Genomic DNA, 144,179 nt, shown 5'->3' on the forward strand with positions numbered 1-144,179 from the left:
ACATACTGGTTGAGGTTGGAAGGGACCACTGGAGGTCATCTAGTCCTACTCCCTTGCTCAAGCAGGGCCGCCTGGAACCAGCTGCCCAAGACCATGTTCAGGCAGCATTTGAATGGATTCAGATTCCACAACCTCCCTAGGCAACCTGTGCCAGTGCTCAGTCACCCCAGAATCATAGAGTCATAGAATAGTTAGGGTTGGAAGGGACCTTAAGATCAAATAGATTCAACCCCCCTGCCACGGACAGGAATGCCTCACACTAGACCACGTTGCCCAAGGCTCTGTCCAGCCTGGCCTTGAACACTGCCAGGAATGGAGCATTCACAACTTCCTTGGGCAACCTGTTCCAGTGCCTCACCACCCTTACAGTAACGAACTTCTTCCTTGTATCCAATCTAAACTTCCCCTGTTTCAGTTTGAACTTGCCCCTTGTTCTATCACTACAGTCCCTGATGAAGAGTCCCTATTGCTTCTGGTCCTGTATCTTGAGTATAGCTGCAACAGTTATTTTTCTCCTTCCTAGTAGCTGGTGCAGTGCTGTGTTTCAGCTTTAGTCTGAGAACAATGCTGATAACACACTGATGTTTCAGTTGTTGCTAAGTAGCACTTACCATGGTCAAGGACTTTTCAGTCTCATGCTCTGCCAGTGAGGAGGGGCACAAGAAGCCAGGAGGGAACAGAGAAAAGACACCTCACCCAAACTAGGCAAAGGGGTATTCCATACCAAGCATGTCACTCCCTGAAGGCCCAGATCACTGGTCTGGTTGGGCTGAGTATTGATCAGCAGGAGACGAGCAATTGTATTGTGTATCACTTGTGTTTGCTGAGGGAGTTTTTGTTTGTTTGTTTATTTTACCTGTTTAGTTTTATATTCTCTCCCCTTGTTATTTCCTGCATCATTATTATTAGTAGTAGTAGTAATTTTATATTGTACTGGCAACATCCATCTTGCCATTTTATTCCAGAAACCTGAATCTCCTGTGCAAGTCCCTTGACCTTACTCCATTTTATGGCAAAACCGGCTTTCAGCAAGGTTTGGATTATTTTCCTCCCTTTCTCAAAGACTTCTGCTGTATTGCCCCACACAATAATGTCATCAATGTGTTGCAGGTGTTCTGGAGCTTGCCCCTGTTCCAGTGCAGTCTGGATCAGTCCGTGGCAGATGGTGGGGCTGTGTTTCCACCCCTGGGGCAGTCAGTTCCAAGTGAACTGGACACCCCTCCAAGTAAAAGCAAACTGTGGCCTGCACTCTGCTGACAAACGAATTGAGAAAAATGTGTTGGCAATATCAGTCATGGCATACCACTTGGCTGCCTTTGACTCCAGTTCAAAGAGGAGTTCCAGCATGTCCGGTATGGCAGCACTCAAAGGTGGTGTGACTTCATTCAGACCACGATAGTCTACTGTTAGTCTCCAGTCTCCGTTAAACTTTTGTACTGGCCATATGGGGCTGTTAAAGGGTGAGCGGGTCCTGCTGACAACTCCTTGGCTCTCCAGTCTACAGATCAGCTTATGGATGGGAATCAGGGAGTCTCGGCTGGTGTGATATTGCCACCGGTGCACTGTTGTGATTGGTGATTGGCACTTGTTATTCTTTGACCTTCAGCAACCCCACAACAGAAGGATCCTCTGAGAGACCAGGCAGGGTGGACAGCTGATCAATTTCCTCTCCCTCCAAGGCAGCAATACCAAAAGCCCATCAGTACCTTTTGGGTCTTTGAAGTACCCTCTCCTGAGGTAGCCTCTGCAGAGGATGCATGGAGCCTCTGGACCAGTCACAATGGGGTGCTTTTGCCAAGAAAGAGAGAAGTGAGTGAGCGGCTGTATGGTTCTGAGTTACCAGCTGGGCTTAAACCATAACATCCTGGGCACCACTGGAAAGAGCCTGGCTCCATCCTCTTGGTACCATCAGGTATTTGTACCTCTCGGTGTACCGTTCAGGTATTTGTACTGGTGAATCATACCCCCTCCAGTCTGAGCAGTCCCAGCTCTTTCAGCCTTTCATGACAGGAGAGGTGCCCTGTCTCTTCCTCATCTCTGTGGCCCTTCCCTAAGCTCTCTCCAGTGTGTCCGTGTTTCTCTTGTGCTGGGGAGCACAGCGTTGGTCCCAGCACTCCTGGTGTGGCCTCACCAATGCTGGGGGCAGGGGAAGGATCTCAGCCTGCTGGCCACACTCCTCCTCATGCAGCCCGGGATGCCATTTGCCTTTGTTGCTGTATTGGCACATTGCTGGTTGTGTTCAGCTTGGTGTCCACCAGGACCCCCAGCCAGCCTTTTACTGCAAAGCTGCTTTACAGATACTTATTTTGTCTGGAAATATTTCCTACTGACAAAGAGTTAAACTGCCTAAGAAAACTCTCACAACTGAACTGTGTAATGCCAATAGCAGCAGCAATAACAACATTATTGTAAATTTATTTGCCAGTACTCTTACAGTTGCAACATCCAGCATGGCTGCTCAGCTTTATATCTGAGACAGCTCCAAAGCCAGTTTATGCAAACGCTTCAGGACTCCCACTGCTGGAGGATTTGCAGCAGTAGCAATGCAATGGTGGGAGATGGCAAAAAGATCCTCACTTCCCAGGGAGAATTGTCCAGGGAGAAAAATACAGATGTCTTCGATTTCAGCTCAAATGCCAGGAAAGTCTAATGTAGAGTCAGGCAACACCCACCCACCTCACCCACTCATACCTCTTTTGTTTCTGATGAAACACAGCAGTACAGAGGAGGGAAATGAGATAGTTTTCTGCACAAAATTGGAAAACAAATGCTGCATTGAAAAAATTTAAAAAACAACTTTGATTTTCACAAGCATTCACCAGGTTGTTTCTCTGCCTCTCGCCCTCCCTAAAACCTCCTTGTCAGGAGCTGTTGTCATGCAGAAAATCTTGAACGGTGAAGCAGAAGGAGAATAACCTGCTATATTAGCTGTGCAGGAAATTAACACTTTCTGGAACTGTGTGTATGCTGAGGCCAGGAGCCAGGGTGAAAATGAGAGGGGTCTTGGCACTGTGGGAAGACCACTGTTGTATTCTGGAGCAACGCTCACGTATTGGTATCATCTCTGTTTGGGGATGGATTGATGGGGTACGGTCTCAGTTTTGGTGAGGGGTTAACATGGCATAGTCGCAGTTTTGGTGATAGGCTGATGTGACCCGGCCTTAGTTCTGCTGATTGGTTGAGGTGACATCATCTTAGTCCTTCACCACTGGGTTAACACAGCTCGAGCAAATTAAACCCACAAACCCATTCAGGTGCCTCTACAGAGAAATACTGCCTTTTCCCAAAATAAATCCATAGCACGCAGCAAAGGAAACCACCAGCCCGGGGTGGGGGGATGGAGCTTTCCAGGGTGTAGGGAGCAGGGAAAAGGGGGATCCTGAGAGCTGAGGGGGCAGTGGGTGGGCAGGGGGAGACAGGGCAGCGCTGACCCTCGCCTGCCCGCCCCGGGAATGCTCGGCTCCCCAAGGGGAAGGCTTCTGCTGGTTTCCCTCTTGCGTAGCCGAGCATCCCAGGGGCCGTCAGGTGGGCATGAGCGAGGGGCGGCGGACATGTTAGCGGAGGCGCACGCCCCGGCTGCGCCACCGGGGGAGCGGGCGGGCGGTAAGATGGAGGCGGCGGAGGGCGTCTGAGGTGAAGCGAGGCGGAGCCAGGGCCGGGGACGGCCGTCCCTCTTCGCGGGGAGGAGAAGGAGGAGGATGGGCTCTGGGTGGAGGATTGGGGGGAGACGGGGGTGGAGGTGGGGGGGATGCTGGGACTGGGGCATCTCCGTCGTACATGCACAGGTGCGGCCGCGGAGCTATTAATAACCTGGAGCGGTGGTTGTAACACTCAACAACCCCCCCCGAAATTAGATTGACACCCCCACCCCCCCCAAATAATAGTTGTGGAGCTGTGGGGCCGCCGGCTCCCCGACTGCCCGGTTACGGTCTGATGCTACGCTCTGCCACCATCTCCATAAGAGCAAACAAACAAACCAAAAAACCATAAAAAAGAAATTAAACATGTATTTTATATATTTATGATTAAAATATTTAAATATTTTATCTATGATGTAGGAATATATAATATACATGCGTGTTTATATATATTATATAATACGCATGTACAATGTGTATGTATTATACATAATATATAAAAATATAGAAAGATAAGTGTCTACATTTCTATATTTAAATGTAATATAATATAAAATACAATTTTAATATATAAATTACTTTTTTTTCTTTTATACATACATTATGTATGAAGTAACATCACTTGTATATATGTAAGTGTATATATTGTAGGGTGGCAGTGGTGGCGGTGAGGGCTGAGAAGGATGACGCCGTGGGCTTGCAGGGGCCTCCCGCGGTGGAAAAAACAAAACGATAATTAAATCAGGAGAAGAAAGCCACTATGAAATAAACCCCTCTCTGCGCTACATCGCGGGTAGGAAGGAAAAAAGCCGCAAAGCCCGGGGCGCGGTGTCACCGCGGCAGCGGGTGCGGGGGCCCGGTGGGGGGGCGGGGGCTGTTTCCATGCGGCTCACGTGTGCCGGTCGCGGGCGGGGGGGGCGGTCCCGGCACCCCCGATCTAGGGCAGTTTGTTCAACTGCGGTAACGGGAGCTCGATGTTCCCGCAGCGCGGGGATTTCTGAGAACTGGGGCTGTGTCCTCAGATGAACCCGGCTGCTTGCTTCCCCCTGCCTGCTCCAGTCACTTAAAGCGGCGATGCCAGAAAGGAGGTGGGACCGACTCCCACAAAAGCCGCACGTACGCCTGCAGCCCGCAGTGCGGAGCGGGGCTGCGGGCAGCTCGGGAAGAGTGGGCAGCGCTGTCCGGCGGACCCTCCGCACGGAGGTGGCTCCTCTGCGAGGTCCAGGGCCTCTGTCTCCAAGACACCCCCTGCCTGCATGGAGATCCACCTCCACCACCCTCCAGGACCTCATGCTTCCCTGGAAGCTCGTTGTGTTTCCATCCCTATCCTTATTTTTCTTTTTCTGTAATAAAACATAACAATGCTTTGTCCAGGGAGTGAGTTGCCTCACAGTGATTACTTATCACCTGTATTATGGCACCCCTTCTCCGTGACAGCTTTCAGGTGTAAGGGCAGAGCTGCCATGAACTCTTGCTGTCCCAGCAGTGTTAACTAGGAAGTGTCAAAGGCCTTGTATACAAAGCTACTCAACAGACTTACCTGATGAGCTTTGACCTACTGTTCCTTGACATAAATGACAGAAAGCTATTTTCACGCGGTATGGTGGTCCAAATCTCGAGAAAGCAGGGGCTGGCATGATGTGTTTGAAAGAGTTTATGAACAGTGTGAACCACGAAATCAACCACTAAACATTGAATTACATCCTTCAAACCTAGCTGTAAACTGAGGCTGATCCCCACCCAGTCCACCCTCCTCCCCATGTAAGCTATGTGCCTGCTGCCACCAGTTGATTTTCCACTTGGTGTCTTTACTGCAGTTGAAGGTAGATGTCCCCAAATTAACTTTAGTTTGGCTTTCCACTTTTGAACTTGAGACACACACACCCATGCTCATGCTGAAGGATGGTGTCTGATGCAGGCTGTAAAATCCATCTGGGATCTTGGGTGCGTGCTCAAGCAGCTAGCCCACGCTGAGCTCAATGCTGCCATGGCTACACCGCTGCAAGCACCCAAAGCGGGTTTACACCCAGATCTCTGGTGCCCCCATGGGCTGTAATTTCACTGAGGCACAGACATCCCTTGGGTACCCACCACCTGCAGAGGTAAGGCCCAGGAGGAAGGAGCCATCCTTCATTCTGAGGCTCAGGATCAGCAGGGTTGGTCACAGGACATTAAGGACACTGGCTGCAATTCAGGAGATACTACAAAGCACTCCTGACCAAGACTTACCATCAGTACCAGCGTGCAGAGAAATAGGGCAGAAGGAGTTATAGGTAAGAACAGAGATACACTAATTCTGAGTAGTAAAGAGGAAACTAACATGTTCTCCATATCCACAATGCTTGTTTTTAAAGAAAGTCGAGTTTGAGACCGCTAATCCTCATACCCTTGGATTTTACGGCTGGAGCCATTTGTCTGTGGCCTTCTATTGTGTAGCTGCTCTTAAAATGGAAGGCCAGTTTGCTAGTGTCAACACTAGTTTCAGCATACTCACTGTGTCTTGCAAGCCTTTATAAAGTAATTATCTGTGCTGACTCTTGTTTTTCTTCTCTGATCTACAAATGTCGAATTTGAAGGCTTCTGTTACTTCAGATGGCTTATAAAGCAACTTTTTGTCCACTCTGTGTGTTCAGAGACCAAGATGCATTTCTTCAAGAGGTTAAAACACTTCCTTCCTACCACATTAAGCTTTGCAATGTCTGATGGAAGAGGCTGCCGTACTGCCCTCATAATATATGCAGACAATCTGGGCAACACATTGGTATGAACGATACCATAGACGTGTAAAATACTTTACAGTGTGTTCATGTTTATATGACCACTGAATTACCATTCTGTAATGCTGCCAGAATATGAGTCGCTTAACAAATGTTCAGCACAGTCACAGGCTTTGAGAATGCAGGCCAGCAAATAGGCCATTCATCTCAGTATAATTTCAGCCATTTCTAACCATCCATCAGAACTCAGCACCTTGTCAAATCATACGAAGCTTACACCATGTAGATTCTAGGGCCCTGGTGAATGGAAAAAGTCAAAGCAGAAACTTAAGTATAAAATTCCATTGGCATCACTTTGTGTCATTTAAACCTAATTAGCTCGGAGTCTTGGAGCTTCTACATCAAAATGGAAGGCATTTCTTTTTCTTTAATAGGCAATGTATCCTTGAAAGCACACTAGAAGTATTTTAACTAGATGCCAAGAGTTAGCTTAAAACAAAACAACCTAGCAAACAAAAACAGTTTGGCATTTTGTCTGTTGGTTATTAACACTTCTCTCTCTGAACTGTAGAAGTTAACATAAGAGGTATGTAACTGAGGATTTGTTAACGTGACTGATGGCTCAGACTCAGTTTAGGTGAGTCATCTCTTGGGAAGTGACTCTTGTGTCACTGAAAGGTGGACGACAACATCTCTTAGTGGGAACTTTTGGATTATGTCACCCATAGAAGTTCTAAAAGTGCTGTGAAAGAAAGCTGGTAGATAAGCAATTCCAACCTACACCCTGGATATCCAGAGTAATGAACGTGGGGGGCAGCTTTCTGTGAAAAAGCTTGTTGCCCCTCTAAAGGAAAGAGAAGGTTGTAGTCACCGGTACTAAACACAGAAGGACTTATGTACCAACAGTGGTAGCTGTAGAGGAACAACAGCCAGCTGTTTCTCCTTCCCATTAGAACCAGAGATCATGGACTCTGCCTGGCACCTTGTAAGCACTAGAGGCCAACCCATGCAGGGTAAGTCACAGGAAAATTGCTCCAAGAATGGGATAAAAGTGACCTCATCCCTTGATGACTGCCCTGCTACATAAATTGCTCTATTCATGTTTTCTATTTGATCTTCATCACTCTACAGATCATCCAGATACAGGGGTAGCCACTAGTTCTTTCATTTTGTTTGTGGTTTGGTTTTTTTCCCCAGCAATGATAGCAACGCGATTTCAGCCTTATGCCAATTATCCACAACAAAGGATTATTATTATTGCCTGAGGTAGCACCTAAGAGCTTTAGTGTGCTGGCGTACAAAATGGCTGACATCTACTCGTTTTTATTTCCTGCAGGAAGGGAGTAACGCTGCCTCATTTTTGCAGCTGCTTCCTCATTATTTCCATACTCAGTTAATGACATTAATAGCAATCCACTGAGCGCTATGCCCTCTTCGCCTCTGCTTCTGCGAGGAGGGTTGGGCTGCAGCTGATGACAGTGGGGCTCAGTTTGGGACCCTGGGCTGCTGTGGCCCGGTGTCGTCGGGCCGCAGCGTGCAGCAGAAGGGTAGAACTCCTCGGTCCGGCAGCTGTACAGCGCCGGCAGAGGTACCCCGGCTTTACCCCGGCCGACGGGGCGCAGTGGCCTATGTGCAGCATCTCGGAGGCAGGGTCGTTCCCCGCCACGCTCGCTCCTGACAGACCGCGCAGGTGGACACGATTCACACGGGCTGCTGCTGGCTCCGGGATGATGCCGGACACGTCTCTCCACGGTTTTAAGCAGCGCTCTCCCAAGGTGGCGTTTGTCCGCTGTCGCGCCCCGAGCCTTGCGCTCCGGCGGGAACGGGACAGGCTGCTGGGTAGGAACGGCAAGTGCTCCGCGACCACTGGAGCTGATGCCGGGCGGGAGCCGCCCTTCCGCAGCCGTGTTTGCTCTGGCACGGCCGCTCTGCCGGGCCCTGGGACTTCTCTCCCTGGTGAGTGTTCCGGGGTAAGCTCGGAACGGGAGACGTGCGTGCCCCGCCATCAGCAGCGGCACCCCGGGGAGCTCTCTCCATCCCGCCGCTGCATCTAAGGGAACCGCGTCTCGCGGGTGAGCTTGTGACATGCATAACGGCATCGCCCCGGGATCTGGCTCCCAGCACAGCCCCGGGAGGCCCCGCCGCTTGGCCGGGACGAGAGCTGGGTCCCGCGGGGCGCGGCGCCGGTTCTACTCCGAACCTTGGTTACCGCATCTCTGCTCGGAGGGGCCTTGCCCGGGCCGGGTGGGCGGGGTCGGGCGGTGCGCGGGCGCCCGCCGGGTTTACAAGTGCTGCGTACTGCTCGGAACGTGGTGCTGATTGGCCCGGGCCTCTCCAGTGACATCAGCCGGCTCACTTCCCATTGGCGGGCCCGTTGCTGGGACCGTAGGGCTTCCAGGGAGACACTTAACCCGCTCGGCGCCGGGTGGCCTTGCTGCCCCGGGCTGCATCCCGTAACCCCCCGCGCGGACCGCTGCCGGGCGCGGTCGCCGGCTCGGCTGGGCAGTGGCCTTGGCCGGCGGGAGGGTGGGAGCCGCGGTGCTTTCGTCCTTCTGCTTCCCACCGCTGCCCGGCTGAGCCGCGACGTGGCCCTTTTAAGCGGGCGCGCCTGGGCGCCCAGAGTAGCACGCGGCCTGAGGAGGGAGCGCAATGATTGGTGGGGCTGTCGCCCGGCGGACACACCCCTTGCTAGAAAAGGGGCGCTGCGAGTGGCGGGGGGAGAAGGTAAACAGAGCCGGCCGGCCCTGCCCGCTGACCAATCGGGGGGGCGGGACGGCACGGGGCGGGAGGGGGCTCCCAACCTGACGTGATGGGACTCGGCGCGGCCGTCCCCGAGCAGGAGCGCGCGGGGCGCGGGGCGGGCGGCGGCGCGGTGGGCGTTCTTCTCTACCCCGGCCGCCGCGCCGGACCCGGGCCGGCCGCTCCTGCCTGCCGGCTGCTCGCCGTTCCCGGGGCTTGGCTCTGAGACCCCTGCCTGCCTCCCCGCTATTTATCACCCCCGTTCTCCCTTCCGCTGCAAAGACCTCGCGCCGCAGGCGAATCATGGCTGGCGCTGCCGGCCCGACGGGCGCGCACTGAGGAGAGCCCGAAGCTACACCCCCCCCATACAAACACACACACCCCCACCCCGGTCGTCGGGGCGCGGTCGCACCATGTCGGCCGTAGCCTACGTGGACTTCGTGGCGGCGCAGTGCTTGGTCTCTATCTCTAACCGCTCGGCCGTGCCCGAGGCAGCGCGGCTGAAGGTGCCGGGCGAGGGGGAGGCGGCCCGGGAGCTGCGCGACCCCCGCGACGCCTGGAAGGACTATTGCGCCCTCCTGGCCATCGCCAAGAGCCTGCTGGAACTGAACAAGTACCGGCCGCTGCCCGCCCCCTCCGTCTGCAGCGACAGCGTGGAGAGCCCCGACGAGGACGCGGGCTCCGACAGCGACGCGGCCACAGAGCCGGGCTCCAGCCCTCCCCGCAGCCCGCCGCCGGGGCCGTCCCCCCGCCTGCGCGCCGCCGGGGCCGCCCCCAAGGGGAAGCTGGCGGCCGAGAAGCGACACAAGTGCCCCTACAGTGGCTGCGGCAAGGTCTACGGCAAGTCCTCCCATCTCAAGGCGCACTACCGCGTGCACACAGGTCAGCGGCGGCGGCAACGGGAGGGAGAGAGGGAGCGGGCGAGGGGAGGGGGAGCGAGCAGAGAACGAGCGCTTGTCCTCACGTGAACCCTGCCGGCGGCGCGCTAGGCACCCCCGCGCTCTGCCCCCGCTTTCGGCCGCGGTTTTTTGCCTTTTTGTCTCCTTTTATCTTTCTTCCTTTTCACCCCCGGCCCCGTTCTTCCCCTCTTCTCCCTTCCTGTCTTCTTCCCTGCCGCGGGGCCGGAGCGGCTCTCCTGGGAGCGGGCGGCCACCCCGGGTGGGGCTGCGGCAGCGCCTCCCACTGCTCCCCGCCTGCCGGCCCCTGCTCGGAGCCCGTACGTGTCCCCCGGGCAGCGCGGGGCGGGTGGCAGCCGCCGGAGTGAACCCCCAGGCTGTTCGGGGGGCGGCGGTGGGGGACGTCTCTTGAGCGGCGGGAACAGGCAGAACCTGGCCCAAAGGCGTTCCTTAAAGCCGCCGCGGGCTGGGCGGCCTGCCCCATCTGCTGCCCGCGCCGTCGGGAGCCGCCTTCGCAGAGCGGGCTGCCGAGCAGCGGCTCCAGCGGCCGCGGGCACGCCCCCTCCAGAGGGCCGAGGGCACTCGAACCGCGCACCGCCCCAGACCGGAGCTGACAACCGCCGGGAGCCGCCCCAGTGTTTGGGCCCCCTGAGGGGACCGGCCGCTGCTCCGCCCGGCGCCTCGTCGCGGTGCCGGTTATCGCGATCCGGCCATGGCGTGTCCCGTCCCGTGGGGGCTTCATTGCCTGGGCAGAGGGGCGAGAGGGTGTGGCGGTGTGGGAACCTGCCGGTAAAACACCTCTGTCGCCACAGTACCCTGTGCCCTGGCTCTGCCAGCGCCGAGGGGACAGCGGCAGACGGTTCCTCCGTTTGTTGTGCGGTTTTTGCGTCGGGGGGGTTTGTGTTTGTTCTGGTTTGTTGAGGATTTTTTAATCCTTTTAGTGGGAGCGGCTGAATAAACCCCGTTACATGTCCGAATTGCAAAGGGGGAGGGGCGCGGACACACTGGTGCACGAAGCTGCTTAAAAATTGCACTAAAGTAGAGGATTGTGTGTGAGTATGGAAAGGAGTGGATCAAAAAAGACAAATGCTGCCGGCGCTTATTTCATGTGCCTCACATCTGTCCTGTAGTCGCAGGTTCTTCTCTGTATTTTGTCTATTGGCCGTAATGGTAAATGGTGAAGTACAAAACAAGTTTATCACCTGAGGAACCTGCTGCGATTCACTGCTGTAGTATTTCACGCAGCCTGGATAGAGCACGGGAGCATCTGAACTCCAGCTATGCTTCCGTTGCTCTGCCTTGCTTGTGTGCCCAGGTGTATGTGCGCTGCAGTGGAGACACGGTGTTGGTTGCCTACCTATGCCCTGCTGGCAGATCTGCCGATGCTTAGCTCCGGAGATCAGGGGGCGAAGGAACAAGATTACTGGATGTGGCTCAGCAGTGAGCTCTGCGGTGTTCAGGCTGTCTCTGTGAGCCGGGAAAGAGGATGGTGAGTGGTGACCGTGTACTGACCTCAGGATCTGTGCCAAGGATTGTGTGTTACTGGCTCAGAGACCACGCTTCTGATGCTCATTTGGAGGCTGAATGTAACTGATGCCCAGCAAAATATTGGCTCATAAGTGACAAAGAAAATTCATTAGCTTCACTTTCACTTACTACCCCATGTTCAGATATCCACCCCAACATGGGGACCAAAATAGACATTGACTGGGTTAGCATTCTGGGTGATGACATGTAAATTAATGTACTGTACAACCCACACTGCTTACTGTAAGTAGTAGCGTCATAATAAGTATCTCCTGAAGTAGTGTGAGGTATAGTGTGTGCTGCCTTAGCTCCAAGTATTAGATACTTGATTCACACACACCGGTATACCACCACAGTAGTTCTGTGTGACTCAAATTGCTACAGATACCAGCAGTAATGAACCTTCAGAGCTTCCTAATGTGAGTAGTTAATTGTAGCTAACTGAAATGCTAAATGATACTGCTAATTATTTTTATAGATGGCAGAACAATTCCTTAGCAACGGTGAGATTCAATGGGACCTCTGGAGTTATTCATAACTATGCACTGCAGAGCATTAATGCTTCCTCCTTTCTTTCCTTTATTTCCTTTTTTTTTTCCCCAACAATTTCTCTTTTGTATATCTGAGCCGCTTGAATTGAATTCACCTACCTGCTATTTTTCATCAAGCCACTAAGCAAGTTTTTTGCTGCTGTGCAGTCTTTAATGGAAATAGGTATGCACCCACCAGTACAGTCTTCCTGGTCTTAAATTTTTAATATTTAGTTCCAGTCTCCCTATCTTGGAAAATGGCTCTAGGATTTGCTTTCACACCTGTGAGCTTACTTATAGCCACAGCTCTCTGTACTGAAGGATACTAAGTGAGCAGGTTGGAAAGCTTTGGATACTGTCCTGTGCTGTGTTAGAATCTAAAAACTCAGCAGACGAATATCTTTGGTAAGCTAAGGCGAAGGCAAGAAATGAAATACCAAATAAAGGTAGAAGAGCAGAAGACCAAAGACTTGGTGCTCAGAGGTTAGAGGTCTTTGTCTTATCATGATTCTATAAACTTGTTGGTTCAAAGGTATTCCTTCTTTCAGAGACTAAACATGTCTGTGTAAATGCTTGCCTGAAGTTTGGGCCTTTGATGATGATTCTAGTTCAGTTTCCACAAGACTCAGATTAGCCATCCATCAGAAATCGTCTCTGCATTAATCTTAACAGAACAAGGTCAGCGGGTGGCACTGTGCATCCCACTTGATGGCACAAGCAAGGGGACTGTTTGCACAATCCCACTGAATTCAGCCTTAGTAGAGCAGGATTTGTAGGGGGAAGCCAAGAAGTCTGAACTCTCCCCCTTCCTGGGGGAATACTCCATTCCTTACCAGGCACCTGATGTTTCTGCAATATGATCAGACACTTCTTCATTCTGTCATGTGTGTGTACTTACATTCAAAATACATTAACTTGCAAAGGCCTGAGTATACAAGGACAAGTGTATCCCTGAAACTGAGCTATTGCCTCCCCTGTCCCTTCAGTACCATCCAAAAGTGAGATGGGATTTATTATTTAAGTTCTGGTGTCTTGAGCAGGAAGAGCATTACAGGTAAGGTTGTTCTGTGTAAGCTAGTAGCATCTCTGAGACACACGGCACTTGGTGTAGGAGAGAAAGGGTGGCTTGCAAGCCAAAAACTCTTTGTCAGGAAGGCAGGTAGAGGGATAGCTGTGCAATGTGACCATGCCTTAGGTTTCTTGGTCCCTTATGGCATAGTGTTGTGGGATATAGGACACGTGAACTCTGCTGAAGTTTGGTGGTGGCAGAAGGGATTGTGAGTGGTTTGCCTGCTTGGAAGTCTTCAGCACTGAGGTGATGTGACCAAGTCTTGCAGGCTTTCCCTTCAGAGCATAGAAAATGGCCCGGACATGTTGGCAAGACCTTCACAAAACCCAAGCCCTGGAAGCTGTGCAGATGTCAGGAGGAAGCGAGGGACTCAGCTGACCAAGAAAACTAAAAGCGGCAGCAGATCTGCAGACAGTTACCTTGGAGATACACAGACTTTTCTAAATAGGTAGTTTTAGAGGTTTCATTATGGCCAGTAATGTGTAGGGTTACTATTAGCCTCACAGATGGGGAGGGAGGAGAGCTTAACAGGGAAGGATGGGCAGGCCAGAGGGTTTCCAGGGAAAATAAAGGCATATGAGAGTAAACAAGCATCTCAGTTGGAAGGCCTTGGACAAGGAGTGTGGAGCAAAGGGCAAGAGAGAGAGAGAAACTGGCAAGAGAAGCGAACTTTAAGGAATGTAAGGTTGCTATAATAGTGTGAATACAAGCCAGTTAAAGGGCACATAGCTCCTGAGAGCAGATCCTGCTCTCTGGTCAAGAAAGAGGGACAGAGAAGGTGCCATAAAGCTAGTTTATGAGATGCCTCCTCATACAGGATCTGTAGGAGTCCCCTTTGCTGGGGAGACAGGTCCCAGATGCTTCTCAGTATGTGGTGCAGCAGATTGATGGGAAGTTCACATCTGCATCAGATACCCTTAAGTAACAGGTTAGGCACAGAAAAACAAAATATGTGAAAAGTTTGCACTCTTCAGCCAACTGCATCATCATGTAGATCAGGGACAAACAATACCAAGAGGTTTGTTTCATTGGGCAGCTGATGCGCCCTTGAGCGCTCCTGGCATCTGGTTCTCAGTGATGTTTGGTAGCAGGGCTGTAGCCAGAGGTGAAATTCAACAAGGGCACGTGTAGAGTCTTGCATTTGGGGAAGAACAACCCCATGTACCAGTACAGGTTGGGGGTTGACCTGCTGGAAAGGAGTGAAGGGGAAAAGGACCTGGGGGTCCTGGTGGACAGGAGGATGACCATGAGCCAGCAATGTGCCCTTGTGGCCAAGAAGGCAAATGGCATCCTAGGATGCATTAGAAAAGGTGTGGTTAGTAGGGCAAGAGAGGTTCTCCTCCCCCTTTACTCTGCCTTGGTGAGGCTGCCTCTGGAATATTGTGTCCAGTTCTGGGCCCCTCAGTTCAAGAAGGACGGGGAATTGCTTGAAAGAGTCCAGCGCAGAGCCACAAAGATGATTAAGGGAGTGGAGCATCTCCCTTATGAGGAGAGGCTGAGGGAGCTGGGTCTCTTTAGCTTGGAGGAGACTGAGGGGTGACCTCATCAGTGTTTACAAATATGTCAAGGGTGGGTGTCAGGATGATGGAGCTAGGTTTTTTTTCAGTGATATCCAGTGGTAGGACAAGGGGCAATGGGTCTAAACTGGAGCATAGGAGGTTCCACATTGACATCAGGAAGAACTTCTTTACTGTAAGAGTGACAGAGCACTGGAACAGGTTGCCCAGGGGGTTGTGGAGTCTCCTGTGTTGGAGATATTCAAGGCCCGCCTGGACAAGTTCCTGTGTGATGTACTCTAGGTTACCCTGCTCTGGCAGGGGGGTTGGACTAGATGATCTTTTGAGGTCCCTTCCAACCCTTGGGATTCTGTGATTCTGTGTGGACCCAAAGGTCAGCAGTCTGCACAGTGAAGATGAGGAGCATTTCTGGTACAAAGGAAAAATTAACACTGCAGTCTAGATTCCATGGCTTCAATTCAGCCCCTGTATCACTTTGGTTTTCACTGTACTCCTTTGTTATTTTTGTTCTGGACTATCACTAACTGGGCAGACAGTACAGATGCTACTATGTTGACAATCATCTGCTTGCTGGGAGCTTTTTTGAGTGTTTTGTGGGAGCGTAATCTGAAATTCAGTATTTAAGCCCCTCTTATCCATCTTAAGCAATGTCACTTTGCCAGATCCTTTAGAGTAAGACTGAAGAGTAGAAAGTGGAGTCAGCAGGACATTTTTTGCTCAGTTCAGACCTCCATCTGAAATGCCCGTTCTTGAGGGTTAATGCAAATGTGCAGATTGATGGGAGTTCTAATTGGCATGTTTCCAGGTCTCGGAGAAACACAATCACACTGACTGGAAGCCTTGCCAGCTGAGTAAGGTAGGCAAAAATCCTCATGATTAAGTTTGGTGTTGCCTGACTCCCACATGGCTTTTGTTTGGTTTGGGAGATGGGGGAGGGTGGAGACCTGGATTTTTATTTTTCTTTTTTTTGTGTGTGTGTGTTTTGGGGTTTTTTTTCCTGCTAAAAAATAAAAGCTTTAAGCAGGTGTATGTCACAGTGGGAAAGCACTCCAGAAAGGTTTGTATATTAATTGAGTCAATGTAAAGAAGTGCCTGTGTAGAATGGAAGCAGTGAGCAGGCATCACTTATAAGAGTGTGACTCCAGTTTCTAGATGGATGTCTTGAAAACACAGCTTTACTGAGTTCCTGCATACCGTTGTGCTGTGATACTGAAGACTTTGTGGGTATCATCCACTCTTGTTAGTGTGTGTATCTTGTAAACCAGCTGTTAGGATCCTTACAGGAACAGTCATTGCCCTTCCCTGGCTGTTGTGCACCAGGCTGCTCATAGCCTCACACAGCTCCCAGACCTGCAGTGGAAGAGCAAAGAAGGGCTAAGTGAAGATTAAATGGCCCATCTTAGGTAGTTATGTTAAGGCACACTTCAGATACTGTTTTGTGGTAGCATAATTCATTGTCTGTATTTAGGTCATAATGACTGTGAATATCCTGAGAGCACTCTACAAATACCTTGAACTTGAGGTAAGAGTCTGTTGAAACACTAGCTAACAAACTCATAGTGAAATAACAAAAATTATATGTTCCTTGTGAGTACATCTAAAATTGCATTCCTCCTTCCCCTGTCAAAGCTGTTTCCAGTTAGCAAGCATTTAAGCATTCAGACAGAGCAGGACCTGAAAGCCAGTGCTCTTCAATCCCAGGTGAGTGCCCTCAGCACAAGGCTAGGAGTTGGTCTTCATTCTTCGGTTAATATTAACTACTGCTGCAAAACATAGGAAGTTTAAAAGGAGGTAAGATCGGAAAGAAGAGGTAAGAACTTGTCCCACATACCAAGAGGGCACTCCTCAGCTATGAAAATGTAGAGGTGACTCTCCAGTGAGGTTTGGAGAGGTCTCTCCCATGTAGCTTCCCTAACTGAGATCTGTCTATACACTTACCCTCAGCAAGTTTGCCGATGACACCAAGCTGCATGGTTCACTTGATACACTGGTGGGAAGGAATCCTTGACACACTCGTGAGGCAGGCAGATGCCAACCTTATGAAGTTTAACCATGCCAAGTGCAAGGTCCTACACCTGGGTCGGAGCAATCCCAGGCACAGCTACAGGTTGGGCGGAGAAGAGATTCAGAGCAGCCCTGTGGAGAAGGACTTGGGGGTGTTGGTTAATGAGAAAATGAACATGAGCCATCAGTGTGCACTCACAGCCCAGAAAGCCAACCGTATTCTGGGCTGCATCAAAAGGAGCGTGACCAGCAGGTCGAAGGAGGTGATCCTGCCCTTCTACTCTGCTCTCCTGAGACCTCATTTGGATTACTGTGTGCAGTTCTGGTGTCCTCAACATAAAAAGGACATGGAACCGTTGGAACAAATCCAGAGGAGGGCCACGAGGATGATCAGGGGACTGGAGCACCTCCCATATGAATACAGGCTGAGAAAGTTGGGGCTGTTCAGCCTGGAGAAGAGAAGGCTGCATGGAGACCTCATAGCAGCCTTCCAGTATCTGAAGGGGGCCTACAGGGATGCTGGGGAGGGAGTATTCATTAGGGACTGTAGTGACAGGACAAGGGTTAACGGGTTCAAATTTAAACAGGAGAAGTTTAGATTGGGCATAAGGAGGAAGTTCTTTACTGTAAAGATGGTGAGGCACTGGAATGGGTTGCCTAGGGAAGAACTGCTCCATCCCTGGTGGTGTTCAAGGACAGGTTGGACAGAGCCTTGGGTGACATGGTTTAGTGTGAGGTGTCCCTGCCTATGGCAGGGGGGTTGGAACTAGATGATTTTAAGGTCTTTCCAACCCTAACTATTCTATGATTCTATATATAAGTGTAAATATATCTATATACATATATATGAAGAGGCACAGTCCCTCAAGAAAGGCTTTTGTAAGCCACAGAGGGCTGTTATCTGGCAGAAAAGCTGTAAGGATATCCCTTACTGTGTCACATGGGGATAACAGCAAGATTGTGTCTCAGTGGGATTTGGGCTTCCAGCAGCTTAGCAGTGGTGGCTTCTAGCAGGTGGATTTGCATCTGGTCTTTTGAAAGAGACTCGAAACACCTGCATGTGCAAGCAGCTGTTGAGTTGTGGTTTTGAGGATGTTAGGGCAGTCTAAATACTTGCTGGAAGGAGAGTTGTATAAAATATATAAAAAATATGAAAGTACTCAGTTTTAACACCTGAATAGTCTTGTGTTGTTTAGTCCTGACTGCTGGCAAAATAAACCACTTGCTGCAACCCAGCCATGCGTTGACTATCTTGAAGGCAGTGACTGATGTATTGCCAGACTGACTGGCTGCAGTTTAGATGTTACAGATACCCTTGTTTTAGGCACACAGTATCTCATCCTCACCGCTGATCTGGCTTTGTGCTGTTTCGCACCAGTGAATCGTGTGCCTGCCACACGTTTTAGTGACCTGATTTTGGAATATCTCAGAATAAAAAGAAAAAGGCTGTTCAAAAGGCCTACGCTCTGAAATGGATGCATGGATGCCCAAGATCCATCTTCACCAAAATATCACTCACTCATAATCCAGTGTCCCACAGGAAATTGTTCATTCAGGGTGTGTGGGCCAAGCAGCACACTGATGGAGAAAAAAAGGAGAGACCTGAGACAGTAGCTGTTCTGCAGCAGAGAAGATAGCCTGAGTGTTTGGTTTTGTTTTTTTTTTATCTCTTGCAATAAGCTGGACTGTGTTCTTGACATTCACCTGCAGAATGTATTTTGGGAGACACTGTGACACACAGGAGCGGTGGCTTAGTGGGATCACAGGGTGGGGGGAAGAAAAATAAATAGGAATATGCAAAGGGTACCAGGATTCCTTTGGAAATTTTGAGCTCCAGCAGCCACAGAGATACAGGAGGATCTTGGAAGATGATGGCGAGGATCAGCAGCCTGGTGGATAGTAGGAACTATGCATCCCAAACACTGCATCCCAAATGCTCTGAACCCTTCTTCAGTTCTGATACTTGAAAGAGTTGCTGCTATGAATACATGGCAACATGGCCCTATCATGTACCTACCATCATCCCATCTCTAGTAACCTAAGTCAGTCAAGGTGTCTTGTTAGGTATCCATTCATGCAGCTGTAGCTACACTCCATCTGGCTTTCTTGTTAATGTGTGAAGCAGTGTCATTAGCATTATTTGACAGCTATTCTGTGCTAGCTAGTACTGATGCCAGGCTTTAGACTCATGGTTGTGTTTACTGCTGTCACTGAGGAAGACAGTGTGAGCACAGCAAACAATTCATCTTCACCAGACTTCAGTCCGCACCAGCAGCATGGTGTGGGCAGAATGTCTTCTGTAAAGCCAGTGCTCAAGCAGTTTCAGTAACTCAAAATCAGTGCTTTGTTCCATCACAGAGGCTCAGTGTGCTCAGTCCTAGTGCATGTGCTACATATACTAAGAAAATTGACGAAGCGTCTGGTCAGCAACTTTGTATTCAGCTTTCTCAAACACACCCTCCCCCTTCCCAGAAAAACCAGTCACTCAGAACTTCTCTACCCCTTGTTTGTCCAAGTTAATTCATCTTTGTTAAAGCCACCATGAACTGCAGCTCCTGACCTCAGTCATTCACACCTAAAGCAGCATATTGTCATGAGAAGGCGGATGATTACTCAGGATACCAGTACTACCTGTGCTGTCAATGAGTCAGTTAATGCCCATTTCGTGTTCTTTTTCAGAAACCTTTCCTGTACAAGACTATGATGTGGGAAAATCTGTAATGTCCCAGGATAGGTCTAAAACCCCTAAATAATTTATCATCTATACAGAATAAAAAGAAATAAAATACAGTGGACCTGCTTCAGGTCATACACTATAACTTTGATACAGAGTTTGAACTCACAGAGAAAGAAGAAACTGACCAGTAGTAGCACCCAGTGGAGGGTGGGTAAAAGGAACAGGGAGAAAAGTTCAGGTGAAGCAAGAAAACAAAGATTGAAAGGCTCTGCAGTAGCCTTTATATCCATATGGCATTTAAAGCAAGCCAAGGCTGCAGAGAGTAGTTCCTTGGACTCCAGAGAAGACTTGTGAAGAGCCACCACCAGCTTGTGCTGAGCATGAACTCTGTCTGCCACTACATTCCTGGGACACACAGGACAAAGAATGGAAGTTATGCAGATGTACCTATTCCTAGAACCTGTGAATTCATTTCTGTTTCACTTGTTATTTCTGTAAGCTGCCCTGGATATATGTAGGGGGTTTTTATGTTGTTGTTTTTTTTTTTTAATAAAATAATTTACATCTTGTATCTCTTGTGTTAATATTCTGTTACAAATAGTTCTAAAGTATGGTGATAGCACCATTGGCCATTCCTTCATCTCTTGATGGGAATCCCATCTAAGGCATATCTTAAAATATAAGTAGCATACTGCTACCAGGATATAATAGCACTCTGTTTTGATGGTTCATTCTGCTTTTTTCAAGCTCAAGCATTACTGCTCCCAAAACTAAGGGGATAAAAAACATACGGAACAGGTATTTCTTGTCTGAGACAAGACATAGAAATCCGTGTTATCTCCAGATGGAGGCAGCATTGCATCACAGCTTTGCATTGTAGCTCTGCAGGCCATTGTCTGCCCTGCTGCATATGAGTTGCAAGATGTTTTTCCTCACTGGACTTCTCCTCGAACATCTCTGCTGCTTAAAAATATGTGCCAGATGCAGCGATGAGCTTTGCTGAGTGGACAGTCATCACCTGTTATCAGGCACCTTTACCTTGCCTTAAAAGCCTCCTGGATACATGATCCACTCGTGCTCTGCACCTATGAAGTCCATCACTGACGCACCAGCCCTCCAGCCTGATGTCACAGCTTTCTGATCCAGGGGAGCAGCAGATCTTGAGGCTCAGAGACAACCCCTGCGGGTCTGGAAAAGCCTCCCTCCCCTTTGTGTCTCTGCTCTAAGTCTGGAGTTTAATGCTTCCTGGTGCTGGGGATTATGCCTGGCCTACTTTTGTACATGCGCTTCCAAAGTGCCTGTGACAGCCATCCTGGGCTCCTGTAGCTGAGGTGGTGAAGCTGTTCACCACCACCCTACCTGGGGGGCTCGGTGTGGGTCCCGGTGGCAGCTCTTGTGTGTGAGGGAGAACAGCCGCTCACCTGGGCAGGTATCTGCTGTTTGCTGCTCTCCCACCTCACCAGAGCCTGTCCTCACGGTGCAGAGCACATCATGGCCTCCTCAAGCCCCCCCTGCCAAGCTCAGGCTGGTTCTCTGGGGAAGGGGGTGTACACGGGGGATCCCGAGTGAGCCCTGTCTCTGTGTTGACTCTGCATAACCTGAAAGTGCTTCTCTCTGGAACATGAAATGGGTGTGCAGGGTTATGGTGGCGGAGGTCATGCTTCACATTTCAGAGGGAATTCTAGTAACCAGCCCCCGTTTTGTCTTTCCACCTGCAGCTCCAGGAGCAGGGCTGGGAAGCTCAGTTTCGTAAGGGCTGTATGGGGCGAGTGTTGAAACACTGTTTTTAGGCATCAGGTTAGTTACTGCCATACCTAAAATGTAGATGCTGCACCCCCAAGACTATGATCCTTGCTATCTAGCCTAAGCACCAGGTCTCCCTGTAGCAGTTAGGCATTTCCACTGGCTGAAGAGCTGTCCTGAGGTAGATGGTTGGAAATATGGCTTCTAGGGATGGTGCAGGATGCCTGCTCTGCTCCCCACTGCTCTGGGGTGTGCTTGCCTGACACAGAGCTGTACTAGATGGCTCCACACATGCAAGATGTATAGCACTTCTCCCATGTTCCTGGGGGGAGCTGGAAAGCTGTTCCACGCCTCCCACTGCTGTCTGCTTCCAGGAGCTGTGACAGAAACCGTGAGATAGATAGCAAAAGAGCAGCACAAGTGAAACACTCGCCTTGGATCCTGGGCAGGGCTGGGAAAGCCAGGGAAGGATGGTGATGGAAGTGCTCTGGGCAGCTCCCACTGCTGCTGCTGGGCTGCCTGGCCACAGTTGTGGCTTTCAGGCACATGTGAGCCTACGTGCTGCTTTAATTAATTCCTTTCATCAGGCGGCGGGTGTCCGGAAAGGCTTGCAGCCATGTCAGCAGCATACAGCAGGGAGCCAAGAAACCTGTTCATACAAAACATAGCCCCAGGTCAGGACAGCTGGCAGCTGTGCCTCCTTCGGGCTTGGGTACCAGACTGGCTTGGCTCCCTGTGCTCCCTCTGCACCCTTCTCTCCCGACCAGGGACCAGCAACGCTGCCAAGTGAGGGAAGGAGGTTCAGGGAGGCAGTGTGACAGGCTGCCGAGCGAGCGGCGGCCGTAAGGTATGTGATTCTCCTTGCCCAGCTGCACCCTGGTCGGTCTGGGATGGGGCAGCTGCCTGTCAGGGGGCACTGTACACTGGGATCCTGAACCGTGAACATGTCTGCATCACTGTGTAAACCCCTGGTGTAGCTACACCTCAGTTTACTTTGTCTGTTCTTATCCTCCTCGCTGGATGTTGTCAGTCATCCTCCCAAAGGCTGTCAGTCACTTTCCCCACTCCCCTTCCTTCTCCCTGCAGCTCTGCAGTACTTTCTACTGCTGATTGTCCTGGCACTCGGGCTGTTCATTCAGGCCTTTAGCCTTTTGTGGCTGCTATTGTGTCTGGGGAGGACTACAAGGCATGCTTTCTTGTAAATTACTCTCTTTATTGTGATCTGTAAATGTAAAGTGAGCTTGCCTGTTGTGCCAAACTTCAGAGTACCAAGAATTATTGGAGTCCCTGTGTTTCTTTCTAACTCTTCCAAGCTAAAAAACTCCTGGGATAGTTTTTATGTTTCATGGTTGGCTAAAAATAGCTGTCACTAGCTGTCATTTATATTCCCTTCAGGAGACTCTTAAGAAAGGGAATTAAGTCATCAAACTGCAGTGGTGCATGATGTCTGTGACTGAAAGCTTTTGTGTGAACTTAAAACATCTTTGATTTCCATCTATGCCATGGACTAAGGTCAGCCTTGCTGGTTGGGAGGCAATGGGTCTGTGCAGTAGACAAAGGCTGTGCAACCCGCAGAAGTGAACTGCAAGAATGTGGGGTGCCAGGAAGATTGCAGTGAGTGCTGCTCAATACTTAGACCCTTGTTTTTGAAAGCAGAGGTGTGGTGTGGTTAGGCATTCGGCTTGGTTCTTTTCACCATTGTAGCAAACATTTATGCTGATAGAGCTGTGAAAGATGAAGTAGTTTTCCTGTCCTCAAATCAGCCATCTAAGAGACTGATACCCTGTGGAGCAGCTTGGGTTTCTGGGAGAAGGGAGTATAGGGGACACAGCAATTCTCTCTGCAGCTACAGCAGCTCTGCTATATGTGTTTGCAGCCCCAAGGCTGCACTGCTCTCCCCAGTTCCTCCCCACTCAGTTCTCCCAGTACTGGAATGGCTTGTCCCAGGTGAGAGATTTTTTTTGGCTTCCTTTCTAACTGTACAAATTATTCAGCAGAATGGGAGTGTTAGAGGGAGCCTGACATGAAAAACGCACAGACTCAGGCAGAGCTCATCTGTTGTTTTGACAGTCTTCAGGGTCACGTAAGGTTCTGCACCAGAAAGTGAGTTCCATGCTGTTAGAGGGGTTTTTGGCTTCTGATGGAAGTGAGACTGAAACCTGATGAAGCAAGTCATCAGCAACTCTACAGACCCTGGCACGGTGACAAGAAACAAGTGTTGTTTTCCCCTCCTCAGCGTGTTCCCTGGCTCCTCGGTGAAGCTGGTATGTGCTGGCCTGCATTACCGCTGTCCCCTAAATCTTGTCATGCTTTCCTCCCTGCAGGCGAGCGACCGTTCCCCTGCACGTGGCCTGACTGCCTTAAGAAGTTCTCTCGCTCGGACGAGCTCACCCGGCACTACCGAACCCACACCGGCGAGAAGCAGTTTCGATGCCCCCTCTGCGAGAAGCGGTTCATGCGGAGCGACCACCTGACAAAGCACGCCCGCCGCCACACCGAGTTCCACCCCAGCATGATCAAGCGATCCAAAAAGTCCAGCTCCAGTAGCTCCTTGTGAAGGCAGGGCCAGCCCAGGGATGGGAGCAGAGGGGAGGACGCAGGCAGTGGCATCAGAGCATGAGCATCCACTGCGGCGCCGGTCGCCCTTGCCATCTGAAAGCATATGTTGCTGACATTCAAAAAGTACTCCGTGCCCCTCACCCCATCCTCCACCTCCCCACCCTGCGCTGCGAACAGCAGTGCAGAGCAAGTGGACTGTGGGGTGAGAGGAGGAAAGAGATGGCCAGCAGAGGAGGTGATGACCTCCTCAATGAACGTTGATGCTGGTGTATATACGTGTGACTGGATGGTCTGGCCTGTGCCCCTGCAGTAGCGTGACCCCAAAGTCTTTGTGATTGCTGTGTCATGAACATGTTTTGTTGAACAGTGTAATGCTGCTTGTATTTAGAGTTTGTTGAGTAAAAACACTTTCCGAGTCACGTAAATAACTCAGATAAAAGCTCCATAGCACATTGTAGAAGTGGGTTTACCTCTGTCTCAGAATGATCCTGCATTTTAAGAGACTGTTAAAAAAAACATTACATATGTTACTAAAAGCGTCTGAGATGATAAGATGAATTTATACTCAAGAAGGCCCATTAAAGTAAATGGGTCTTTTAAATTTTTCTTTGTATTAACTATACTTTTGAATATAAGCTGCACTTTTCCAGTAAAGACATGTATAATTCAAGAAGATACTTAAAGCAGAACCCTCCCCCCCCCAACAGTTCAGTCATTTTCTGACCATGTGTGTATTTAGTTCTGCTATTCATTTATCTGGAAGAAGACAAGTCAGCCTAGATATGTGGCAGGGGTATGGGAGCAGAAGCACATGTCTCTCCTTTGATCCTATACTTTTAATTTGTCAATAAATACAGTACTGTACTATAGATATGCCACTAACAGTGCTTTATTCTGCTGTGTTTTGTTTGAATGGATGTACGACAGCAGTTACCATCTTTATAAACTGCTGCGCTTATTTTGAAGGCTTTTTCTCTTCCTACGCTTGCCTTAAAGATTTACTCTCTTCATACCCTTGCCTAGCTCCCATGTAGTCCTATGGGAGTTGTGTGTGTTTTATGGAGAGAATAGACCTTTCCCTAAAAGCACTCTGCTAATGGAAACTCCTGGAATTGTTGTAAGGAGCACTTCTGGACGGCTCCTGTATATCTTGATAGCTGTTTCTATAGAGTGTGGGTGAAAACCATTAGCTGACTGGAAATACAGCAAGCAAGGTGTGTCGTTACACTCCTTATGGTGTAAGCTTCTCTTGGTACCCGTGTCATGCATGGCACGTCAGACACTGATAACAGCAATTACTTTTATTTTAAAGCTATCTTTTCCTCTTTAAGGGGAGCAGAAAGATCACTGAAGGAGAATTTTCAGCTGTGGTCATTTAGCTGATTATTGCATTATTTTTTTTTATGTTGAAAGCATAAACTGTAAGAGGTTATGAGTGGTTTTCTCTTTTTCCCTCCCCAGCTGCATAAAAGAGGGGGGAGACTTCTGTTTACACATTTTTTCCAGAAACCTTTTCCTGTTACCCCTTCCTCCCAAAGAGGAAGGGGAGGTGCAGACCTGCTATAGAGACTTGGGGCCAAATTCATCTTGTGAGTAATCACGTTTCCACTGCAGATGAATTTAGGTCATCTTGTAAAATTCTGTACATAAACAATCTTGCTAGTACACATGCAACTACAGCATCTTACCGTTTTACCTGATGAAAAGCTTGCTTCCTAGAAACAAACAAAAAAAATAACTCGGAGAATAGAGTGTTTTCTTCTACTGTTGTATAAGGCTTTCAGCATTAGAAATCAGTTTGCATATAGTGTTTTTAATCTGTGTAGTTCATGATAAATTCCGTCTATGTGAAGAGAACTGCTTTTAAGGCATTGGGGATATTGAACAGTGTGTGGAGTAAAAAGGGATGTGTTTTCTTCAGTGAAAACTTCAGGAAACCAAGCACACTTTCTACCTCCGTTTCAGCTTTTTGAAACATTTATTTTAGAAACCAAACTTTAATTTCTGGTGTCCAAATCGAGTCAGAAGGACATCCATTCTTCCTGATAAAAACAGGTAGCCTTTGTATTTCTGCTGATTGAGAAATACAGAAAGTGTTTTGCTTACCAGCACTGCTAATGCTGCCTTGTTGAGTGGGGTCAGAGCCACTTGCAGCCCAGTGAGATTCATTCTGAATCCATCCTGCAGTCTGGATTGCTGCCATTCTGTGGGATGGATGCAGAACTTGGAAAATTTCAGGCCTGACCCTGTGAAATACAAGACACCCTCACATCTTACCACCCACGACGGGAAGCCACAGCTGATAAGCAGCTCCTAAATCAGTGCATACATGTGTTGGTCACTTAGCTACCAGGATTTACGGATACATAGAAGTAATTGGCCAGATCTATGGTTTCCACCTTGTGTATTTGGGGTAGAATGCACATATAAAGAAACGTAGTTGTTCCTACAAAGTCTGAAGGACTGAACAGGCAGGGGGGAGAAGGGGGGGTCATAGTGTGTGACAAGAACCTGTTTCTGAAAAAAGCCTTGCTAAACGGTAACCCATTTGCTGTAACGTTGTAATGTTTGCTGTATTTCAGCGTTGGACAGACGGGATTAATGCAATTCATCAACCACTAACAGAATACATGGGGATAATCAGGTTTGGAGATTTCGTTTTATTGTTGTCTTCATTTGGGGGCTCTGGGTTTTTTCTTTTAGTAAAAGCAGACAATGGTTCTAACACATGAAACAAACTGTGGGCTAGTTCTTTGCATCCTGAAGATGAAGATTTGAAGAGCATTGCAAGTGTCAGAAAAGAAAAGGAAAATGAGGTTCTCTAACACTGTCTGTGCTTGTACTACTTTGGAATCACTTGATAGTGCTGAAGTTAGAACAGCTTCTCTCTTTGGTTAAGAAAGCCCATCACTGTAGAGAGATCATGTCTTTAAAGGTACAACTATACCACATAACTTCTTTCTTCAACAGTTTTTCATGACCTGTATTACAGGTCTGTTTCCAGCTTGCAGAGGGACTTAGCCCAGCATACACCAGACTGAACACACAACTTCAAAATGCTGTTTTACAGACTGGCAATCTGTAACACTGTAAAATACCAACTTCCAACAGTTTAATCAGTTTTATTTTTGTACAGTATTCGTATCCTTTATAAGTTATTTTGCTGTCCTGTTTTGTAAATCACATGAAATTGTAAAAAAAAAAAAAAAAGAAAAGAAAAAAAAAGTAGACATAGATGTTTTTGTACATATGTGTATATATATTGTCCAAATAAAGAAAAAGGAATAAAAAAAACAAGCATGTTTTGCATGATTGGAGTCAGGCAGTGGTCATGGTGTGCCTAGTCACTGTTTAGCTTGTTTTGCTGCTCTTCCCAGGTGTTCTCACAGGTATTGCTTCTCTGCTACTGCAGGGAGGCACAGACACAACTTGCACTGGGGGAAAGCGTCCCCTCACGAGCATACTCCAGGAAGTCCCTGTCCCATTGCTCAGTGGCTTTTGAGCTCAGACAGGTGCTGTCCCTTACACTACACATCTGTTCCATGAGATGATGCTTCAGCCTGTGCAGCCACGCTGCTGCCTTGAGATTGCCATGGTTTGGAGGGGATTCTGGTGTGAGGAATAACAAACCACGTGCTCAGCCACTGAAGGAGGGGAAGACAAGAAACCCTGTGCCAAAAAGCTCGCTGACATTTGTGGTCACTGACATTATGGTTGCTAAAAACAACTATGCATACAACCTAACTGAACCTGGTTATGTGGGAACTGTGCTAGGGTGTGACTGCAAGGTGGGACCCTGGGCCCTGGGAGCATGTAGTCCTCCAGCAACATAGGCAGAGACAGAGGGTGGAAGCATGCCACCTGCATCTGGAACAAAACTGGTAGGCAGCCTCCAGGTTTGACTGGATGCTGAGGAGGAGTTTTCTGTCTTCAGGCTGGGTGGCCAAAAGGCAGATAAATATATTCATCAGAGGGTTTTCCGGTTTTTAGCTTGTCATGGATTTTAGGAATGAGGCATGCAGGGCTGTGGCATTGGCCTTATTCTCCTGCCATCCCATACTAAAGGACTTGCCATAAAGTTATTATTCTTCACCTTAAACCCTTTAATATTTGTCTTTAATGATGTAATTGAAACAGCTACCAAAACCTTCCTAGTGGAGAGAACACCTGAGCCTTAGGAGATGTTTCAAGCTCTAATACACTGCAGAAAAGTCTTGCCAGGAGTGATGTAACTTTTGTCTGGAATATGTGTGACATTGCAAAGACTTGGTGCACCCCTGTGGATGCTGTCAGACTTGAGCAATAGCATGGGAAGGCATGGCCCTGAACACAGACCAACTGCTGCAGAAAGCAAAGGTGAATTTTCATTTCTCCTCTCTGCTAAGGATGGAAGAAAGGAAATGTGCCATATAATGCCATAAAAGTCCAGTTATATGCCTTCAGAGTGGTGTCTGCTTCATGAGCATACTGATTTCTGTGCTTGAACTGCATACACACTGGAGGCTGTGCCACTTTAATTATATTGGCATCAAACCAGTACATTTTATTCAGCAAAGTGTAATTTAAATACTACAAAAGTCTGATAAAAAAAAGTCTTTTATGAACAGCACAGTTGGATTCAGAAGCAGACACAAAGAGAATCCAGATTCCTCAGCCACAAATAAAACTGTAACATCTGTGGCTTTTCACCTGAACAGACCTTTAAGCATCACTGCAGCAGCAGCACAGTGTGAGGCTGATACTGCTGGTGGTGTCTGAGAGCAAGTCCATTTGCACTCCTTGTGCTGGTCATCTGATTTGGATTTACTCTGCATTTGTAATTCTTCAGGAAAAATAACAACAAAACCAAACCAATAACCCCCAACCAAACCAACCAACCAAAACCCCCTTTGTTGTCAATGAAAAGCCTACTACATGATCCAAACAGAGGAGAATCATTGTTAGTGGACTGCAGTCAAGATCGAGCAGCATAATGTTCATGGTCTACATTTTTTGGTTAGAAACTAGGGAGGGGGGAATCTGAGCCTTTTCTCCTTTAAATTAGGTGATCCCAATTACCTTAAAGTATATATTTACTTTAAACCACCTGCATGTTATCTGTGCCACCTTCTGCTCTCTGTTCTTTCAGGTTCCTTGTTATCCTCTATCACCATCCTCTCAGTTACCATCTACTCACCCCTTCTTGCTTCTAGCAAAACCAGCTTTGTCCACTGCTATGCATGGTTCCTTATCACCAACAAAGTGAATTTTGTCATTCCTTTGCAGCTTACTTACCATGTTCTTATCTCCAAGCTTCGCAAAGAGGTTGTTGGTCTGCAAGCATATGCTTTGCTCTTCTACAAATGCACGCTTCATACATTTGCCAAGATTCCATGTAGCCCAGGTGCATAATTGATATAAATCATTTGCAGTACTAAGCTCCAGCTAACAACATGCACAATATCATGTTTTGAGAGCAACATAAATTGTAGTTGTGGGTTAATGCCGGTCAGCAACTCAGCCCTAGGCAGCCACTTGCTCACTCCCCTGCAGTGGAGTGGGTCAGAGAATAAGTGAGGACACTCCTGGGTTGAGTTGAAGGCTATATGGAAAGCAGAAGTCATGTGCACAAGCAAGGTGAAATAAGCAATTCATTCACTGCTTCCCATGGGCAGGCAGGCCTTCAGGCATTTCTCCAGAAAAGCAGGATTCCACCACACAGACTGGCTACCTGGGAAGACTTAACTACAAATGTCCTCCCTTCCTTCTTCTTTCCCCAGCTTTTACTGCTGAGCACAACGTCATGTGCTATGGGATATCACTTTGGTTGCTTGGAGTCACTGTGCCCCCTCTGAGTTTCTCGTAAACTTCTTATGCAGGTGAGACAGCATGAGAAACCGTAAAGGCCTTGGTGGTATGCAAGCCCTGCTCACCAATGGCTAAACATCCCTAGTTTAAGAACAGTGTTCCAGTCACAAACCTAAATACACAGCCCCAGAGAATCTGTTGTGAAGAAAATTAACTCTATCCCAGCAAAAACTACAACTATCAATGAACACTGGTTTAGGGGAGTATTAGATCAACAGGAGGAAGATTGAATAATTGGAGTTTTACTTAGAGAGCAGCCAGGGGCCAGAAGAGTAGTGGAGAAAAGATGGTGGGATGTGGTGGAAAGCCCAGAGAAGAGGATTGTGCCATTGCAAAAGAGCTGAGCCACAGGAGGGGAGGCTGCAATAGTGTAGGTTATCACCTCTAGCACCTTCTGCCTTGGCTGTTGATACCGGTCTTTATTTTTTCATGTTTTCCCTGCTGGCTTTCAGTGCTGTCACAGCGATGCCTGAAAAGCTTTTGATGGCTAAACACATCTGGCCCTGCACTCATCTCCCTGCTCCCTGTTTAACGTTCAGACTTGTCAATGGCTAAAGTTAGCACTGAAGTAAAATGTAGTAACTACTACATCCACATACAAACACTGCCCTTCATCCAGGCTGTTGTAATATTCAAAAGGCAGCTGGATCAATGAGCCCCACAGCAGTAGCATGGCTCTTGGCAAGCCTAGACTGCAAGAGCAACTGCAGAGAAACATTCCTGCAATTTTCATCCCTGGGACAGGGGAACATTTTTCTTGGAGCAGAGGTGGATTTAAATCCCTTACCCATCTCCTTCCTCTCCAAATTATGATGTAGTAAAACCTGGGTTTAGTCTTAATTATCAAGGTACTGGGGGGAAAAAAATGCTTGTGTAACAAAAATTTCTAGGAAAATTTGCTTTGGACGTTGCACTTCAGTGAGTCAGAACTAAAGAGAGTAATTCTGGCACAGAGCTATTTACAGTGAAGCTACAGTGCCAAGGTTTCCTCCGCTTCCCATTATGTAGCTTTCCTGTCAGACACCTCCCATGAGACACTGTGCAGATCAAATCTGAAGAAACTACAGTGCACCTTTCAATAAGCAGCCAAATAAAGACAGGAGAGAGGAAAGAAAACAATCACCAAAACAATGTCCATAAGATTACAGTTTATCTGTAGTTACTAGGTATTGCTGAACCAGTGCAGCTGCTCACATTGGTGTGGTGCTTCTTGCTCAGCACCGGTGGTGTTGAAGGCTGTGCAGTGCAGGGACAAGAGAAAGAATTATGCACTGTGTGTGACCACTCCTCAGGCAACGCCTGAGGACAGCCACAGGACCCCTGCTCAGCTCAGCAGACACCAAGCATCTTGAATTACAGAACTCCTCACATTTCCTTCCCTCCCCCAGGTAAACCCTGCTATCCAAAGCCTAAGCGCAGACAGCGCAGACACCTTAAATTTTACACACGTATTTGTAAAACAGAATGAAAAACTCCACATCTTACTAATCTGTTTCCTCTAACACTTACTCTCAAGAAGACATTAAGGAATGGCATGGGAATTGCAAAAGGAAGGCGAAAATTATGACCTCTTAGTAAGTGATACTCAGAAAACTAAGAGGCCTTCAAAGGGAACAAGCAGGTAACTGTGGGCTCACAGAAGAAACCCAAGTCAGTTTCCACTATCCATAGCATAGTGGTTGAAGATGGTTCAGAAGCTTCTAGAAAGGAAGAATGAGCCAGAGAGTTTAGTAATAAAACAGAGGGCAACCTGGCACAAACCATACAGAAAAGCTTCCAGTAGTGTTAACTCTAAGTGAAATTTGCTGTCAGGCCTGAAGCAGGTACGTGTCCTGGCCCCTAAAGAGCACTTATCATGCTTTTCAGGTAAGCATCCTATAATCCAGACCAGCTCCATGTGTCTCATCATCTCTCACTAACTCCAAACCCTGCAGAACAGATGTTCCCAGCCAGCAACAGCTTTGACAGGCCTCATCAATTTTTTTTCCCCAATAAATGCCTAAGCTTCACATAAGCATGTTAAAAGAACTGCAGTTGTGCAAGGGTCCCTCTTCCTTCTGGTCTGCCATTTCATCCAACTAAAAACCTGACTAACAATAACACACATGCATTACTGCCATTTATAATCACAAAACAGTAAAAGGTGAATTGTAACTGCTTTCCAGTATTTGGCTTCTCAAGACCTTTATATTTCTCACAGTAAGTCACAATTTCCATGCTGCTTCTGTCTCAATACATGAGCAGACACAGATGTTTGTCAGAACTGCAGATGGTGATGGAAAAGGATCTTTGCCAGTCTTTAGTTGGTCTACAACAGGGAAAAGTACCTATTTTTGGAGAAAGCTCAATTTATGCTTCAGCTGTCAGGACTATTTGAGGTCTTTCCACTTCTGCATTTTTGAGAGGTCCTGTCTAGTCAGCAGGAAAAACTGGATCCTACATGTATATTTAACCTAAGCTCTCACTCATCCCTGCTCCTCAAAGTTATACTGAAATTAACTCCACAGGTTTTATAGTAAGAGTCCCCGAGGAGCTGAATAGCAGTAGCAAAGCAGGAGGAACAGCAAGAAAGCTGGCAGCTTGGAAGGGCCCTATATGCAGGTAAGGAGTGAAAAGTAATGCTGTAACTACACTAAATGACTCTGTGGATTTTCATGGCTGAATATACTATCCAGTTAGAGACTTCCTCTGAAGCCAGGTCTGCATGTGCACAGGATGCACCTGTCACATGAACTAGCAGGTTACTAACATGATATGGGCAGCTACAGACATGTTGTATAGCCTACATGTAAATAGCAAGGGCTGCTTTCATACAAAGTTGGTTTCACAGTTCTTTAAGGGCTTTAGCTAGCAGAGCTGCTGGACAGTGAAGCTCTGTTGGTCACTAGCATGACAGTGGCACAGTTCTGCAGCTGACAACATTTTCTGGGGTAAGTTAATATGAATGGTAGTATCATACTAAGATTGTGGCCAGATACATCAAAATCAGGACCTCTGGTCAATAGCTGACGTACCTCTAAGGAAAAAGCGAACACCCACAAGCCCATCATCCTCTTCACTTGTGCAGTATGGCAGGCATGTATCCAGAAGACAATTTCTATGACAGGATCTGAAGTGCCATCCTCTTGAAATAAGTAAGACTTACATGTCATACCTCAGTCTGAAATATGAGAATGGAACTGAACTCTGAGGAAATCACAGGAAGTTCTAAGATGACAGCATTAAGAATAGTGCTGTCTAGCCACAGAAAAAGTGAGTTCTAACAATCAGGTAAGTAGTTTCAGTTATTTAGACACTGAAAACAAATTACACTTTTCATACAGTGATCCTCAGAGACCAAACAGAATGCATGTATTTTCATTCAATTAAAAAACAAACAAACAAACAAACAAACCCAAAACAATCCAAAACCAAAATCACCTTAGAAGTTAGGAGAAGCCAAGTATTCTGAAGATGAAAGAACACATTTAAAATCCTAATCTTGCAATACAGTTCATAGATAGGCATGTAGCCTAAATTAACTTGAGGATACTCTGCTGGCCCACTCAACCCCTGGACTACAGCAAAAGTTTCCACACTCTTAATTCTTCTGTCAAATATTTGTGTACGGACACTAACCCTTATGGAACTTGCTGCAGGAACTCATTTCACAGACAAGAGCTCAATTGTTCAACAGTGGTCTGCGACAGAAGAACGTGTAGCTCTCTATTTCCTTAACACACATCTATTCAGCCCAAAAATTGCAGTACTTAAAAGCTGTTATCACAGAATCACAGAATCCCAAGGGTTGGAAGGGACCTCAAAAGATCATCTAGTCCAACCCCCCTGCAAGAGCAGGGTAACCTAGAGTACATCACACAGGAACTTGTCCAGGCGGGCCTTGAATATGTCCAACGCAGGAGACTCCACAACCTCCCTGGGCAACCTGTTCCAGTGCTCTGGTCACTCTCACAGTAAAGAAGTTCTTCCTGATGTTAACGTGGAGCCTCCTATGCTCCAGTTTACATCCATTGTCCCTTGTCCTACCACTGGATATCACTGAAAAAAGCCTAGTTCCATCATCCTGACACCCATCCTTTACATATTTATAACACCCCATCAGTGTTTATATCCAAAACCTTCTAAATCCTAGCTTATGTTTTGGAGAGAGGCTATTTTGTTTCTCTCATTCTAATGTTCTAATGTATGATTTCCACTGGCAAATTTCATTCACAGGATGCTGTTACGAAAAGTCCTACTCAAAATGAGCTGGACACCAGATTTTGCATAAAGTTCTACTGAAGGCTACTTCCCCTGTGGAAACAAGGATGTTGCATATTTTCAGATGGTGTCCTGGGACTCAATAATTTTCTTCATACATTTTACATATCAATTGTAGTTTTCATTTCTTTAAAAATCATACCCTTCACAATTTAGTATAAAGCGTTGTGGGGTTTTTTTGTATTCAACATTCTTCTGACAATATCTACTTTCAAATGCTTATAAGTAGCCAGAACTCCACCCATGAATTTTACGGCTATCTGTTGAAAAGCCATTGCATACACAACCACTTCAATACAGCTGAACCTTTGTAAAAAACCTCATGGTTTTAACTTACAAATGAAATCAGCAGGACTATTTTTGCCATCTATTATCAAAAACATATCAAGTTTTACTTTATAAAAGCAATAAAAAAGTTACATATTGCTTAGTTTTACTTTTGCAAGTTAACCAGCTTATTGCTAAAAAAACACCTGTCTCTTTGTCAATCTTCTTGTTGAGAGACACGGTAGAAAAATAAAGACCATATCTTTCCAGGAATACAAAAGAGAATATTAGTGCAAAAATAATAAATAACAATAATATAGTAGATTACTATAGAAATAATACATTCTTTATACTAATTTCAGGTGTTTTCACAAAACAAAAATTAATACACATCTACTTACAAACTATTATCTTCCTACAAATGTTCTTCATTTAAAGTTTTTATTTCAATAGGAAAATTTCAGAGAATATACTTTACTTAGTGTTAAGGAAACACTATTATCAAAAGCAATTTTTTTTCTAAATTCCAAAACAAAAAATGAAAAACCCAGGCACAAAACTAATCCAGTGTAATCTATAAAATTAACTGTACTTCTGATGGTACACTACTGATAAAAGAGCAAAATACATGAAACTTCCTTTTTATTTAAACCTATTATTAAGAAAAAGTAGGTTCTTTGGAAAAAGAGGCCACTACGAAAGATTTTTGGGAAAAAATTATGTACTTCAAATCAGTTACACAAGTTTTAAGAATCAGAGTTCTTAATCAGCTCATTGCAGTTCTCGTCTTTCTCAATATCTGAAGTCTTGAAAGCCAGATGTTCCAAACAGTTCTACAAAACCAGAATACATTTATATATATCTCTATATATATGTATCTCTGTATCACTGTTGAGCTATCTTTCCAAGTCGCCGCCGGCGCCTAGAGAAAGCCTTGAAGTTCCATTTGATTGACTCCAACATAAAAGGTCCATTGTAGACAAACAACACCGTCATCTTGTCATTGTAAGTAAGATTCTGCAGGAGCTGGTGAAAAACACAAAAGCCAAAGTCAAAATAACTGATGTCAGAATGTTCCATGTTACTTACAAAAGGTGAAGGAGGTCTACATAAAGCCTTAGAGCTCACAGGATCAATACAGCAGGATTATAGCTTTTCTGACAGATGACACACATTTGTTCCTAGAAATGCCCCAAATGACTCCACTCATTTTTCATGCCATTTCAATACTTCACTGTTCTTACTACAGAAAAATCTTGGTATTTAAAAACCTTTGTACCTGTACCTTCATGTGCAAATGAGATCATTACTTTTTTGCTGTATCCACAATAGGCAGAGAAAACTGACTGTTTTTTTCCAGGACAGGGCAGGGCAGGATGTAGAGTTACTTGGGCACAATTCTCTCTTGTGCTCCTCTAAACCAAGCAATTTCCACTAGTGGAAAATCAAAACTTTCAAAACTTCGTAAAGTTGCACTGTTGGCTTCTGGAGTAACTCCAAGCACTGCACGTCTTCTCTGAAGTATAACAGCCAAAACTCAACACTTATAGTCTAGATCTCCTCAGGCACAAGCCCAACAGACTTTTCAGGCAAGGTGTGGGGTTATCTGCAGTGCTCTGGAGAAGACTTTCAGCAATCGCCTTGTAACTGATACTCAGCTTGTTATCCACAGTAACTTCTCTCATGTCATTTAGGCATGCCTGCCTTAGAACTGATGCTGTTGTTAATTTTTTCCACTCAAATGCCCTATTATTTGCTTGTCCACTCTAAAATGCATTCCATTTTCAAAATAAGTTACCTCACCTTTAGATTGTTTTGAATTCTCTGTTTGCTCTACTGCAAACAAGCATTCATGATTATTTGCATGTCTAACATGTAATCTGCTTCAGCATAGATTGATATTAAAATACTGATTTTAATATTGATTAAAAATACTGATTTTCAAACCCATCACTCACTCCTAAAGAACACAATTAGTTCATCTACTCATTCTGACAGTAAATCATGATTCAGAATGCAATTTTCTTAATCACTTCTACTGCATATTAAATCTATACCTCTTCCACTCTGTAGCTTGCTGAAAAATATAGTTGGGGTGTCGACATACTGAACAAAACCGTAACATTTTTCCCTGTATCCACTGGATACATACACAGAATTTAGCTTAGCATGACAATTTGTCATGCTTTCTAGTATGTGATGACATATAGCATAGCCTCAGGAACTGCAGGTAAGCCACTCGAAGAGCAGAGTCTGACTTTCTCCTTGGCCAGCTCTGTACAGCCTTGTAATTATCCTCTGATGCAGCCCACTCAAACCATCTCATCAGCTAAAACCTTTACATGAAATGCTGTCTCAGTAATGTTCTTTGTGGTAGGCCATTGCAACTTCACCATATTAACTGTGGTGACCGCTGACTTGCAGAAGAGAGAGGGAGAGAGAGGAAAGAAGAAATACAAATACCTTTGGCCACCTTTATAAATGCATCTCTTGCTGCTGGATAGTAGGGCAGCACATTCCTTGATCTTCCTCTTACTATATGTTTAAATGGATTTTTTTTTAGCCTCTGAATTTTTTTTACTTCTGCTTTCTCAGTTTTACTCTGATCTTTCTGGTTAGCTCTTCACACTCAGCTTTCTCCCTTCTCTACTCATAGTAATTTGACAATGAGCACAACTTTTAAAACAGACTCTGAACCTCAGTCAGTCATGTTGTACAGGTGCTTATATGGGGGAAGCATTACAGTTAGTAGAGCTATTCCTATCCTATTAATATCCAAACCGCTCTCTAATTCCTCAAAGTAGAAGAGAGCACAGAAAAACAAATCCAATAATGACAGAAACAGATGACAAAAGAGGATAGATAGCACCCAAAACAAGAAAGAAGTAATATGGATAGGAAATGACCAAACTGTGCGGAGGTAAGTACACTCCAAGATCAAAAGGAACAAAAAGCATCACCTTCCTTCTACTTTCAGTCTAGCACATGCTGTAGGAGGCTTTTCTCAGGCCCTTCAACTGCTGTTTACAGGTAAGAGTAGCATGTACTAGCCAGATTTTCTAATACACAGTGAAGTACAGGATGCAGGAGAATTGGTATCTTAAAAAAAAGCATACAGCCCATTACTGAACGCTATCTCCGTGGTGTACAAGTAACCTTTACTAGTTCAATCTGGTTTGGGTCAAGTTGCACATAACCTTAGCTTCTGTTGACTCTTCAGGTGAACAGCTACCCTACTTATTAGTCTTTTTAAGTCACAGCATCTATCACTGCATCATATAGTAAGCCAATTATATATATTTATTTTAGCAGAAGAGCACAGTTAAGCACTGGTCACTCTTGATTATAAAGTCGTCTTTGAGCCACTCTCCATAGAGCATAGCACTGATCATATCTGAGCTTGTAAATTTCAGATTATTGCTTGAATATTTTTCATCTATTACTGTGGGACTTCCCTAGTTCTTTCAATGTCAGCAGCACCAACCTGTTCCAATATCATTATTTGAATTGTTTGGAAGCTGGTCTCTGATACAATCCCAATTCTGTGTGAGCTAGAGGCATTCCATTTGACAGCCTTGTAACACGGTACCCTGTCCACTGATGGTTAACTTACTTCCACAGAGGCCACAATTCCATAATGTGTTTATGATCAGGTGAGCTTTGGTGTAAGTTGTCTGAATTCTTGCCAGGACTGTCCTTAAAATGGACAAATTCCCTTACAGTTAACTTTTAATATGAAGTTCTTCAGTAAAACAGAGGTAAGTTTTGCATTGTTTATAGGGATGATATAACACAAAACTCAATTCTTCTACATATTAAACTTTCGTTTTCTGCCACGCACCTTTGGTGTAATAAAGAAGTACTGAGACGTGCTTTCTTTACAAGCAGTGTTCACAACCATTTCAAAAACTCTTCTCTCATTTATTGGATCCATTCCCTAAAAAGAAGGAAAAAAAAAAAAAGTCTGCTCTCTCCACTATGTTATAAGCATCTGTACAGTAAGAGGTAGATACCTCAACTATTGATCCTCACCTGATTTATTTCATCTACAACCCTGAAAGGACATCTGTTGAGTTCCTGTAGAGCCATCAGGTACAAAATAGTGGAAACACTTTTCTCACCTCCACTCTGATGATACGGAGTCAGCTCATGAAGTTCACTGCTACTGTGGAATTTGACTCTGATGCGAACCCCATACTTGTCATACTCCTCCTATAAAAACCAACACCCATTAAACTCAGTTTCTTGTACTACAGCTTATTTGATAATAGCATGCAAACTAAAGGAAATTTATGTTCAACTTGGTATCAATATATTAATTCTATTTAATATATTTTTCTTAACTCTTGATCTGTTCTTCTTAGAGAATTTTCAACACTACTCTCTCCCTGTGATAGTGATTTGTTAACTTCTAATTCTTCATAAGGAAGACTCAGTATCAAGAACAGCAACAAGAAGAAAAATTCTTGGCTAGAAAAAGGACAAACCATACGCCTGTAAATTCACTGGAAAAAATGCATTAGGGTACATGATCCTATCAACTTGAACAGTGGGGTTATGGGGGTCATGGTCTGTGTGTGTGTTAAAATCCCATCTGAACCTGTTAAAAGCACAAGCAGTCTAATTAAATCCTTCACTTTTCCTCCACTAGTTGATTGAGATACAAAGCCCATACAAAATCCACCATGACAGCAATTTCACTTTCATGCTCAGTCAGAAAAATTACACGTGGATTCTGACCCCAGCCTTTTCTTTTTAACAGAAAACAGGCACTTATCAGCAGTCTAAGTCAATGATGCATAAGTATGGGGATAACCCATGTGGTTCAAAAGACAACTCAAGCAAGGAAATACATTCATAATTAGAGGAAGAAATCTTCCAAGTACTTATTGGTATTTCTGAAGTTCAGGTAAACCCAGTGCAGGAATGAGAATGCAATCCCCCGGGCTGAAAACCCATACTGACTGCTTACCATTTAGTCTACATAAGATGCAATCTCTATATGCATCTAATCGAGTTAATAAGACCTACAGGAAAAATTCAAAAGTTTCAGAAATATGAGTTCCAAGAGGACTGTGTATATTCACTGTGGAAGCCTATATCCTGCACTTGAAGGTAACTAACTCATGTTCTTTTCGTAACAATTCTGATGTCTAGAGTACAAGAAAGGAGCGGAAGTGATTCCTGATTGTTACTCTTGGAATACTAAACTCAGAAAGGACGGTCCTGACAAAGAAACCCTGAGACCTCCAGCCCACAGAAGCTGGCACATTCCAGTTTGATTCAAATTGCCACATACCACAGTCATCAACAGGCAAATGAACCTGAGTGACCTGGCAGAGCTGAGTCATTTTAGGGCTGGGTTTTATGATGAACAGGTCTAAAATGGTCTTCTACTTACCACGAAGTAAGTAAGTCATACCTTACAAGATTTAAAATTCCCTTAAGGAGCTTCAAGTCTGTAGGAATAATTTTCAGCTTGATACCTTCAGGTCTTGCTTTGGGATGAGTAATGTACATACTAGATACTACTCAACATTGGAGAGGACCTATTAAATCCTCTCAGATGAGCTCATCTGCTAAATCAGAAAAATCAAGCCATCTTTTGGTGTTTTACTACACCTGCAGGCAGACAAACATCCTCAGGACTGGAAAACGTAAGGTCTGATACTGGCATTTACTTTCATGTACTACAAACCTCTGGTGTTCCTGGTGTACCAGTGTTACAGAAACCAGGAACTGTGAATCTTTGAGGGACATCACACAACAACCTCATGCATGGAGAAATAAAATACAGGACCCAAGACTTCTATAGGCCCACTGGACTTTCAGCTGCACTGGCACTATTTGAAACTAGGCTTGGAGAAGCGTACAAGGTACAGGCTGGCAAAACCTCCAGTAAAGAAGATACACCCTCCAGCACAGCTGCAATAGCATCAGAAAGCAAGGCCTTTCTTGTCAGACTACTGGGAGTGCCAGTTCATGTAACTGACAGATATTCCAGGAGCTGACAAGAATAACATTCAAAACTCCCTGTGGGGAACTGAGGAAGGTGATGGTTATTACTCTGAATTACTCTGAATAGCACTACCAAGTGCTATCAGGAAAGTCAAAACATTCACTAAGGTTTCTGCTATGAAGTCAAGGAAGAATCTAGCGAAGTGCTATCCCCAAGGACATCATCAGATCACAAGGTTCCTGCAGAAGAGGCTAACAGAGGTTTGAACTTCAGTGTCACAAGAATATTTCTAATAAAGATGCTTCAAGCATCTCTCTCTTGATATTGACGGATCAGGGCAAAAGAGCTATATGCAAAGAAGGAGGTGATCCTGCCCCTCTACTCTGCTCCTGTGAGACCTCACCTGGAGTATTGTGTTCAGTTCTGGTGTCCTCAACATAAAAAGGACATGGTGCTGTTAGAACAAGTCCAGAGGAGGGACACGAGGATGATGAGGCGACTGGAGCACCTCCTGTATGAAGAAAGGCTGAGAAAGTTGGGGCTGTTCATCCTGGAGAACAGAAGGCTGCATGGAGACCTCATAGCAGCCTTCCAGTATCTGAAGGGGGCCTACAGGGATGCTGGGTAGGGACTATTCATTAGGGACTGTAGTGACAGGACAAGGGGTAATGGGTTAAAACTTAAACAGCAGAGGTTTAGACTGGATGTTAGGGTGGTGAGGTACTAGAATGGGTTGCCCAGGGAGGTTGTGAATGCTCCATCCCTGGCAGTGTTCAAGACCAGGTTGGATGAAGCCTTGGGTGGCATGGTTTAGTGTGAGGTGTCCCTGCCCATGGCAGGGGGGTTGGAACTAGATGATCTTGAGGTCCTTTCCAACCCTAACTATTCTATGATTCTATGATTCTATAAAGAAGGAATCCAGGCTCTAGAACAGATTATTCACCCCTCTGTATGAGAGGCAATGATCCCTTGAGGAAAATTTTAGTCATTGGCACAGTAACACTAATTAACCTCTTAAAATATTTGTGATACCTTTGCAAGAGAAAAGCAAAAATTTTCAAAGATATTCAGAATGACAGTCCAGAGGACTCCCTTTGCTTTCAAACTCCTTTACTATTTTTCTGTTTACCCTCTCCCAGCTTACTTTTACATAGAAGATGATATTGGTGTGATATGGATCTGACTCTCTAGCTAACTATCAAAAGAACTGAAAAGTCCATGTTTTAATGTCTTACTGTTTCATTATATTAGTTTCTATGTAAACATTTTTATGCAGTTCATGTAAAGAGCCCTGTCAGTCACTCGCTGTTCTGCCTCCAATAATAACTACCACTTAAAAAAATTAAGAAAAGCTGCTCAAGTAATTTACAACAGCAAAAAAATGTCTAAGTGTCAACTTTCACCATTCTGGAGTCTATGCACTGCATATACAAGTCTTAAAATCATCATTACAGAGACCAATTTAAAACAAAATACCCAATTTCTCTTCAGCCCACTGCTCTGAACATTTCTCCCAAAGGTACTGCAGATGCTTTAAACTCCTCATCAGAGGTAAACCATGCCTGTAAATGCTACTGAGGGCACAAGAGGCTATTCTGCTCTGCTGAGACCCCACCTGGAGTACTGTGTCCAGCTCTGGAGCCCTCAGTACAGGAAAGATATGGACCTGTTTTGGAAAGTGTCCAGAGGAATGCACAAAAAATGATCAGAAGGGTGAAGCACCTCTCCTTTAAGGAACGCTGACAGAGCTGGGGTTTTTCAGCCTGGGGAAGATTGTAGCATTTCAGTTCTTAAAAGGGGCATATAAGAAAGATGGGGAGGAACTTTTGCAGCAGAGCCTGCTGCAATAGGACAAGGGTTGATAGTTTTAAAATAAAAGATGTGAGATTCAGGCTGGATGTGAGGAGAAAATTCTTTGCAGTGAGGGTAGTAAAGTGGAACAGGTTGCCCTGAGAGGTGGTGGATTCCCCATCCCTGGAGACATTCAAGGCACAAAAATAGAACATTATTCTTCCATATGAAAAATATATCATACCTCATTTTCCACATGAAGATCAACTTCACCAACACATTGCATAGCACTAAAGAAGTTACTGAACTTCACATTAATCTGCTCAATAAGCTTTTTCAGAGGATTTAGCCACCTTTCTTTGACCTAGAAGCACACATATCCACGTAAACCAATTTTTAATAACTGAATTTTCATTTAGAGATAGCATTTAAATACATTAAAAATATAATCCTAATTACAGAAGCTAACATCTCAAAACTACTTGGAACGTTACCCTTTATTTCTGTACATACGTTCTATTCAAACAGACATACTGACACGTAAGTGATAATTTCAGCCATTACCTGTGAAATGTTTTGCCCATAGTTATCCAATTCTTTTTTCTTTTCCTCTAGATACACTGTCAGCTGCTCTATTTCTTGTGTCTGCTTAACATATTCTTCAACAACCTGCCAAAATAAAAAACCCCAAGCAGTCAACAAAATGTTTGCCACTTCTAACCTTGACTATAAAAATATCACACTATAGTGATTCAATTCAGCACCATTACAGATTATTGCACTGCACACTGAACAAGATGCATTTCTAGCTTTAAAGCAAAGAAATTGTAAAGCATTGCTTCTTTCAGGTTACTGCAACTTTTTTTCTTAAAAGGCACAGAACACACTGTTCTTTTGGAAGAATCTACTTAAAATTCTAATAGATGCAGAATCTGGCATTTACAGCACATTGTTCCTGCTGTCTAGCTTATTATACCAAGAGATCTAACACAAGAGTGGGAAGCAAGTACAATATGGGTGGAGGGGGAGGAAGGGAGAACACGGAGAAAGCAGTGAACATACTGAAGCATTCAGGCCTGTGAAACAGGAGGCCCTAGTTTTCTCTTCGTTCAGAAAAGCATCAATTTCCTCCAATGTGGACGGAAGCGCCTGAAAAGCCTACAAGAGAGAGGATGTATGTGTTACACAGCAATGCTAATGAAGAATTCAATTTTGTTAAAAAGAAATTGAATAAGCCATAAAATATTCTATTAGTTTTAATTAGGATGTCACATATTCAAAATTTAACATAGCAAGATTCCCCCACAGACTGTTCTGGACAGAGAAAGAAGGCTTGAAGTGCTACTATGTAACAGATATACAATTAATTACTCCTTAGTTGCCCATCCTGTGCAGGTACAGATGCTCACAGATTTGGTATAAGCCAGTGGCTATGCTAGTTAAGCCATACAAATACTTCTAGGGGCTGGGAAGACCTTCAGGTCTTCAGGTGGGCCCAGGCTTCAGTTCTTTTTTATTGCTCTGTTAGTGCAAGAAGATAGAAAAATATGGCCTCTAATTATTTGTGTGAACACAAGACTACAAATTTTAACTGAAATTTTAGATCAAATTTTCTCTCCCCTGTGCATAGAACAAAGTGATAGTCAGAAGATATCCCTAGATATCTATTTAAAGCACTATTTAAAGGTGCTTTAAAAGGTTAAGCGACAATACATGAAGCAAAACTAACAGAAGTAGTCATGATCCTTTACTGGTAGCCTTCTAATATAGACACAATATTCTTGGCTGGAAAAGTCAGACTGGTGTACAACATCCAAAATCTAAGAGGTATGCAGAGATCTTGTTTTGTACATACAGTTTGAAATTCTTTTGGAAGATGTTCATCCAGACCCAGTCTGCAGACCTGCTGAGCTTTTTTCAGCAATTCCTTGCAGTTCTCTACAAGAACTCGCTTCCTATCATCCAGTTCACGAAATCGTTGCTGTCAGAAAAGATATTGAAGATATAAAAACACATTTTTATACTTTATTATAAATTTCTAGAGGTGACACTAGCACACTGATAACAAACATCTAAATCAAAGAACACAGGTGAAATCAGACTGCTTAAAGACAGAAAATCTTTGTTTCAACACACAGAACTCATTCTGCCTCTCTGCTTGAAGTCAACAGATGCCAAGGTAGACTGATCAAAAGCATTCTTGTAATACAGCCAAGTTTATTTTCCCTTGATTAGACAACTGCTCATGTAGATCCAATATATGTTTCAAAATAGACTATTTTAAAGGAAATTCCCTATACACCAAAACACAACTACTGTGAGCCTTATTTTTTTATTAGCTCACATTAAACTGTTTTTATCTGCTTGGGAAAACACAATGGATATGATGTACACTGAATGACGTATTTTAGCTGAAATTTTACAGAGTAAACACCATAACTACACAATCAGAAGTACTTCCTTTGCTGTTTCATATTCCACCTCTGTAATACAGCCAGCAAAATACAAAATAAAAACACATGTAGTTTCCAAACTAGTGCTGAAACGTAAACAGAACACAGGTAGTTTCCGGTTCTCAACAGCAGTCTCAAGGCTACACTGTTTGGAACTTTCTACAGTAAGTGGCCAGCCCTGCTCAATGACTTTAATAATACAGTGTTATCACAGCAGTAGTTAAAATACAAAATACAATACCTTCATGAAACACCAAGCTAAAGGTTATCTCAAGCAGTATTCAAGCAAAAACCCTGGACGGAAGTATCTCTTCCCCTCTGCCCCAGAAATCTCAACCACTTATCCTTATACACATCACCCCTACTGTGGATCTGCTGCTTCTCAATGCCAAGCTGACAGTGCTTGGGAGCAACGGCTTGCTGCTTTCTCCCAGCTCAGGTGAGCATCTTACTGCAGACAGCTGGGAGCTCCAGCCACTTAGGAAGTAAAAAGGTATATATACCATACATACTAAGATAAAAGAACTTTTAATGCAAGTTATTTTACTACATGTTTACTCAGTGATTACACATGCAATTCGTCCTTGAAATAGTTACACCACAGAAATACAGAGTTTTCAGAGGTACAAAATTCTAACTTATAATCCATATACACAATACTTTGCTTCAGAACTTTCTCTGGACAGTTTGGAAAGTTATGTTTCTACACTTGGGAGAGCTTTATCTTCCCTTTTTCTTTGTTGTGAACTTCAGTTAAATATGGGAGCCCCCCAGTGGCAAGAAAACCCCAACAAACCTGAAGCGTTCATTTGGAGAGCATATTAGCTAAAGGCTTATTCCACATTTTTAAAATACAGGACACAGACATCGATAGTAAATCATATTTCTTTCTGACAATTTAATCTTTATTTACTAAATGCAACAAATGCAGTAGTAAGATACTATCACGAGTAGTCATCCATAAAGTTCTTTCATTCACTCAAAAATAAGGGCTGGTGATCTCTGCAGCATGTATGAACTCAAAAACCCTGTTTTTCCTTTCCTCCACCAAACACTAGGAAACAGATTTTGCATTAGAGGTAAGCATTTCACAATCTTCACAAACTACAACACTAGGATGGTATTTTTCTACACTGTGGTGATATTTTCAGAAGTGAAAAAAAAAAAGAATTAAAACCTTTTTTTCAGATTTTATACCTCCTCCCTAGGTCTACAGTAGAGAAGGAGGTAAATGTCACAAGGCAGGGTCAAAAAGGACTGGCATTAGATTTATACACCTAAAAGAGCAGGAAGTGGAAGATGCCCCTCCTTTTGGTTATGGGCAAGATCTCACATCATTCTGAATTAACACAAATAAAACTGTACAACACAACACTTATGTTCCATTACATATGCCTTATAATGCATTCAGTAACATCTTTAGGGAAATTTTAGAAAGTTCTAAAATTAAAACTGAACTGTATTTTGGATCCTAGAAATTTAAAAACCAACTGGCTTCATCTAAAATGTGTTTGACCTCATGGTAACAAAAGCAAAGGATCCAGTGAAACACATCACACCCATACATTCTTCATACAAGAAACATCAATTTATTCTTATGTGTTTGACCACTCTAGAGCCAAAGGCAACTTTGAATCATCTGAAGTGGGGAATCTCAGCTCACAATTGTACATATAGCTCCCAAGTGAAACCCTGCAAAGCTGCAGGGAACAAGATTTTGAGTTTCTCTCTAAACACTGAAAAGCTGACATAGATTCAACATTGAATATGCCTGACAAAGCCTACGGCAAGAAAATTCTTCAAGATGTAAAAAGGAAAATGTGTGGGGAGAGAAAAACCTCAGCATTCAACAGAAGACTGGGAAGCAATAGATACTTGATGTCGTTATGAAGAAAGAACTAGAATAAATACACTGAAAGTTCAACAAGGTAAGTCTCAATTGTCATTCTGCTTTGCCAGCTGATTGTCATGGCCACACACTAAATAAAACATAGATAAATATAAATATATAAAAATACACAAGTTTTGATTTTTTCTCCCTCCTACATATTAAAAAAGCATAGCAATGTTAAAGTTTCTGTTGATTTCCTTACAGTGACTCAACAGAACAATCTAGTTAAAAAAAAAAATAACTCTAAATAGAACAAGTTATCATTCTGAACAGAGATCCTACATGAAAAATCACAGTCTAGACAGAGCTTTACATTTGTTTCAACCAATGCCATAAGAACACCAACACCACCACTTTGGAAAGCGCTGCATCTAGGTACTTCAGGAAAGCTCTGTACTAGAGTGGGGCTGTGATTACAGCTTCCTGAAACACACCTACTGAACAGCAGAAACCAGTTATACTCTACACAAGAGCAACTGCTATTCTGTTGTGCTTACCAATACCACAACCAGTTTTGTGCAAAATTTGGTGGTTAAAGAAAACAGTTACCAGTAGCCAATGTTTTCTCATGAATTTGTGTTTAAACACATGCCTGGTGACAGCATTTAATTATCTGAAGTTCAGAAATTTATCCATGCAAAAACAGAATCTGCATTTTCTTTAAACTTGGCTTAAGGAGCAAATGCTGCAATATACATACTGAATATTAATGCCAATTTTTAAAATTATTATCAAATGAACCTGAAAATTAACAAGCTATCAAAGCAAGACAATTAGCAAGACTCTTTCAAATAACCATCATAAACATGTAAGCAAACTGTGCCAATTATCTAATGAGCAGATGGGGCTAACAATCCTCCCTAATATTCAGTATGGGTCACAAACACAGATTTGCTTCTTAGGCTCACTAAATAAATTAAAAACAAGGAGCTGTTAAACTAACACCAAGGTTCCCACTTGAACTGCAATGATATAATACAAACCCCAGAAATCTGTTGCTGCTAACTTGACTTGTTCAAAACCATGTACTATTTTAGCCTTAACATAAATGGTTAAACCCCCCCCATAAAGCAACAAACATGATGCTCTCTTCACAGTATCCCAGTGCCAACACCTCACAAAAGGAACATATGCGATGTCTTAGATGTACCAAGTGGGGTTTGTGTTTGCCTCAAATCTTAATCAGTATTTACTCAAGTACTATAAAGACTCAAGACTGCTTGGTAGAGGAAGACCATGAATGAGTGCTAAGTATTAACAAGGCTTCATAGCTTCTTTGGCCAATACCCACCACCCAAATTTTCAATGAAGGCATCATGACCAGCATATGACCTACAAAAATCTCTGATGATTAAATACAGAATTAATGGTCCCATAACTGTAACGTCTAGGTCCCAATTTACTTCACTATGCAGCTTTTGTAAAACATGCTCATTTCTGTATGGTTTCCTCTTTTTGCACGTTTATTTTATAAAACCTTGTAGCAGCTGTTTTCAAGACTTCCTTGAGGTGCGGCAAAGGCATCCTCACAGCAGCTTTCTACTGCTGTAGGAAAAAAAACAACAGCCAAAGCCACTTAGAAGTTGGAGAGAAGGCCCAATTTACACACACAATTTCAATAACAATGAATTTGAGATGAAGCTTAGAAATACTGAGTTTTCCCCATCAAAGTGCATCTCCTAAGGCAGAAAATAAGAAATAAACCACAGAGTGTACAACATACATAATTCACAGGACAATACAGGAAAGAGAAATTCCAAAAACAAAAAAAAGGGGCCAAAGACTTAATTCAAAGACTCAAAATGCAGTATATGGAGAAGCGTGGCTTCGGACTTCCATGCAAGTGAAAACTTAAGCAGCTGAATACTCAGATAAGGAAAAAACTTACTATCCTGTACTTTGAGACTTTTCCTCCAGCAGACTGAAAGATTGTACTGTTACACAAATACAAAAATTGACCTCTGTGCACCAATCCAGGAGATACCACAACATCCTATGCTCTTCAAAAACAGCATGTCTGTGGAACTGATTTCTCACACTTGTCTTTTTCCTTGAACACAACATAGCTTCCTAATACGATCAATACAATGACCATTTATTCTCCTGTCTTTCCCTCCAAAGAAGGCATTTAATTACAGTATGATAAAATGAGCTATGAAAGAAAGGTAAAACACATCTGCCTTACTCTGAGATGGTACTTTCTGTCTCATCTTGAGCTTGCGACTCCTGTGTGTATTGGGGTTACTTGCCTATGACAAACTTGGAAGAAAAATAATACTTCCAAATGACAGCTAGTGTTTTTACGCACACCATGCATTATAATAAAAAAATCCAGGACATGATGACTTTCAGAATATTTTCACAGAAGCTTAGTGGGCTTAGTTGAGGAAGACAAAGCTCCTATTCAGTTTGAAATGAAGAGGCTGAAGTCAAACTACAGAAATCAAGGCTAAATATTTAGCAGTATTAACACAGACACAGAAGCATCCTTTTTTATACAAGGGCTTCCACAGAAGATGCTTTCATAGTAGATATCCCAGTATTCATAGAAATAGTTACCTCTGCGGCTTTTAGCTGTCCACTTGCTGTTTTATACTCTGTTTCTAGTCTGATCTTCTCAGCAGCCACTGCAGTGCTCTGAAGAATCAGATCTGCCTTGAGGATGTTCAGTGATACACAGTTCTACACAGGAAAACAGTAAATGTATCTTTTTTTTTTTCCACAAAAGACTCAAAACTGATACAATTACTATCAAGCTTTAGAACCGATTAATTTTTCAGTCATACTATACAATCTCATATACTGTTCAGTGTTTCACCAAATTCAATGAAAGAGGAAGGTGCCCTACTGGAGACACAAGCTCTTCAAGATGTATAGTCTCCCCAGCTACTTTTAATCTGTAAGCATTTAAATCCCACTTGCAACCAAACCATTTTACATCAAAAAGGCACATTCACTTTCCTTATGCCAGATACATATGAAATGCAAGAAAAGACAAAGCCATCTCAATTCTTTCTCAGAGACAGAAAAAACAGGTGGATTATGGTGGTCTTTGTAAGTCACACACACAGAAATGGAAAAAGGTCAAAAAATAAACACATAAGACATGTCTCTCTCACTGGCGAGAACTGACAGTGACTCTAGCGTCTTTCATCTTAACTGAACAGACAACAGAAGGATCCTCTAGTTTGGAAGTTTATTGACAGATTTTAGGGATCCCCAGAACCTGGTCTAACACCTTCAACATTGAATGGTTGCTTCTTTTAATGAGTCAGCCTCAGGAATTAGCAACATATTCTTGATTGTGTGAAGGGCAGCTTTAAACCTCAAATTATGGGGCACTGAGAACACCAGTTTATAATATGCCAATTATAAAAAAACACAAACAAACAAATGCAACCCCCACCCTCCCAAAATAAAATCTTCTCTCTTAACAAAAAGGAGAAGAAGGTTCCAACTGTTGGTCTGTTCCAAACACAAGGGACCTGGAGGATAAAGTTTTCAGTGTTAGCTCCTGACCACAATAGTGAGCCAAGGTCTGAGATCTTTACTATTTATCTGTTTCAAATAATTGTAAGGGAAGTAAACTAAGTCATGACAAAATGAGATGAAAAATTGAAAAAGCTTATTTAAATACAACAACACAAATAGAACAACATACAAATGCAGTGCCAGAATCTGAAACAGTGGAACAAGGATGTTTCTGCCACTGGCTGTAAAGTACTAATGTATATTAGGTATGTTCCAGGCGCAGTCTGGCACATCTTTGTGTAATTTTTTTATCACTTTAATAGCCTACAATTAGCATAACTACAAAACCTATTGCAAAAGCACAAAGACACACAAACTCAGAAACCTTCACGAAATTCGGTTTGGGGATGACCAGAAATGTATGGATTTCAACAATTTTGACAAAACATACAATGAAACATCTTTCTTGTATCAAACCGTTTTCTTCTCTTCAGTATGTACTAGCATGTATTTCCTACAGTATGCCAAATATAAAAATTAAGCTGACCCATCACTGAAATAAATCCATTTGATAATCAATCACTATCTCAAGCAAATACCATCCTTGTTCCCCTATACCCCTAGTATAGTGAGAAAAACCCAGTACGTGTCAAATCTGTTTTTCTATACTAGGTGAAAAAGAGATGAAGACATTCCTTCAGGCATGTCATACAGCAGTCAGTAAACAACTCCAGGTGCACTTTACAAAAGCAAAACACTGGGACAGATCATGTGCTGGGAAACGGGCATCAAATTAAAACAAAAAAAAAAAAAGAAAGCAAAAGTATGTTCTAGACATTTTTCTTAAATATAAAGCATTTGCACATGTTTTGAAGAGTGTTACTTTTCAGTACTGTTATTACCTGTACAAGTAACATAATCTAGAGTCTAAGCAACCTTTTCAATATGGCAGGTGTTTTGTCATTTGGCATTTCAAAATTGATTTGGCTAACTGACCAAAGGTGGTATCTGAAACACTGCAATTGTTGCAGTCCATGCTCATCAACAAACAGAAACAGCCCATCCACTTGGAATATTTACTTCTTTATTTATCACATAAATACCAACAATGAATGTTTTGAAATCGCCCTCACTTCAAAGGTAATAATTCTTGAAGGGTAAGCAAGAACACATTTCAACATTAATAAGGCCTGGTAAAGTTAAAACATACATGCTCAAAGAGGCTGCAAGAATGGCAGTATTTTTTCTGCCTAGTGCAAATGCACAAACAAATTCCCTTGGAACTAAAAGTAACTGTTCGTTGCTCCTTAGTTAAGAAAAGTTCTTAGTTGAGAAAATTCACCTCCTGGCAGCTCCCATTACTAATTTACAGGCTAAATCAAAGCAACAATTAAGCTCAGAATGCTTTCTTTTTTTCAAATTAAATAAAACCTTATGACATTGGAGCCTGAAATTCAAGTACTTTCTACATCCCCACCCCTCTTCCCCAGTCATGGATTCTTACAGCTTCTGGTCAATTTTTCACACGACTAATGCTACACTTTTTATTCAATAAAAAGAAAAAAAAGTATTATGGACTAGGGTGAAATGAAGAGTTCACTGAATTATGAACATTCTGAAAATGCACAGGCCAAAACGGGTGAACGATTCATTCCTATTTCATGCCTGTATCTACTGAATCAGATCATGGACTGTAAGACTTCAGCCTTCGAGAGTCTAAATCAACACAAGCAAATTATCATCAAATCAACAACAGATGAACAAGTTCAAGTTCACAAAAACTTCAAAAGATGTTATCTTGAAGCAAGTTGGCTTGTAAACATTTGCAGGAACACATCCAAATACTGTGTACCTCTCCTCCCTGAGTTACAACAATTGGACTTTTCTTAATAGTGGAACACATATGAAGTTAAAAATCCATACCTTTATGAGCTGTGTTAATTCAGTAACAAGTCTTGCTTTTTGGTTATTTATTTCTTTGACCTTGACATCTGCCTGTCTAGATTGTTCCTCTAAGTTGATAGCATCTTGTTCCAGCTGTCTTAAACTACGGGAGGAATCAATAGTTGATTAATCCTGATTAAAAATAAACTGTACAAAACAAACAAATACAAAATACAAAACAAATCTTTATCTTGGTGATGAAATAACAGTCAACAACAATAGGAATCTGATAGCTAAACATTCCAAACACATTAAAGACATTCCCAATCTATGCACTTTAAACCTAAGAAATTCAAAAGACAAAAAAACCCCCAACAAAACATAAAGAAACTGATTTTGGCTACTAAGGCCATCACTCAGCACCATAATCCTTTACTTCTGTAGATTTCAGATTAAAAATACTTAATAAAAAAAAATCTATGTAAGGATAACATTTTTCTTCTGCTAGCTCTTTGCCATGATACAACTTAGCAGAGTTCAGGAGGTTTGCTTGTCTTCTTATATGCACTACCAAAAAAAACCCCTGGTGTCCTCAGCTTACTGCAGAAAAACACAGTTCAAAATGAGCGAAAATTCTGAAGAATTTCATATGAAATAATAGTGCTTAATGATCTTTAAAAAATGGCCAAACAGACCAAACTACAAACTAATCATTCTTTGAGCCCCTTGGAAAACAATTGTAGGGGCATAAGGGAGAAGGTGATCAGGAACAAACAGCAAGCATATACCAGAGGTAATCACCATACCTAATGAATGCAATTGTAAAACAACCAGATAATGAGAGATGAAGTGGTTGCCATTTACATAAGCTTTACCAAGGCTTTCTGTTAGATTATCTGATAAAAGCTCATCTGCACACCCAAAAAGGAGAAACAGACAATAGCAGGTGGGGAAGTCCAAATAAAACCCTACCCGGTTACCCCTAGGCCCATCACAGGAGCCATCAAGCCTGTGAAATTCTGCCTCAGGGTTCAGCTTTAACAGTTGTTTTTCTCCTTAGTAGCTGGTACAGTGCTGTGTTTTTGGCTTTAGTCTGAAAACTATGCTGACAACACACCGATAAACAGCTGTTTTCAGTTGTTGCTAAGTAATGTTTACTCCGATCAAGGACCTTTTCAGTCTCATGCTCTGCCATCCAGGTGGGGCACAAGCCGAGAAGAAGCAAAGACAGGACACCTGACCCAAACCAGCCAAAGGGGTATTCCATACCACAGCACATCATGCCCAGTATGACTGTGGGGAGTTACCCAGAAGACCCAGATCGCTGTTCAGGTCAGGCTGGGTATCAGTCAGCAGGTAGTGAGCAACTGTATTGTGCATCACTTGCATTTATTGTTTTCATTTTCCCCCTTTAGTTTTATACTCTCTCCCCTTACTATTTCCCTTTTTATTATTATTATTCTTGGTGGTAGCAGTAGTAGTTTTGTGCTATACTTTAGTTATTGGACTGTTCTTACCTCAACTTGTGGGATTTACATTCTTTCAATTCTCCCCTTCCACCCAGGAGCAGGGGAAGGGGGGGGGGACCCACTGGCCCATCTCTGTAAGCCCAGAGGAGTATAGGGGCACCTTATCAGGCAGGAACCCAAATTAAGGACTCGAAGGAAGGAACACCCTGGCCTAGGACAGCCTCAGCTCCAGTGCTAAAGTGTGAAACCCAACAAGGAAAGTCAACACCACAGCATCCTCTGGACTGAGGGTGGTTGCTTCCTGGGAGTACAGGAAGCATTATGGAACATAGCAGAAAAGCATGTAAATAGCTGGCTGGTCCAACCACACCCAATTAGCACATTCTCTTTTTAGTCAATTGCATTTTTCATTCTTGTCCTGGGTGAGTGGTTCTCTATTCAGTGTGCAAGCAACTACAGCCAGATCGTAAGTCAGAGGAGAAGGCTTGATTGTCTGTGATGCCAGCAACTGGAAAGACCAGCAACAGTTGCTGGAGTAGGACCACAGGTTAGAGGCCCATGTGTCCACGGTGTCAGCACCTAGTACAAGTGCACATGTGCAAGTTGATGTCTGATGCCTAGCGAAAAGCAAGCCAGACTAGCTATTAGGTAAAGTAGCCTGTGAGCCAAAGGGTGAGGCCCCAGGAAGAAACTAGGAAAGGGATCAGCAAAGTCCAGCCTTGCTGCCAAAAACCACGAGGCAAGACCTGCTGCCATGTGTACCTATTTAAAAGTAAGATGACAAGACTACTGGCTATTGGGAGGCATTACAGGAGCCATGGTTACATGTGCTCATTTGTTTGTTTATGCGACCAGGGAGTCCCAGTCAGTTCTGCATGCATTTGCACATGGGTGACTGGGGCAGCCGATACAACCAACAGGAACAGGGCTGCAGCCTTGGGATTTTGCATTTCCAGATACCAGCAACTGAGGAAACTGAGGTCCAGGGGACAGGTACTGTGCAGATTCAGTGTTTCTGGACCCAGCTGCTGATGGCATCCGCACTGCCTGTATGTATGTGTGGCAGCCTCACTAGGGCAGTCCCATCCTGTTCAGAGAGAATAGGAACATGATGAGTCCAGTGGTGTTGTGTTTGCTTGATTTCTTTATGAGTCCATCTGTGCTGTGTGACTGGCCATGTGTAAATATGTACGTAGTTGCTGTTCAGATGTATTTTGTGTGAATGTGTGTACTGGGAAGCCTTAGTAGTGATGGCACCTGGGAGCATTAAACTGCCTCAGATCCACTTTCCTCTCAGGCTGCTGGATCCAGACTCATTCCCGTAACTTTTTCAATGCTACCTCCCACAATATTGTTGTAGTCCAGTTGGAAAAATTTGGTCTGGGAGGATGGAAGACTATGGAGGTTAAAAAAAAATGTAGTTGGATGGTCAGGCTCAAAAGGTCATGGTTGGTCTATGATATTCTGTCTGGAGGCCAGCATAAAGTAGGATACCACAGCATTAAGTCCTGGGACCTGTCCTGTTTAACTTCACTGGCACTGATCAAAAAGCAACAGAGGACATTCTGGTCAAGTTTTCAGACAACACTAAACTGGGGGGAGCAATAGGCCCACCTTTCAGAGGGGCCTGCTGAGGCTGAAGGAAGGGGTTCACCACAGGCTCATGAGGCCAGTCCTGCCCCTGGGAAGGAAATGGGTCTGGCAGTGATACAGGCTCAGGCGACTGGCTGCAGAGAAGCTCTGCAGGGAAAGACTTGAGGTATTGATAGCCAATGAACTGAGCATAAGCCAGGAGTGCACCCTGGCAGCAGCGAGGTACCCCAGCATTCTTGGCTGTATGAACAGAAGCACAAGCAGAAGAGCAATTTTTCTTCCCTGTTCAGCACTGCACCCAGTTCATCCCCCTGCTCAAACAGGTGGGTAACCAGAACAAACTTGGAAAGCAACCAATATGGTCAAGGTCTACAGCACAGGCCCTGCAAGGAAAGAATGAGAGCACTCAGCTTGTTCTCCCTAGACAAGAGACAGCTTCAGGAAACCTAAAAGCAGTCACCCACTCTCCTTCCTACCAGGAAGCCACTCGCAGTATGGAATCAGGCTCTTGTAAGAGGTGTATAGTGGAAGGATGGCAGACAGTGGACATAAATTGAACAAGAATCCAGACAATGTCAGTAGAAACTTCTTCCCCATAAGGACAACCAATCAGTCAAACAGGATGTCCAAACAAGTTGTACAATCTCCATGGAGACTTCCAAGACACAGTTGGATACAGCCCTGAAAACCTGGTCTGAATTCAGTGTTGTACTGCTGTAGTCAGACACACATTGTGTGTTACTTTCAAAATTATATCCAGTTGTATTCAGATATCATATCAATTAGAAACATGAGTATTTAAAAATAGTTATGCTCAGTGTACGGATTATTTAAATAATTCCTATCTCTACAGAAAAACATCCACATTATAGAAGAAAATGTGTAACAGCCTTGTCTGTAAGTGTGTCAGGATTTTTACCCTGATTCAAAATTAAAAGAGTGCAATTATTCTTTTCAAAGGTAAGGATTTAACCAATGTTTGTTCAGTCAAAGGGTCCACCTCCTGCCTCCAAATCATATTTTGTATTCTAGCTAAACACCATAACAATTCATGCATCCCTATTAAGAAACCTGAGAGTAGTACTTGGTTTTGCAGGTACATTCACATTCTCACTGTTTCAAGATGGGTTTTTTTCCACAGCAACTTGGACAACACTGACCATACAGCAGTTGAACCTGGTCCCTCTTTAGGGAAGAAAAGCTCTTCTTCAGTTTAATGCACTATAAGTAATGCAAGAGCTCTGGACACAAGCACCAGCACCAACTTAAAAGAAAAACAGCATGGCCTAAGAACATAAAGAGTATTTGAGCTTACAAGGTCTGCTGGGACCGTGTTAAGGAGGGGAGGGCACGAAACCTTGGGCAATCTCACCTTCACTGCCTTCTAGAAGTGTGAGCTTAAGCGGAACACATCTTGAACCATGCCCGGGTTCTCACTTATGACAAAATAGTAACAGAAGAACTAATTGCAGACACCCGCAAAACCAGAAAATATGTTAAGACAAATAATGTGGACAGTCAGGGTCCAACTCAATCCCTGACATGCTTACTTAGTATCATTTATGTCCATTATAGTATTATCTCTAGACATGTGCCACCAAGACTACGGCAGTATTTGCGCAAATGCTGTCTTACTGGACTCCTATAATTTTATTACAGAAAACCATCTGGAACATTATTACATAGTTTCTCAAATACTGTCTTAGTCTCCACTTCTAAACACTTTTTGTCTCTATTATCACCTGTATCTGATGCTGCACTACTGGTTACTTTGTAAGGATAAAAGCACACTGCAATAAGAGGAAGCCAAATACCTTTGCTGTTAAAACTGTTAATGTTTTACAGATAATATGGCTTGTTTCTTACCTATCATATTTCACACTAATTTTTGATTCCAGTTGCCTCCTCCTGTTTCCTTTCTCTAAGATTTCCTTCTTCTGCTGCCTGAGCTCATTGTCTTTGCGTTCCAAATGCTTCTGTTTCTCCAGCGAGTTAGTCAAACGCACATCCAATGTCTTTAATGTATTATTGATATCCTGAAATAAAAGACATCACTAGCATTCTTACTACGAACATACCATATTAACACATTCAAGTAGACTATGTTTACTGTACAATAAAATGGGTAGTACTTCATATCATGTATAGAACACAAATCCCTACCTGTAGCTGCTTTTCCAACTGTCTTCTTTCATCTGTATCCACTGAACTAGTGAGAAACTGTGCTGCCCTCACAAATATGTTGGTAGAGAGGGGTAGATTTGTATAAGCAGATATCTTAACAACATATTTTTCTTCTGCTGTGTATATCTGCTTAAGTTTGGTTTCTTGTATGACCTAAAAGAAACATGCAAAAATATTAATATGTCAAAAGCATTACCTGTGGCAATGCTCATTCAGAACAAGAAATTAACTAGCTAAAATCCACAATAAGGAACTTCATGTTATCAAGACTGTTAACAAGTTATCAAGAGTTATTAACAAGCATTTGCAAAAACACGATTCTAAGTTTACTGCATCATGATAATTTTAATCCATGAAAACTGCAGTTTAAAGACAAAAATGTTTAGAAAAAAAACATTAAGAGAAGAGCTTTTCATGTAGGGCTCCCTTTACTTTTACTTTCCTCTTCCTCTTTCTTAGAGCCTCAGAAACACAACAGACAGGAAGGAGGAACACCTTTCCCAGTAAAACAGGAACTGTTCTCTATTCATAAAGCCTGTTCTCCAAGTTTCTCAAAAAAGCAACTCTTGCTGTTCTCAGAGATCCCAAAGCATTTCTGTATTCAAAGAAGCATTCACTTTCTGTACAAGATAGACAACAGATGCCCAGCAAAGACGAAGAAGTGAATGAAGATTTAAGCTGAAAACTGTCATGTTTGTTACCCCATTACAACCCAGCAATGACAAACTTGTAATAATCCATAAAAGACTAATGTAGAGATTACTCCTGGTCAGAGCTCTTACCCTATTTCTATGAATCCAGAAAGTTTATATACTACTTATTACAGCAATTCTGACTGAAACTATACAACTGTATTTGCAGAAAAGGAACATCATAATGCATTAATAAAAAAAAAAAACAAAAACAAACAAAAAAAAAACTTCACCAAAAGTGTTAAACACAACAGATCAGAAACTGTCATGTACAATTAACTGTCAGATTAAAATTTGCCCAGAATCTAAGGCATTTAAAGTAGAAGTTACAATAAAACAATTCACACAACTGACTTGGAACAGTATGCAAATAAAAGATATATTTAACTTTTTATGAAGTACTGCATTAGATTGACTGGATTTGTTAAAAAAAGCCTTGCAATGTTTATGTATGATGAACTGTTCTCACCTCTAAAGGCCGGATAAAAGGCTAAAGCAATTTTCTGCTTTCTCTACATTAATTTTCAAGAGAATTTTTGAAAGAAAACTCTAGACCACAGGTGTGTATGTGCTAATTAGGACATCTCACCCTGTCAATCATGCTTCTGGTCTTCTCTGTTCCCACAGGGACGTCATGAACACGGTACTGGGAGCAAAGATAACTCATCACAGGATGAGGAGCATCAAATAACTCTCGTAAATATGAGAAAAATCCGTATCGGCTGAAAGGGAGAAAAAAAAACAACATACATCAGAAACAAAAGTTGCCAGATAAGCAGGCTTAAGTTATTGAAGGGTCAAGAAAGAAGTCCTGCTAACCCAGAACTGAACTGGTGAAAAACTGATTTACATAGACAATTCTAATATATAGCAACAACCTCAAAACACTGTATTTAAGACCTTTCCCCACTGATATAGACTGATACATACTGTAATTCTTCAATAGGTCTCGAAGGTAAGTTTTCAGCACATGATTCAGCAGGTGCACATACAGCATTCACTCTTAGTTTCTGATGATCACGCATCTAAATATAGATTACATTTAATTATTTGGTAAAGCAGACTAGAAAAAAAATCAGTATATGAAAATCAAGTATTGTTTCTTGATCACAGAACTGGAATTATTTTAAACTGACCACCTGCTGAAGAGCTCACAAAAATTCACTCTCATTCAAGCATGGCATGTTCTCTAGAAGCCAAGTTAATGTTTCTCCATGAACATACCATGCATAAGAGAAAACTAAAGCAATCAAACAGATCCACAGCCAGGTGTTCAGTCTAAATGTCAAGCTGGATGTAATTAGGGATGCCCCCTCTTTCAGGCTGTATGGCCATTTTGCAGAGACAATGGCAGACCACCAGGTACAGAAGCTCTGAAAAACTCGGTCCTCACAGGGCAGAAATGACTGAGGACACAGAAAGACCAGTTTAGCTGCCTAAAGTAGCCTTGCACTGCATTCCACAGCCATGAAGGAAAGGCGAGCCCCCAGAAAACACCACTATTGTTCACATATATAAAAATGAGTAGCCTCTGTGAAGGGCAGACAGATCTACAGAAATTGCATGGCAGTTTGTCATTAATCACACTATAGTGTGGACAGAAGCTAGGAAATAATATGACAGCTAATACCGTATCTCATGGCTTTTTATTTCTGCACCATCTGCCTGGATCTCACAGGGAACTAGCTCCTTATCGCTCCAAGAAACAGCAGAATTAAGAAAATATAAGCTTGATTTGCTGCTTAGACCATTGCAGTCCTACAAAAGACGTCTCCTCACCTCCTAACTTAGGAGGCATTGGAAAAGCTTGGTACTAAATGTGTATCTTTCTGCTTTTGTCATTTTCTTGTACAGAAGTGATTATTGCCTTGTCAAGGAAGACAGAAATTATTTCTAAAGGTATGTTCTTAATATTCCTGCTTCTCCCCTAGCTGGTCTAGGCTTTAAATAAATAAATAAATAATAATTTAAAAAAATCTTACTCCAGAAGAAAACTTTTGAATATTAGCTATTGTGTTCATCTTGCCAATCAAAACTTAATAAATACAGACTTAATTGGTAGACTCCAAAGCTTAGGGCTCCTGCATCAGTACTTAATCAGTTCTTAAAACTGGTGTCTACTTGCCTCCGTAAGAAAGATTTCCATATCTTGTTGACTCTCAAAAACAAAAGCCCTCATGTCATTGGCTGAAATATGATTTTCAACATATTTAGCATGTTTGTTGTCTTTCACGTTGATCTGTTAAAGAAAGTTAATGAGACAGTGATTTAATACAATTGGACTTAACAGCCCTCTCAAAACATTTTAGGCAGTCAGATATCCAAGCCTATGTTTAACAAAAACAAACACAATGTTTAATGTTTTTAAAGACATTATTCCCTGTCCTCTTGCATCCAGTTCTACTGGGAGGAAACCTACAGTAACTCATACATCACACTGTGTTTATTTTTTAGCCATCCGTATACTTTCTCAGCATTCCTGGAGCTGTCACTGTTTCCAGTATAACATCTCTCCCTCTTCTGAACCACCCTTACTGCACCACCAACTGCAGCCACAACCATCTCATCTCAACCATCTCCAGTGGTTCTGCATCAGTACTAGTAAAGGTATCTCACTGTTTAGAAACAACTAACCTCAGGAATAAAAAAAAAAAACCAGAAAATACCACACTCCACAAATTATTTATATGCAGTTTGCTTTCACTGGGACATAGTGAACATCACCAAATACAACTACAGAATTCTGAAGCCCTAAAAAGACAGATTCACAGACTGATTGAATATCTTTGAATTCTTAATAAATAAATCCACTTTTAAGATGAAGCTTTTCATATCTGAATTCAATGTTAATGTTACAATTCTTTAGTAACACTCACTAGTGTCATTACGTCACTATACATGACATACAAAGGCAAAATTACACAGAACTACACAATAAGCTGAAGTTAATCAAAGTCTATGTACACTTACTAGCAATTTGAAAGCTACAATTTATATGTACCTGAGACTAACTTACAACATTTCAAACAAAAGTTGGGCATTAGTGAATGACAAAGGCTAATGAGGCCTTAACATAAAAGCAAAGGCAGCGTATCAAGGCATTTGTAAAATTAATTTGATGTGGTCTTCCAGGAAGAATTGGAAGTTCTGGTAGTAACACGAAATACTTGGCATTTTATAATAAAAAAAAGTAATCTGGAATAGTTCTAGCACATGCACAAAGTGTAAGAATTGGCATAAAAATATTCAACATTCAATTTAATTTCAATCATAGCAATATACTCTTAAAATAAACTTGCAATTCTGAGGAAGAGGAGTGTTAACATCAGGAAGAACTTCTTTACTGTAAGAGTAACAGAGCACTGGAACAGGTTGCCCAGGGGGGTTGTGGAGTCTCCTACATTGGAGATATTCAAGGCCTGCCTGGACAAGTTCCTGTGTGATGTACTCTAGGTTACCCTGCTCTTGCAGGGGGGTTGGACTAGATGATCTTTCGAGGTCCCTTCCAACCCTTGGGATTCTGTGATTCTGTGAGTGTGCTGGAGTTTCTCACCCTCTTCACACTGCATGGAGAAAATACTGCAAGTGCCTGAGATAATGGCGGAAGAATGCACTAGAAAACAAAGTCTCTCTGAAAATTTAGCCATGCTATTCCTAGCTACTACAGTGTCTGCTGAACCAAAACACAAAATTAGCAATAGGTCAGGTATTTCTGTGTTCATAGCTGCCTGTACAAAGCAAACCACAAACACACCTGAGAACCACAGTGACATGTTGTAACCACTGTTGAGAAGGCTGTTCTGTAGTGTGAGATATTAAACTGTAACTACCCCTGCTTCATTTAAGCAGTAAGAATTTCTTAAGTCTAAGTAACTGGATGCACCTTAGCAGAAATCTGCAATAGGCACCTTAAAAAAGGACTGCTCCTTAGGGAGGGAGGAACTCAATGCTGAGTATTACTACACTGCTTATGGAATTAAAATTACAAATAGTTCGCCATGCTAATGTATCCTGCATGTAATCAGCAGTTCATTTCAAGATGTGTCTTGAAAGTCTTGAAGTCATTCTTGAAGTCTTGCAAGGCATAAAAAAATATAAATATTAACTGGTTAAAGTGATATGCAAATAAAGTTTCTTACTTCAAGCATCATGGGTTCACAAACTCTTTTTTGAAACTTTTCTTTATTCTCTCTCAGCCACATAAGAGCAGAGTGTGTGTCTTTGAATCTCCCTTTAAGATTCTCTTCCTTCATATTCATTACATTATTAAGTTGTCCAAGGCGATCAATTATTCCTGTAATTTAAGGCAGTTTCTTAAATAGAGTCCACAGCAAGCACACTTTCTAACAAGCATTTTCCAGTATTTATTGACTCTGCTACTCCAGCAGTAAAGCTGGTTAGGAGAGTCTAAGAATTCAGAGTTTCTTTTCCCACAGTCAAGTTTTTGTTTATTCTAAAGAAATCTTAAGGATTATTTAAAGCTTAAAATCTAAAATAAAATTAAGACTTACCTGAAAGACAATGAAATGCGGTATCACACTAAAAACACATGAATTCAGCCCTAAAAACATCAAAAACTTGTTCTAGCTTTATATTTAAAACCAGAAATGCCTCAAGACTAAAGAGGGAGACTGACTAGCAACATGAAGTCTCTGAACCTTACTTGATACTTGCAGAGAACAAGATGTGTGACAAGAGAACGCTTGCAAAAGTATTTGCTATTCAGGAGAAACACATATTGAATACTTTCTGTGCTTCTCAAGGTAAAATATATAGTTTCCTTCCCTCTCTGTGCCCCAGCTTCTGCTTGGATTCTATGACATTAAGTGGCATACACATCAGTATGTGCAAATGTACTATACTCACCAAGAACATATACACACTGCCTATCTGCCAGGCTACAATTTTTGTTTTGCTTCTTAGAAAGAACTGATTGCAAACCCTAAGCTAGTATAAAGGTATTTGCTACAATTAAGGTTAGTTCAATTTAATATAGAAAGGACAAAAGCAGCATCAGTAGCTATTAGAATGCTAGAGACAATTTTAAACAATGCATTTTCAAAGCAAATTACTTTTTCACTTCAGATTTGGGATAAATATTTTTTATTTTTTTTTGTACTAACCACAGACACCTTCACTTAATACCAAAAAAAGATCAAATTGACAAAGCAGTATTCTTACCCAGAAGAAATGAATGTTTGGAAGGGTAGTTTTAAGGTCAATTGCCACAACTGACATCCTCTTATTCTTTCCATTTTGAACGGAGTTTCTGTTACTTTTAGTAAAATTGATAACAGACAAGAGGACAACTGTGCTTTCGGTAAATGCCCCAGATTATTTCACTACAGCAGGACAAGTAGACTCTGTACAGTTACAAAAAAAAAAAAAACAACAAAAACCCAAAAACCAAAAAACCCCCACCCAAATAAAAATTCCAAATAACTTACTCTTCTTTTCCCTCACTTGGTTCACTTTATCTGCTGTTAGATCAGTGATATCACTATCAATAATTGCCCTTTCTTCTTGTAACTTTTTCAGGTCATTATTAATTGCATCAGTTTGTGGCTGAAGATTCTCACAGTCTGCCATTGTATTGAGCTCATTCTTCCACTCCTCTATCATCTTGCGAGTGTGCTGTATTTTCTTCTGTCTGTCCATTTCTTCATCCTTTTTCATTCTCAGACATTGATGAATTTCTTCAATCTAAGAATTTTGATTATTTCCAACATTAAAGTTTAGTATACAAAACCTGGGACAAATAACTGTCATGGTTTAAGGTATCTGTGCAACTGGTATTAAAATCTAATGTAGCCATGCACTAAAAACATTAAGAGTCTATTACAGTTCTAACAGCCCCTGACAGTTGGAGAACTGTCCGGATTTCTTAAGAGCACTTAAGCAAAAAACAATCAAGCCTTTAAAGTATTTTTTTGAAGTTCTCATACTTTATAAAAGCAGAAGCTTAAAGCTCAAGATCTTTCTTAACACACTTGAAAGTTAGTTTAAGACTGCATAAAACTTATAGCACAAATACAGTGTCCAGCATGACTCTACGCCTGTATACATTTAATTTATACATTTTTTTTACCAAGTGCTCGGAAGTGCTGTAACTGTTTCACAACATACCTTTGCGTTTTCTTTTTCAAAAATGCTGAAATGCTGGACTTATACACTTAAAAAGAAGCAATAACCCCAGCCTCTTAGAACATTTGGAAACATGTTTAATACTGTGTACAATACTGTACTGTAAGGGCTGTAGGTTTTCAAAGAACCTACATATATATATATATATATATATATATATATATGTATACACAAATATATAATATGCATACACACACTGTCCTAAGTTTGTGGCATCAAGGCAACTAATTTTATGTAGTATACACCTGTCCCTTAAATATCTGACTAACAGTTGTTCTAAAGATTCATTGTGTACTGGAGGGAGTGAAGCGTGCAAGCACTTGCAGCCTGTTTGGAGGGATTTCCCACTCAGTTAACAGAAGAACAGACAAACTCCCCACATATCTGTTTTATTGCTGAATTTAAGAAGTAACATTGCACCTGAATGCAGCTATACCTAATACTGAATCAATACATTAGTAAAGAAACACCAAAAAAGTAAAAAATACAAAGGCTCTTACTTGTTTATCTTTCATGTCCAAAGCATCTTGTTTCTGTTTACGTTTCTGAGAAATGTCTTTGATTTCAGCAGCCTGCATATAATGAAATATTTAAATTAGACAGTTGTAGATTCAATTATATTTGTAAAAAGCAGTCATATTTTACAGGACATTCTGCGTATGCATAACTGAGCATTTATTCCACATTTTATTACTGACAAAGTCATACTCTCCAGTTTCCTCTTATACTTATAACATGTGATGAACTGAATAATGGCTTATGAACTGTTCACAACCATTTAACTACAGATATGCAAATTCAGGCATGACAGATACAGGAAGTCTGCTAACCTAACCTGAAATTAAAATAATTCCATTCTCAATTGTAATAAAAATGATACATTTAGATCATGACACTTATAAAATGCTCTTTTTTCCAAAACCAGATTTACCAGGAAAGAGCAGAGCAAGAAAGGCACAAGTTCTTACGCACAGGACAGCCAAAACAATTTGTCAATCCATACTAGTTCTGAAATGCCTTATGCTAAAGGTATATCCTACGCTGCAAAGCCTCACAGTTTGTTGGCTCACACCTAGGCACCCATGTCTCTACTATTTCTCTATCCTTCTCAGCTTCTATAGAGTTGTAGAATAATAAAAGTCAGAAACTACTTCTCAGCATCACCCAGTTGGATTGCTCAAAGCGGTCTTCTGTTAGGTTGCCCAAGCACTTGTACAGCTGAGTGCTGAACACAGTGGAAGTGTACTATGCTTTCTCTATGAACTTAATTCCTCTTTCCCTGATCCCTCAAGGCTGAAAACAGTGCAAGCATAATACTGGAACACTGCAAAAGAATGGAAGGACTGTAAGCAGATGCCAGTGCAGACATGGAAATAAACACACAGCACTCTTGCTGAAAGAAATGTCTTTCTACAAAATGAGTCATACTGAAAATGCTAGGATGCATAAAGAATTGAGAATCTGGAATTATCCTTTTCCTCCCATAACCTGAGAGATGCACAAAAAATAAGCCCCTCACTACAGCTGTTTGCATAAAGGCAACATGGAACAATACACCTTGGTCTTGCAGCTGAATGCTATGCAGTACTGATTCTGTGCTGCTCTCTCCAAAGACAAGGGCAGGCATACTGAAGAGAAAGCTCTTTCTCAGGAAACTGATGCAAAAATATTCAGAAAACAATCCTGAAAGCCCTCAAAATCAGGACACTAGCAAGGAAATGGAAGTCAATTTTTAAATTACCATTATATTCTCAATTATATTTAGCTATACCACCCTTACAGAACAGCTTAACAACTGTAATAGTCTTCATGGTTTTCAAGTTACAACCACAATACACTGCTTTATATTGTCAAGTACCGTCAAAAGAATTACACCGCAGAGTCCACTGTCCACATGCCATTAAAGAAGTAACAGCCACAAGCTGCACCAGTGAAGGTTTAGGTTGGATATTAAGAAAAAGTTCTTCACTGAAATGGTGGTCAGGCACTGGAACAGGCTGCCCAGAGAAGTGGTGGAATCATCATCCCTGGAAGTGTTCAGAAATCATGAAGATGAGGCCCTTAGTGACATGGTTTAGTGGTGGCCTTGGCAGTCCTGGGATAACAGTTTGACTTGTTCTGAAAGGTCTGTTTCAACCTAGTTGATTCTATAATTATGTCACACTAAAACGAAAAAGGTTATAGCTTTACACTTTAAAAACTGAACACAGAACACACAAAATATTACATATGTTAACTGAGGACTTAAAATACCTACCTTATGTTTTATTTTCATATCCAGACTCTTTAAAGATTCTTCAGTTTCTTGGATTTTTTTTGTCACTGGGGACTGCTGTTCTTTTAGATTCTTCAGCTCCTCCTTGGCTTGTTCTCGGATTTGTTTCAGTACTTCATGTTGCTCACGAACATTTTCATATTCCTCGCAGGATTTGAAAGTAAAACAATTACATACTTTTGTCTTCTGTTGCACTGCTTCATACTGCTCTAACATTTTATTTAATTGTACACAAGTTTTATAGGAAAAATCTCATTCAGAAGCTACTGTTACTAGTCTTATGACTAGGAGAATCAGGGATCATTTAGTCCCCAGTAAACAAGGACACACATTTAATGGTTTTTCAGCAATATGCAATTCAAGTAGGAGAAGAAACGACACATTTGTCTGCTTTACCTTGTCTCTAAATCCATCTGGGATTGTGTGGAAAAAGTAATTCCTTAGCCGCTTCTGCCCATAGCTTGAGCAATAGTTGGGCAGAAGTCCTCAAGCTAAAGAGCAAATAAGCATAGAAAACTCTGGTAAAAAGAAAAGGAAGGAGCTGGACAGACTCACCGGGGGCGGAGACAGGAGGAGTGGCACCAACTGTGAGTGCTTAAAAATCTACCCAGGGAGCGCAGCGAACAGAGCGGGTCGAGGCAGTTTGCACGGCAGTTCGCGCGGGCAGGCGAGTGGGATGGTGAGCACTCACCGTGTGACCAGGGTCTGGTCTGGGAGCTCTGCCTTCGCTGCCCCGGTGGTGGCCAGCGTGGGTACCCAGACAGAGCCGGTAAGTGGGGAGGTTGCGGTGCAGAGCTTGGAGTGTAGAGAGTGCCTGCACTGGTCTGGTGAGGGAAAGGTGCAGAATGGGCAGGGCTGCGCTCGATGCTCCCTGATGGAGGTCCTCCTCCAGCAGGTGGCTGAGCTACGGGATGCTGTTAGTAAGCAGCAAGATGTCAGGGAAGCTGAGAGGAAGCAGGACTGCTTGCTCCAGGACCAAACAGCACAGGGGCCTCAAGATTCCCCTCTAACTCATGGAGGAAAGAAGGGGGCTGTTAATCAGGGAAGCTGGGAATTAGTAACAAAAAAAAACAACCAAAGGAGGAAGAGAGCAATTAAAAGTAAGGGGCTTCCTCCTAAATCTGCTGTACCCACCCAGAACCGCTTTGCTGTCCTGCAGGGGGCTGATGAGGAAATGCACTTGCATCAGAAAGAGCCAGCTGGTGCACTGGTACAGAAGATCTCTACTGGCGCCACCAGGAAAAAGCGGCGATTGTAGTAGTAGGGGACTCTGCCTTGAAGGAGACAGAAGCGCTCATCTGTCGGCCTGACCCGGTCGCAAGGGAGGTGTGTTGCCTACCTGGGGCACGGATCAGGGATGTTGCGGAGAGGCTGCCTGCTCTAGTAAGTCCCACGGACTATTACCCACTTCTAGTGATACATGTGGGTGCTAGGGATATAGATAGTAGTAGCCTGAGGAGTATAACAAAGGACTACAGAGCTCTGGGAGAGGTGGCCAGGGGTTCTGGAGCTCAGATAGTCTTTTCGACAATTCTCCAAGACACAGGGGAGGACCTCCCAAAGGCAAGGAGGGTTGGACAGGTTAATAAATGGTAAAAAGGGTGGTGTCACAGTCAAGGGTTTGGGTGTCTCGAACATGGGGCCCACATTTGTAGGCCAGGCCTACTGGGGGCTGGTGGAACTGCTATGATAAAGAAAGGGAAGAGTGGCTTTGCTGGGAGGCTTGCCAGACTTGTCAAGGATGCTTTAAACTGGATGTGTTGGGGGAGGGGAGCATCATTCCATCCCAACACATCCAGTCAGTTACCAGCACCTATAATAAATACTCTGAGCAATGTAGTAATATTCTAGCTGCTCCAGCCAATGAGCCGGCTTCATTTGGAGCTCAGATAAGATGCCTCTATACAAATGCCCGTAGCATGGAGAACAAACAAGAGGAATTAGAGATGTGGGCACATCTACAGGGCTGTGATATAATAGGCATCACAGAAACATGGTGGGATGGCTCCTTTGACTGGAGTGTTGGAATGGAAGGTTATAGGCTTTTTAGAAAAGACAGGCCCGGTAGGAGAGGAGGGGGGAGTTGCCCTTTATGTTAGGAATAGGCTGGAGAGTATGGAACTCTGTCTGGGGACAGGTGATCAGTTAACAGAAAGTTTGTGGGTCAGGGTTAAGGGGAAATCGGTGATGGGACACATTACTGTGGGGATATGTTACAGACCGCCTGATCAAGAGGAACCTGTGGATGAAGAACTCTACAAACAAATAGGAAAAGCCTCACGCTCACAGGCCCTTGTTCTCATGGGGGACTTCAACCACCCTAACATCTGTTGGGGCGACGGTATGGCCCGGCACAAGCAATCCAGGAGGTTCCTCGATTGTGTGGAAGACAACTTCCTTCCGCAAGCAATAAAGGAGCCGACGAGGAGAGGTGCCCTGCTTGACCTCGTGCTCACCAACAGGGAAGGGCTCGTTGGAAATGTGACTCCCCAGGGAAGTCTTGGATGCAGTGATCACGAGATGGTCAAATTTGAGGTCCTCAAGACAGTGAGAAGAGCGTACAGTAAGCTCACTGCCCTGGACTTCAAGAGAGCAGACTTTGGGCTCTTCAGGAACCTGCTTAGCAAGGTTCCATGGGATATAGCCCTACAGGGCAAGGGGGCCCAAGACTCTTGGTTAACATTCAAGGATCACCTGCTACAAGCTCAGGAGTGTTGCATCCCAACTAGAAGGAAGTGCAGCAGGAGGGCCAGGAGACCTCCTTGGATGGATAAGCAGCTGCTGAGAAAAATTCACAGGAAGAGGCTTATAAAAGGTGGAAGCAAGGACAGGTGGCCTGGGATAAATACTGGGATGTTGTCCGGGTAGTTAGGGACCAAGTTAGGAAAGCTAAGGCCCAATTGGAGCTAAACTTGGCAAAGGATGTTAAAGATAACAGGAAGGGATTTTATAGGTATGTAGCGGCTAAAAAAACAGACTAAGGACAATGTAGGCCCCCTCCGGAAACTTTCGGGAGAACTGGCTACACAGGACTTGGAGAAGGCTGAGGTTCTGAATGACTTCTTTGCCTCGGTCTTCACTGGCAAAGGCTCTGACCGCACCACCCAAGTCTTGGAAGGCGGACACAGGGACTGTGAAAACCTAGACCTTGGGCCCACTGTACATGAGGATCTGGTTCAAGACCATCTTAAGAACGTAAACATACACAAGTCCATGGGACCTGATGAAATCCATCCACGGGTCCTGAAGGAGCTGGCGAATGAAGTTGCAAAGCCACTGGCCATCATATTTGAAAAATCATGGCAGACAGGTGAAGTTCCTGATGACTGGAAAAAAGGAAATATAACCCCCATTTTCAAGGAGGGGAAAATGGATGACCCGGGGAATTACAGACCAGTCAGTCTCACCTCTGTGCCTGGCAAAATCTGGGAGCAGATTCTCCTGGAAGGCATGCTAAGGCACATGAAAAACAACAAGGTGCTTGGTGACAGCCAGCATGGCTTCACTAAGGGGAAATCCTGCCTGACCAATTTGGTGGCCTTCTGGGATGGGGTTACAGAATTGACAGACAGGGTAGAGCAGTTGATGTCATCTACCTGGACTTGTGCAAAGCATTCGACACTGTCCCACATGACATCCTTGTCTCTAAATTGGAGTGTCATCAATTTGATAGGTGGACCACTCAGTGGATAAAGAACTGGCTGGATGGTCGCACTCAAAGAGTTGTGGTCAACAGTTCAATGTCCGGCTGGAGATCAGTAACGAGTGGTGTCCCTCAGGGATCGGTGTTGGGACCGGTCTTGTTTAGTATCTTTGTTGCTGACATAGACAATGAAATTGAGCGTGCCCTCAGCAAGTTTGCCGATGACACCAAGCTGTGTGGTTCTGTTGATACGCTAGAGGGAAGGAATGCCATTCAGAGGGACCTTGACACGCTTGTGAGGTGGGCTGATGCCAGATTCACGAAGTTTAACCATGCCAAGTGCAAGGTCCTACACCTGGGTCGGAGCAATCCCAGGCACAGCTACAGGTTGAGCAAAAAGGAAATTCATGGTAGTCCTGCAGAGAAGGACTTGGGGGTGTTAGTCAATGAGAAAATGAACATGAGCCAGCAGTGTGCACTCACAGCCCAGAAAGCCAACCGTATCCTGGGCTGCATCAAGAGGAGCGTGACCAGCAGGTCAAAGGAGGTGATCCTGCCCCTCTACTCTGCTCCTGTGAGACCTCACTTGAAGTATTGTGTGCAGTTCTGATGTCCTCAACATAAAAGGGACATGGAACTGTTGGAACAAGTCCAGAGGAGGGCCACGAGGATGATCAGGGGACTGGAGCACCTCCCGTATGAAGACAGGCTGAGAAAGTTGGGGCTGTTCATCCTGGAGAAGAGAAGGCTGCATGGAGACCTCATAGCAGCCTTCCAGTATCTGAAGGGGGCCTACAGGGATGCTGGGGAGGGACTATTCATTAGGGACTGTAGTGACAGGACAAGGGGTAACGGGTTGAAACTTAAACAGCAGAGGTTTAGATTGGATCTAAGGAAGAAATTCTTTACTGTGAGGGTGGTGAGGTACTGGAATGGGTTGCCCAGGGAGGTTGTGAATGCTCCATCCCTGGCAGTGTTCAAGACCAGGTTGGATGAAGCCTTGGGTGATATGGTTTAGTGTGAGGTGTCCCTGCCCATGGCAGGGGGGTTGGAACTAGATGATCTTGAGGTCCTTTCCAATCCTAACTGTTCTATGATTCTATCTGTCTGAGCCAGTAACAGACATTACCCTGAAGTAAAACAAGGAGACAAATGGAGTGGAACAGAAATTCAGGAAGCAAAACTAAAACTCCACCATGCACCACAAACAGCAGAGAAGTCACTATCTAGGGAGTTTTAACTGGAGATGCATTCCTAAGAACCTTCACTTCAAGGCAGGGTAAATTTGGGGGAAAAAAAAAAATAGTTTAGGCTGAAGAAGTCATTAGTCATGATTTTTTTCGTGTCATGATCTCTGGAAGGAGAAAACCAAAACAAAACAAACAAAGAAGCAACCAATTGACAAAAAAAAAACACTAAAAAAATTAAAAAAAGAGAAGAAAACAACACTCAATGACCCTTAATCATCGATGAGAAAAAAAAGATACTCAGAGGACAAGAGGGAGGAGAAGCAGGTACATGAATGTAGTGGTACAGAGGAAGAGAAGGCTGTCAGATTTGGCAGAGCACTAGAGAAAGCCCCTAGTTTAGAGCATATGCCTTGATTATTCCAAGTTTTGGAGCATTAAAAAGATAATAAATAAAGATAGCATACCAGCTCTATCTTTAACAGTTAACTTTGCTTTTTCTGCCACCATTTTTTCCCAGTTAGTTATTTAATGACCCTGTTTGTAAACACACACAATTAATTGCAAAGAAATGAACTTGGGCTATTAAACCCAAATTCTTTCTGCAGAGTATCTTTGGCATAAAAATACTAAAGTATTTGAAGTAAGCTGCTGTAATTCTGTAATGTGACATACATTCAGTAGCTATTACAAAGCTAGAGGCAAAGCAATTATACTTCCAGTTAGCTGATAGAATAAGCTTAAAATTTAGCTCTGCTCTAAATAAGGTATTATTCTTCGAGGTCAAAGCAAATGCACACTCATACAATTACACCTCATTTCTTCAGACATAAACTACAGGCAGGTTTCTCTAGAAATTGAAGTGACATGGTTTTAATACAGCAAATCCCTTTAACACTTTAAGAAAACCTGACTTTCACCAGACTTCTATATTTTTATATCATTGATGCTTGTAATTACGCACTTAGCTAAAGGGCTGAAAAACCTCCATAGGATTTCAGCCCTCCAAATAGATATTTGCACCTTGGCTACATACCAAAGCTTCTCAATTGTGAACAGAACAGGAGGAAAAGAATGGACACAGCTTGGTTTCAGAACTACATGTGCCCAGGGCATTTACATCAGGCAGAACAGCACCTCCTGCTCCTATACTACCTTAAAACAATATACCTTATGGCACACCGTACTACCTTAAACTTAAGCTTGGAAGGAAAAGAAACACCTTTTCTTTAAGGAGCTACAAAAAGTTTATCTATGTTAGAAAAACTGCAGCTCCTTAAATTTGTTCACCAACTGTTGATGACACTATCATCTGATGGAAGTCCCATTACAATACACACAAAAGTATAAAATATCCCCTAACTCCTTGAGCCCAAATATTTAACATTGTACCCCTAGGGTCCGATTTATGGAATTTAAAGCAGATGCTCAAAAACCTATTAGATATATGTAAAATTGTGTGTAAGTCTTCATACATAGAAGGAGGTGAACTGACTATAAAAGTACTCCTTAGGTGAAGGATAGCAGTCTTCAGAATAAAACCATAGTTCTACAGTGGTCAAACAGTAAAGTAAGTGCAGCACTAGGCTTCCTCTTTTCTACTATGATCAAGATATAATCTAATGAGTATTTCAGATGACTGGTTTTCAAGCTGCCTCTTCTCCATTTTGTAACATACTGCAGTGTTTATGCATCTGTCTCCTCGCTGATTCAGAGGCCCACCCAGCTATTCTGTTATGTTACAGAGGCAATTCTAAACACCTATGCAAGTTTGGTCTACAAGTATAAACCTACCTTACAGGGAGGATAAAGGAGAGGGAAGATCCACAGTAGGAAGAATAAACTTTCGTGCTACTCTCAACTCTAGTGAATCCAATTTTAAGACATAAAAAAAACATTCCTTCTTAGGATTAAACAGTTTAGATCAGATGAAAAAGAAATATCTCATTGTAAAAGAACGCATTTATTTTAGGGAGCTTGGTATTTTGCAGCACAGGTGAATGCCAAGTGATAGCAGTCTTCCAGTATCTGAAGGGGGCCTACAGGGATGCTGGGGAGGGACTATTCATTAGGGACTGTAATGATAGGACAAGGGGTAACGGGTTGAAACTTAAACAGCAGAGGTTTAGATTGGATCTAAGGAAGAAATTCTTCACTGTTAGGGTGGTGAGGTACTGGAATAGGTTGCCCAGGGAGGTAGTGAATGCTCCATCCCTGGCAGTGTTCAAGGCCAGGTTGGATGAAGCCTTGGGTGATAGGGTTTAGTGTGAGGTGTCCCTGCCCATGGCAGGGGGGTTAGAACTAGATTATCTTAAGGTCCTTTCCAACCCTAACTATTCTATGATTCTATGATACATTAGAAGGATTTGACAAACACAAAATAGCAACGATTTTGTACACTGAAGATCACAATGGAGTGCAAATTTTTGTTGCAGCCTGTAGGTCAAATGCCTTCTTTCTAGTAAAACAATTATCTTGATGATCCTTGATTTCAACTGTAAGTTACCCACAGAAAAGTGACTTCTGTTAAACAATCTGGTACACACTACTGATCCTGTACTACAAATTTAATCTTCACATAGGTGTCAAAACACACTTGTTTTGCCACTTACGTCAGAACACTGTTGTTTCTACAGATTCAGTGGCCAAAAACTTAAATTTCTCCTAATTGAGTGCACCCACCAAAAGCATTTAATATATATCAGCAATGCAAACTGTCCCGAAGACAGCCATGAAAAAGTAAGATGTGAAGAAGTCTAAATTTGCTTAAGAAGCATGTAATTAACAGCACTGCTTTCAAACTTACAGAAGGAAATTTAACTGAGAGCAGATACTTTAGTTCACCCCCACCAATTTCAGATGACCAGAGTTCTCTATCTGCAAATATCTTACACTAGAGATCAGTATCAGCCTACATTAAATATACAAGACTTATATCTCTCCTAGTAAAATAACACTCTTCTTGATAACTAAGCAAGGCTGATGCACATGTAGTAGGAAAAATTCGTATCATTCAGCAAGTGTGGAAGTCCAACCCTAAAGACACAGAGTGTACAGCCCACCCTCTTAGCACCTACCACCATTCACCTATTCCTATTGCTGCTCCTACATCCCTTGGTCATTACCACAGAGGCTTAAAAACAGTGAAGGTACAAACCCCTGAATCCAGTTGCTTTTAAAGATACAAGGGACAAAGTTTTTTTTGTACACCCATGTGAGACTTCAGTTATCTGCAAAACTTCAACAAGATAAGTCACAAAAGTTTTCTGCATTATGGAAGAAGCAAGTGGAACCACCTAGGCACGGCACTTAAATTAAGCCAGTTGTGTCTGCAAGGAGTATAAGAAATACTGCTCTTGGCCCACATTGCTGGCTCTCCTAAATGGCCAAATGGGCAGGAAGTACTTAAGTTACATCTTAAGCAACTTCTTAAAGTATAGCTACATATGTAAGCAAATGATAAAAGGCCAAGAACCGTATTTCAAGACCTGGCCTATTTGCACCAAGCAATTGTAATGATGTTCAAATTTCCAATACTGCAGTATTAGGAAAATTGGGTTTTATAAGAAAACCTCTGAAAAGAAAAAAACCCAACAATACAACAACTTACCACCCAAGGCCTTTTCCTCTCAAGCATCTCAATTAAGTCTAGATGGCGTTTGCGCTCATGGTATCTCTCAACATCTTGTTTGTATCGTTCAACCCTCTGTTTCATCTTCTCCAAAGAGTTAGCTTTGTCTCTGCACAAGTTCTGTAAGAATGTATGTTTTCATGTTTAATAACATCCACTTTGTGAAAACACTTTTCAGAAATAGTTTACTCCCCACATGTATGTTAAAGCAAAAATATAACAATAGAGAGGACATTTTTTGTAAATCAGTAATTAGAGGGGAACAACACAACTAGGAATAGTTGCCCAGCTTTTACAAGCACATTTAGCACATACTTTCTGTGAAAACAAATCTAATTTGAACAGAAATTTTAAGTTGAAGAGTTTGTCTTTAATTTTCTCAGGAAGTTACTCCCTACAGCCTCCATTAATCTACTAGTTTCTAAAGCATCATAACCATTTTTGATAAATACAAGTAGCAAAAAGGCTTGTGAAAGATCTTGCAGAAATTTATAACAGAAACATTAAGGTTGTTATGTGAATGTGTATGTATGAGTGCGAATGCATGCGTGGACACTAGCACAAGAAGAAACAGCAAAACAAAGCATTACGAGAATGGCCTGTATGGCTAACAACAGACACCATTCTCAGCAGTAACAGCAAGGAACACATAAATTCTGCAAAGACCATTAAACCTGCACTCTGGTAAGATCACAGTACAAATAACTGACAGGGAAAGAGGCTGAATACTAAAACCAGGATGGCAACAATGTTGCAGCTCATTGCATTCATTCTCCCTTTTCTTCTTTATCTGTTAATAATACAAACTAGGAAAAACGGGTAACAGGCAACAATTCTGCCCGTAATTTATGGAAGTTGATGTTAGCAATATTAAAGCAAAGGACCATGGTATAAGAACTGATGATTCTGAAAAGCCATAAAAGATCTGTCCAGAAAAGCTGTTGCCAGTCAAGAATCACACAGAAGTGATCAGTACTTGACAACAGGCATCCCTTGTCATCTGTGTCCAGACCACTTGCACACATGTCTTCAGGCTTATGAGCATGTGAGTGTTGGAGTGAATGAATGAGAAAGATGAGCATGATTTGGTAAAACCAGCTTTCCACAGACTTTGTAAATAATGACTACCTTCTAATTCTGTAAGACATCCTGTTGTATTTTATTATGTTAATTTTCCTACAGTTGTTGCTCTCTGTCTAATGTACATGTTTACCTCTAGTTCTCTTTCCTTTTCCCTGAAGTTTTTCAGTTCACAGTGAAATTGGTACATTTCTGGAGGGCCAATGGATTTTTCAGTGGCTTCAAGCAACTCGATCTTACTCAGTTTTGCAAATTCTCCAACTCTGTCCTAAAAAAAAAAAGCAACAAAAAACCCAAAACAAAAAAAAAACCCAAACCCACAAAAAAACAGTAACAAAAAACAGTACTAGTTAAGACAGTGCAATACAGTAATACTGGATTAAAATACTTCAGTTTACTTATGAAAATAACCTGACTTATAGTTCTACAACAAACAGCTCTGACATAGGATGACCCCCCTCATAGACTAGCAACCAAAACCTCCTCAACATTAGTAAGATTTCTTGGAGCTGTTCAGGAATGATTCAAGGCTGAACCTTAGAAGTCACTGGCTCTTTGGAAGCTTTTGAGGGTAGCTGTGGAGAACGTGGGTTGGCTCATTATTTTTGAATTGGTTATCATTCTTCTGAATCTAGTACAGACAATTAAAGGTTTTATTCCACTCTTCTTAAAATCGGTTCTCAGGCTACACCTTCCCACTATGTATTCTATGATTAACACAAAAGTTAAACCATGAAGGAGTTTAACATTAAGGCTGGAAGCCAAGGGTACCAAGAAGCATTGCTACAGCCTCTGTTGCAGGTACAGAGTCATCTAGTAGGACTGATTTCTGTTTTATGGAGAAAGACATTCAGACAACTCTTCCCCTCCAGAATCCAAGCCTGAGGAACTGACTGGAGAATAATGAGAGAAAAGTGCAAGCAGGCACTGACTGGGAAAGTCAGGGATGCAGGATTATAGTAGCCATGCAGGTAAAGGTACAAAGAGAGTGCTAGACCTCAAGACAACTTAAAAATTTCCTTACAGATCAGTTGCTTAATATCCCTAGAGCAGCACAGACAGGACAGAGAGATACCACTGTCAGTGCTGATACTCAAACACTAACATGGGAAACATCAGTTTTCCTTTCAGTGTCAACAGTTACAAAACCTGCTCAACAAGTGAGCCTTAAAGGTCACATAGTTTCTCCTTTCTTTCACCATCACACCAGTATTATCTGCCTCATCACTTCCATTCTTTGTGCTGTCCCATAAAATTGCTTAAGTGCGACAAAACCTAAGAAGCACCAAAACCTTCTCAAAACACAGCACTCCACTTGCACCATCTTTCAGAATTAATTCATACCTGAGGAAGAAACTGGCACAAATTGTCCACCTGGATGTTTAAGGCTGCAATCTGCTCTTCTACTGTTTTCAGGGTTGTTGGCTTTCTGTTGATAAACCATGCTGACGCATTGTTCACCACGTGAATCTCTCGTGTGATGACAATATTTTCAGGTGTCTTAGACCTGATTAATAAAGAGAAGTGCTTACACTTTTGAGAATACACAAAAGTTACCAACTGTCAAAGTATGTCAGATTTACAGTATTAAAACTTTTAGATATCTAGATACTTAATATAAGTTAACTGGACAATAGCAGCAGATTCACATTTTGTGCTTTGGAAAATGTACAAGTCTTCAGTGGTAAATTAATCTCGTACAGAAAACATCAAGAATATCTGTACATCTTAACTCAGAGGAAGTTATTTATATAAATTACATACTCCTGCTGAATGTATGAGCCACTGTTACAGATGTGGATAGTTTATGTAAGAGTGTATGTTTTTCTGTATGACATTTAGGAAGTTTTAAAATTGGGATGCAGGAGTTGCATATTGATGCCAGACATCTATATTTTAGTGCACAGAACCATATCAACAGCCTCCATTTGAGCATAAAAGTAGTATCATACAGTATGAAAAATACTAATTTGTTTTCATTTTCTGCTTTTAAAGAACAACAAACATGCATCACTTGTACACTTGATTCTCTAGCCCAACAGTTACCTTCAAAAATTCAGTCTGGTTGAGATATATCAATAACAAATGAGCAGTGAGACAGCCAACTCTTGAGAATTTTGGGCACTATTTTGATTTAGAAATCGTCTAGTGCCTGTTCAATCAGCATATTGTTAAAGATGGAGTATAAGGGCTTGTAACAGTTTGGCAGCCATGTACCTTAGGAGACTTAAGGACAGCAGTCAAAGTAGAATTCAACAGCTTCCAGTGTTTGCAATAAGTACCACAGGGATATGAGCCTGCTTCTTGAAGAGACTATCATTATTTCCTCGTAAGTGCTTACTACCTTATTTTAATATTCCAGACTTCTTTCAAAAGACCTAGAAAGCCATACTCATTTCTTTTATCAAATTAAGGAATTTTTCTTTTATTTCAGTGTGTGATGTTTTCAATAAAAATGCAGAGGAGTCCCACATACCAGCAGTATATGAAAGGCAGAACACTTGTTTTTAAAATTTAGACTTTGTTGTGTTTTTCCTCTTCAAACATTATTTCTAACCACTACGTCATGTGAATCATCCAAACATTAAATGTAAGCAAAAGCTAAACACACCACATATATTCATCTTTAGAGATATATTCTTTGTACATCAAGACAAGGTAAAATGCTTTAGAAATTGAAATTAAGACCAGTCATTACTCCTTATATATTGTGTGACAATTATTTAACCCTACAATACTGAAGTCTGCATAAAAAAGTAAATCACCAACTTAAAGACAGACCTCTGAACAGCAGGTTCTTTTTCACAACCTTGTGAATGCCTATGTAAGGAAATAATCCCATTAAAAATACATGAGGAAATACAATTTTACTACTTACAGTTCAATTTCTACTACACCTTTCAAGCATCCCTGCTTTACAAAGAGACCAACCTACAAAATTAATTACAGAAGTTATTATTGCAAAGTAAGTGTATTACAAAGTAATCTCTTACAAAAATACATGTTTGTATAACCGAGTTGTTGTAATAGGATATTTTATTGAAAATTTACAAATAAAATCTTCCTCACAGGTTAACAATTTCTGATCAATTTCAGCCTCTAAAACTGAACAAACTGTAATCAGCAGATCCACAGAGAAGAAGTTCTTATGAATTCAAGGAACAAAGGAATACAAATGAAAGAAATTGCCAAATATCCACATTAACAGAACTGCCCATTCTAATAGTTTAAAATATATAAATATGAAAAGACAATAACAATGCCAATACACAGTGCTGCCACACAGTCAATTTCCATGTCTACATGTGCTCAAAACTAAGCTGTAACCAAAATATGCACAGATATTTAGGTACCCAGATTTGGTGCTCCAAAGATCTACTGAAATATATTACTTCCAACCAAAAAACCCAAGAAAGTAAGAAACAAAACTTACAAAATTGACAAATACAAGCTTCCTACTGTAATGTCAACACATGATCTCTTTGGAGCAAAAAAAAAAACGTTATTTAAAATAACAGTAGAACAACTCAAAACAATCCAACTTCCATTTAAATCAAAGATCAGCAGCTTTGTAATTTCAGATAAACTCTTAATTTAAGAAAACATTATTTCTACAGGTTCTATTTACTTGGGAATTTAAGTTAGACTTTTTTAAATTATTTCTCCTTTAGTTAATATTTTGGATTAAATGTCATTTATGCATTAGATGGCTTTTTCACACCCAACACCCATGCTTAAAACATCTTCAAATACAACCTCCAATTTCCTCAGGCTCCAGTGCAATTTTGGTGTTTCCACTTCATCACTCAATGAAGAGAACAAGCAGTTAAGATAAAATCCCTTTGGAAAAGCCTTCCCAAACCTCTCCGGACCAGGTTATTCTATAGTTTAAACACCTTACTTTTTATAATAATAAAGCAAATGAAGTCAGGCAGTCTTTTCCCCCTCCTCTACTGGAGAAGACTCTTAACGGAATCCAGATTAAACATGAAAAGTACATAAATTCATAGCTACCTTATCAGCTCGCCCTATGAAAGAGGGCTTTCCAGCCAGTCCTAGACAGATGGCACAAACAATGCTTGACTTTCCTGTTCCATTAGCCCCTACAATCAAGTTCAGATTGGGTCCTGGATGTACTTCACAGGTGTCGTATGTTCTGGAAAGCACAATAATTTCTTAAACATTACAAACACTATGTCACTTTAAAAAGAAAAACAAACAAAAAACCCAAAAAATAAAAACCCACAACCACCGTCAACAACAAAAAAACACAATAACAACTGACACAAAAAAAAACTCAACAAAAAATCTGCTTGCTTAAAAACACTTTATGATTAAATATATTTGACAGATAATTTTATGAAATACTGTTTTGTAATAAAATCCCAGAGCGAAAACTAATGCTAAAATGAAACACCATGGAACACATTCCTACCAAAGAGAATACTTACAACAACTTTCTTCAAAATGTATTATTATGAAGGATGAAACTCAGCCACATAATGAGAATTTCTATTGTCTTCACTAGGACATCATGTTATTTTACATGTTAAGCAAAAAAAAAAAAAAAACAGAAAATTGAGAAAATTGAAAATGGAATGAACTAAGTCAAGTCTGTTACATATAATTCCAGCTGCCTGCTGCACTGCAGTAACAGAAGGAGATTCCACTCATCTAGCCTATACAATGTACTTGGGTCTTAAGCTCCATAAGAATCCTGTGGAACTCCATCTTGATACACCATGGAATAGCTTTCTTGAGTTACAGGAACCTAAACAATTAGACTTTTATCAGTGGGTTTTTTTAAATTATGTTAGACATCTTTCATTGTGTGCATCCAGCATGCCTACTCCAACTACAGAAAGACAGCAAGCACACAAACTATTAATGTTTGTAGGACAGTAACATCCTGAATATATAGTGATCTCCATCATTCCATTGTGTTCCTGCACTGGCCCAAACACACAGAGACAAAATGAGTCACTAACCCCAAAGAAGAAAAAGTAGTGAATGGCTGAAACAGTAACAATAATCCAGGTGCTTCCGGAAGAGAAGGTGTTTGAACCCTTAACCCCGAGCCTTAAACTACTATGTTTGAAGCTTCATTTGCCATTTGTAGCATGACGTGTTAACTACACTACTCAAAACTGCTTTCAAGGCTGATAGGGAACTATTTTTGCTCCATGCCTGGAAGTTATATCTTAAGTTACAGTGTTATGCTGTATGGCCCCATCCCTCTAAACCCTTCTGGCCATGCTGGACAGGGCTTTGAGCAAACTGATCTAGTATGAGATGTCCCTCCCCGTGGCAGGCGGGTTGGAGTTCAATCATTTTCAAGGTCCTTTCCAACCCAAATCACGCTATGATTTAATTATTCTGTCAGCACACCAGCCATAAGAAAAGGACCTGAAGGCTTCTACTAACAAGTATAATAGCTGCAAATAGAATGGTATTCTTACTACACTGAAGCTGAAGAAAGCACCCACAAAAAGTCAAACCACGTTTTATTCTAATGGCTCCCAGGACCTGCTGGGAACTACTGCCCTATGAAGATCTTTTGCACTCTCTCCGTCACAGCTTGACAATCACGAAACTGGGAGAAAAAAAGCTTCCAGAGGCTGACATAAATAAGAACCAACACCTTCGGGGAAGAATGGCCGACACGACCACCAGCGGGAAACGAAACCCCGCAGCGCCGACACTGCACTAAGAGCCTATATGGGACCAGCAATCCAGACAGCTCCAAGCAAGGTATCACCTTCCCAGGAACACACATTTCGCTTATTCCCTCTTCCAGTCCCCACTCTCCTCGGTACCTAAGGCCTTATCAAGCCCCGCAGTTAACCGAGGGTGACCCCCTGCTCCGTGCACCACGGCAGAATCCGGCAGCAGCGAGCGCGCTCCTGCCCCGCCAGCCTACTGCGCCAGGTCTGGCCCTGCTCTCTTAACCGTCAGCTACCGGGCCCCACACTAGCTTTACAGGGAGGCGGAGGAGCGGAGGAAGAAGCCGAGGTCGCCCAAACAAGCCACCAACCTCTAGACGGCTGAAGTCCGTATGCCAGAGCTAGCACACGCGCTAGGGCCAATGGCGGCCGCTCGGCCGCCGCCACCCAGGAGGAAAAATCCGCCGCACACTCACAGAAAGTTCTCCATGAAGATCCTGACGATGGAGCCCTCGACGAAGCGGTGGCATTCCCTAGCGCTGCCCGCAGTCTCCTGGCTACCGCTGGCGCCAAGATGACAGACATCCTGATTCCGCTTCTCCGGAACCGCCATTTTCCCCGCTCCGCCACAACATCGTGCCCCGCGCCTCCTCCTCATTAGCAGGCAAGAAACGGCGGGCAGGTGAAGAGCGCGCTCATTGGCTGAGAGGGAACGACTGAGCCCCAGTGAAGCTTTTTATTGGCTTGCAGCTCGCCATCCTCATGCCCATTGGCGGGGGGGGGGGGGGGGGGGGAACGGGACGGGGGTAATATAGGGGCCCTGGAAAGAGATTGGGGTGTTGCCATGGGCTTCGGGCACGGGGGCGCGCGGCGGCGGGTGTAGCAGCAGTAGTAACAAAGTGTGTGCCTACTCTGAGGCATCGCGTGGCCTAACAGGGCTTGAGGCGGGGCCTGGGCCCGTCCCGACCGGCGGAAGGCATCGTTCCCTCCTTCTCCGACCGCACGTCCCGGTGGGTACTGCGGAGGGAGGACGGCATCTTTCGGACCGCCTGCGTTAAGGTGCCGTGGAGCGGAGGGGCTGTGCCGATGCTTGTGCCGCGGCCTCGGCCCAGTGCTTTCCCTTAGAAGGGGGTCGATCGGCACCGGAGCCCGCCATTAGCGGAGGCCTAAGGCTGGAGCAGGAGGGGGCTGGCGGCCTAGCCTCTCAGCTATCGCTGTCCGGTAGCGGCCTTTATGCGGCGGCTGGCGGCGGACTCCGTGGAAGGAGTGGTGTAGCGGCTTTCCCACTAGGTGGCAGCACAGCCGAGAAGTCGGGCATCGGTGCTGCAGGCTTGGGCACCTTCTGGGTACCCCCCTGTCCTTCACAGGTTCCGCATGGGCTCCGGGCGAGCGAGCGCTCCTCGTTTTCATATTCTAGCGCCTGAGTTTGTTTGCTTTTTCTTCGCTTTTAACGAAACAGTAGGAAAAAGTTCCTTCAGAAAGTTCCTTCAGAAAGTCCGCACGAAGGACAGGCCCTTTACCTGCTAGATGAATGCTTGTGTGTGAGATTTTGGTACCTTGACAGCTGGGAAATCACCAGTGGTACTCAGACTCCTGAAGATGACTTACCTTTTCCACGTGCTTTACTTTTTCTCCCAGATCAAGAGTTCCTGATGAAGCACAAGACCTTGTAACTAACCAAATATTCTATGAGGGATATGGAGACTGATTAAGACTGCTGAAGCAAAGACATAAGAAACTGTTTGTGCTTAAGTGGAACTAGGTAAAGGAATCAACACATAAGTAGAGTGTGTTTGGTTTTTGTCCTAGTAATTTTACAAGGAAAATTGTGTTTTCCTAATAGCAACCAGATATTTAGCAGAGGCTTGCCATGCTACCTGCACCTAAGGAACTGTATCTATAATATTCTGCTAATCATAGAGTTGTAGAATACCATGTTGAAAGGGATCTCAAGGGCTATCTGATCCAACCTTTCTTGGCAAAGCATGACCTAGACTAGATGTCCCAGCACCCTGTCCAGCTGAGTCTTAAATGTGTCCAGTGCTGGGGAGGTCAGCACTTCTGTAGGGAGATTATTCCAATGGCTGTTCTCATTGTGAAATATTTTTGTCTTGTGTCAAATGAGAATCTCCCAGGAGTAACTTGTGCCCATTACCCCTTGTGTTCTCCTTGTGACTCCTTGTACAAAGGGAGTTTCCGTCCTCTTTGTAGCCACACTTAAGGTATGGTCTCATGCTCTGCCAGTGAGGAGGAGCACATGAAGCCGGGAGGAGGCAGAGACAAAACACCTGACCCAAATTTGCAAAAGGGGTATTCCATACTACAGCATGTCATGCCCAATATATAAACTGGGGGGAGTAACCCAGAAGGCCCAAATTGCTGCTCAGGTCAGGGTGGGTGTTGGTCAGTGGGTGGTGAGCAATTGTATTGTGGGTCACTTGTGTTTATTGTTGATTTGGGGCGGGGGTGTGCCTTCCATTTTTAGTTTTATATTCTCTCCACTTGTTATTTTCCTTATTACTACTAGTAGTAGTTTTGTGTTATACTTTAGTTATTGGACTGTTCTAATCTCAACCTATGGGTTATGCATTCTTTTGATTCTTCTCCCTCTGAGGAGAGGGTAGGAGAGGGTGAAAAGGGGGAATGAGTGAGCAGCTACATGGTTCTGCATTACCAGCTGGGCTTAAACCATGACAGTGTGTCTAGCTAGTTAAAATATTAGCTGATTTATGAATAGGTAATGTTTCACTTAGTTAATATAGTCTCCTAAATCAGTTATGTCTCAAGCTTGCAGACCAAAAGGGCAGAGTTGGACTTATGAACAGTGACTTCAGCCAGAAGAGAAGGTGGCAGTAGATTAAGGGACCATTTCGAGATACTCCCACTAAAGATTGCTGAAGAGATCTGTTTTTACTAGAACTTGTCAGGGAGCATTTTCCAGGATCTGATGGGTATGAGTGCCACTGAGAGCTGGAAAAAGCAGGTGCCAGAGGCTGCCAAGTAGGCAGTGCTTAGACCCAGAGGAGTTCTTGAAAGAACAGAGGGAGGATGTCAAAGCCAATACAGAATGTAAGAGCAGCAAGATGTAATTACAGTATTTAGCGGTGAGCAAAGGAACATAGCAGAACATGGAGAACAAAATGCTTATGTTTAGGGAAACTATATGCAGGTGGGAAAAACAGGTGAGGGAGGAGGACAGGAAAACAACAGAGGAAGTATGAGAAGAAAAGAGCAAGAAGATGAATATCAGGCAAAGTAATGTAATGGAGTATCGAAAGTTTATTCATTCTTTCATGCTCAAACAAATGAGAAACTTGGTATGACAAATTGAAATGTTTTTCCAAACGAAATGTTAAACAAACTTGACATCTGACACCTCGTGGGTTTTTCTGGGGCAGAATAAGACTGATGTTTTCTCTTTTTCAAAAAATACGAAGGGTAGAACCTTTTGACTCAGTGTGTCATGTTGCAGGAAAAGCATGAGCCTTTTACCTTACACAGTGGTCCAAAATCAAGCAGTGGGTCTCTTGGAAGTGTGGCCAATCACACTTGTAAGCTGTGTTCAGGTCCAGGTAAATAAAATGCTACGTCTTTTAGTGCTCAGCTTGAGCTGTTCTAGTGAAGCTTCATGACTTCCTGTGGAGTTGGATTTATGTTAGGTTTATCTTTCTGTGATACAATAGTCAGCCAGAATATGGTTTCATTTACATCAGTGTAAAGCTAGAATAACAATTATATTGTGTTATTTTGTGTTTTCTTTGGTGCAACTAAGATATAAATTGGGCCCTCTTTTTGATAACTAATAAGGATAGTGAAAAAAAAGGTAACCAGTGGAAGATATTTAAAGAATAAAGCCAGGATTAAACAAGAAGGAAGTAAAAGGACTTTTTCTCTATTTCAGACAAATTCAGTTCCACTCTGCACAAAGCTACATTTAGAGTCATCACATACAAGCCTGTTAGTGTCTGGGATGTTACAGCTGCTTTTGAATCAAAGCAGTTACTTGTAGGTTCCCCAGTAGCTTTTGAAGAAATTTTCAGACAGTAAACAGGCCTCTTATAGCACACCTCAGGACTGTTCTTTCCCCTGCTCTGGTCCCTGTATGGCTACTGCAGCAGTAAGAAGGGATCAGAGAATAAATATAAATGGATTCAGGGCAGAAATCAGTTGCATGGGGAGTTTTCTATTTAGACAGAGCTGAAGGAACGTTTGATAGGGGTAAATGTAAATGTACCTTCCTTAGTTTTCAGATGTTTTGCAGCCATTCTTTCAGTAGTCTCTGAATTTCCTATTCTATAGACTGATATTCAGCAGGCACTGAAGTAATTTGAAGTAGTCTTGGAAATTTTCTATCCATTCTTTAGTGCCTGCAGCAGAAATGTGTGGAAAGTTGCTGTTGTTCCCTACTGAAGGAAGAATTTAGGCTTTTTTTTTGCAGTCAGGACAGTGCTTCACACCATATGGATAAACTACCCTTGGTGATACCAACAAAATCATCAGTGAGGTTTCTAGAGGACACTCAGTGGAGAGCAGGATAGAGTCCTTTGCTTATGTTCTTATTCTTGTCAGCCTAAATCTGATTACTTGGATGGCATGAAGCAGAGCTGCATAAATTGTTAGAGACAGAAATCCAGTGCTTAATTTTGTTTACAGAACTTTGTGCTTAATTTTGTTTACGGAAATGTCCCATCAGAAGTATGGAAAACCAGCAAGCCTGATGATTTTAACCACTTCATTTTCACTTATTTTATGCTTAAATAATTTGATCTGAATGTTGACACCAAAGGCATATGCTTTACAGAACAACACTTGCTCTTGAGAAACAGTTCATTGTTTCTGGTTGTTTTCATTTTCAGAATAATGGCAAAAGTGATGTGTTCATAAGCAGATGCCAATTGGGACTGTACATAGCTAGGATAGGTAGTTAAGATGTCAGTTCCTTTTGGCTCTTCCTCAGTCTTTAGGAAATAATAAACTGCTTTAATCTGTGTGCTCAAGTAAACACATTAATACTGAATGTATTCAATTGAACAATCTCTTCAACTGTTTGTGTCACCAACATGAAAACTTACTGCAGATGCAAGGAGCTATATTGTCCTGGGTGCTGTTCAACCTTATGGGCTCTTTGGAAAAATGTATGCTTGTTCTGAAAGAAGCAAAGGCTATTGCCAGTACTCAGAGCTCGCGTTTTGTGGCAATAATTTGAATTTGGTTATTGTAAGAATTGTTTCAATGGCTTAATACAGGAACTTCCTGTAGCAGATCAGATTGCTTTCTGTCTGATATCTAAGGTGATGTGACCCACACATATTCAAAATAGTAAATTCAGGCTGTTAGATTCAGTTTTTTTTCATTGCATTGATAACTATGAAGTCTAGAGCAGAGCAGTAAGATGATTTTCAAAGTTACATTTTATTAGGAAGTTATAATTTCAAAACAAAACCTTGCACACAAACAGATCAAATTTTAAAAATTAATAAATTGTGTGAATTCAGTTTCCTACTAATACAGTGCAAGGCATCTGTGGTTGGGTAAAGTGTAAGTACATTTGCTGTGAGGGTACAATTAAAAAAAAAACAAGACGTGTATGCCAGAAAGCGTGGCTTCAAAGGATTTCATTTCATATAGTTCAAAATGTCAGCAGTTTACACTGAATTATACTGGAACACTAAAAGTGAGTTTGTTATTGGTAAGGAAGACATATATTTGTTAAAGAATACAAAACCACAAAAAATTGCTAGCAGAGTGTTAAGAGTTTCCCAGAGAGATTTGTCATCATGAGTAATTGCACATAATCTGTAGGCTATTGCTAGTAGATAATACTATTTTCTTTATTATTTCAAAATATTTATAATTTCCTTAACAAAAATCCATTCTGTACCCAACACAAAACATTCACTGAATGCAGATTCAAGATGACGCAATACTGGATTTTAGTTGTGCACCTTTGCTTTTCTCTTTTTACTTATATACCAGAAAGGTGTTTTGGTTTTTTTTTTTTATTTTTTTTAAAAAAGGTGCATTAAAATGAATGATCTGTGCAAAATGGGAAGCTTTTATGTAATAACTGATGCAAAACTCATGCAAAAGAGAAAAAATATAAAAAAAAATCCCCCAACAGTCTAAGAAGCCCTGAGTCAGTAATTTAATTTCAAAGGCGAGGAACATAAGTGCTCTGTGTTCTTCTTATACATTGGTGCATACTCAAACCAGTCCAGTATTTACTTAAAACATGTATTAAAATAAGCAATTTGTGCAGTTTCTCACATACGGATCTTCTGTGCACTTCTTTCCTTTCAGCAGACTGTATTTAATACTCAATTTCATTTAAGCTGTCAGGATAGCCTGATGAGAATTGAATCTCTTCCACTTCTAGAATACAAAGAAGGGGAAAACACTGTAATTATTTGTATTTTTATCATACATAAGAATGCATAAGACAGAATGTAATTACCATGCTGTATTTAAGTGAGCCTGCCTTACGTTACTTGAAGTCTACAGCATCACTACTAGTGCAGATTCTGAAGATTGTCTCTCATCTTATTAGAAAATAAAAATTCTGCAGTAATCCAGCAGCACAATATTAAATTCAGATCCATTCATGGGGGTTCAAGGGAAGAAGTATCACTTCTCTAATTACAAGATGCATTATGAATTGCTGGATGTCTCCTAAGATAAACAAACTGTTTAAACTTACCTAAACAGGGTCCTGCTTGAAACAGAATATCATCAATAGCAGTGTCACTTCTGATTGACACACCACGGATTGCCTCAAAAATAATCTGTAAAGGTAAAACACAGCTTTTCATTAATTCCACAGGAGAGGAAGGACTAGAAAAAACTAGTATCCAGGCAGTCTGTTCAATGATCTAATGTGTCTGGAAAGCCTGCTTCTTGGAAGAAAACCTCTATGCTTCAGTGGACTGATTGCCCTGGTCAGAGAATTTGTGTTGTGTGCTGTGCTCAAGGAAGCAAATCTGTGCAATTTGTTAGGAAATGGCTGTGTGTTATAGACCACTTGTAATTCTTCTCTAGCGATGTAGCATTTCTGTCTTGCTTTTCAGCCCAAGCACATAGCTGTGTGTGATCTATATGTAAGCAAAACTTGGAGGGGAGAAAAAGCATGACAATATTGTTGTGGTCTTACTGCTGAAGCTGAACTTGTTTTTCAGTGAAAGGCTTCTTTTTGTCATATGTGTGGGGTTTGTTGTTGGTTTTGTTTGTTTTGATTTCATTGTTTGTTTCCTAAGTAAGTTCCAGAGTCTTAAGGCAAAGTGATCAAAAGCCACAGACAACATATTTGGTTAATGATCAGGGCAGTAATTTCAGCTTCCTCTTTGACAGAGAAACTGAAGCAAGCTTTGTCTCTGGCAATACTGAAATGATAGCACTGTTGAAACCAAAGGCAAAGCTCTGGCTTGGTAACATCCCTTGCCTTTGGTGCCACTTCAGAAAGACTGTCCTGCAAGAAGCAGCCATTTTATCACAGTGTAGTGGTTATGTGAAATCTAGACAGGACTTTAGACAGCAGAAGGAGAAGAAATTCTGCAAGTGATATAAATATATAAATAAAAAAAAATATTACTGCTGACAAGGAATAATGGGAAAATGGTAATGAAATACTTATTTTTTTAAAAAATATAATGAACTATTTTCATTCTTGAAGCCTATTAATGTCTTTAATAATTCCTTCCCTACCTTCATTTGTAAGAAATTACATGTTACTTCAGCTTGTTCAGGTGTCCATTTAATTTTACTTTTTTTTTTTACAACCCAAAACTTGGATTTTAGCACATAGTTCAGTTCAATATTCTTTTTTGACTGGTTTTGGTTTGGTTGGTTTTGTTTTGTCGGTTGGGTTGGGTGGGGTTGTTTTTTTTTCTTACCTGGTAATTTCTATCACTTTCATATTCTATCAGTCCCCTTAGCCATGAGATGCTTTGTTCCCCTGTCCTCCTCCACAAAGGAATCTCGTCTTCATCACCTTCCCTTTTCAGATAAACACTTAATAATCCAGTTCCAGCTCCATACATATTATAGAAAAATGTCAAGCACTGTTTTCCAGAGACTCCTCTTAGTGATCTTGAAACTAGGTATGCTCTCTGTCCATAGACCATGTCGGATGCCTCTATGTACATGTAATATCCTTAAAAAAATACACAAGTATTAGCAAAGTAGAACACATTCTATCAGCATGTTCACTATGCTCAACATGCTCAGTATGTAAAAACATATTATTGAAACTATTTTGATAAAGATTTTTATGCCAGAGTCAGTACTATTTAGAATTAACAATGGAAGAACATAGTTTGTTGGTGATCTGATATTTCAAGCCAAAGAGAAACATTCCCATGTGCATTATCAATTCCACATGTAGAATTTTGGCCATACAATCTACAGGAGGCAGCTGTTACAGAAATTATATGAGGAGATGGGAAAAGGAGATTTTGCTGAATGTACACAAAGCCATCTTTTTAGATAAAATATCAGAGACAAGATAAAAAGTTTGTTACTTTGTTAACCAGGAGGATTTCTTACTTTGTTAGCTAAAACCAAACTAGTTTTCCAGAGTAACTTGAATTGAGCTTTCATAGAGTGAAACTTCATACGCACAGCTGAAATAACTATGCTTGATAATGCTTAACATGGTTTACACTCAATCACAATTGACAGAATAATAATAGCTTTTGGTGAGCCTTTTAGGCAGGCCAACTGCTTTTGTAATCTAGCTAAAATTTTTAACAGACTGGATAGATAGCTACTGTGAATAAACCAACTTGTCTGCAACTTACTTTATAACTTATTGAATGAATGCTAACCACTGTAAAAGAGGGCAAATCCAAAGGCCCCCAAACCTTTTTAAACTTATGTAAGCATTTAAAGTTCACAAGCTTTAGGGCAGTTGCATCCATTATCATCGAATCATAGAATAGTTCGGATTAAAAAGGACATTAAGATCATCTAGTTCCAACCCCCCTGCCATCGGCAGGGACACCTCACATTAAACCATGTCACCCAAGGCCCTGTCCAACTTGGACTTGAACACCACCAGGGATGGAGCATTCACAACTTCCCTGGGCAACCCATTCCAGTGCCTCACCACCCTCACAGTAAAGTACTTCCTCCTTGTCCTGGTTTGAGCAGTAGCAGTCATTTTTCTCTTTCTTGGTAGCTGGTGCAGTGCTGTGTTTTGACTTTCGGGCTGAGAACGGTTGCTGATAGCAAGTATGTTTTGAGTTACTGCTGAAATATTTGGTTTGTCCAAGGCCTTTTTCTGAGCCTCATGCTCTGCCAGGGAGGAGGGGAGGCCAGGAGGAAGGAGAGACAGGACACCTGACCCAGGCTAGCCAAAGAGGTATTCCATACCATAGCACGTGATACCCAGGATGTAACCGGGAGAGACCCGGAAGGGCTGGAGCTCTGGGGGGATGGAGGAGGTATCGGTTGGTGCTAGGTCAGGCAGGGTGGGGTGAGTCATGGGTTGGTGGCTGGTGAGGTTTTGTATTCTCTTCACTTGTTATAAGCAGTAGTGATTTGTGTTGTGCCTTAGCTATTAAACTGTGCTTATCTCAACCCGTGGGGGTTACATTCTTTGGATTCTCCTTCCTAACTCTCCGGGAGTTGGGGGAGCAAGGGGGGGAGTGAATGAACGAGCTGTGTGTGGACTTGGTTTAAACCACGACACTCCTTATATCTAATCTAAACTTCCCGTTTAATTTTGAACCCATTACCCCTCATACTATCACTACAGTCCCTAATGAATAGTCCATCCCCAGCATCCCTATAGCCCCCCTTCAGATACTGGAAGGCTGCTATGAGGTCTCCATGCAGCCTTCTCTTCTCCAGGATGAACAGCCCCAACTTTCTCAGCCTGTCTTCATATGGGAGGTGCTCCAGACCCCTGATCATCCTTGTGGCCCTCCTCTGGACTTGTTCCAACAGTTCCATGTCCCTTTTATGTTGAGGACATCAGAACTGCACACAATACTTCAAGTGAGGTCTCACAGGAGCAGAGTAGACGGGCAGGATCACCTCCTTCGACCTGCTGGTCACACTGCTTTTGATGCAGCCCAGAATACGGTTGGCTTTCTGGGCTACAAGCGCACACTGAAGCCAGCTTGTGTTCATTTTCTCATTGACCAACACCCCCACGTCCTTCTCCGCGGGGCTGCTCTGAATCTCTTCTCTGCTCAACCTGTAGCTGTGCATGGGATTGCTTCGAGACAGGTGCAGGACCTCACACTTGGCATGGTTAAACTTAATGAGGTTGGCATCAGCCCAACTCACAAGCATGTCAAGGTCCCTCTGGATGGCATTCTTTCCCTCCAGCATATCAACTGAACCACACAGCTTGGTGTCATCGGCAAACTTGCTGAGGGCACACTCAATCCCACTGTCCATGTCACCAACAAAGATGTTGAACAAGACCGGTCCCAGCACCGACCCCTGAAGGACACCACTCGTTACTGGTCTCCAACTAGACATTGAGCCATTGACCACAACTCTTTGCATGCGGCCATCCAGCCAGTTCTTTATCCACACAGTGGTCCACCTATTAAATTGATGTCTCTCCAATTTAGAGACAAGGATATCGTGTGGGACAGTGTCGAACGGTTTGCACAAGTCCAGGTAAATGACATCAACTGCTCCACCCCTGTCCATCAGTTCCGTAGCCCCATCATAGAAGGCCACCAAATTGGTCAGGCAGGATTTCCCCTTAGTGAAGCCATGCTGGCTGTCACCAACCACCTTGTTGTTTTTCATGTGCCTTAGCATGCCTTCCAGGAGAATCTGCTCCCAGATTTTGCCAGGCACAGAGGTGAGACTGACTGGTCTGTAATTCCCTGTATCATCCATTTTCCCCTTTATGCTGAAGTAAGTGGAGCTGTTACTGAGGTCCTGCTCTGGAGGAACACATGCACCCAGTGCCATTCATCACTACCAAAAGTCATCAGTGCTGCCTCAAGTATGGGGGCAATTCTGCTGCAGTTTTCTGTGTGCTCACTCATGCTAATAGGGGCCTCACTTGCCTAAATACCTTAAATTACACAAGTGAGGTTATGGAGCAGATTTTCAAGACAAAGAGTCTATGACACTTCTTTTATTCATGTTTTCTTCTAAGTTTGAACAGCAAGGTGTTCAGGTAGAAGAGATCCCAACCACTTGTTTGCCTTTTAGTTTTAGTGAATAGTCACTAAATATTCTCTAAATATTCACATATAAACTAGGGATTTGGAAGCAGGCATTTCTGCAGGGTCTAGAAATTCATCCTGTCTTTTTTTCTTGCAAACGAAAGGGCTACTTTAAAACATGAAGACTGAATTATCTAGTAGGCTTGTGGATCATTCAGATTAAAAGTCACATTCTCAAAATTGTCCACATGTCCCTAAGAAATACGTTTACTTCATGTCGTTAATAACTGTTCTGAACAGTTCAGTTCTGAACTGTTCAGAACAGAACAGTAAAAACCTTATTTGTGTTCTAGGTTATAATTTCAAATAGTTTTTGCTTAACTACCAATCTCTGTCCTGAAAATTCAATGTGGGGCTTAACTCACCTACCCCAGTAGTGTGGTCTCCTTTTGGTCCGGTGTAAGAAGTGGGAGTTGGACCCCTCCTCCTGTGCCAGCTCCCACGACCTCTCTTCTTCTGGGTAAACACACACTCATCTTTTTCAAAATTACACTCTCCAGGATTGGGCAGCAGTAGATCTATAAGGAGAAAACATTGTTTAAAACTGGAAATGTATTTGACAGATATATGGAGAAATTGTACCAGTAATGTATTGCATTCACTCAGGTGCTGAAATCACTCATATCTACCTAGCTATATTTCCAGTAGTTACAACCTTAAAAAAGCTAGCCTCAAACTGATTTATTAAATGTAATTTCATCTTCTTCACAAGTTTGGGGAAATCTGTACCCAAGTCTGGCTCACTAGCATGTGCTAGTACTGTAAAACATCTCATAGAGTTTATTACCTCATTGTAACTCTTACTCCCCAATGGGCTATACCAGTGTAGTTTATGGCACCCCAAGCAGTTTAATGAGCTCCAGTGTGTATAACATGCATTTTAAATGAGTCTTGCCAAAGACTGGAGTTTTTATCTGAAATCAAATACCACATTTAGCTGTCCCTTGTTGCCATGGCACCAGATTCAAATACCACATACAACAGACCACAGAGCTGCAATTACTAGATTATTTTCATTACTTCAATTCTATTAGATTATACAGAAGAGAGTAAGTTGACAATTCAGGTGCTTGCCAGGAAGCTTCTGTCAGCTCTTCTACTGTGATCTCAATCTGTAGTTCAGGAGCAGACACTCTGAGCTGCTTTCACCTTTTGCAAAGAAGGAAGCCTCGATAACTTCATGTATGCCCTCATTGGGCATTGTTGGGACATTTTTTTGGTGCCATCAGTGACAACATACAGTATGACTGTACGTCCAAGTATCAGTTCTGCACCTTTGTTTCCTTTTCAAATTACTTAGTAATTACAGAAAAGTAATAGACTGCTATTGGAAATACTTTAGAAAAATAGCACCTAGTTTTATACATGTGATTTCTCTCTGTTCTGTAATAGATGCCTGAATGCATGAAATACAGTCAAAAGAGGTAATTAAAAAGTTATTATTACATGGGAGTATAAATGGCATGCCCTCATCACCATTTCAAAGGCATAGCTTTATTCTGAAGAAGAATGGCATTATAGATTGATGCCTGTCTCATGAGAATGGTTTCCAAATTAGAATACAATCATTGCATTGTCAAACCTCAAAGAGCCCCAGAAGAGGGAATCTGGGTGGGTTCAGAGAGGTTAGCCTGTGCATTTCAGAGGGTGAAGTCTTGCTCAAAAACATTCAGTTCCTCCCACTACAAAAGGGAAACTTAGACTCATCTGTCTTCATTAGGGAACTGCAGTTCAGATAAGGGGCTATGTATTGGCCTTGCATAACTGTACTTCTGGACTAAAAAGAATGACACTGTTTTGAAAATATTTCTTTTGGGTCCATTCCTGGTTTCCTAAAAGCCATCTGAAAACTCCTTTCCCCTCAGTTGAACTATTCATTTTGGTTTTTTGTTGTTTTTTTTTTTGTTTGTTTGCTTGTTTTGGTTTATATTGTAGTGCCCTAAGGATGCTCATCTCTATACTCTGCACCAGAGTCAGTTACATGATTCTGATTAGGATTTACATGGCACACCTGTGAACAAAAACTGGTCTTTGCTACTGCAATAATAGGGTTTATGAAATACTTTTTGGAAAAGGAAAAGAAACCACAGTGAAATGAAGGCAGCTGTAGGATAGGCTTGGAAAATGAAGGTATGTGATGAACTCTTAGTAAAAAGGGTAGCAGCTGTTGGATGACAAATATACATGGTTTTTATTCATGGTCTTTATACATGGCCTTACCAGCAGCCTGGCAGCTTCCCAAGCTCAGTGATACATCATCCAGGGCCACAAGGCCACAGTCCCAGAAGCTTTTACACCAGCTGACAAAGACAACCTGCAATACATGAAGAAAGTTTCAGTTATCTAACAAAAGCTGGCATTAAGAGTCTGAAATTTTAGATTTTTCCAAATGTGCTAATAATTTTGACATCTACAGAACAGAAATTTTGAACCCACTTTTTTTTGGCACATACTAATACAGGAAGTGACTGAAATTTCAAATCCAGTGGGATTTAGATGTGTGCTTTCATTCAATAGAAAATGTTTTCTCATTTTTATAAGCAAATGATATATGTCTATATGTAGTTAATATTAGGGGAGTGTGTGTTTTTCAGTGTATGACAAAACATGATTTACTGAGATTGTTGCAGTTTTTTGCCCCCACACAAAACAGCTAAAATGTCCTCAGCTATCTTATCCTTACAACTAGGAGGTTTTATTTGTGGAAATATGCTTCTGAAAAAGTAATGCAGAGCAATGGCCAAAAGAAATTGCCATGGCAAAAAAACAAAGAACAATAGAGATGAAACTACTGCATAAATTGGAATTATTAATAAATTACACAAGGCCATATCATAAAGCAGGATGGTGGAAATGCTAAGCATCATTCAGTGTTTATTTGGGTTTGTGAAGATTAAAAATAGTGTCCAAGATGGTTTTTTTTTTGTCTTGTTTTGTCTTTTTTGATGTTTTTGTCTTGTTTTGATGTTTTTATTTGTCTACACGTTAATTCTGCCATGAAAAATACGTCATCCATGAGATGACAAAATCTAAAGAGACTGTAAGATTTCCATCTGCCCTTCTCCCAGAGTTGACCAAAGTCTGTTCAAATTGCAGAAGACACAATAAGGTTTGTTTTGTGAAAACACTGCTGGCAGTTTTCTTTGCCTAACCACTGCCAACCATCTGTCTAACCCTTAAAATTATGACCATAATTTGGGAGGAGCTTTCCAAAACAATTCCTTTGTGATGAGGTCTGAGCTAGTGGCTGGAGACTGTTAGACTTCTAATATTTTAGTATTCTGGAATAACCGTAAACACCTCAGTTACGTATTTGAGGTTAAATGCTGTTGGATGACAAATATACAGTTTCATGTGGACACAAAAAGGTTATAAAATCATTCATGTCATTATAAAGTCAAGTCATATTCATAATATGTCCTCTTCTAACAGGCTTGGTAACACCTTCAGTGTGGTCATTATTCCCAATTTTGCAAGACTGCTTTGCTGTGTAGTATTAATTTACCCATCTGCTTAGGAAATAGCCTGGGACATAACTACACTTAAACCTTTGAGGTATGTACAGATTATGCTCCCCATGATGGAGCAGTTTTTAAAACCATTTTTCATTCAGTGCTACCAATCCCGCTAATAGTGATTATCTGTCTTGTAAAGTGTTACAGGACTTTGAGGAGTGCTTGTGCAGTTCCTGCAGTTTCTGCAGTTTCTGCAGGAACTGCTGAGTGTATAGTGGCCTAAATCCTGCCTTCTTTTTTTTTCTTTTTCTTCTCTTTTTTTTCTGTAGAATTGCTCTCTTAACCTTTAAGTTTAACAGAACAAAAACTTTTCTGCTTTCAATGTTCATTCCAAAGAAAAAGGAACGATCTATTAAAAATGGTAGCATCTCTTGGAATTAAGCATACAATAAATACAGACATTGGGTAGACGTCATTCACCAGGCTTTTAATGAAAGCATTCTGGTGAACATTTGTAATAAACTAAAGACATATTATAGTCCTAAACCCAAGAATCTTCAGAAAACCACACATGAAAGGGTGAGATCAGTCAGTCCTCATTTGTGAAACAACATTTCCACACTGTGGAATCATGTTTTAAGTGATGTTTTCCTATTGACATCACTGGGAGCAAGATCAAGCTCTTTATTCTTAAATTGCAATAATTTGTTCCATACAAGGTACATAATTACCCATTGGATCTGCAGAAAGCCCTCCATTTCAAAAGCACTGGCAGTAACTGTTGGTCTCTCAGAGGCCATTAGCTTTTGTACAATCAAAGGATTGATCTTTCAGTGACACTTGTAAACTTGTACAGCTTTGTCATTTGTAGCTTTGGTGTTACTAATTCTCCACTTGCTTTTTGTGGTATTTAGTGACATGCTGCCATGAGCAGACTTTATAATTGCAACGGGGTGGGGGAGCTTTGCTTGGGAATGTGGTTTCCAGTATTAGCTACAGCAAATGGACTGAAATTGTTCATTGTCCCCTTGACTTACTCTGTTGTTATATTACTGATTTAGTTTTACGTAATGAGGTAGAAGATATTTTTATTTACAGGTCACTCTTTTTTTGTCCTTTTTTTTGTCTTTTTTCATAAAGAGACATTTTTGACTACTTGAACTTTACCTACTAAAATTGTGTCTATTTGGATTTACTCAGCTGCTCATTTTCACCCTGTATCAGATCTCTGAATCCTTTCTACAGTCTTGATAGGACTAATCTCATGAAGCTTTACATTTGTTCTTGGTCTGAATTAAAATATTTCCTAGGTCAGTTCTTCCAAAGTAAATATTTAAGAAGTTATCTCATGCCTTGGAGAAGAGAATAGGGGGATCTTTGTGCTCAGCTCACACTTTGTTCATAAACCATGACAGATGAACAACATACTAATTGTTTCAAACTAGGTAACTCCTGGACTTGCATGCTATCTTGGAGGCTAAATTAAAAACATTATCAAAGGTCAGTTGTTGCCTATGTTACTGAAAAATAAAACACACTTTCTTCTCATGCCTCTTTTTGTTCCAGTAACAGGACACAGCCAGGGCATTAGCTTCCTTCCAAATCATTGCCCTGATTCTTGGAAGCTGGTTTGTTTATTTTCCAGTACTCAATTAATATTCCTGCTGTGTAGCCTCAAAGTATCAATAATCAGGTCTTATTGTTTATTCTGTATTGTATCAGAAATGAGCAGTGCTAGAGGAGAACAGCTGGTAGAGCAAGCAGATTTTCACTTTTCCCATGGAATGTTGCTGAGTTGTGCTGCAGGCAGTGAGTGAGATAGAAGGGACTCCTCATCCTGAACATTCTGCATCTCTACAAGAAGACACAAGTTAAAACATATGTATATAACTTTCACCTTCTTTTGGAGGAGAAGAAAGAGTAGGACATGCAGTATGGTAACTCCGGTATAAGGAAGGACTAATGGAGAAGCTTGTAAAAGGAGCTGGATTGAGAACAGGATAAAAGAAGATGCCCCTAGACCCCTATGGGTTTGTGTATTTTCTTTCCTACTTGTTTATCACAGAGAGTGTAGCCCTTGCTCAATTAGGGAGGCAGAGCAGCCAAACGGAATAAAAACTGTGACAGAGCCAAATCTGGTGACTTAAGAGCAAGCTCTGCCTCTTCAGCAAAGTAATTTACCTGGTTCCATCCTAGTGAATATTACTAAGCTACATACTTTATATTAGTGTAGACCCAAAACTCAGTCTGTCACTTATACACATATTTATGATCAATTTCTTAAGGGAGAAAGGCAGTTACAGTGGAATCTGAGGTGGGTTTATGTGAGAATCAACTATTGTAACTTCCATACAGCAACAAAAAGCTCAGTATTATGAAATCCAAAAATAATTCAAGCACCAGAAACAAAAGTGTGACATGACACAAAGAAACAGTCAAGTTATTTTCACAAAGCAGGGAGCCTGACTTCCCAGTCAGTCACACTAGTACACAGCTGTATAAGGGTGTAAGCCAGCACAGGAGAATGGGAAAACCATTCTGATTGTCCCAGGGCTGTTCAATACAAACATTATCAGTGTAATTCAAATTACTTTTAGCAAGCTTAATTAAAACAGATTATAAATGTCTTGTTTTTCTTTGTCTTAAACAGTCAAAATATCATTTATCAAGAATGCAAGTAAGCTATTATGCTAAAATTAGAATGCCTGCAAGCATCTGTCATTTAAAAATGAATTGATTTAAAATGGCATTCACCATGCAAGTTCAATTTCTTTCCATGTAAATACAATAAGCTTCTGCAGGAAAACAATGAATTATGAAAGCTTCTACATAAATAATTGGATAATACTGGTAATAAGCTTGTGACATTTAAACAAATATTTTTAAAAATCTTTCCTGTCCAAGGGCAAATAAATGAGTTGCAGAAACAAACAATGAAAGAAAACCATTAACAGAACAACCTAGGGCGAAAGGCTTTTAATGCTACATCTATGTTCACTGGATTGCACTGTCTAGTAGGGAATACTGCCTGCACAGAAATGCTATCCTCAGCTGTCCCACAGGCCTATCCTGGATTTCCAGATATCTGCTAGTATGGTCTCTATCCTCTTTTCAGTGAAACAGTTTCCTTGGCTCTTTTTATAAGAGGGGAAGATTCTTGCCTTTAGACTGAGGAGTCTTGTCAGATGATGTGGCATTGTAGTATCACGGTATTAAGTACCCAGAATGGAGCAAAAAAAAGGAAATGTCAGTTACATATCACAGGTACCAAAAGGAGGTATGTAATAAATATTTCATGAAAAATATCTCCATGCTTAGCTACTGTGAAAATGCAAGCCACCAATGCATGAATAATTTTTGCATGAATCTAGCCTGAATAATTTTTACAGTTTTTAGTATGTTGTTTCCATAACCATGTCAAACACCACAGACAGTGGGATTCGCATTTTGCAAGCACTAATCCTACTATTAGAGACCCTAATGTTCTTATTTTAAACAGGCATTTCTGGTTAGTGTTCTTTAACAAGTTTCTTGGTTTAGAGGTGAGAGAAGGAAGGGCAGAAGAGCCACACTATAAAACTGCAGGTCATTTCAGCCTCTTTAGGTTGCATATCTTATCACAGAATGACTGATCAAGGGTTGCATCAGAACAGTACCTAAATGCTCCTTTATTTGACACAAGTGAGGGTTTTCCAGAGGAGGAGGAGATGAAGACTAGGATGTCGGCTCTTCTCTACTTGGTCCCAGAATGGATAACTGTGTCCTTTATACTAGTGACTTGATTACAGGGATCTAGGACTTCATCCTGTGTTCAAGATTGCTTTAGTTACTTACCTATGACTTTGGTGGACAAGCAGGAGACACAAATTTCTCAGTAGAAAAAAAGAAATGTTCAGATAATAATAGAATTTAATATTGAGCATCATCACAGTGATTATACAAGAACAAAGGTCTGAAAACCCTCATATCAAGCCCTAGGAAGGTGAAGGGGTGATAACAGATATTTAGGGAAAACAGTACAAGAGTTATATTGTGTTCAGCCCCCCAGAGAGCTGAAGAACTTGAACTGGAGGTCATTCATTACCACTGTGTTTACAGTCACTGTGAGGTCCATTTTCCATGAGTTTACCTAATCCCTTTTTAAATGCATAAATGCTATTGGCCTCCACAGCATCCCACAGCAAAGGATTTCAGTGCTTAGCCATTTCTAAAAAAGTCCTCCCTTTTGTCTGTTTTAAAACATGTAAATATTGAAGTGCAACATTCTGTCACTTGACTTTGCTTTCTCCCAACTGCAACTAAAATTAGCTATGGAGGACAAGTGAAAACAAACAGATGAACTCAAGGAGAGTGAGGAAGGAAAAAAAAAAAGAGTGGAAGAAAAAGCAGACTGAAAGAATGAAAACCTAGGAAATGCTGCCACAACCACTCTGATGATGTAGGATGGACTGTTACAATGCCAGCTACCTTTGTGAGGGTATGTTTTTGAACTTTGTGGAAGGTATTCAATCACTACAGCACTATGCAACATTGCAACAACTTGCATGGATGGATATACAACATGAGATGTTTGCTTTTGAAAACCTCAGCTTCAGAATGCTGAGCCAAATCTAGCAGAAATTAACAGAACTGATATAAGCAGACTCAGCTGCACTCAAACCAGGTCACTTTAATCTAGGCATTTAGACTTTGATGTGAAGTTGCATAAAACAATTATCTTCTCATGGTAACATATACACACAAATAAACACACACAATATTAAAATACAGATTTTTGTTCCACAGTGCATGTGAGCATCTCCAGGTTACATACACCATATGTGAATTTTTATTTCAGTTGGCTCTGCCATTCTCCTGACATGTATTAGAAGATCAGTTTCAGTATATTCAATCAGATCAAAAGAATCTACGTATTTCAGACTTATATTTTTATGCTGCCCTTTAAGAGGCTTATACAACACAGAATGAAGGGTTTCATTTGTTTAAAAAAATTTTGGAATTTTTTTATTTTCTTCTTTTTTTTTTTTTTAATTCTTCCTTCTCATATTTATTCCCTGAGCACTACAGAGTATGAAAACAATACAGTATATGTATAGGGTCATAGGAACTTACACTAACTAAAAAAGAGAGTCGCTCAAGTACAATTTGGGAAATCAGGATTTTAAATTTCCTGCCTTCTTACTACCATTATATAGTTTACATATTTGCTGTATGTAAACATATATATACATATATATATGTATATAAACATTTATGACTTGCTTAGCTGGCTCATACCCACCTAACCTTTTTCAACATGGTATTTTCAAAGTGTTGTATTAAAGCCTGTTGGCCAGCTTCATATTTCCTGTTCACACAACTCAAGCCAATAATCTGTGCCAGACTGCAGTTAGCTAATTCAAAAAGAACTTTCAAAAGCCATTACACAAACCAAGAGATGAAAATCTGAGCCTTTTTATTGTCCGGATGCAAACAAATTTATTAACAAAATTAAAACACATCTAACGGATTTTATATTGTTTTCAATGTCTTGGGAGCAGTATTTGCAGTGGAAAAAAGATAAAGGTAACTAGGTATTATAGATCAATTGGCTGCTGCATCAACGACCTTCAGCACTCCCTGGCAAAGAAGCATTACAGCTGCTTCCTGACTTTACTGGCCACTAAGGAACTGCCAAGAGACTGTTTACTGTTTCCACAGGCACTGACCCAATCTATAAGTCACACCCGGTAACCACCAAATTTATCAAACTACTGTGCAACATCTGATACAACATCTTATTTTCCAAGTCTACTCATGATGCATCTCAGAGAACAATGCAACAGGTGCATCAGCCGTAGAATCGTAGAATCGTAGAATAGTTAGGGTTGGAAAGGACCTCAAGATCATCTAGTTCCAACCCCCCTGCCATGGGCAGGGACACCTCACACTAAACCATATCACCCAAGGCTTCATCCAACCTGGCCTTGAATACCGACAGGGATGGAACGCCATCAGATCTACATTAGAGGAAAGGTAGTAGCTCCGTCTTATTTTGAGACCACCCCTTCTCCATTAAAAGACTATTTTAAACTTGTTTATAACATTGCCAAGGCTCAATGATTTCAGCTCAGATTTTCCATGCTGGGTCCTTGCTTCAGGCTTGTTTTGGAAGATTTAATCCAAAACAGTTCCACGATTTCCGAGAACAAGTCTCGGAAATGGAAAAGGTTTTATTTCACCCTTATTTAAAAATTCTTTGAAAAGCTTGGGCACTCCTAGGTTTTGGAGCAGGAGCATGAAAAGTGTCAGGATTTGGTTTTTGTGCCAGAACTGTGCTTTCTGCCAAGTCATGAGCTTTTGAACAACTAAAATTTGTAAGAACTGGGCTAAGCAGGGCAAGCAGACTGTAACATGGGCAAGATTAGAGAGAAAAACTTGGACTACCTGGAGCTGAGGTGCTAGGAGTAAGATGGGGAATGGGAGCAGGGGAGTGTTGCTGCTTGTGGGGCAAGCTAGACAAGACAAAGCTACGTCAGTGAGGAGGCAAGAGACAAAAGGACAGGTTGGAGGAAAGAGGAAAAGAGAAGCCAAGCTTCAGTGAGCTAGTTTCTCTCATGTTTCTATATACTGTTGTTCTCTCATGTTTCTGTATACTGGTTCGCACCTCTCTCTGCTGTCAAGCAAAACTGTTCTGATGCACCTCCACTTTGGTCTGTATTGAAGATGACCATTGAAATGACTGTTCCTTAACAGCTGTTTTACTAGATGTTAGGCATACACAGCTTTACAGAGAACTAAGCTACGTATTTATACAATGCCATATAGTGCACCATAGTGCTCCTTCGTTTCTTTCTGTTGGCTTGGAAAAGAAGAAACAAACAAAAGTATTAAGTTTGAAGATTTGGGCATGAGATTGCAAGGAAAAGCCAAAATCTGGCCCATTGTGCAACTTCATTCAAGTCTGCTTGTGAATATTTCAATCAGATAACCTGTAACTATGCCAGTTTTTCATCCCTGGGGCTCAGAAGCAGCGAGGGTATGTGCCTGACTTCCTTATTATCCTCTGTGATGCTCTCGATCTGTTACTGCCTACAGACAGACTGGTAACTATAGTCATGAAAGCTGCAATTCATGAAAAGCTTTCCATCCTAGGCAAACTTCTTCACAAGTGTTTTAGATATACCAATTTCTAGGAAAACATAAAAATAGTTCTTCATAAATTCATATTGGAAAAGTCTTTCCATGTAAATGTCAGATGGTAAAAACACTGCCACCTCCAAGGCTATAAACCATTTTTAACAGTCATGCTCAGCTGTCATCACTACTCACACTATGTATTGCATTACACAAGCTACCAAACCTTTTTAGAAGTAATAAAGAAATACATAAACATGAGGTGGCAAAAGTAGGCTATAAGCTTGCCTTTTTAACCAATACCTTTTCATGATTTTAAAAATAGAGAAAAATACTTTTCAGCTAATATTTTGGGGTGATACTATGAGAAACTTTTCTATCATGCATTTGCTCAGCAGATTTTTTTTTCCTATATCAATTAGAAGCGAATTAGAAATTCTATAAAGTTTTATACACTGTAAGTGTACATAAAATCCCATCAATTTTTTAAGATAACAGATGTCTGAGAGAAAACACTAGCCAGCAATTAGGACTTGAATTTTCAGTTTAAACTTGCCTTTTAATACAGTTAGACATCTTTTTTTGTGAACTTTTTCTTTTATAGTGTATTTACTTCAGAGAAAAACAATCTTTTTTATTTTTTTTCCAAGAAAAGTTAAATTCAGTAGCTACTGCCACTTCAAAAATTACTTTATAGTGGGGAAAATGCCTAGGATGGTTGCCTGTATGTTAGAAATACTTGAGTTGTGAGACAGGCTTTCAGTCATATATTCACAGTACTATCATAATGGAAAAAAAGCTGTATTTATCTCGGTGTTACCATGTAGTTATCCATCTGATCCTCCTTAGATGACTCACAGATAGTGAAAACCTATTACAGAAATCAGAAGTAGCACTTACACAAATTTGTGTAAAAGTCAATCTTTTTTGATTGATTAACAGAGTGCAGATGAGGAATAACAGCAGCTTGAGGACTTACTCAGGAGGTGATATGAAATACAATGCTATTTTTATTAAGTTGCTGCGATAACAAAGTGACCTCTCCAACCAGATGTTCAATCCTTCAAGTCCATTGCTCTAAATTACATGGACTTCTGATTCCATATTTTAACCCAGTGGCTGAGTTTAGACAAGTAGGATCAGTGCGCCATTTTGACCAGAATTCATCAGTACTGACTTTTTAGATTGACTAAATGCTGTAATCAAGTACATTGATGCGAGTCACATAGGAAACAAACAGAAATGAGTGAACCTAGAGCCTATTGAGAAACCAAGACACAACTAGCATTCATTAGAGCTCCTCTGGTAAAATCTCCACAAATACTGTGATTACAGTCGAGGACAGGAGGGCAAAGCTGCTCCATTCCTGGTATCAGGATATCTTGTATCAGGGCTCCCATAGGAGCCAGGCTGCAAAGAAATACTCTACACCCTGCTGTACTGCCTGGGAACTCTATTTCACTTTGCAGGTATAGCTCACTTAGGATTAATCCCTAGATAACAAACAGCCCTCAGATGAGAAGGCAAGGAAAATCCCCATCCAGATTTTGGCAGATTTGAAGAGCTGACTCTTACCTTGCAAGGCATAGGCTTTTTGAAGGAGATTTCAGCTTGAGTCCAAACTCCCTTTGGAGAGTCCAAGACGGACCAGATTTTCTCTTGAACGACATGATTCTCCTCAAAGATATAAACAGCAAGAGTGCCACTCATTTTGAAAAACCCATATAAGGCATAATAAAAACGCAGACAAAACTGTAAGTTTCCTGGCAGGATTGGGCCATACAGACGTCCAATGTACCCAGGCTGTGATGTAAACTTTGTGTTCGCCAACAAGTAATAGCCTGCAAGACAGTGCAGTTATTGAGTATTTCTAATATACAATTAGCAGAGCTGATTTGGTATTAAAGCAGCTTCCATTATTGCATTTGGCTATAGAAACAGTTTCTACTGGCAGGAAACAGATTATCTCATTCTGTTTGAAAGGAAGTAAGCATTTCTCTAAAAGCATCCCAGATATTTCAAGCTAAACCGGTACATGGCTATGTTACCAGAAATAAGCACTTCTCAAATTTACAGTGAAAATTTCTCTGGCCATTCTGGAAACATGTCTGTTTCAAGGGTACCACTCTGAGACCAAAGAATGAAGGATAGGGCTACAAGGCCTTGTATTCCCTGCAGCAACTATAAAGAGGTGAGGCTTCAGCACATTTGATTAAGAAACATGAATACTCTACACAAAAAGATGTGTGATAGCAGGCCTTTCACTACATGGCTTCCCTGCACAACATTTCACAGTTTTCCCTTAAAAATGCCAACAGTCCTAACCCTTGAAGAGCTAAGAGCCCACCACTCCTCTACATCAAAAGCAATGCATTAAGCTAGTATTGTATTTGTTTGCACGTTTGCAGAATCATCCTTTCAGTGACAAGTTATTAGTACAGTGAAGATACTCTGATTTATGGCCCTGTGGGACACTCAATGGGGGATACATGTGGGGAGACACAGCCAGAGACCCAGCTAGGACAGAGGGGTGTACACAGATATTTAATGGCAGGGAGTTGCAGTGAGGCAATCTAACCAGACAACATGATTTAGGCAAGTGAACAATGATACAACAGGTTAACCTTTAAATCCAGTTTGACTCTTCTAGTGAAAATGAGTTTTGGTTTACCAAACCCTGTAGTGTGATCTCCTGCTCTATACACATTACGCTTCACTTTCACTCTGCTCCATCCTGGGCCATCTTTGTGATCCTGGTAAAAATTACACAGACCTTCCTCAAAATTGCAGCCTGCTGCAGCAGGATTGAAAGGAGTTCCTAAAAGGTAAGACATGTATGTCCTGTTAGGAAGAGCACAATATTATAAGCATAGGTATTTGAAGCACAAGGATGCCAAAGTATACTGTTTCACCTTTTTTTGTATTATGGAAAATGAGTGTACAGTCACAGTGATATCAGACAATCAATTTTGTATTGCAAGGGGGTGTTATTTTCTTGTATTTTATGCTGGAGATGGGGTGTAACCTCCTTCACAGACTTTATAAAATATAAATAAAATACAGACATTAAGAGAAGATTCTCCCTTCAGGGCATAAAGCACAAAGACATTCAGACCATTTGTCTCTATCCTGCTCCTTCACCCGAAAGATATTTGGACAAAATAACCATGACTGTGCTCATGTGTGTTCATGGGTGTTGCATATTTCAGTTTTCAAAGGGATTACTTTCCTACATAAACATTAAATAGTCTTTTAAAGAGCACTTTTAAAAAACCTTTTGCAGTAATGCATAATGTGTGTGCATATGCATGCTGTAAGTACGTAATATTTTGCTTCATGTGTTTGCTTCATCTCATAGCTACTGACATCTGGAACTATGCCTCACGTGTTTTAAGCACTGCAACAAAGAAAGTTGCACCATTTGTAGTGAATTTGATGAAAAGCTAAGTGAAGCCCCCCAGCCCTGCTGATGGCTCCACCTTGATCTGCAGTGTGGTATTCATGGGTCAGGATGTGCTCTAGTCTGAATAAATCCCCTTGGTGAATGAATCCTTTTAAGTATAATATTTGTACTTCTTTGAAAGCCTCATCAGTCACTTGCATCAGATGCTGGGGGAAAGCAGGGGCGCAACCCAAAGCAGTCATGCAATTTTGGCCATATCAGGAGTCAGGACCCTGTGAGCACCAGTCTATGGCAGCACACATACTACCCTTCTGCATGGAGGTTAAGAGGGACTTCCTGGAGAGGGCAGAGACACAGGTGATTGATTTGCTTCAGGAGAAGCAAGATTTTGGCTTTGGAGAGATGCCTGTGGTCTTTTCAGCCACAAATAAGACAAAGTTAAGCACTGCCCGCATGTCTTTCTCTGACTGCAGAGAAAAGGAGGCAGCCTGGCCTTTCCTCATGGCTTTCCTAGCTAAAGAAAACACAGTTGGAGCCCTGCCAGGTCCATGCAGCATTTTAAACCCATCTTTTGATTAATCCTTTGGTGAGCAAGTTTAATATGCTGGTAACTTTTCTTTCCATTTATTTAACACTGAGACCTTTGTTGACCAAAACTTCCAGAAGAATACAGAAAAAAAATGATGCTTTTATATAAACTGCTATAAGAAGAATGAAGATCTCTTGCTTTTTAATATCTCTAATTAAAACAGTTGAAGATGGAAATAGGAGATATGTCTGCAAGATTAACCAGTTTTGTTGTATTCCAACAAAAGATAAAGCAAATGATTGGCATTCATTTCTCAAATAGAAAAAAAAACAAAACCAAACAACAACAACAAAAAAAAAACAACCCAAAAACCCAAAACCAACACAAAATATCAAAATCAGAGTTAATAGGGAAAGCTCTAACTGACCCTATCAAATTTACCAGTTAGAGAAAATCTGGACATGAGCTGTGATATTGTGACTAAATCAGGATTGGGGCAGAAATTACTATAAAATTTATCATATACTTCAGAACATATAAGTCATCTGAAAATTAAAATGGAAACCACTATGAGCAAACAGCTCCAATACTTGGCATACTAAAAATATAAACCATTATCTTTGTTGCAAAACAAAGCAAAAACAGAATAGGCATTGAGGAGTTAATGAAACAACTAGATTTACTCAGCCAAGAGTTGTGGATTAATAACATAACTGGAATTTACCTCCTATTGATACTTTAACAGTGCAGCAGAGACTTCAAGAAGTTAAAAACAGGCAACAAATCTTTTTCCCCTTGATAATTTCAAAACATTAACCCAAAATTCAAGCTTGTTACCAAATGAATGGATGTGCATAGTGGGAAACTACTAATCTACTTTTGACTACTGCTCAGTGCTACAGTAAGATGCAAGGAACCAGTATATAGCTACTTAAGAGGCTGTATTCAGAAATGACAAAGTTCTTCACCTCAAGTGTCTCTACAGCAGAGATCACATGGATTCAGCTGACTTCTGCTGCTGTGAAAGCGTAATAAAAACCCAACAGACACACCACTGTTTGAGATAAATAATACCCCCTGGAAAAGTGAAGACAGGAAGGCAAGGCTCCTGTTTTGGCTCTGAAAAACATCTCAAGGCACATGGCACAGAAGATATCCCCTACACTGGCAATAATGAAAAGCATAGGACATTTTCTTCCTGGTACCATCACACCTAGGAAAATACCCGTCTCTTTCTGTGACATGCCTGCAAGAGGTAATTTGTTCAAAAGCTGGAGTGATGCAAATACAGCATTCAGTCCAGCTCTTCAGTTGCAGATGCTTGAGACAAGGTCTGGTTTCTGGATCAAATGAATGGCATCGGTGTTTATCTGCTGTTTTGTCACCAGGAGGAAGAGTAGCCCAATGGTGTTGGTCAGTTGAGAAGGTATTATCTGCACATGACTACCAAATACTGCAAGTACTTACAGGCAGTTCAGAGGGGCAAAGCAAAAGGGGAAAACAAAGAAGGTAAATAGCAATAAGAAGTCATACCTGTCTGATTGCTGCAGTAAACCGGAGAGAAAGAAATGTCATCAAGGGCAACGTAACCTCCCTTGGCGCTATTGAAAGCAACTTCAAATATTAGCTGGAAATGACAATCTTTTGTTATTCATCTACCATATATACAACAATAATTTTGGTACACATTTTTGTATTACAGAATTCTGATCAGATGTCCTAGACAGACTTCAGGGTATCTCAGACAGCACTGAGGTATTGGCACAAATAAAATCATACCACTTATTAGGGATATAAATCAGAGCCCGATCCTGGCACCAGATCTTTATGCACTCAAGGTCAAGGAAAGATCAAAGGCAACATAACTCTTCTGCTGCTTTATGAAGCAATAGTTTTAAAGATGCAGTAAGGCTACTGTCATGATACCATACAAAGCTACTATTCAGGGTCATCCAGTCTGTAATGACTAGTACTCGGAAGCTGCGCAATTATTACTATACCTAGAATCTATCTGGATCATGAGCTAAAATGAGACTGTGTGGATTATTCTGCTGTTACAATATCAAGTTTTATTGTTTTCTCCAAACATCCTCGGACACTGGAATCCATGCTCTCACATAAGCTGGCAGAAAATATTTGCTTTAAAAAACTTAGTTAAGAAGCAGAAAAGCTAGAAAACATATCGCTGCTACCAAGTCAAACAATGTTTGTACTTAGCCGTCCCAAGTAACATCATTTCCTCAAGTAAGTGGAAGACAGTCCATAACTCTTGAGGAACTGTCTTAAAATTTCTGAGTTATGGAAAAGCATGTAGAAAAGGCCTGAATCTTACGATAAACCTAGAGACAAAATAGCAATATAATAGTAAATGCTTCCAGAGTGAGATCCTGTTCAGTAAAAATGCTTGTGATGTCTTGCCTAGGGATGGGAGCCAAAGAGCTGTGAAAGAATCCTCAATGATATCCTTTTTAGCCTCATGAAACAAAGAGCAAGACCTTCTTGAAGCAACTGAAGAAATTATATACAAGGTCTAATCTTTCTTCTATAATCTTACTTCTAAAGTGACCTCTAAAATACTGACTGTGTTGGATTACATAAAAATTCCTTGAGCAGAACAAAGGCCTATCTAATCTTGTTTCCAGCAGAGGTGACATACATAAAGAACTGAAGACAATGTCAAGTTTTCAATTCTTCCCTCACACTGCATTTCACATGGACTCTTTCTTTCCCATTAATTTGTCTAATCAGTATTCAAATGGATCAGATTAATGATATCCGTAGTATGCTATGAAAATGAGTTCTACAGTTATACAATGCAGGAAAAAATCCTCACTTTGGTTTATTTTAAAACTGTTACCTGGTGATTAAGAATTTGGAACAGCAACATAAATTATGAGAAAAAGGGAATGGTTAATCCTTTCTGTGTTATTATTTTTATGAACCTCTACGATACTCTACTGAAGTAATTTTTACAGCCTGAAAACTGTTATTTTATTAATGTAACTTCTCCATACTTTTGATTTTCTCTATATTCCTCTTGTAGTTCTAGGATGTTCTTTTTTAACTGAGAAGGTTGGAGTTGCATCTCTGCTGAACTCTCTGCATTCAGCCAGTGCTATGACATCCTCTGTTGCTCTTTTATTTCCCTATAGATAGTTTCCAACATTCCAGATGGTTTTATGAATGTCACTAAGAACTGAGAGGATATTTTCACAGAGCTAACTACAGTAATGTCAAGCTCTAAGCAATCATTAATTAATTTACATCTATAGTGCTAGGACTGTTTTTCTCCTTGCATGTTACTTTACATTTACTGAATTCATAATTCACGTACCATTCAGTATTATGAGACCTTATCAGATCTAATCTCCTTCCCATATCATGTTGAGTCACTTATTTTACAGATTATAAAAGGACTATTTAACATCTAACAAAAATTAGCTTTACCCCTAATGATTTCTGAAAATCTGCAGGCTTACGATCAAATAACAAATAACTTATGTAGAGTTAAAGCAAGTATAATGTAAGCCAATTTAGCTGTAATCCTAGTTTTAGAAGTATATTTATTGGGAGAGAGTATATACATATAAATTACATGTATATATTGTATATACATTTATAAATGTGTAAGCATATATGTGTATAGATAATACATATACACTGTTATATCAGTCTTCTATTTACATGTGTGTTAGATTGAAGAATTTATATTTTTTTATTTTATATTTATATAAAGATACAGTCTATATATGTGAGTATATATATAGTACCCATAGATTTTTATGCATATATATATGCGTATGTATATATACTTATACATATATATGTAAATGTTTATTCCAATCTCATAAGGTTTGGGGGTTTTTACTAAACAGAGGGAAGAAAAGATTCAGTTTCTTTCTGATACTCTTGAAATTAATTAAAGTAACCTGAGAGAGCTGGCTTTCACATACAATGACTACTCTACTATTAGGGGTCTGCTTATGTGACATCATGTAGTAGAAACTGAAAGACCCCATATCAGTAGGACTCTACAACCTATCGAGCTGTTCATTTTAAGCACTTTATCACTTGACTTCATCTACACTGAAAATCAAGCACCCATATGGAAATTGACTCCTCCTTGACCCTTACGCAGTGGACAAAGAAAACAACAGATCACCAGCATCTTTATAACCATCTCTCAGATACTGGGCAACTACTGCCATGTCCACTATTTGGCCTGAGTCAGCACTGTTGTCTGATGGAACCTGGAAGCTGTAGCTGGACTGTACAAGAATGACTGCTTTACCTCCAGGGGGTATGGCGCATTGAAGTCAACTTCAGCTAATGCCCAGTCCGCACTCAGTGCACTGTCTGTTTTCCAGATCTCTTCATAAAAGCCAGTTGTGTCTCTCAAGTAAACAGTAAAAACAATGCTACTCTCCTGCTTAAGTTGGTAATAGAAAGATAAGCAGCCAGACATTGGGGCCATGGTCTTTGGTGAGATTAGCTGTGCCACTTCCTGAAAATGTTTCACGTAAACAGAGTCCACATACATGTAGTGACCTAGAAGTACAAAAGAAACTTGCTATGAGGACACTCTTTAGAGGATACCACTAAAAAGAAATATCAAGAGATAAGCAGGAACTAGACAAGTATTTTTAAACCTAGACAGCAATGGATGGTTCCTAGGAAATTTTAGTAGTTTTCAAGAGATTTTTTTTTCTACTTTCCTCCTATGTACAACCCAAAGTTGTTTGGCAAGATACCCCTGACAGAAGTCAGTCTCAGCTTTTTTTTAAGTCCTTATTTGAGACATTTATATTAAAGAAAGTAATAAACTCTCTGAATTTTGGGAGCCATTCATAAAGGGAAAAATGAGTTCATAAATGGAAAAATTAATTCATAAAGGGAAAAATGACATTTACATTAAAGAGAGTAATAAACTCTCTGAATTTTGGGAGCCCTTCATAAATGGAAAAAAACCAACTGAGTAAATTCCCTGTCTCCCAACAGCTAATTATAGTATTTAGTCTTTTTCCAAATGCAGCTTTTACTGAGGCAATCCAGGTGAATGAACAAGACCACAAGCCATGTGTTTCCTCACATGTTTTACTCAGCAGTTCATTTAATATGTATCAAAGAATTTGGCAGATAACTTTTATTCTATACAATTCACTGCTTGTATAGTTCTGCTTGGTCTATCTAAGATTTGGTTTCTAATTGTTTTATCTTTTGGGACATGTTAATAAACAGAAAAATGCATTACAGGTGACTAGACTACTTCCCCCTCAACCATCAATATGACTTGCAGGATTTTCAAAGGGTACAGCTTCTCAGACTTTGATTTCAGGAGAGCTATCTCAATTCAAATCAGACATATACATGTGCATGGATATACTGTGCTTCTGTAGTTTGTCTTCTTCTACACACGGAAGCACAGCATCAAACAGTACCAGTTGACAAACGGAAAAATGGTTCTTCACAAATGTCAAACTGACAGGGTACTTCAACATGGACACTGCAAACTGATGTTAGGTTTGTATCTACACCTCTATGTTAATTAGCTAATAGTGTTCTCAGACTTGGAGATGTCACTTCTTGCTTCATTCCAGTGGCTGTGGCTCTCTTCCACCCTGCCCCCTGCCACGGGACTGGTGTCACTTCAGTGGGACTTGCCTGAGAAGTTCTGTGCTTCACTTTTGCTCTGCAGCTTTACCACCTTTCGTAGCTTAATTATGATATCCCTCACTGATGTACCTTCGTAGTATAAGCCTTGCAAAAACAAGGCTCTTCTGTGACTACCGGCTTCTTAGGCTCTTCTCAGTCCATAGTCAGCAGTGGGGGTTTGCTGTGAAAAACGAACACTGTGGCTACAAGAAAACAGATCCTTCCCATTTGGGAGTGGTTCCTATCACATGAAGTACTTTATTTAATAGGTAGAGCCACTGTCTGCTGCTGAAGTTGCAGTGAATTAAGCTTCCATCAAAATTTTACCAGCATCTGGGTGCTGCAGGTGATACTGGGCCGGGCTGACACTCTGTACTCAACTCACACAATTGTGAAATAAAGAAAAAGGCACAGCGGCATGAGTTAAGGAAAGAGGATTAGCCCTGCTCTTCATGATGCAATTCCTTGAACAAGGATGTCACATTGTTCGGGATGCACAGTGTCCTACAGCAGCCAGATCTCCTGAATGTTACCTGCTGTGGTTCTCATGCACTACGTCAAAGGCTAAGATAACCCCCAACCCTTCCCTGTGACTATGTAAAGTATTTTCCTCTCAAAGAGGTGCCTGGGACAAGTACTTTCATACAAGGCAAGTGGCAAAAATCACAACATTCTGCCTCCAATGGGCTGTATTAACAGCACCGTATTTAAATGAAAGAAACAAAACCCATAAACCATGTAATTTAACCCTAGATTCTTCAAACATGTTTCAATAAATTAGCTTTCCTGGTCAACTTTCCCAAAATCACTGGAAAGAAAAGCCCTTTCAGATGTACAAATCAGTGGTACAAGATCTTAAAATTTACCGTGGCCTGTACTTTTAGAATCCACAGAAAGAGAATTTTCCCCCACTCCATTCAAAATTTTATCCTTATTTAAGTCATTCTGAAGCCTAGCAAAGGGCATAGCAAGCTTATTGTAAAGCTTACAGGAAAGTTTGTGTGAACTTCTGCAAATCACCCCATCTTCTTCTAATCTCATTTTTTACATAAGTCATTCTTACACTCCATCCTGCATGCCAGGAAAAAAGAAAGACTTCACATAAAAATTTGAAGTATAAGAGTCAAACATGGATCTCAGACTCAAATTTTCCACTATACTCTGTTCTACATTTGTTGCTTACCCAGTTCACTGTTAAGTGTGTGGTCTTTGGGCAGGATGGACTGAGAATTACGAATGTTCCCTCCACCAACAAACCAGTTGACATTGGGGTTCCAGCGATTCACAAAGCCACAAAGATGATTTTCTTCAAAGTCACATTCTGCAATTACAGACATCACCAGCTAAAGCGCACACATTTTCATTACAGAAATTGGAAGAGAGACTATTGCTAAGCACTGGCCTCACTTTACATATGGCAGGGCAAATGACACCTGTATTTATAAAGCTAGACACAGCACTGAACAGCTTATGAGAAAGGAAGAAAACTTTGACAATAGATTTTGATTAATATTAGACAAAATTCTCATTTCCATACTGTTCAGTCTGATCTAACTTTGCATTATCTGGCAATATAGGACTGCTGTAATTTAGAACCAAATACACCACTTCATAGTATTAAATGGTGTGAGCAGAACTTCCACTTGTAAATCAGGGATGGCTAGAAACAAAGCAGGACTAATAGCAGTAATGAGACTGCTTTGTTTCCTTCACAGACCAGAAGAATTGTAACAATTTGGTTGGAGTCCACCAGAGCTCCCCAGAAATCCAAAGGTCTCCCAGCCTCCTAGACACTGAACTTCTTTAGTGTTTTTGGTAGATGTCATGAGGAAATAGCAGGCAGTGTAAGTATCAACATAATTTTCACTCTGCAGCCTGCAGGATGCCACTAAGGAAGCACAAGCAGGCAGACAGCAAAAATAATGTCACAGCTGTTAAGACTCATATTTGCAGCATTCTAGTTTTGTGAAAATGTACCATTTGTTCCTGCTTGAGTAATAAATAGCTTTAGAATGAATTCTTGTATGTGAAAGGTCTATATATATCACAGAGATGGGTGAAAAAAAACCCATATTAATGTGTTCAACCTTAGCTAAAAAAATGTCTATATATATGGCAGCCTGCTTTTCAGTAAGGAAAAAGCCATTGCTTTTTTCCTAAACTTAGGCCTTTAATTCAGTTTTAAAACTGCCAACAAGGCTTTTCTTTTTCTATGCAAATACTGTGGGAGCTGAACATTCAGTACTCACCAATACAATATCCAGGAGTTATTTTAATTTCAAAAACTGCTATGCTGGCAGATTTGTCTTGTCCCATTTCACCTTCCAGTACAATCTGCACAATACAAACCAAACTGTAAATTTAAGGATTCGGTATTTCCATTACCACCCTGAGCATTTAAATGGGATAAACAGGAGGACAAATTAAATGTAGTGGGAGGCTCACCATCTCTGAAGTCAGAAAAGGTGCCTTTGCTGGAAGAGCTTGGCAGAAAGCATTAAAGATGGAGTCAGTGCCCTTCCTTGAGGACAGAAGGCCCAGTGAAGAACAAGGAGACAAGGCCAAAATGTTCCACACTTCACATATGAGTATAGGACTCCAGATTCCTCAGGTGTGGCTATACAGGACGTTATTGTGAGAGATGCGATATGATGGGTTTGGGGTAGAAATACTGCCCTCTCAGCTTCTGAATCATCCCACAAGTGCACAGAGGACAGGAGTAAATGCAGCTGCAGCCCAAGGTATGAGAGAGCCTTTACGTGCTACAGGATGCCAGGAGGTTCGCAGGGCTGCAGTGATGTGAGGCATCCTCACTCCATGGCTCAGTTGGCTGTGATTTCCCATGAGATGTGCCACACACTCACTGGAATGGCATCCACTGCCTGGCTCATGTCAGCTCTGCTCATTGATTTTAGGGGCAGAGGAGTCAACTGGCTCACACGCTGCCAACAGTAGAAATGAAAGCCCAGAACAGGGCCCGGGGTGGATAGGTTCGAGAAGCAGTTTGCACACCCCAACACATACACCAGAAAGCCTGTGGCACTTTCTAAAACCAGGCTTACCTTGTACTTCTTTGTGCTGTTCATTAAATCCAAGCTAGCTATGAGCCAGCTATCTGAAGGCTCATTGGCTGACCACAGCAAGCGATCAAAGCTCTCTCCTTCCTGCCGCAGGTACAGGTTGAGCCTGGCGGGATCAGGTGAAGCTTCTGAAGTCACTGCTATCTGATAAATCAGCCTGACACAGCTCCACTCCTCAGAGTACAGCTCAGGGCTGGACAGCACTGCTTTCTCACCCTCATAAGATGTATCCACAGAAATGTAATGTCCTAGGAACAGACACACATCAGAATAATAAATGTCAGAGGCTTTGCTTTTGCATCACTGGACAGAAGTACTGATTTATAAAGGAATTGTTGTTCCGGGGCTAGGTCAGGAGATCGAGACTGCTACCCATTGGTTAAGCAAGTCATTTAACCTTTTGACATCCCACTGTAGTCCCATAAACATCACTTCATGTGCATGAAGCATTTTTAATTGCAACCCAAAAATTACTGGAAATCTTCACAGAAAGATGTTAAATCAGTGTAAAGTAGACTATTAAGTAAGCATTGCTCTCCAGACCTGGTATCTTTAGACAGACGATTTGATTGACAAGATCATTTACATAAGCAGAAATATGCCTCAGGAATATTTAGTTGTCTTACAGATCAAAACTTTTAAATTTCATTTTTATAATTTACATGTTAAACCAACACATAAAAAACACATTGTAGGCAAAAACCCCTAAACCTTTTCTGTTTTCAAAGAAGAAAACTAGAAGGATACTCTCAAGTACTAAAATTAACATGTCTGCTGATTTGTAAAAGGCTAAATGTAAAATTACATTTAAACATATCAGAATCTCATGGGATTATTCTAAAGTTACTCTCTGTGGGGATATTTTAGGAGCAGGGCATAAAACATAGCTTTCTTTATAAAAACAAACAAGAAAAAGGATGTGATGACAAGCTAAAAATGCACAAGGCAGCCAAAAAATACCAAAGAAACAACACGTAGAAAAAAGGGGCAAAAGTAAATAAATCTCAGTGAAACATAAGCCTGGCTCTGGTGACTTTACTGGCACATCAAAACCAAGATCAGGAGGGTAAAACATGGTGCAGGAGTCACAGAAACCTGGAAAGCATATTAGACAAATTAGACATATTAGACAAATCCCATTCCTGATATTAATTCTCAGCAGCCAGGCTGCAAGCAAGAGTCCTAAGAGCTGTCAGGAACTGTGTTGAGTCAGTCCTTCACGCAGCAGAACATCACACTTATCTTCACTGGTCTCCCACAGACCACGTATTTCTTCTTTAATCTCATTTCACTTGATCTCAGAGTTTGTCTGTTTCCATACATATGTAAACACTTGCATAACTTGGACACATCAGCAGTCTGACTGATGTTAAATATATTGCTTGCCCTTGAGGCACATCCTCCCATCCCAAATCCTGCCTGAACCCTCCAGCTCTACCAAGCCAGCTCGCGGTTGCTTCCTATGAGCTCCCCTATTGCCTCTTCAAAAGTATTCTCCAATGTGAAAAAAATCATCTGCATGGACAGTCACCACCTCCCGAGGCAAAGAGCAGGTACAGATCTGGTCTACGAGGATCCTGAAGTCCTCTCTCATGCACCTCTGGGAAGATGCCAGGAGCAGGCATCAGATCTGACTCCTGAATCAACAACATCTGATTCCTTGGGTAGTGCATGTTACTGCATCCCCCTGCATCCACTCCCTTTTTCACCTGCAGACACTGCAGAGCAACCCATTTGTACCGTACATTTTTGTTTAACAGATGTAAGGTAAATGATTGCTACTTACTTAGGGGGCAGATGCAGCCCTAAGCAGTATAAGGAGCTGTGTAAATACAGAAAAGCTGCATTTTCTTTCCCTTTTTAGGGAATGGAATCTTTTATTTGCCTCTTTGCCTTCTCTTTACATCTAATGTGTCTGGTTTCAGTCTCTTGGAGAAATACACAAATCACTGGTTAAGTACAAGTAACTTGTTACTGCAGGAGCATATGAAAGAAAAATAAACACAGGAACAAATATTTTAAAATAGGCACCTAATGTGCCTGCCAAATACTTAATCTGCCACTACGCAAAATGCAAGTGCATAAAATATCCACTTGCATACAGACATTCAGTTAGTTCACAAGAGTTGGCACACAGAGCATTTATTTGCTGGCATGTGCTACTCCGAAGATATGAATGTTTTTTTCACATGCACAGAGCATAAAGGGAAATCACCAAGGCTCCATCAGAAGCCAAATTCTTCCCACACATTTGTTTTTAATCAATATAAATGGCAATATCCAGTACAGATAAAGAATCTGTGTTTTCAGGCTAGTCTGAATTTGAATAATTTTTCTTACAAAGAAACCTACAATTCGAAATCCATGCCTGGCAATTTCAGCTTAGATTTCAGCGCTATCTTTGTCTACACTTAATGAGAAAACCCATCTTTTTTTTTTTTTCTCCCCAGAAATAAGTTAGCGTTGACACAGGAAAACACATTCACATGAAGACCTCAAATTACCACCTATAAGGCTTAAATGGCTACTTGGCTTTAAGACTTAATTATAAGTAGACTAAGATTCTTCTACAAAAACAGTGATTTAAAAGAAAAAGAAAACCTTTTATGAGTTTCCAGTTGGGATGATCGCTTCTATATTTTCTGTCTGCTGTACTCTTGCTCTCACTTGGTCTGATTCCCCACTGATATGTGAGCAAAGACTGTGAATTCTCCTTTAATCAGGGGGGTGAGGGCTGCTTTTGTAACAAAGATTACTTTGACCCATTCATTAAGCCCAGAAATGAAGTGGTCTCATTCCTGACCTGCTCATAATTTTATCATCTTCTGGACGTTTAAATGTGTGATTGGCTCAACTGAAATCAAAGGGAACACTGATAGAGATCTTCATGTGCAAATTTAAATGCTTTGCTAATCAGGATCAGGAAGCCTGGCACTCCACAGTATCAAGCATAGAGAATGCTAAGGTTAAATTTCTTCCAAATGAATGCTGGCATTGACTGAATGACCTTTATACTAAACTGTATTTCAGTAATAGTAATGACATTTGCCATTGCTGCAGAAAGGAAGGTCTCACAATGCAGACGTCAAGGGCTGACACAGAGCAATTGTGAGAGCAAATCAATGCAAAGAGAAGGCTCCTTGAAGTAAAGAAGCAGTTAACTTTCCACATGTGTTTGTGGGAGTAACAGAAGAATATTTAGCAGTCTGTGGAGAAACTGATGAATGCACAGTGCTACCACCTGAAATCTCTCATTAAAAATGTCATGTGCAGCTTCATTTCCAGCAGCCTTCCAGTATCTGAAGGGGGCCTACAAGAGTACTGGAGAAGGACTCTTCTTCAGGGACTGTAGTGATAGGACAAGGGGGAACTGGTTCAAATTTAAGCAGGAGAGATTTAGATTAGATGTTAGGAAAAAAGTTCTTCCCTGTGAGGGTAGTGAGGCACTGGCACAGGCTGCCCAGAGAAGCTATGGATGCCCCACCCCTGAGAGTATTCAAGGTCAAGCTTGGAGCAACCTGGTGTAGTGGAAGGTGTCACTGCCTGTGGCAGAGGGTTGGAACTGGATGATCTTAAGGCCCTTTCCAACCCACACAATTCTATGATTCTTTTTGCAGTATGCCACACCATCTTTTTTCCTCAAAATCTTCCTCCTCCAAATACCCATAGCACTTAATATATAGCCATCATTCAGGAGTTAGCAAAAGAGGTCTTCTCTTCAAAATCACAGGAAAGCAAAAGCAGGGTAGTCACAAAATGCTAGGAAAAGCCTAATGGAACACACAGAAACATAAGCGTACAATTTCTTGTAATTACTTGCTTAGTGGGTAGATAAAGCCTGAAGCAATATAAGGGGCTGTGCAAATACAGGAAAGCTGCACTTTGTTTCCATTTTTAGGGAATGGCATGGGGACACTGCCATTATGGTGAAGATACCATACAAGCTCCTTCACAGATGAGAAAAGCTAGGGACCTTTGGTTAACAGGCAGCAGTTCCTTGGTGAATGCAAACACAACCAGAAGAGAGAGGAGAAAGAGAACTCTCAGATGTATTTCCTTTACCACTCACTACTCAGGCTTGGTGTGTAATGCACTTTTTACCCATATTCTGCAGTGACTTTTTACCTACAGTGTAACTTCACTCTCTTCTCCTTGACAGTTGAATCAAACTGCACAGGACCAAGCATGTATTCAATTTACATTCCTCCATGTCCAAGCAAAATATTGAGCCCAGGGGGGATTAGGACCCAGTGTTTCCAACCTACCCCTCCACAATGGAACTATGCACTGCAGTGGTAAGACTCACAAAATGAAACATTTAAAATCCATCCGTATGCACGTCTCATCTCACTGCTCTAATAAGCAGTTCCATAGAGAGTGTCCCTCAGTTACTGCTGATGAGATATCATGAGTCATCCACCCATATGTGGATAATAATATCCATTATATATATATATGTGTATATATATATATATATATATATGTGTATATCAATACATCAGTCAACGGTGATTGTGTCGATGGCTTAGGTCAAGTGGGGCTGAGACCAGCAACACTACTTCTTCTTCAGAACAGTGCAGAAACTACACTGATTGCTTTCTCTGTAAATAACAGAAACACAAAATGCCAGACAATGGCTAATAAAGTAAACCAAATTCCACTGACAAATGAAAAAAACCCAGCTGGGATAACTAAAATTACTAGTTAGCTTTTAAATTATATATTTCCTCTGTAAAAATCTGGGATAGTAACCACAGACATGTTAGACCCTTCATGGGGTTTATATCTGACACAGCTGTTTTCTTAGTTCAGCAACAGTGCAGCTTTGTAAGAAAAACTGCACATAAGCAGTGAGCTACAAGAGAAACAGTATTAAGGAAATATGAAGCAGAAAAAGTCTGGGAATTTACATTTGGCTAGGCACTCATTTATACAGAAAAGTTGCAGGAGGTGCCTTAAAGTTGCCAGTCATGTTTGGGCTTTCTCTATACTTCCCATACAAAAACAGGAAAGAATATTACCAGGGTTTCTTAAGACAAAAATTAATCTAAACCACTTATCTGGAAACTCAGTGCCTGGATTTTGGGCCATGGCTTTATTTTACACAGGCTAAAAAGCAGTAAATTTTTTAGGATCTATTAAACCTTCTTAAATCTCCAGGAAAAGTTAGTTAAAAATATTACCGATATAGCTAGGCACACGTAGCTTTGCAAGTGAAGTTTGCACATGGAGACTATCCTTGGGTACATATGAGGTTTAGATGAAGCTTCAGAGTTTGAGTAAGAACACAGAAATTTCACCAGCTACTTTTCATGAGATTTTGGGGGAACCTAAGAGAAGGCTGGTAGCACTGGACAGGAAAGCTTCAGGGTCAACACTCTGTTCTTCATTCAATTTCTTTCCAGTAGAAAGCAAACTTTTCAACTAAAGTGGACATTTTTTGCTGATAATTTGTCTTGAAAAACAGTACTTGTGTGGGTCAATGTTAAATTTGTCCATCTATGAAAAGCTGAGATTTTCTGAAGAAAATCCTTCCTCTAATCAGGAACAGTCACCATACATTTTGCTAAGACTTTTTGGAGGGAAGAGGGGCAGTTGGGGGTGAGGTGCATTTTTTTTTTTCAATATTTCTTAGGCAGTGCTTTGGGAAGCAAAGAATTCCATTAACAAGTGACTTTTCAGTTGGAAGGAAAGGATTTGTGCTACAATTCCAGTAAAGTAAAAGAAATCCTGAAACCAATCAAATGCACAAAAGCCTGCATAAATACTTAATCAGGGCCTACAATGTTGTTCTGGGGGCACATCCCCCCTGGGCAGCCTTGGCCACAGTGTCACCAAACCTGATGCATCAAAAAACACCAAGACCTCTTGTCACAGTACCAGCAGTGCCTCCCAGGCAGCCGGAAAAACCATCACCTCCCGCCACTGGCGCTGAACCCTAGGAGTAGGTCTGTCCACCACCCAGACCCTTGAAGGGTCTCCCCATAGCATCTCCCCATCCGGATCTGGCAGACGGGGAAGTGCTGCAGCAGTGGTCCACTCTTGTGAGAGTTGGTGTTTAACCACTTCTCTCTGGCCCTCAGGAGACTTGTGGCAGCAGTTTCTACCCTGGACAGGTAGATGAAGCACAATGCACACAGGGCTGAACAACAAAGCCTGGTCCATGAAAGTAGAGGCTCAGTCCAGGGTGGTGCTGTGATTAAAGCTACTTAACTCTGCAGGGCATAACTGGAATTTTCATTCCCTTCAAGCCACAGATTCACACCAGAACAACTGCATGGTATATGCTGGGACCAATTAGTATTGTCATCATAGGAAACCTCCTTGTCCCTTCTGTGGCTTCTTAAAAGCAGCTCTGCGAAAATAGCTGAGGCGTGGAGAAGCAGGAGGTGGTCTGTGTTTGTTGTCTGCAGTGACTGATACACACTACCACTGTGAAGCTCTTCCTTCTCTTCTGTGTCTACAGGGGCACTCCAAGTCTAAAGCTGTCACCTTTCTGCAGCAAAAACCTGTGTTCCTGCCTGGCTGCTGCCAGCTGCCTGAACCCCTATCTCTGCCCAGCCAGGGAGGGCACCTGCGAATCCCACTAAATCTGTCCCTGCACTGCTCAGCTTCTTCAGGGGCAAGAATAGTGATTCCAGACAACCTCCCCAGTGCTGAGCAGTATTTATGTAAAACAAAGGCATTCTGTACAAAAGCACAGCCTTCAGTGATGAGCATTGCAGCACTCACATACCTTCCTCCTGCAGGATTGACAGCCCTGGTGACTGGAGCTGCCCAGCAGCTTTCTCTACAGTTCACCTAACTTTACTTTACTGCCCACAGAGATTTGTCATTTGCCACTTTGCTTGCCACTGTCACCAGACCAGGCAAGAGAGATCATCTTTTCCCACCACAAGGGATGAATCTTCAAAGGCTCCTATTCCTTCCCAGAGGAGGGCTTGGATTAACTACCAGCTCCAGCTCCTGCCCTGTCCTTTGCTCCCCAGAAAGTTCAGAAATACAGCTGTTAGCAAGCCTGTCAGAAACCATAAAAGCAACACAGTCAGCCCTGAAACACTCTGTGACTGTGGCACTTGATCACAGCGATCACCATAGTGGCAAAACATTCCAGCCTCCATCTGCCAGGTTGCCTGTGAGCATCTGGCGCAAGTCCAGCTTCTACTGCCTCTTTCTGTTGTTGATTTAGAGGAGCTGCTCCACTGCACTGAGGATGCTCGAACTTGTGAGAGCTTGCTGGCAACAGCTGGGTCCTCTTCTTGCCCTCCCTCTTGAGGCATCATGCACACATTATATCAGGACTTCTGTTTGTTTTGTGGGTTTGTTTTCTTTCACAATGACCGCATGGATTTTTATATACTTTTCAAGTTTTCTTTCTGCATGTTCCAACTGATGCATCAGCTATTGCTCACACCACTTGGTTCTCCTTTTCATGCTGTTCATTACATAATTTTGACAACTGTCTATCTGCTGACACAAAGGCTACCAGGTCCTTTTCTGCTATCTCCGGTTTCCCTTACATCAGCTTTTTCAAAAAGCCTTCCCCATGATTTCTTTTAGCTGGTACACTTAAGCAGGATGTAGGTGAGATTTGGAGACACAAGACTGCCATGAATTTCTGATTTGGAAGTAACTCAGAAAAGCTTTCTCTTTATTCTTTGGCATCCTAAATCAGTTTCTGTTGTTCCCAGTGAACAAGGAATATTAAAGATAAAACCAACATAAAGTGGAAATCATTATGCATCTATATTTTCACAGTACTCATCTCTTTTATTACTAGCTCTATTCCTTTGATAAATAGTGTTTCCACCAGGATCAAGCACATGGGAGAAAGCGCTGTGATGGCTCTTCCAGCACAGCTGCTTGTTCTGGCAGAGTACATCACTGGGCTGCCATCCTTCAGCAAAGAGTATGTAATTTCGCTCCTATAGTATTCCCTTACTTTATGTTGTCATTTAGTATGAGTACGAGTATGTACTATGAGCTTTGCTGTGTATTATGTGATGAACAGGTCTCAGCCTGCAGAAGACAAACCTACACACCCATAGTCCACACAGCAATGGTGCTTTTCTGAAGAAAAACCCGTCAGATTTGCAACCCTGACCAAGACGCTGGCCCACATCCCATACGGGAACCAAGATGAGGAAGCTGGAGAGTCAGACCATGAGACAAGGGATGTCTCATTTTGTTTTAAGAAGGGGGTGTTCTGAGGCTATGCTTTTCCTTAGACCAGAGTAACAAGCATAGTCATGGCAGTAAGAGTCTGAGAGAGGTAAGAAAGACATACTCCAACCGCAGCAACCCTAATTTGGTTGTTGCGTGTCAGGATTTAGACTAATCTGGAAGATCATGCTTTTCTGCTTCAAAAGCAAAGAATTCATGATTGATAAACTTCCTTGGTATGCTTCAAACGGGTTAAACTAAAAGCCCATGGTGTTCACAGCTAAGCAAAACTGAAGCAAACCAGCCCTCAGCCAGGGAAGCAGGAACACTCTGGTCACAGCAAGCAGTGGCCCAGGAGGGAGAGGACAAGAGAGCCTTGGAGCCAGACAGAGCAGGAACAGAAGTCTGTCCAGCATAACTTGGCTTAGGTGCATGAGAGATCATGCATGAGATCTCAGCATGCAGGGGGGTCCTGAGCCAGGCTGCAACACTACCTATGGAGAATGAAAAACCCTCAACCAGTAAACTTCTGGAGTGCATCTGCAACCACAGGGACTCGTTCAGTGAACCGCTATAAAAGCAAAACTTTCTACTGTATGGATCTGCTCACTTTGTGTCCATCAAATCACTTTGACTATCGCACTACCCTAAAGAAGAGCTCATCTACCTAAACGCTTGTCTGTCTTTCCCAGCTACACCAGATTAAGTAATAAAATGTAGCCTTTCCACACAAGTCTTGTTCCTCCAAGGGAAGTTGCAAATGTGCTTTCCTATACAAATTATTTTGCTCTCATACTCACCTGAGCCTTAGGTCCTACACAGACTGAAAAAGATAGTTGAAATAGTTACCTGGTTTCACTGGCTTCAAAAGTCCTGAGTGAGTTCAGTTTCCTCCTTTCCATAAACCATTTTGGTTTTATACTCCTTTTTTATACCAGAATTGTTAGGATGACTAACAGGCTCATGGTGGGCTCTTCAGGGATCTCATGTCACAAAATACAGAGCTGCTAACAGATGAGGTACATATTTATATCCATGTCCTGAAATAGCTGGCTACAGAGTGTGCTTAAAGGTGAGTTAATCACACCCTGACGGGTGCTAGCAGCAACCTGGTAGAAGGTCACCTGAGGAATCCAGCCTAGCCACACCATCAGTTTCCAAAACCTGCTGGAGGTTTCTGTCTTGTAACTAGTTTATCACCACTGCTCCTGTGGCAGCCCCTTAGCTGATGCTATGTTTACTCAATGGCCACTCTCAAGTAATCCACTCTAAGCAAGAAAGCAGCCTCAGTGACTCATCTTCTACCCAGCAAGCTTCATCCTGGACCACAAACATGGAACGGTGAAGATTCAGCATCTGCAACCACTAAACCTTCAGCCAAGGAATGCATCTACTGATGTTGAACGTCGCAACCACCACACCATGGCTATTATTTCCTGGAGCTCTGCAAAACCGCACCCATCAGTTAGCCACTTCAAAGATCAATGCTGCCAGCTTCAGTGAACCGGTGACGCTTCCAGGCTTACACTCCTGCACATCATTCCTGCCTGGCAGGCAGGTGGTAGCAATTGAAGACATGTGTGAGTGTGTACAATGCAGAGCATGCCAAAATCCACAGAACTGGAGAATGAGGTTTTTCAAGGGTTTATTGAAACAGCCGCAGGTTAGATAACTGTAATCTCTAAAACATCTCATGCACATTTTAGGGGAATGGAAAGTAGTTGTACATTTAATCCTGAAATCTACATTTGCGCTTTAAGTATAACCTGTTGTACCACCACATTCACTAGGTATCAAATCCCTAATGTCCAGAGGTGTCCACCAAAGGGTTTTTCATTCAAGTATAATAGACCCAGCTTCCCACCTCTTCCCTTCAAGCAGAAAGTACACTTTGAATGATACATATTCATACTTATTGGTAGAGTACATCCATTGGTAGCTGAGCATGTGGCTGTAGTCATAACCCTACTCCTTGAAAGGCGCTCCATTCAAAACACATGAATGATAACATTTGGCTGAGTACCCTTAAACACAAACTGTTTAAATTGGCAAAATTAAGTAAGAAGCTAATTTTGCAGCCCAGGAATCCTAGAATTCAACCTATCAAGGCTACTCTGAGCTTTGTTTTTAATTCTTCGATTATTACCCTCTATCCCTCTTTGTTGAGTGGATAATCTTAAAATATGAAATGATACAAATCAAAAGGCAGGAATGAAAGTTTGCTCTGAGTTGTTTGTTGGTGGGGTTTTTTTGGGTTTTGGTTTTTGGGATTTTTTGTTTGTTTGTTTTTGGTTGTTTGTTTTGGTTTGGGGCTTTTTTCTCCAAAAAAACCCTTGTATGTAATCATTGATCCCATAATGACCTTATAGCTCTTACAGGGATTGCAGAAAACTGGGCATTGATAAATTCAGTGCTGGTCTCAAAACTCAGAAGCTCACAAAGCATTTTACAGGATGCTGTGGCCCTCTGTGGGGAGGAGTCATATGGCTCTCTCCCCTCTGCCTCAGCGGCTGCCGTCTCTACTACTGGAAGGAGATTCAGTTGTGGAGCTTTGGCTCCAAGCAAGACATTTGGACTATCCAGAATCATAAGGATAACTTTGTATCTAAAGCAAAAAAAAAAACTCCTTGTGCAAACTCCAGTCTAAGGGAACAGTGAGAAACAGATGGCAATGAATGTTGTAAATGTTTAGGCATTTAGGAGATTTAGAAACTAGTATTTTGCCTGCCACAAGGTATCTAACTGCTGACTGTAATAAACAGAGTTCTGATAATATTAGCTTTGCTGGGTTTTGTTTTAATTAAAACAGCCAGTCAAATTCTTCTTTGAGAGTGAGTCCAAGTCAGTGAACCACCTTATACATCTGAATTCTTCTCAGGCCATCGGATGTTACCCTGAATATGCACAGGGCTCTGCCATCTGTCTGGCCCAGTCCATTCTTCACATCTGTCACGTTGTGGTAGCCTCTCTGTTTCCCCTCACTAGGCAATTGTCAACAAATAAATTCCTCCAGGCAGCCACTTCACATGCTCTCCAGCTGCCCAGGGGCACTTGTCATCGCAGATTATCAGACAGGCCCCACGTATTTCTGTTTGGCTTTTTTCCCCCAGATGACTTCAGAAGTGAAAGTTTTGGCAAATTTCAGCACTTATTGTAATGTCATTCCCGTGAATATTTAGTAATAACCTCAGGCATTAGCTTGCAAGGGTATTTATAAGATTATATTTGATCTATATAAGACAAATTTATCAAGATAAAAATAGCACTTGAGATATAAACTGGGCATTGGGAAAAAATCTATCAACCTGACTCTGCCAGTTCATGACACAGTTTCCTACAGGATATCCCCACTGACTCCAATTTTGCTGCCAAAGTAAGTAAAAGCCTACTTACTTTCCAAAGTATTAGAGTTTATAGGCCCTCATTAGTTTGGGGTTTATTATTATTATTATTATTTGGTTTTCCCCTACTGGATTATTGTCTATTAGGCCTCTTTCTAGTTACTTTACATCCTAAATAGCCTAAGGTGACCACCCAGATGTTAATGAACTTCAGACAGATCCATAAAAGACCATTTAGATTAAATTACCTTCGCACACTCGGGCTGCCAAATCTCACTGGGCACTTAACACTATCCACACGGCACAGTTCCCTTGCAAATGTGCACCCCGATTTCTTGTTCACAATGTAATCAAAGGATCCCAAAAGGCCCAGCAGATCCAACCCAACATCCTCCCAGCTGGCTGTTAGTATCCAACAGTGATCCCAGACAGATGAGCAGGGAAGAATTAAGTGCAAAATGAGCACATGAAAACACTCGCCCTGTGCCCTCCCAGCCACTGCTGCCATTTTTCAGGACTGCCTGAGGTGGCTGTGGTATTGACTGTAACAACGGATGAGCAGCATGTATTTATCCTGAATAAAAAGAAACCACGCAGAAAATAAACCCTGCAGAAACAGCTTTGCTCTATCATCTACCAAGCTTTGTGTGGTCTTTCTAAAAACAGTCCAGTTTTTCTGAGAAAGCCTTTTAGTGTCGTGTGTGCCATAAAGTATAGTTCATAAGTTGTTTGAGACAAAGCAAATGCTGGAACACTTGAAGGTGTAACCAAGGTTCACACAGAGTCAAAGAACACATTCAGTACTGGTCCCACACATTTTCTGCATGTTTACAGTTTCCCCAGGAACAGTGAATTCTCTGCTGGAATATTTTCTGCAAACACACAGCCTATAGGGGGGAATTGGAGTCAGGGGCTCATGCTGAGCACATGCAAGCACTCCCATACACTGCTCTCTGCACTTGACAGCGCTGGCTGAAGCCCTTGCATGCGTGGCTGGTCACTGGCAGTGACTCACTGCTTTGTTTCTGATGTCAAGAAACTTGTACCAGCAGCTGATCCCACCAGTTTTGCCTGTTACTGTGCAGAGACAGGAACTTGTGATGCCTGCTCACAGAGAAAGCTCACTGTTTACAGAATAAATTTGCAGTTGTGCTCACCGAGATACATCAATGAACATCTCTAGAATTACAGAGGCAATTAACTCCTTATTATGTATTAACAAGTGATTAGACTGGCTCCACAACTTTTATTTTAGGTTCAAATATCACACATATGCTGCCATTCTCTTAAAAGTGAAAGTGTAGGATTGTCTTTTGCAGCCTCTACTCCAAGCTATAAACCAAGCAACATTGACAGGTGCAGTGGAAGTCATACACAAGACACATTTGCCATGGAATGTGTCATCAGTGCAGCTTTCTGACATGGTCCTCAGCCTCTCCCTTTAATGTGGAGCAGCAGGAAGCCCCATTTCCACAGCACAGAGAGGTTGAAAATCCCAGAGCTGCTGTTCCTTCTCCCCACCTCAAAAGCTGACAGTAAACTAGGTCAGAAGAATAGATGCTTGCCAAGTTTCATCTTGGAGAACAAGGGAAATATTTATGACTGTTGGGAACTTGGGGGAAACAAAAAAAAAAAAAAAGGAAAACACAAGGTCTCACACACCAGCCATCAAAAGCCTGGTCTCTGACACTACCAAGAAGCTGATTCAAGCAGATGTAGTATACAGTAATCACCTAAGGATAAAAATATTCACGTTCACAATTTAGCAAAAAAGTAAATTCACAAGTTCACTGCAACCAGAACTTCACTATTTGGTTTGGGTTTTTTTTTTCACTTGAAAAAGAAAAATTATAATGACGGGTGTGTGTCAATACAGGACACCATGCAAACAGCTAACTACATCTTCTGCAAATTTTTAAGAATCAAAAAAAAATTAATTTTTTTTTTGAGCAAGCGATACAAGCATGTAACACAAGGAAAGCAACCAATAAGATATTCATATGCATGGTTGTTTCCTTTCTTTTAAAAGTGCTCTGTTTTGTTTCCTTTTCCATGGGAATTTATTCTTTTTCCCCCCCATCTGGCTTTTTAGAAATCCTTTTTAAAAGAAAAATCAAAGTCTGCAATATCTTTTATATTTACCCATAAAAGAATTGTTTCCTTGTTATGCTTCTGACTCTTGAGGCAAAGTATAGAGTATTAAAGCCAGGAAACTGGCCTCAAGAAATGCCCGTGGTTGTCCTCGCAACCCTCTGGGGAGGAACATGGCTCTGTTTCCCTGCTATTCTCAGACTCATGAGCCAAGCTGTTTCAGGAGAATATACACTGAGTCCAGGAGATGAAGCATACAACAAATGTTACGCCTGCTTTCTTCCTCTACATCTCTGTGCCACATGAAGACCAGTCAGGAGAAAATTAAACCCGGAGAGCCTTATTGAAAACTGATCTAACTGGGTGGCTCAACCTCTGGTTAGCTATTTAATGGGAGAATAAACCTGTAGTTACTTTTGTGTCTCCCTCCATAAGTAATTTAGCATTATGCAAAGACTTAACTTCTGTATCAGCTACAAAAGTGGAAACCAAACGGTATCAACTGAAAACTTTGTTTATTCATGGTCCGAGGAATTGCCAGGGGATCACTGGAAAGAAACTCCAAGTACAAGCTACCTTTTATGTTAAGCAAACCCTGCGGCTGCCACCAGATAATGCAAAATAACTGTATGGCGAACAAGCCTGAAGACAGGCAAATCAGCGACAGGCAGGTGGCTGGCAGCTGCCAAAACCTGCTGCACCTACGTGTGGACCTCTTGGCATGTAACATTTATTCTTTGGCATGGAGGAAATGTGTCACAAGAAGCATTAAGCAACTTCATTTAGACAGGAAAGCAGTCCTCTGTTGCAGGATGTGAGGCAGACATTGCCATTCCCTACTGAGTAATTTTCATGATTAAAACTGATGAAGACATTCCCCACCAGGCACTCACCTACAGAACACAGTGTGCAGGCTTGATATAGCTGGTGTGACCTGCACAATGCATAAATAGTGTCTTCTGTCAGGCTCATTACCTTCTTTACTCCTCCACTGAATCTCCAGGACATCCAAAATCCCTAACAACATTTCCTTCTGGGAACATTTTATATCCTTTCCTTTCAGGGGAAAAGTGTACATAGACATTTGACAGGACAATTAAATTGTTTAGCAAGTCTTTCTCATTCAAAAGCAACTGTGGGCCACTTTTTAAAGGTATTTACCCTTCTTGTGGGAGTTCCTGGTTGTATCAAAACAAACTTGAGCTAAACCAAACTAGTCATACTTTGAGAGTGGCTGGTTAATATTATCATTTACTTCTTTTGCAGAAGCAATGATGAAGGAGATTCCCATTGTAGCATCATGGCTTGAATTTTCAAATAAAATCACACCTCACCTTTTTGAATGCCCTTCCACAACAGCTCAGAATTAAGTGCTAGAATTTAGCCTCAGGGAGGCCTTTTAATAAACATTAATTGTAAAGGAGAAGTATACTTTCTACTCCAGGACAGGTGAAACTTTCCTTTTAGTTTGCCTATATGGTCATACTGTGTATTAGTACAAGTGTTGCCATAGAATCACAACATACAGAAACCTGGGCAACAGATCATGCAAACAGATGTAATCCTCATAATGTAGTGTGTAAACAAACAGAAAGAAAATTCCACTGCAGCCAAGTTACATATACTACGAATATACTACAACAGGTCTGTACTCATCAGATAGACCTGTTGCAGTAATTTCTGTGCCAGTTATGAAAGAAACTTGGTAGCATAGCTGAACATAAAAATGAGGTTCAATAAATTTCAGGGCCTGCACAAGATGAGTTAGATATTAATTATTACATTAAAAAATAGCAGCCATTTGTTAACCTCAGGAAATTCTCAGATACTGGGAACAATCTTTGATGCAGAGAAATATGGATATAATAGGTGGACTACTTCATGGATAAAAAAATGGCTAGATAGCCACATCCAAAGAGTTATAATCAAAAGTTCAATGTCCTGATGGAAACCAGTAGAATGGTGTCCCTCAAGGGTCCATACTGGGATCAGTACTGGTTAATGTCTTCATCAGTGACATAGGCAGAGGGACTGAGTGCACCTTCAGCAAGTCTGCAGATGACACCAAGCTGAGCTGTGGCATTGATTTGCTTGAGGGAAAGGATGCCATCCAGACGGACCTTGACACACTCACTTACTGCTCCCATGTGAACCTCAAGAAGTTCAACAAGGCCAAGTGTGAGGTCCTGCACCCAAGCTGGGGCAATCCCCAGTATCAGTGCAGACTGGGGGGTTTCTGGATGATTGGATTGAGAGCAGCCCTGCAAAGAAGGACTTGGGAAGGTACTTGTGGAGGAAAAGTCGCAAATGAGCCCACAGTGTGCGCTTGTAGCCCAGAAAGCCCAGAAAGCTGAGGTTCCCAGAACATGGAAGATGTGGACCTGTTGGAGTGGGTCCAGAGGAGGGCCAGGTCCAGAGGAGGGTCACAAAGATGCTCAGAGGGCTGGCGCACCTCTCCTACAAAGACAGGCTGAGAGAGTTGGGCTCATTCAGTCTGAAGAAGAGAAGGTCCCAAGGCAATGTTACTGCAGCTTTTCAATATATAAAAGGATTCATCCTCCCTCAAAGGTTATTGCTCTTTGGTTATGGGTCTTTGCAGACATGCTGCTGACACAAGGCTGTTACTATCGGCTACAGGTGATGGGCAGCAGAAACAGCTGGGATAGAGGCCTCAGTATTTTAATAACTTTTATAATTCTCATGGATTTCTGGGAAAGCTTTAACATTTGTTTTTTGAAAATTCACTTCCATAAAATTCTGGAAAAGCTAAAGTGGTTAAAAAGTAGAGCCATAACTTCAGGTCTAGTATAAAAATTCCATGGTGCATATCAATTCCTTCTTGACCTGGACTCCTTCAGCACCCCTCTCTCAAGAGATTCACGGGGATCTGTCTAATGCCTTCATGACTTGAGACAATCTCTGTCACTCTAGACTCACCCATGCTCATGCATGTCTGTAGTTCAATGTGTAATAGGAGTAACAATGGAAACCCTGCAGCAGATTTCCTGTGCACATCTTGCAACCTCCTCAGCAACATGTCAGAAGAATAACCAGTGAAATGTACAGACCCACTGTGCAGGTATAGTGGAAACACCTCCCTCCAAAAGATCTTAGAGGTAGACTTCTTCTAACATGTCAGAGCAATTTATTACTACAAAGACCCTTCAGAGTGTCACCCTTCCCTCTCAGGGAGTTTACTGCAGTATGATACCTGTCATACACAAGCTAAATAAACCAGAAATTAGAAACCAAACTGGAAAAGGCCTCAAAGAGGTTCAGCCAGTGCAGATGTCCATCAGGCAACAATTTAAGTTTCCAGCAAGCTTCAAAGTTAAGTTTGGGTTTTTTTCTCTCTTTCTACAGAATCATTTGAACATTTTCAAACCATGGACTTATTCTGAAACTTCTACTGCTCATGGTTTCACCTAGAGCTCCTCCTTTCTTCTCACTTTCTCTCTTCAGTAGCAAACAGAGATACCTCAGCCAACAAGTGGGTGCCACATGCAATTTTGCAGTAAGTAGCTAGGTCATTTCTTTTAAATATAGTGGACTAACTTGCAGGTTGAGTAGAGGTATAGCAGTCCCCTTCTAAGTGCAGAATTAACAAAAAGCACAAAACGGCATATCAAAAAGAAACAGCACAAAAGCTAAGTGACAACGGAAAGGCTAACTAACAGAAAAAGATGTAGATGACCCAGCATAGGAAAGGATCGGAGTCTTCTGCTAGTAAGGCATGATTGATCATGTAACTATTTTCTGCCTGAACACCCACCAGCTGTAAAGTCTACTCCAAATTCATGAGTGCTTTTTTATATAAAAACAAACACTGATTACAGCTCTTTGGTTTCTACCGACATGTGGTGATCAAACTACACATACCACTCATCTTATTTCCATATATGACAACTTCACTGTGCAAAGTTCTCTCATTTTTTTTCAAACAAACTACAGGTAATGCCCTAATAACTCTCCATTTTGACACTTTCAGTTTAAAATAGACACTGGAAGAGGCTGTATTTAGAGAGCAATCTGGTGTTGGTATAAATCTTCTCATGTTTCCACTTAAGCACACAAGAATATTCTTGGCCAGGAAATAAATCCCTCTGCAAAAAGCCTTGCAAGAATTAAACTGCAAAGCAATGGCTATATAGAAGCTAGTAAAACTTCATGAGTTTGAACTCCTCCTGCTTGTAATAACTAAACTTCAACTAATCTTACACAAAGCAACAGCTTAGATTAGCATTGCCTAGCTGTATGCATACGTATTTGAAATTCTGCAGCTCACCCTGCTTGAAATGCTGTAAGCAACAGCTTAAAATTAAGCATTCATATAGCTACATATAAGTTTTCTAGGATATACATGAAGCTGTTTATTACTGGTTTGCTGATAGTCAGTACTTTGAAGCTGAATCTGCAACTGCAGATGCAGATGCTAAGCAAACCAGTATACTGACACAGACTTGTAGACAGATTTTGTTCTGCATACTGACAGATTTTATCATTATTTGTGCTCTGGACTTTATCATATCTCCAAGGCGTATCTCCAAGGGACAAAAAAAAAATCTGATAAATCCAGTTTTCTTAAACATATTTGTTTTTGCTATATTGGCACACTTTAAAAATCTGGGTACCAGGATGCTTGTATTTACAGTTTTCATTACATTTCTAGCACTCGAGGTAGCCTTCATTTTCTTGTAAAATTAGGAAATTTAAATTTACTTAGGAATTTAAACTAGCACAAATTAGTTTACATTCAGGAAAACCATAACCACTTATCTCCTGATTACTGGGAAGGCTCCAAATTTGTTTGCAGCCATGGGAGTATACTTCTGCTTAAATAATGGTGCAAAGCATGAGCAGTACTAAAAGCTCATTTTCTTGCTGCCTGCATTGAGTCAACTTTCTACTGAACACTTAAAGAAGGCACCAGACTGTAGGGCTCTGTAACGTAAAATTACTCACTGTAGAGGCAAGATATAAAAACAATGGCATTATCCCAGCTCTGCTACAGATTCTCACTGTTGCTCTGTCATAACCATACATGACAAAATTGGCTGTCACTTTACTCCTGGGTACTCAGATATGATTTTCATGGGATAAAAAAGGTCTCAGTAATATTGTGAAGCATGGCATGATACACAGATATGTTCTGTTCCAGCCCCTACTTAGAGCTTATAAATTTTTGTGACTGCTTGCCACAAGTCTTTACACATTTAAAGTAAAGAACACACTTCTCTGACACCTGACACATGGGGAAGGAGAGAAGAAGGGATGTGCAAAAAGCTGACAACAGTAATAAATACTGATAATGAACTGTAGGTCATCTTGGGGACATATGGCTTGGGAGAACTAAGGCCTTTATTTCCCAAGCAGATGCGAAGCAGACAGCATCAACGTCTGTTTCATCACTTGCCTGAACCTATTCTGATGAGCTGAGAGCAACTCAAGAGTCTACATCCATTCATTCATCTGCCTCCCTGCTGACTCCACTAAACAGTAATGCCAATTACTGTCAACTCTGTCGTATGGCCTTAAATGAACTCAAGTCACTTCGGCTGAACAGCTGCGAGACGGTATTTTCAGTCAAGGATGTTCATTTGCAGAATGGTCTGCCAAGAGTGATTAGATGGAGCAGAACTGCCTTGCTAAAACCTCTTCAGGATAACAATTATGTGTAAAACAGCACACATGACAGTAAGTCTTCAGACCAAAACAAAGTAGGAAATGAACAGACCCTTTCGCAAAATGCATTAGAGTGCATTGCACCTTAACTTACCTGTTTACTATGAAACCTTGGAGCCATGAGCATTAGAAAACTTTAGCTACATGATAATGAAGCCCCAAAAATACCAGAAAGAAACAAGTTCTCCATATCCTGTTAACAACAATTAAGAGACCCTTCACCTAGCAGAACCTACAACAAACTATCATGTCTTCTCTTGAATGAGTGTGCAGAGGTTTCAATATATACAAATACATAAATGGATTCAGACATACACATTCATGTCAATATTCTCTTTAATTCTTATGTTACAAGGTAAGAGAAATTCCTATGTTCTCCATTGTGGGTGGAGGTCTGCCTGAAAGGCCACTGCAGTAGGGCTTTTGTTAGCTTTCAGTAAAAAATTATGAAGTTCCCACAGAATCACAAACTAGTTGAGGTTGAAGGGGAACTCTGAAGGTCATCTGGTTCAAAAGCCACCAGATCCAATTGCCCAGGACCATATCCAAATGGCTTTTGAGTATCTCCAAGGATGGAGACTGCACTACCTTCCAGCCACCCTCACAGTGAAAAAGTGTTTCCTGATGTTCAGAGGGAGCCTCCTATATTTCAGTCCATGCCTGTCGCCTCCGGTTTTGTTATGGTGCATCACTGAAAAGAGCCTGGCTGTGTCCTCTTTGAACCTTCAATGAATCTTCAAGAACCTTCAGGTATTTATATTTATATGAGATCATGCTTGAGCCTTCTTTTCTCCAAGCTGAACAGCCCCAGCTCTATGACTTTCCTCATAGGAGAGATGCTCCAGTTTCTTTGCCACCTTCATGACCCTTCATTGAGCTCTCTCCAGTACGTCTGTACCTTTTTTCTCCTGGGGAGGCCAGAACTGGACACAATATTCCAGACAGGGTTTCTGCAGTGCTGAACAGATGGAAAGGATCACCTCACTTGACCTGCGGGCAACACTCCTCCTAACGCAGCCCAGGACACCATTAGTCAGTCGGCTTTGCTGCAAAGGCACATTGCTGGCCCACGCTCAACTTTGTATCCACCAGCACCTGCAGGTCCTTTTCTGCCAAGCTGCTTTCTAGCTAGGCAGCCCCTAGCACATGTTCTGTCACAGGGTTGCTCCTCCCCAGGTGCACTTCTCCTTGTTGAACTTCATGAGGTTTCTGACAGCCCATTTCTCCAGCCTGTTGAGGTACCATCGGAGGCAAGCACGTCCCTCCATGCACCCATCACTCCTCCCAGTTTTGTGCCATCATCACATTTCCTGATGGTACACTCTACCCTATCATCTAGATCATTAATAAGGATGTTGAACAGGATAGAAACCAGTATTGACCCCTGGAATAAACCACTAGTGACTGGCCTCCAATCAGGCCTTTATCCATTAATCACCACCTTCTGGGGTGGGCCCAACCATTCAACCAGTTTTCAGTCTTCATCAGCTTCTCTACGAGGTTCTTAAACATATAAAAAGTTAAACAAATAAAACAAAAACCAAACAGAACTTCCAGGTATGTGAAATGTAAATAGGTGCAAGAAGTATTGAAAAAGTTTCAAGTTAAGACTGGAAGCCCTCTTCCCTTGTTCTTCAGCTTCTTCTCATTGCTTATAATGCTACAGCCTCAGCAGCTGTTTCCAGTTACTTCTCTAGGAAGAAAAGCATAGACTTCCTATTTCTAAACTGATCTCAGCTCAGGTGCCTTTATACAACAAAGAGACAATTTTTTATTTTTTTTCCCTTTGAAAACATTTTTAAAATATGCTTTTCAGTATTTCTACTGAAATCTGGAGAATTATTTCCTTTGATGAGTTTAGTCAGTCATTGAATCATAGCACTGACTAATGCTATTGCACATGGTGGCAGTGGATAAAAAATCTCAGAAGCTTATATAACGGAAAAACTACAGAACAAAAGGGAACACATACAACTAATTCCAACTGGTGTTAGCTTATTTTTTTCAATAAGCTTTCAAAGATTTCCACGTGCTAGCACCCTATATAATCAGACTATTAGTGTATATTCAGGCTGATAGTATTACAACTCTGAACAGTCTGTACCATATGCAAGGTCTTTTTTACTAGAAGAAATGTTTCTTAAATGTTTGTGGTCACCCTTCAGCACAAGTTTACCTTTCCTCACTACAGATCCTGACCCGCATTAGAAATTGACCAAAATTTATACTGAAAATTGACAGTGCTGAAAATAACTATGCAGTGTAACACATGACCCCCGCAATGACCACAAAGAACTGCCTGTTACCAGTTTTACTGATACAAAAACTCACTCCATGCAGGCACCCTGAAATTCCTATAAAGAAATTTTAGGTCAATTCATTGAAATTTTTAATTTTTTAAGAAAATCAAAAACATTTCTAGCTGTTTTCAGCAAGTGATTTGCATGTTTGTACTTGTTTTCATCAGATTTCAACAATATTTGCAAGGTCAGTATCCATCCTGTTTATAACAGAATCACAGAATCCCAAGGGTTGGAAGGGACCTCAAAAGATCATCTAGTCCAACCCCCCTGCAAGAGCACATACTATTTAAATTCCTATTAATGGAGAAAAAAACTGTACAAATCTAGACTGACTTCCTAATCCTGAGCCCTATCCATCTCCATCAGAGCCAGCTGTAACAGCTGCAATTTCAGCTGGGAAGCTGAATCTCACCCTCCAGCATTTGTCTGAGACATGCTCAGATCCCTACAGCCTTTCAAGCAAACTGAGGATATGGCCACCTTGCACACATGTGTAAGATGCCATGGTGACTGAAGTCTCTCTGGGTAGGCTGTGTAACCAGTATGCGCTGCTGCATTACAAATTAAAGCTAGTACAGGCTGTGTCTAAATGAGCCTAAGGCTGAGTGGCTGCTACACAGGTGCAGAAATGTTTTTCCTGTAAATGTGCAGTATTTTGAAACATGAAGCTGCAGGTCAATTTTTAGTAAATGTGGTTTACAGTGCTGTGTCAGTAGTAGAGAATGGTACAAGTTGCTCCACCCTACTCATGAGTTAGAAACCTTGTTACTTGGAGGGAATCAGTTTTTCTCTGGGGTTACATGCAAGTTGTTTGTTTGAGTGAAGTTATTTGGCCTCCATCACAACTTCCAAAAACTGTTTTGCTATCCTAGAGGCTGGTGTTTTTTTCCCCAGATTCTAGAGGTAAATTGCTTATTTTCAGTTGTTTTCATGCAAAACAAAACCTATCCTGTTGATGGAAGTTGCAGGTATATTCAGTAATCACTAATTTTATGTTTCTCCTTCCTCATGGCCAGCCACTACAGCTCAGTGTAAAATGCACTAAAATGGCTTGTTGATTCTCTAAGCACTGAGTCATTAATGGCTGTATGTGAAAATACACTTCAGAAAACATTACTATCCTGTGGAAGAGAGGAATGCTTTGAAACTCATATCTCACGCAGTGACTCACTGATAACAATTTAGGGTTAGTTTGCTCTCCTATGCAAGTGGAAAGCCAAGACTTGTCGAAAAGTGTCACGCACAGGCAGGTGCTGCTGAAGCCCTCCATGAACATAACGAGCTCTCGGCCATCTTTTTTTTGCACAAGACATGTCTCTGACAATGATCAAAAAGTATGCTAATACCTGTAATTTGGGCATAGTTCCATAAAAACATTGTTGTCCAGAAGCCTAGGATAGAAGATAATGCCTGGGCAAGCAAAATATCTGATTTCCAGCTGGTGTTAGCAAGACAATGGATAGGCTGTGGCAAGGCCTGTTAAGCTGCTGGTGACAAGCTGAACAAGAAAATAGCAAGAAGAAATGAGTTGCTAAAACAAGAGTAGTGGCTGAGTAGGCAAAGTGGAGTGTACAGGAGAAATGTCACTAAGGAAGTGGAGGAGAAATAAAAGCATGAGAGTCTTAAGTGTACCAGAAGTATGTGAGAGTCAGCTCTTTTTTTCCTCCTTGGGAGTGACTAGGAAGAAGAGTTGTCACTCTAACTGCAAGTATTTTGGCCAGGAAGACAAACATTTTAAGTATCACTCAAAGCAAAATAGACTGTGTTCCAGCTCTAATAGCTTCTCCACTCTATCACATGGCATTTAGTGCAGAGATACCCAGGTTACAGGTTTGGAAGACCCAAACCAATAAAATCCTGTAGCTGAGTGGATTTATTAGCTGAAAACCTTGCCAGCAAGCAAGCACTGTGGAATGCCAGCCTGGTTCTGCCGCAGCTAGGTACAAGCTGGTGCAAGTCGCCCTCAATTACCCTCTACTTTGCTCCCTGTTACAGTTATCACGAACATGTGAGACCACTTGTCTAATCTCAGGGTTGTACAAAGCCAGCAGTGTTACACCTTTTTAATATTTTCAAATTGCTTCCTTGCCTATGTACAGGAAAGTACTGCAGAGAGCTGGAAAAAAACATGAGACTACAGATGTCCCAGTCTATCTGTTGGTAATTGAGCACAATGCAGAACACATCAGATATAAATCGTGCTTGCTGTGCAACAAAAGCTAGAGTCACCAGTGGTTACCTGTCTCATTACTTTGCATATGACAACCAAATGATGTTGCATTCCAAACGAGAGCGATTAGGTCAAAGGAGGTCAGTTTTAAGTCATACAGCACAGCTGTAAATACAAGCTATTTAAATGCTATGCAGGGAGTGTTTAGATTTGAGATTCCTTATGCTGCTGCTCCCATGCCTGATTTATCTGATGCCCTGGGATGGCTGTCCTTGCCTCTTGAAATTATTTTCCATCTTAAACTGTAGCTGAAGTGTAGTTATCATATATGATAAGTATGTCCTGAAGGACAAGTTCAGTTTCCTGATGCTGTTACTGATCTTGCTTGCTTACCCACTTACCATAAACTGTTCCCTGGTGGATGCCCATTTTGAGTGTATCACAGAAACAGACTTGGACTAATGCAGCAAAAAGTAGACATGTTTGAGGGAAAAGAAAATCAGGCTATTTTTGTATAAATATCATCATTTATTACGTTACTCTTCTGAATTAAATCTATCTCTTTTTAAGGGTGATTCTCCTTTGGAATACTGAAGAAAAACATTATTAAACAACTCTGAAATGCAAGTATATCCTTGGACACATAACATCTGAAGTAATACACACTCCCAGAATTTTAGAAGGAAAGGAACAGACACAAAACTATACATTTAGAGCTCTCAATGATCATATGAGAACCAGATGCACACAGTGGTATCCACTGCCAGTTACAGCTTTAGCAGTTAAGTGCCACATAGCTAATTATAGAACATCAATATCAAAAGTCACTCAACAACACCCCACAGAAGAGTCAAGGTGATAAGGAGACAACCATACAAAATCTAAAATAGCTCCAAGTCCAGGGCAACTGGCAATGCATAGGAATATTTAACTATGACCACTTGCATTTTGAAGCACATTGCTTATATAAAAAAACTACCTTCCTTATGGCTTGCAGTGGTTGTAGAAGAATTTATTATCTTATGTTTAAATCCAGGCAAGCAGATGCAGCACAGCAAAATCTATTAATGCAAAGTTCAAGCTGAAAGCCCAAGTGCACATTATTTGTAGCTCTGTAAAACTGGTTTCTGTTAAAATGAGGGAACATTGAGAACAAAACATGCCCATAGACACAGGAACACCAAATGCTGTACAGATATTCTTGGCTAAAAACATTGTCCAGAGTCACAGAAAGGACATGTCATAGTTATTGTGTCTAATGAAACTTGTCTGTAATGATGCTAGGAGCTGGATGTTCTCACATTCAGGTTATAGCTGCATCTGTGCTGGAGAGGGCTGGGAGGAAAGCAAAAAATGTCAAAATCCAATCTTGCAGAATGGCTGCAGCAGGTATAAGGCTATGTTTCCTATTGGCACTTCAAGTGAGTCTATGTGGCTTCACTTTTTACTCTACTCAGGATTTCTCACTATTAGGTACAGTATCTTCATTTGTTTTACACTTACAAAGCACATGTGTTCTCTGAAATAAATGCACAATTTGGTTAAACAAAGTCTCAAGAGTATTTGATGAAATACTATCATACAAAATTTGACAGGTGACACAGAATTAAATTCCTGTGGAAACCACCCACTATGCACCTGCAAAGCTTCATGCTCCAATGCAACTGGACATGAACTCATGCGAAATATACCTGTAGGTGCTAGTGGTAAGCAGCATGGTATTTGAGCTTCTCAGCTATCTTTAAATAACACAGTAATGATGGATATAGATTTGGTTTCTGAAATTCTCATCTATTAGTTGGGTCCAAGGAGTCTGATCTTTGTCCTACATTCTGTATGTGGATTTGTAAAAATAAATTATCTGTTCAGAGGTATAATGAATGCAAGAATATTTATGGGAGCATGGCTACACCTCTGAAGTTAAAATGGATCACTGACACCTTGGTTTATGTGTATAAGCAAATCACTTCAAGCTTGCAGATCTTATCACTGGTCCACTGATAACACACACAAATTCATCTGTTGCTCATCAGATTTCAGAACCAGGATTACATGATAATGCTCTTTTCCTGAGCCACGATATTACTGTGCTTCTTGTGTAGCTGGTATCCTACAATCACCCACTTTATGAAGCACATCATGTTTGCATAGGATTTCCCAGATTACACCAAAACAGAACTGGCACATTAGGAAACATGCTGCCTCCAGCATGATGCTATATTTACCCAGCCTGGGCCATGACCTCAGCTGGGTGTGCTTCTCAGCCATAGGTAAGCTTGCAAGAAATATGTTTCCTCAGCTGTTTCTATATTTTAAGTTTTTCTTTGCACAGCAATTTTCTGCTAAAAATCTTTATGATTCTAAAATGCAAGCACCAAGTTAGCAAATGACTGACTCAAAAAGCTGACAGTTAAAAGGAGCACCTTGATGTTAATACTCGAAGGTCCTATTCCTGAAGTCAGAGCCATGTAAGAGCTTGAGGCTTACAGAGAGTTTGAGTGAAGCAGAATTTTATGGCAGCACAGGTCCACTAGGTTGGTATCACAGTAAAAGACCTGATTTGTTTCTTGTGTAGCTGCTATCCTGCAAACACCTACTTCGTTGCAGCCTGATCTGGCAGTCTTGAGTGAAGCAGCAAAGAGTGAAATAGCTATCCATTTTAGCATTGACTATTTTGATTTCACTTTCCTTTTGCACTTGATTCAAATGGGCCTTAAAATGTGAGCCAATTATAGGTACAAAAACCCTAGCTAAAAAAAAAAATCAAATAAACCACATTTTATTATTATTATCGTAAAAGCTCCAAAAGTAAATGCCAAAAACCCATCTTCTCCCAGAAATACCAGCATATCTAAGAGAAGCTGGAGACATTTAAATAAGCAGTTGAACCTTAGAAACCTATTTGTTTAAGTGTGAATGCATAGCTGTAAACAAAAGCAGAATTTAACTTCACAATTCCTTTCCGCTTCTGTCCCTTCAGAAGATACTAGCTTGTTTGGAAACTGGGCAAAAAACTTTCAAGTATGGAGTGGAAATTTCTGGGCAGGATTTTAGTTATATTTACATCATCTTGACATTTTGGCACAAGACCACACTATTGAGAGATTTGAAAGAGAAAAGAACTTGCACTGCAAGTCAGATAATCCCTATAAGAGATTTGCTGTATATAACTCTATATTACAAGTAATATCTTAAAATAATAAAACAATTTTGAAGCAACACAAGGAGAAGTGCAACAATTCATAGCTAAGCTGCCACTCCCATCCTCAACTTCCTCTGTTGTCCCAGTACATTACCACATGTACATACACTGACCTGCAAATACCAGGGATCAGTGCTGCCAAATGGAGGACTGTTTTTACAAGATAAAAAAAGTAAAAGAGCAAAAGGAAGACTAGTTTTGCACACCTGCTACATAGACTTGGACTAACTATTTTTAACTAGGTTTAGTTATGATTTTGTGAATATATTTTTGAAGAGGTTAATCCCTTGTGTGCCAAATGTTTGCACAGAACAACTTACTATTATTAAATTACAGACTGCAGAAAAAAGGTTTATAATGGAAATGCTGACAGAACGATGCCTATTAAGAGAGCTGGTATACCACATATGCTTCCAGAGTATAACAGTTCAGTTATATATCTCTGGAAAACAAGATGACAGAAGCTGTCTAGCCACTGGTATGCTTATGATCGCATAGAAAAATCAAACAACAACCAAAATAGGGCTCTGTGAGCCAAATAAAAGTAGGCCAGCTAGTGCTGATCCAAATCTCTGATCAAATTCCCCTGATTCTTGAAGCACAGCAGCATGGATGTGCACAACAAGAGGCACATCCATTTCTGCAGGTACTCCTCCCAGCATCTCACAGTCCTTGGAGCTGAATCAATACCACTACCATCTGGCTCCCTGTTAACTGCAAGGAGGAAGCATGGCTTTCAAGACAGGTGGCTTAAGAGGGCATAATGTTAACAGGCACAGCTATGAAAGCTGGATTTCTAAATCTACTAAATTTTACTCAATTTCTACTAGTACCTTAAAAAATACAGGAAAATATATGTATACTTAAATAATAACCACAAAGAGAAAAGGCAATTATTTTATTCATTCCATCCTCACAGCCTCTTCTAAGTTAGTGTTCTCAGTCATTTTCAAACCCTAATGATTAACCTAAGAATTAACAATTAAGGTGAATTACTTTGGTAAAAATCTGGATACAAATTAGAACAAAAGAATTTTAAAAAGCTCTCTTATCAACTGAGTAACAGGTGGAATGACAAAACTGGACCAGTTTTGAACAGGGAACCAATGAGGTGGAATAGGGGGAGTCCATCTCTTTGTATCTGTACTCACCTACTCTAGAGCTTAAAAACTTTTAAAACACATAGTCCCTTTTATTGTGTGAGCACAGCTTTCTTTTTATGAATGACATTGTCATCAACACACTGTAAACAAGACTGTTTTTTAACCAAGTTATAATCATGTTGTATTTATTTTTGTTCAGTCTTTGGTTTGCTCCCATTGATTCTGTCAAAAAGGAAGAGGCTACATGAAGAACTTACCAAGTGAGAGTTACAGTTGCATGGAAGCTCTGTACAGTGGCTGGGTTTTGTTCTCTCTTTCAACAGCCTTTGTAAAGTCTAAGAAAAATTACTGAGACACTAATGCCTATCTTTTTCCTATTGAACTTGAGCTATCATAAAATGGAGAAAAGTCTTAATTGAACATGTTGTAAAGATACTCTTCACAAAGATTGTCTCCTGCTCTGAGAGTGCAGCCACTTGTTCTGTAGAACTCAAAGTATGTTTATAAAAACAATAATGTGGCTTCATAGGAATTTGACAGGAAGAGAGTAAGTTACCTACAGCCGATTTGATGAGACACCTTTTCCCAATATTAAAGAAATAGGAAGGAGGTTTTGGAGACATCCTGCAGAAGCCTGAGTAGAGACCTGTTCTGGGGCATGGCCAGACGGATGCAGGGACAGACAGTGGCTTCCCCG

General features: G+C 41.6%; 3 protein-coding genes across 5 annotated transcripts in view; 1 reads left to right on the forward strand and 2 right to left on the reverse strand.

The window, feature by feature from the left end:
- Positions 1-9,358: 9,358 nt before the first annotated feature.
- KLF9 (KLF transcription factor 9) lies at positions 9,359-26,791 on the forward strand. Its single transcript, XM_034073307.1, has 2 exons — positions 9,359-9,976; positions 23,382-26,791. The coding sequence occupies exons 1-2, from the start codon at positions 9,508-9,510 to the stop codon at positions 23,612-23,614; spliced, it is 702 nt and encodes a 233-aa protein (XP_033929198.1). The 5' UTR covers positions 9,359-9,507; the 3' UTR covers positions 23,615-26,791.
- Positions 26,792-34,091: 7,300 nt separating this feature from the next.
- SMC5 (structural maintenance of chromosomes 5) lies at positions 34,092-81,648 on the reverse strand. Of its 2 annotated transcripts, none has more exons than XR_004081374.1 (24): positions 81,477-81,648; positions 79,352-79,493; positions 78,216-78,268; positions 76,682-76,844; positions 75,471-75,605; positions 74,237-74,377; positions 65,779-65,940; positions 64,022-64,093; positions 62,825-63,080; positions 61,517-61,671; positions 59,503-59,616; positions 58,308-58,402; positions 57,967-58,099; positions 56,665-56,838; positions 56,368-56,537; positions 51,479-51,602; positions 48,644-48,766; positions 43,596-43,721; positions 42,803-42,898; positions 42,305-42,409; positions 41,985-42,104; positions 38,112-38,202; positions 37,832-37,927; positions 34,092-35,016 (listed from the first exon to the last, which is right to left on the reverse strand). XR_004081374.1 is itself a non-coding variant. In XM_005155093.3 (24 exons), the coding sequence occupies exons 1-24, from the start codon at positions 81,611-81,613 to the stop codon at positions 34,876-34,878; spliced, it is 3,213 nt and encodes a 1,070-aa protein (XP_005155150.3). In that variant the 5' UTR covers positions 81,614-81,648; the 3' UTR covers positions 34,092-34,875. The 2 variants fall into 2 exon arrangements, 1 of the variants encoding a protein (XP_005155150.3); XM_005155093.3 differs by having other exon boundaries at positions 38,023-38,202.
- A 4,747-nt stretch (positions 81,649-86,395) lies between these two features.
- MAMDC2 (MAM domain containing 2) overlaps positions 86,396-144,179 on the reverse strand; it is a 58,353-nt gene continuing 569 nt past the window's right edge. The window contains exons 3-14 of one of the 2 annotated variants that reach the window (XM_005154950.4): positions 115,410-115,675; positions 114,597-114,681; positions 113,531-113,668; positions 110,987-111,243; positions 108,229-108,322; positions 105,435-105,581; positions 104,339-104,604; positions 94,413-94,506; positions 92,558-92,710; positions 88,887-89,146; positions 87,698-87,782; positions 86,396-87,372 (exon numbers count right to left, since the gene is read on the reverse strand). In XM_005154950.4, coding sequence (XP_005155007.1) covers positions 87,311-87,372; positions 87,698-87,782; positions 88,887-89,146; positions 92,558-92,710; positions 94,413-94,506; positions 104,339-104,604; positions 105,435-105,581; positions 108,229-108,322; positions 110,987-111,243; positions 113,531-113,668; positions 114,597-114,681; positions 115,410-115,675 — 1,907 coding nt within the window. In that variant the 3' untranslated portion in view covers positions 86,396-87,310. Of the gene's footprint in view, positions 87,373-87,697; positions 87,783-88,886; positions 89,147-92,557; positions 92,711-94,412; positions 94,507-104,338; positions 104,605-105,434; positions 105,582-108,228; positions 108,323-110,986; positions 111,244-113,530; positions 113,669-114,596; positions 114,682-115,409; positions 115,676-144,179 lie in introns of those variants that run through there. The other variant, XM_031054424.1, reaches the window with a different exon arrangement.

This window comes from Melopsittacus undulatus, chromosome Z, assembly GCF_012275295.1.
Source record: "Melopsittacus undulatus isolate bMelUnd1 chromosome Z, bMelUnd1.mat.Z, whole genome shotgun sequence".
Taxonomy (NCBI): Eukaryota; Metazoa; Chordata; class Aves; order Psittaciformes; family Psittaculidae; genus Melopsittacus; species Melopsittacus undulatus.

Excerpts from the sequence above, each read along its gene's own strand:
- SMC5 (XM_005155093.3), bottom strand. The coding sequence starts at position 81,613 with ATGGCGGTTCCGGAGAAGCGGAATCAGGATGTCTGTCATCTTGGCGCC. Across the intron at positions 63,081-64,021 it reads TGGACATGAAAGATAAACAA|ATTGAAGAAATTCATCAATG; the intron begins GTAAGAGCCTTT and ends CAAAATTCTTAG. Across the intron at positions 58,403-59,502 it reads TGGAAATCTTTCTTACGGAG|ATGCGTGATCATCAGAAACT; the intron begins GCAAGTAGACAC and ends ATCTATATTTAG.
- KLF9 (XM_034073307.1), top strand. The coding sequence starts at position 9,508 with ATGTCGGCCGTAGCCTACGTGGACTTCGTGGCGGCGCAGTGCTTGGTC. Across the intron at positions 9,977-23,381 it reads GCACTACCGCGTGCACACAG|GCGAGCGACCGTTCCCCTGC; the intron begins GTCAGCGGCGGC and ends TCCTCCCTGCAG.